Raw genomic sequence first — 117,023 nt, forward strand, 5'->3', positions numbered from 1 at the left:
TGGACCCGCACTGCTGTTTCTGCGGAACACAACACTGTTCCCCTGTTCGGGGCTTCCGCTATCCTATTTAGGCAACTCCAAGGCCAATCTTGTCCTCAGGGCCACTAGCAGAAATATCTGCTCCTCTTTTCTATGTTTGGAAGGAACAAGGGAAACTATGACATACTGAGAATCTGCTATGCATCAAGCATTGTGTCTAAATCCATGATTTGATTCTCTCTCCCTCTCTCTCTCTCTCTCTCACACACACACACACACCTGTCTTGAACCAAGAATCAGAAAGCAACCTCTGATTTTTTGTTTGTTTCTTTTGAACTCATCTCATTTATGAGAACAAATGCGATCTTTTCTATCTACTGAAAAGCCGAGGATGTCTTTCTAGTGCTTTGTTTTGGTTTTTTCTATGTGCATAATCTGTGATTCAACAGAAGATGGAATTTTTGAAATTGCTCAGAATTACGGACATTATGGAAAATAATTTTGGAAAACCCTTTGCAGACCCATTCCCTAGCGGAGGCTACAGCTAGCCTTCTAGCTTGGCACCGTGCCTTTGTGGCTTTGCCTGGTTCAGTTTTCTCTGGCATCTCTTCCAGATATGGGACGCTTCTGTCTGCTTGTTTCACACTTGGCAGGCTGCTTCATCACTGCGTAGATCCATCCTCTGTGATGCCTTCTGAGAATACTACATGCAGCTAAATTATAGCTTTAGATTTGACCACAGAGACTTGAAAAGAAAGACAACTGAATGAACCAGATTATTGGATTCTTTTGCAATTGTGAAGGAGAAATGGAGGCATGAGAAATAACAGGTACTTCTACTTATATTTTACAGCCTGGTGAATAGGTGATACGGCTTAGGTGATACCTGAGAGCTCCGCACACATCTTTCCACTGTATCAGCTGCCTTGTAATGCAGTCTAATCATAGTGGAGGATTCTCCTTCCCCCTTCATGATTGACAGCAGGCACCCCTCAACCAGACCCAACCATGCTCAAACCTCCTTCCAAGCATTTAACTCTGATCATGGAAAGTTACTTAACTTAGCCTTACATGGAGGTCGTGAAGATTAAGTAAGAGGTATAAATGCTGAGCACAAGGTAGTTTCAGGGCAGGCACTCAATAACAGTAGCTGTTAGTATTATTGTTTCTCCTATAACAGAAGAGGATGTGGAAAAAGGATTTAAGGGTACTGAAGAGTGAACATAGAAAATGCAGATGACAGAAGTGAGTCAGCTGCCCCCAGAGCCCCTGGAATGGCTGCTGTCTCAGGTGGTTAGGAGTCTGACCAGGAAACTCTGCAGAGTCTACAAGGCAGGTCCTGTGAATGCTGCAGGGGAGAATGGGGCCACCCAGGTCCACTGCCTGAGGACTCTGGTGGTTGTCCTTACAACTGCCAGGAAAGCAAAGCACCCCAGGTCCCTTTCTGGGCCACTGGCCTGGTGCACCTGTACTATTAAAATGCTCTCAGGCAGGCGCCATGGCTCAATAGGCTAATCCTCTGCCTGCAGAGTCGGCACCCTGGGGTTCTAGTCCCAGTCGGGGCGCCGGATTCTGTCCCCGGTTGCTCCTCTTCCAGTCCAGCTCTCTGCTGTGGCCCGGGAGTGCAGTGGAGGATGGCCCAGGTCCTTGGGCCCTGCACCCCATGGGAGACCAGGAGAAGCACCTGGCTCCTGGCTTCGGATCAGCACAGTGCACCGGCCGCAGCCTGCTGGCCGCAGTGGCCATTGGAGGGTGAACCAATGGAAAAGGAAGACCTTTCTCTCTGTCTCTCTCACTGTCCACTCTGCCTGTCAAAAAAAAAAAAAAATGTTCTCACCTGGAGGCTGGGCTGAGCAAGGAAGTCCCTACAAGACTGGATTCCTTCATGCTATTGGTGACCACAGTGGGAAAGAAGATGGAGGACAGGCTGAGCATCTCTAACCCAAAAATCCAAAATCCAAAATTTAATGGGCACCAACATGATGGCACAGAAAGAAAATTCCAGTCAAAATGCAGAGGCAGTGAAATATTACATAAAAATACCTTCAGTCTATGTGTAAAAGGTGAATATGAAACATAAATGAATTTCGTGTTGGGGCTTGGGTCTCATTCCCAAGATATCTCATTACATATGTGTAAATATTCCAAAATCGGAAAAACATGAAATCCAAAACAGTCGTAATCCCAAGCATTCCAGATAATGAATACTCAGCCTCTGCATTCCCCCCACCTGGCATCTGAGACTTCCTAAATTGTGTGCTTTTCATGCATTTGTCCTTAACTCTGACAGAGGAAGACCCCTCGGGCCTGGCAAGAGTAGGCCTGGCTTCTTACCCTGGGCCTGACTTTGTCTCCAGGAACTTAGGTCCCCTGGCTTCTCAGGGCTTCAATTTCCTCCCCTGTACAAATCTGAATGATCAGATGTCTCTTGGAGAGTTGTTGAAAGGACTAAATCATAGAATGGATGTCGAGTACCTGGAAGAGTGCCTGGTCCATTGAAAGTGCTCTCATGACCTTTGTCTAACTCAGTCTCTATTTGGTGTAGTTTTGGCGTGATAGACTTCTGATCCCTGACTTAGCCATACCTGTTTCCTGATACCTGAAATTCCTTTTAGAAAGGATAAAGTTTTTTTAAAAACCACAATTAAATATAAGCTGTAAAGTACAAATTGTGCACATAAAGGAGGTTACATAAATCTGAGAACTAATTGTGAAGAGGAAGAGTGCTGTGGTTGGAACAGACAGAAAGAACAGGATTCCCAACTGGCTTCTCAGACAAAGATGGTTATATTTCGTTGGGTCAGCCAGAGTCTGTGTGTCAGCTCCACAGGTCCTGGCACCCGACTGAACAATGTGCCTCTGGATATAATATTACAGGAGGAAACTTACTTGCAAGGTCCAAACAACAACGATAACAGAAATAGGCTTTACCTGAAACAGGAGAGATTTGTAGCCAGCGAGACAAGAAATTCTCACATGCCAGAGTGCCAAATGGGGGCCAAGGCTACTCGCTGTGTCTCCATCCCAGTGTTTCTGGAGTGGAGGGTCAAAGGCTGTCCAATCCTCCAGCTCTCCATTCCCAGGGGTATTTTGAGCTAGATGTCTTCACTTGCCTTTCTTTCTCTGTCCACAACTAAGACTCTCTGAAGAGGAGAAGGTAGAAGTTGGTCATTGAGTGTTGTCCTGTGCTGTTAGGTTTGCAAAGGTTTGCTTTGCCGTTGCTCACATAGTTACTTCTGCTGGTGAAGCTAAGACCCTACCTAAGAAGCTGGCACTGAGTCCAAAGAAAACTACAAAAAATGACTAAGAAATACAAATGGGTCCCAACGTATAATGTCTCTACTTGTGATTTTTGCAACAACAGTTGTGTGAAAGTGACAATAGAATCTATACTTCAAATTTTGAATTTTGACCTTTTCCTGGATGATACATAGTACAATACTCTCTCAGGACACAAGGCGGCAGCTGTGAGTCACAGCTCCTGTTAGCCAAGGATGGGGAAAAGTGTCCATTACTCGATCCTGTGCTATGTTGCTGAGCTAAGGTGTCCAATAGGTTAGATGTACAAACGTATTTTAACTGATTGGCTGGCTATGTCTGTCAGTTGCCTTTGGACTATTTTCTGAGAACATATCAGAGTGCCAGGTTAAGGTCAGGCCTTAGAGCTTGTTTTTAAAACCTACCACGTAGAACACAAGCAAAACTGGCTTGGAGCTTTGGGAACTCAAGCATGTAGTACTTGCCTACTGGAGGGAGGCACCACTGCAAGGTGTAAGGGCCCAGGGACTTCTGTCGGGAAAGAACTGTATTTTCCATGTATAGCCCTTACCAAGACCAGTGTAACAAAGAAAATTGTAAGTTAGCATAACAAAAATAAATTGTTTTTCAGTTTAGACATTAAAAATAATGTCTTTTTCTTTTTCTGCTTAATTTCTGTACAGTCAGACACTTACTTGGCTTTGGTGGAAGTGGGCAGAGTTTCTCTTCTTGTGTTTTCCTCTCTTTTATTGCCATCGACAGCTGACTGGCCATGGCTTTCTCATGATGGGATATGAGATGAAGCTATATGCTGGGTGCCAGTCTAGCTTGGGATCTGACCACATGGGCTAGGAGAGGGGAAGCTATGTGGCCCAGGTTGTCAGAACTCTGCTGCTCAATCCATCATCTGAAGAAAGGAGGAAGAACAGCCAGGGCAGATACAGTATAGGAATAGACAAACCCACAGTGACCCTGAGGAAATGGCATGAAGTCTGATGAGTCATTAAGTCATTTCAAAAATCAAGACCCAAGGGTGTGTCCAAAAGTTCATGAAAAATGGAATTAAAAGATAATACACATTGTCCATGAAATGTTTGAAGACCCTCCCCTCATATGTCCCTGGATACACACACAAAAATGGTAAATTGTATAGCCGAGGACGGGGTGTCCTAGCAGGTGTTTAGAGCTGGTAGGATCTTGTACTGAAAACTACAGGCAGAAGCCCTGCTCCAGAGCAGAGACCACATTAGCCTGAGCAGATTCTCTGTCACTGAGTCAGCTCCAGCCTCCCTCATTAAATGAGCCCCAGTGAGGGGCTGAACTCCAAACTATGACTTGGAGACATGATAGGTGACCCGTAGAAAGTACATCAAGGCTGGGGACTCTTTCGGTCTATTTTTTTTAATTTTTTATATATTTTTAAAAATTTTTTGACAGGCAGAGTGGACAGTGAGAGAGAGAGAGACAGAGAGAAAGGTCTCCCTTTGCCGTTGGTTCACCTTCCAATGGCCACCGCAGCCGGCGCGCTGCAGCCAGCGCACCGCGCTGATCCGATGACAGGAGCCAGGTGCTTCTCCTGGTCTCCCATGGGGTGCAGGGCCCAAGCACTTGGGCCATCCTCCACTGCACTCCCGGGCCACAGCAGAGAGCTGGCCTGGAAGAGGGGCAACCGGGACAGGATCGGTGCCCCGATCGTGACTAGAACCCGGTGTGCCGGCGCCACAGGAGGAGGATTAGCCTATTGAGCCGTGGTGCTGGCTTGGTCGATTTTTGTAAGGAAACATTCAAAGGTTATATCCTAATCACAACGCTACCTGGAATTGTTTCATAAAGCAAAACCCAGTCTCGGGATTCTCTGTCAGGTGGAAGAGGATCATTTGATTTTCAATTTCTTTTTCAGGCTTCAAAATGGTGTTCCCTGGGCATGCACTGTTCCCCACATTGTCCCTTAGGGTTTCCTAGCACCAGCTATCATCTTCCTCCCATTAGTCATTGGCCATTTGTCAAAAAAGAGTTATTTATGTGAAAGGTAGAATGAAGATGGGGGGAGATATCTTCCATCTGCTGGTTCACTCCCCAAATGACATGGCTGAGGCTGGACCAGGCTGAAACCAGGAGCCGGGAAGTGAGTCCTGATCTCCCACATGGGTGTCAGGAGCCCAAGCACTTGGCCATCCCCTGCTGCCTTCCCAGGTGCATTAACAGGGAGCTGAATCAGAACCAGAGGTACCGGGATTCAAACTAGTGCTCCGATATGGGATGCAGCATTGCAAATGGCACCTTAACCCACTGTGCCACAACACTGGCCCCCATTTTATTTTCTTCCCATGCACTGGGCAGTCAGTGCTGTGTTGGGAAGATCCTACCCCCACACATCTCTGGTCCCTTCCTCCCGCTGTGGTACTGATCTTGATGGAGGCTGCAAGAACAGTGCCCTCTGCAGGCTCTATCTGCCCCCTATTTATTTATACAGGTTGTTGATTTCATAAAAGCTGTATGTAGACAATCATCTCCAAACGACAAGATTAAAAAAGCCTCACACATCATAATGGTTTTCTAAGCATTTAATCGGCATTTGCTATGGATGGGAGCATGGTTTTTCCTTCCCGTGAGTTTTATTCTTAGATGCCACAGTTGGCTTCGGTTCTTTCTCAGTGGCCTGTGCAAGCGGATCAGGCTCCAGCCACCAGGGACCTCTGCTGTTACATGGATAGGACTCTCCTGACTATTTCCACATAGTGGCTGTCTGGGGGCGGCTTCTTCTGACTCCCAGGCTGCAGGAACTTCTTCACTGTAGGAATGCCGCTCACTCTCGTTTTAAATGCCTGCAATGAGCAACGGTACAATCAGGACCTCAATGGCAGTCACAAGCTTTAGGGAAAATCAGACCCTTGTCATGGTTAGGACCTACTAAGCCATTGGGACATAAATGGCTAACGCCACACCTGGTACTTGGGTGAAGCTAAATGACCCTGAAGTAACGCTGGGGTAGTCCATTGCCTGACCTTGTGCCCACCTGACTGTCTCTCATGGTTCCTTGCCAGGGACATCCTGGGCTGATAAGACCATATGGTGTAGGTTGTTGACAACTGCCAAGGGGGTTTTCTGTCTGTCCACCTGCTTTATCATGGGGGAGGTGGGTCTCTCTGAGTCCGCACGGCTCTTTCCCAGGCAAAGAGCAAAAAAAAGGACAACTGCCCACTGCCCAGGGGACTGACCACTCACTCCAGCCTCCCGGGCGGGCTACAATCCCACCTCTGACTCCACTCAGCTGCCCTTTCCACACTAAAAGTCTGTCCTACCTTGAGCAGTTGCCTCTGTGTCATCTTTGGACCTGTATCTTATACCTAACAGTATGAGGGGAGGGTGCCTGGACCTTTGGTTTACAGAGTCTATGTGTTGAATGGGAGTGAGTTCCTCCATATGTGTTTGCTGGTGTTACCTGGGAAGGGTGACATAATTGCTGGCATGAGTTAAGTGATAATCCTATAATATTCATACTCTTTGACTTATCAGTTCTTGTTCTAGGAATTTATTATAAGGGAATAAATAAGGATGTGAGCACAGAAATAGCTATAATAATGTCAACAAAGTGAAAAATTGTAAGTCACCTATGTTTCCATCAAGAGCAACTGGTTATATAAATTATAGTTCTTCCCTACATAAAGATAAGCCAGAAATTTAAAATGATATCTTATATAAAAGCAAAGAGGACAGTCCCTATATTGACAGGGAAAGATCTATAGAATGCATTTTTTGTTTGCTTTACCAAGTCCTGGAGAGGAACAGAATATATGTGGCTGTCTGTTTTGTTAAGAGAGTGGGGAGAGGTGGAATCAGAGCACACATTCGTATTTTCTCATCTCAGCATAAGCAGGAACACAGGAAGGACACCCAGGAAACCAATGGAAGTGATTGCAAGGGCAGGAAGGTGGGGAGATGGTAGTGGGTGTAAGACTCCTCTGTTTATTTGTATTTATATAGCTCTGAGTTTTCAAAAAGATATGATTCTATTGACCAGTGAAAACAAAACAACATGATATGGCAGAAAATATTTGTTGATATTTCCATATACTAACGATCATTGAAAAGAATGTTAAAAAGCAGCCACACAGCAGTATTCAGTATAATCCTATTTTAGAGAAACACAAAATAATAGGCCAGGATGTCTCACACAGGAACCTCTGGCTGACCTCCTCTGTCTCCCCCTCCTCCCCTTCCTCCTCCTTCTTCTCTTCCATCTCTTCTGCCTCTTCCTTTTTTGGCTTATACAAGTGTCCTATGTAACTACATGTATTTTAATTCCTTTCTTAATAAGAAAAATACTATTCTTAGACTACAATAGTCATGGCCACATATTATATCAAATGTTCCTAAGGAATTGTAACAGGGCCCAGGTAAGTTCTGGAAGTGGCAGAATTTGGTCTGAGAGCTGCAGCAGCAGCACCCAAACAGATGGCCTGGGCAGTCGCTGGAAGGCATGCAGGCCTGGACATCAGGGGGCACAAAGCAGACAGGGCTGTCTGGCAGGAGTAGAGGCAGAATCAACAAAGACAGACTTGAGAGTCTCACTTCATTGTGGAAAAAACAGAGCAGAGAAAATAGGTTGGTAGTAAATGTTCATGCTAGAGCTCAAAATAATCTCTATCTCCCTTTATGCAGGTTTTTTCCTAACAGATCCCACAATGTAAGCAATAGAAAGTAACCAGAAAGAATAAAATAAAAATATTAAAGCCCTTCTCCTCAAAGTGCTTTTGAGATTGATTTGGAAGCACACTTTGCTTCAGTCATTGTTCCTGTCCATTCTGTCATACACTACCTGCAGCAGAGGGAACTCGGTAAGAGCAGAAGCATTGAGCTCTTCCACCATTAAAATAGCTTCTAACAGTTGCACATCTGCCCAGCTGAACGTGTTGCCAACGAGAAAATCCTCTCCATGATCTCCCAAAATCTACAAAAAGAAAAAGAACAAATATTGAGTGGAAGCAAAGACTAAATACTTAACAAAAGCATGAACTCTTAACCAGATCACCTTCACTGAGGAATCTTTTTCCTAGACAATCTGTAAGACTGACCAGGATAGGATGAAACAAACACTCTTACACATGGTGTAAATTGGCACAGTCTTTCTGGAAATTTGCCCGTGATTATCGAGATATCTTGTGTGATGAAATGCTGGCACTGGGCTCTGGTTACAAGCCTGGAAACGGCTAAGTAAAATTATACTTAGGGCCAGCACTGTGGCATAGTGGGTAAAGCCACCACCTGCAGTGCTGGCATCCCATATGGGTGCCAGTTCAAGTCCTAGCTGCTCCACTTCCAATCCAGCTCTCTGCTATGGTCTGGGAAAGCATTACAAGATGGCCCAAGTCTTTGGGCCCCTGCCCCCATATGGGAGACCTGGAAGAAGCTCCTGGCTCCTGGATTAGGATTGACTCAGCTCCAGCCATTGTGGCCATTTGGGGAGTGAACCAGCGGATGGAAGACATCCCTTTCTCTCTCTTTGTGTCTACCTCTATGACTGACTTTCAAATAAATAAAATAAATCTTTTTAAAAAAGAATTTGGAATTAAGGAAAGAGAACAAGAAAGAAAGGAAGAAAGGGAGGACGGGAGGGAGGGAGGAAGGAAGGAAGAAAAGTATAAAGACTAATTAAGAGGAGTTTAAAAATAAGTTAGGGAGCCAGAATTTGGTCTAGGGGTTAAGTCTGATGTGTCCCACATCAGAATACCTGGGTTCAAGACTCCACTCTGGCTTCTACTGCAGCATCTTGCTAATGCAGCCCCTTGGAGGCAGCAGGTGATGGCTCAAGTAATTGGATCCTTGTCACACATATGAAAGACCTGGTTTGAGCTCCCAGTTCCTAGCTAGGGGTTTGTTGCAGGCATTTGGAAAGTGAATCAGCAATGTGATCTCTCTCTCTCTCTCTCTTCCTCTTTTGTCTCTCAAATAAATTAATTTTAAAAATGTTTTAAAATTTAAAATCTAAAGTATTACAAAAAGAAGGGAAAGAGAGAGACCAGAAAAGGAGATTTTTTGGATTAAGAGGCATAAGAAACATGCTGACTGATTACTTGACTAAGCAATGTAAAATGTCTTGTGGGGCTGGCATTGTGGTGCAGCGGATAAAGTCACCATCTGCAATGCCAGCATCCTATATGGGCTCTGGTTGGAGTCTTGGCTGCTCCACTTCCAGTCCAACTCCCTGCTAATGGGCTGGGATATAGTGGAGGATGGCCCAAGTTCTTGGGCCCCTTCCACCCACATGGGAGATCCGGAGAAAGCTCTTGGCCATTGCATCTAGGGGGGAAGTGAACCAACGTATGATTTCTCTCCCTCCTTCTCTGGATCCCTCTCCTCCCTCTGCCCAGTCTCTCCTCCCCCCTCTCTCTCTGTAAAATTTTGCCTTTCAATTGAATAAATAATTTTTAGATGACTTGAAAAGTACTAGATTAGACCACACACAGAAATCCAAATCTGTAGTATGATAACTCATTTTGCATGGAAGGCATTTCAACAACACTGGACAGTGCCCCTGGATATACAGGAAATGATCCAGTACTAATTCTCCATCACAGTTTAGTCAATAGCAAATCATTCTTTCCCAAGGCTCCAAAATCTTTATTTATGGGATCCTATGTTGCCAAATCTTCCTTACCCTGTCCTATGCTATCCTTAGGGTTTAGAACCTCACCAGATGTATTGTGAGGACATTCCTCATTAATATTCACTCCAAAATGACTTCAAAAGCATCACATCTATAGAGATCTTTGTATTTTGACAGAGGCGTGATTTGCTTCCAGTATTAGATCTAAAAAGGACATCCAATAGTGAATTTAAGGCAGTGACACGTTGGGCTAATGGTTATGTTCCAAATTAGAACAGATATGCTGTGTATCTGTATAAAGCTTGGTTCATTTCAATTCTGTTGGAATTGAATTTTGTTGGAAGCACCATAAATTCACATGTTGTTTATTCTGGAATCTTTATTTAAGTTTTGGGGTTTTGTCTGTTTGTGTTCTTTTAAGGTTGTATTTATTTATTTATTTGAAAGTCAGAGAGAGAGAATCTTCCATCTACTGGTTTATTCCCCAAATGGCCACAACAGCCAGGGTTGTGCCAGGCTGAAGACAGGATCCAGGAGCCTCTTCCAGGTCTCCCATGTGGGTGGTAGGGGCCCAACTACTTGGGCCATCTTCCACTGCTTTCCCAGGCCATTAGCAGGGAGCTGGATCAGAAGTGGAGCAGCCGGGACTTGAATCGGTGCCCATACACAACGCTGGCCCCCTTATTTGAATTTTGATCCCAGGGCATGAAAGCTGTAACACAGCCTACCTTTTCAGAAAGTCATATTTGAATATGCTTAGCACAGGAGATAGAGCACACCCTGGGTCCTCGCGTCCTACCTTCTCAAAGACAGGGAAGTAACGGGTTTTAGCTTTATTCAAGATTAAATCAATATTCTTCTGCTTTCCCTCGGGCGGATCAAAGGCAGTCAGAGCCATCATCAGCATCAGGTCCAGAGTGCCGTCAACATACATGTCAATCCTACAAAACACCATTGGCTCTCAGATGGAAAGAAATTTCGGGTACAGGCTTTCCTAACCTGACACTGCTTTAGTATAAACAGATGTTGGGGCAAAGGCTTTTTGTTTCCCTTAAGCTGTCACTCTCCCAAATGATTTCTAGTACCAAAAGTCACTGGGATACAGTAGAGTCTCTGAAAGTGTTTATTGAATAAAAGGATGCATTAAAGAATTAACAAGTTCATCTAGGTTGAAATCTGCCATAAGCTACAAGCAAATGACTGAGTTATTAAGCCTTTAAAAACTAAACTCAGTGACGCTTACCAGAAGTGCAAAGCTGTTAGTACTGAAATCTTTTCACTTATTTAGAAAAGAAATGTAATTTTACAGATGTCCCTTGACCTGGCAACCGAGAAGGGAAAGTTATTCAGATAAACAAGTCTATTCCATTCCATTTAAAGTGTTCCTTTCATTGACAAACTCTATTTTAAAAGCTAGTAAGGAAACTAGTAGTGGAAGGCATATTACTGCTATTTGCTGGTCTCCTGCTATGTTCACACTGTGCTAGCTATCAATGCAAGGACAGCTTTGTGTCCTCTATGATGTGTTAATTGCTCAACCCATTTGGTTTAATGATCTGCTGTAGTCCTGGTCTTTCTTTTTAACAGCATATAAAACAATAGCATGCCTTCATTGCCCTATCTGAATTACAAATCATTTTTCTTTAGATTATTACCTGGCCCACTTGCTTTAGTCTGTTACAGTTTCTACCTAATCTGGAGAAAAGAATAACAATGACACTATCCGAACAGTTTAGGACACATCTCTTGGAGGGAAAGTAATGGAATTTTTAAAAAATATCAATATGAATTAAAGCAGTGAGAAAATAGTCTGCTTTTGCATATTAATACTTATTTGCATTGTTACTAAAAGATTCTATACACAGTGTTTGAAACTGCTTCTCCATTTGGGGATTGCAAGTTGGAAAGAGTAAACCATTTTAAAGATGGGGACACAGGGCGGGGGTGGGGGGAAAGGTGGTACTGTGGCATGGTGGATGGTGGAGGATGACCCAAGTGCTTGGGCCCCCACATCCCTGTGGGAGACTCAGAGGAGGCTCCTGACTCCTGGCTTCAGATCGGCTCAGCTCCGGTTGTTGCGGCCATTTAGGGAGTGAACTAGCGAATGGAAGACCTTTCTCCCTCTGTCTCTTCCTCTCTCTGTCTATAACTCTGCCTTTCAAATAAATAAATAAAAGCTTAAAAAAAAAAGGTGGGGATATGAGAAAGTTGGGGTGAGCTGCTATAATTTTAAGGACTTTTCTCATTCCTGGATTATGCTTCCTCCTTTGATTGAATAATTGAACTTGGGCCTTTCTGCCACCATGTCTTCTGTAAACACTATCCCACCACGTCCATGCTAATGGCAAATTCAGGTAAAATTTTGTAATTTCAAGTGTTTGTGTTGTCCTAATCTACTTACCTCCTGTGACACTAAACTATCCCTGGCATTAATAACCCAATTGCTCTCGGCCAGGCCTAGTGCAGCGCACAGCACAGAGAAGATATGCTTAGGATTATACAAAAGAAGTGACTGTAATCCTTCACCTGCCAGTATTTCTCACAGGTCTTGGCAGCTCCTTCCAGCAATAGATGGGGTTCTTTCCAAGACTAACCTTGTAACTTGCTCTGATTTATAGAATGAGGTGGAAATGATGAGGGACCTGTCCTGAGCTCAGAACATAAGAGGCTCTCAGCCTTAGAACCTGGCCCAGCTGCCACAAAAACAAGCCCAGCATGAAAGCCTGGGGAACACTTGGTCCCTTTGTCTCTCAGCTGAGGGCCGATATCCCAAAGCAGAGCTGCCAGCCAACTACTGGTTGGCCAGAAACATATGAGTAAATCCAGCTGAGAGAAGTCAAGCCTGGCCCAAAGAGGTCAACCACCCAGCTGACCCTTAGGCTGGTGAGCCCTAATACACACTTGCTGACTTAGGTCACTGTGTTGCAAGTGTGATGCAGCATTATTTAGGGCAAATAGATCAGTGGTGCAGTGCTCAATACTTGTTTGCTGAGTCTGTCATTTTTTTGCTCATGTAGAATAGTTTACCAGGTCATTTTCTGGGAAGGCATTTTGTGAGGAGAGGGGAGAGAACATGAGCGCTGAACGCCGACCTCTACAAGTACTACACAAAAGAAGGGAGATTGGAGTAGTCATGCAGAATTCTGCCTTGGCCTTCCAGGTCTGTCAAGGGCATCCTCCCCGCAATCCCCTTGCCTTCTCCCCTCAGTGCTGGCTGAACGTTACACACCTTCAACTGTGCTCGGTTGGAAGCTTGGATAAGAATCAAGTACAAGCACGAACACTATAGTACCTGACTCTCTCCTTCAGGTCCTTCCCATACAAGTTGTACTTGGCAGCAAGGTAGCTGAGGATAGCTCTGGTCTGCGTCAGCATCATCCCATCAATTTCAACCAAAGGCACTTGGCCGAAAAGTAGGCACCCATCTGTGGATTGAGCGAAGAGAGGTTAAGGTAAATAGACTCCTGCAGTGGGTACAGTAAGTCTGCAGCATGGTGCATTAATAATTTCATGGGATGACTCCAAGCTTCCATCCAAAGTGAGGAGTTAAAGGCCCTAGGTGGTGAGGAATTGCAACCATTCACTTCTTCTAAAATTTGAGATTTGATAGTTTCATTTATTGTTGTATATGGATTAATCGTGATTATGTAAGCCTTTCCACATGTACTGTAATTATGTTATACTATATGAGCTTCTGGTTCTCAAAGTTTAGGCTGCATAAGAATCACGTGGGGTGAGGGATTGTTAAAACATCCACTCTGGGGTGGGAAAGTTAAGATACTCTGGTCCCACATTGGAGTACCTGGATTAGATTCCCTGCTCTGGCTCCTGACTCCAGCTTCCTGCTGATGTAGACCCTGGAAGGCAGAGGGGATGGCTCAGGTAATTGGGTTCCTGCCACCCATGTGGGAGACTTGGACTGAGTTCCCAGCTTTGGCCCAGCCTGGTCCTGGACATTGTGGGCATACATAGAGTGAACCAAAAGATGAGATTTTCTCTCTCACTCTGTGTGTGTGTGTGTGTGTATTGGGGGTGGGGTTCTGTCTGTCTCTCTGCCTCTCAAATAAATAAATAATTAAAATAAAAGTAATCCACTCTACTCAGGTATTCTGATTCAGGGGTGGAGTCTGGGAGTCTACATTCTTTAAAAATCACATTGGGTATCACTCTAAGTGTACTCAATGGCAGGATGGACATGATAGCAAGAACCCAGGCAGACTAGCGTTCATGTGTCAGCTTTAGCCCATTCTACCATGAAACTAAACAAATTACTTATCTGAGCAACAACTTTTTCCTCTAAAATAGCAATAATATCTGTCTGGTAGGACTTTGAAAGAATGAAATAAGATATATGTAAAACATCAGTATTGTCAGATCAATGTTCAGTAAACTGAATTCTCTTTGCATGTGGCCACCTGTGTAAATAATGAATTTAAAGATGTACTACGATGGGCTCTTTTCATGGAGTCTTAAAGCAATGAATAGGGTTTAAATTTCCACAAATAACCTGCACATAGTTGAGAATGAGGAACTTGATCCAATATAGGAACCAAGGAAATTAATTTCCCCTACTTCTAAAACTGCTCACACCTGATCTAACAAAAGGCAGTGGGAGGTGGGGGAGATCCAGCCAGTGACAGTTCCCCAAACGGCGAGAGTTCCTGCCTAACTGGATGAGTGAAGCAAGTCTGGGACTTCTCTGAGACTCTGATATTTAGTGAGTCATGTGGAACAGTATCTCCCCTTCTCAATTACCCAGTCTTTTTGAATTAGGAATAAGATCAGGCATGTGACCATGCTTTGGAAATGTATTATGATTAATGGAGGGGCTGCAAAACTTCCACTCACTCCAGGTCTTTCTATATTCATCACATGTTGAGCAAGCATCTAAAAGCCAGGCACTGTGCTGCTGTGGAAATATTGTAGAAATGATGCCTGCTTTAGGATCTGACCACCTTCTTCAGAAGGACTTTTAAAGATCGCAGATCATGAGAGAAAGTAAGGATCTTTGGTGCCATTTGTTTCAATCCCCTCATATTATAGATGAGAGCAATGCAGAGGCCAAGGGAAGTGGACATGATTTGCCCAAACTCACACAGTCCAGGGATAGCTAAGCCCCCTGAACATTGTCCCATGCTCTCTCTGCTGTCCCACTCTGCTTCCTGTCCAAAAATAGCAGTCATGCCCAGGAGGGTGTCCCAAGTAACAGCATCAAGGTGGAACAGTTAAGAGCTTTGCACAGGGGTGCAGTTAGCCTAGCAGTTAAAACACCAGCATCCCACATCAGAGTTAACCAAAGTTTGATAGCTGGCTCCAGCTCCTAACTCCAGCTTCCTAGCAACACAGAGCCTGGGAGACAGCAGGAGATGGCTCAAATAGTTGAGTCCCTGACATCCACATGGGAGACTTGGATTGAGTTCCTATGTGCTGGCATTGATCCTAGCCTAGTCCCAGCCCTGTGAACATTTGGGAAATGAAACAGTAAATGGAAGATCTTGTTTTTCCCTCTCTCTCTCTCTCTCTCTCTTTCTCTCTCTCTTCCATTTCTCTGCCTCTCAAATAATGAATACATAAATAAAATGTTTAAAAAGATATACTGAATGTTAAACATGTCTTTTAAATAAGCATTGCCCTTGGGGTCAGTGTTGTGGCATAGCAAGTAAAGCTGACATCTGTGACATCGGCTCCATTATGGGCACTGTTTGTGTCCCAACTGCTCCACTTCCAAACCAGCTGCCTGCTAATGGCCTGAGAAAATCAACAGAAGATGATTCAAGTGCTTGGGCCCCTGCACCCACATGGGAGACCTGGAAGAAGCTCCAGGTTCCTGGCTTCAGTCTAGCCCAGCCTTGGCTGTTGCGGCTGTTTGGGGAGTGAACCAGTGGATGGAACACCTCTTTCTCTCTGTCTCTCCCCCTCTCTCTGTAACTCTGCCTTTCAAATCAAATAAATAAATCTTTAAAAAAAAATTGTGTTAATTTCATGACTGCTTTTCAGCAATGCTGAGGACACCTACATTTCCTTAGGTACAGAAAAATAAAAATGAGGGCTATTAGAAGTTCAAAAAATAGGGGCCAGCACGGCGGCTCACTTGGTTAATCCTCCGCCTGCGGCGCCGGCACCCCATATGGGCGCCAGGTTCTAGTCCCAGTTGCTCCTCTTCCAATCCAGCTCTCTGCTGTGGCCCGGGAAGGCAGTGGAGGATGGACCAAGTGTGTGGGCTCTTGTACCCGCATGGGAGACCAGGAGGAAGCACCTGGCTCCTCGCTTTGGATCAGCATAGCTCCGGCCATTGTGGCCCATTTGGGGAGTAAACCAACGGAGGGAAGACCATTCTCTCTGTCTCTCTCTCTCACTGTCTTTAACTCTACCTGTCAAATAAGTAAATAAAAATCATTAAACAATTTTTAAAAAGAAGTTCAAAAAATACTGTGAAAGCATTTTTCTCAGTGTGAGAAATTTTTCTGGAGAATTGTAATGATTATGTTCGACGTGTAACCAAGCTTGGGTCTTTTCCAGAACCTTGATTCTCCTCTGTGACCTGCTGCAATGGTGTCTGTTAAGTAAGGAAAAGTGGACATTGACCATGAGAAGTAGGACATCCCCTCCCATGGCTGCCTCCCTCTGATCCACTGGATCAGTATTTTGTAATTCTTTAAGGATTCTCCAGTGGGATGGAGAGTTTCAAGCAAGTTGGCATGGGTCAGCTCATGCTATCATGCCCATTGAGGTCACCCAGCAAAACAATATTGACAAGCATTGTGAAGGCCAAGGTGACAATACATTTAGATATGCCAGGGACACAGTGAGCAGTCAAGCAAGGTTACAAGCCAGGCTGTGCTTGCCTTTTTTCATAGTTATTGTTCTAGAGCTATGTGTTTTTTATAACAAAACAAGTGTTTCTATTTTTTCTAATAAGATAACATTGAATAATCTAGACTCACCCTTCTGCAACTTTTCGTAGTCTTCTCTTGTTTCCAAAAATTCTTCTTCAAACTAGATAAAGAAGGAAATAATATTTTATTTTATTTTCCTAAAAAAAAGAGACAAAGTGAAATGCTGACAGCATAAAATGTCTAACAACAAATATCATTGGTATTTTGATAGGAATTGCATCGAATCTGTAGATTTTTGCTTTAGGTAGTAAAGACATTTTAATGATATGGATTCTTCCAATCCATGGTCAAGGAATATCTGTCCATTTTTTGTGTCCCTGATGACTTCATTCATGTTTAATAATTTTCATTGTAAACATCTTTCACTTCTTTGGTTAAATTTATGCCTAAATATTTGATTTTTGTGTGTGTGGCTATTGTGAATGGGATTTCTTTCTTGATTTCTCTTTCTGTGGGTTCATCATTAGCATAAAAAAGCTACTGTTTTGTATGCTTATTTTGTAACCTGCAATTTTACTAAATTGGTTTATTAATTCTAACAGCTTTTTGGTGGAGTTTATAGGTTTTTTCATGTAGAACATCATATAATCTGCAAACATGGATAATTCGACTTCCTCTTTTCCAGTTTTGATGCCCTTTATTTCTTTTTCTTTTTCTTTCTTTCTTTCATTTATTTATTTATTTATTTATTTATTTATTTATTTTTAACAGGCAGAGTTAGACAATGAGAGAGCCAGAGAGAAAGGTCTTCCTTTTCTGTTGGTTCACCCCCCAATGGCCACTGCGGCTGATGAGCTGGTCTCCTGGTCTCCCATGCTGGTGCAGGGCCCAAGCACTTGGGACATCCTCCACTGCCTTCCCAGGCCACAGCAGAGAGCTGGCCTGGAAGAGGAGCTACTGGGACAGAATCCGGTGCCCCAACCGGGACTAGAACCCGGAATACCTGCACTGCAGGCAGAGGATTAGCCTAGTGAGCCGCAGCACCGGGCCCCTTTATTTCTTTCTCCTCCATAATTTGCTCTTGTTAAAACTCCCAGTACTATATTGAAAAAGAGTGGCGAAAGTAGACATCTTTGTCTTGTTCCAGATCTGAGGGGAAAAGCTTTCAGCTTTTCCTCATTCAGAATGATATGGCTGTTGGTTCATAACATATAACCTTTAAAATTTTGAGGAATATTCCTCTAAACCTAGTTTGTGGAAGATTTTCATTATGAAGGGTGTTGAATCTTATCAAATGCTTCCTCTGCATCTATTGAGATGATCATATGGTTTTTGTTCTTCATTCTATTGATGTGATTTATGATGTTGATTGATTTGCAAATGTTGAACATCCTTGCATTTCTGGGATAAATCCCATTTGATCATGATGTATGATCTTATGAGGTTTGGGATTCAATTTGTTGGTATATTATTGAGAATATTTGCATCTATGTTCATTAAGGATATAGATCTATAGTTTTCTTTTCATGCCACATCTTTGTTTAGTTTTGGTATCAAATAGCCAAAGTGACCCTGAACAAGAAAAATCAAGTTGGAGGCATCACAATATCTGACTTGAAATCATACTACAAAGCTAGAGTAATCAAACTAGCATGGTACTAGCATAAAAAACACATAGCTCAATGGAACAGAATATAGAGCCCAGAAATTAATCCACATATATACAGCCAACTGATTTTTGATAAAATGTTCAGACCATACAGTGGAGTAAGAATAATCTCTTCAACAAATGGTGCTGGCAAAACTGGATGCATGTATGAGAATAAAATTAGTTCCATACCTCTCACTGCACACTGCATATAAAAATCAACTCAAGATGGATCAAAGACTTAACCTGAGACTATGAAGTTGCTGGAAGGAGATGTAGGGAAAACATTACAAGATATTGGTGTAGAGAATGACTTATTAGAGAAGACCATCAAAGCAGAAGCCAACAAAAGCAAAACTAATCAAATGGGAGTATATTAAACTCAGAAGCTTTTGCATAGCAAAGGAAATGATCAATAGGGTGAAGATATAGCCAACAGAATGGGAAAAAATTTGCAAACCACCTATATGACAAATAATTAATATCCCAAATATATAAGCAACTTAAAAAACTCAACAAAAAAATACAAACAATCCAGTTAAGAAATGGGCAAAGGATTTCAATAGACAGTTCCCCAAAAAAGAAATACAAATGACCAACAAATATATGAAACAATGCTCAACATCGCTGGCCATCAGGGAAATGCAAATCAAACCCACAAGAAGATATCACGTCACCCCTGTCAGAATGGCTAAAATCCCAAACACAGAGAGAAACAAACACTGACAAGGATGTGGACAATGGGGAACACTTACACACCTTTGGTGGAAATGTAAATTAGTGCAGCCACTGTGGAAAACCATGTGGAGATTTCTTAGAAAACTAGAAATAGATTTGCCACATGATCCAGCAATCCCACTACTAGATATACAACCGAAAGACTTGAACACAATGTGTCAAAGAAATACCTGCACCACTATGCTTATAGCAGCACTATTCACAATAGCCAAATGTGGAATCAACCGAGGTATCCATCATTAGATGAATAAAGAAAATGTGGTATATATACATAATGGAATATTATTCAGCTATAAGAAAAGAATGAATTTCTACCATTTGCAGCAAAATGGATGCAAACTGGAAGACATCATATTGAGTGAAATAAGCTGGACCCGGAAAGACAAATACCACATGTTCTCCCCTATATGTGTGAGCTAAAATTTAAAAAAAAGAAAAAAAAGTCTGTATATCATTATTGCTGCAAATATAGTTTTATATAACTTTTTTTAAAAAAAAGATTTATTTATTTATTTGAAAGAGAGAGGAGAGGCATAAAGAGAGAGAGAGAGAGAGATGTCTTCCATCTGTTAGTTCACTCCCCAACTAGCTGCAATGGCCAGAGCTGAGCTCATCCAAAGCCAGGAGCCTTCTCCAGGTCTCCCACATGGATGCAGGGGCCCAAGGACTTCAGCCATCTTCTAATGCCTTCCCAGGCCATAGCAGAGAGCTAGATGGGAAGTGGAGCAGCCAGGTCTCGAACCAGTGTCCATATGGGATGCTGGCGCTTCAAGCCAGGGCATTAACCCGCTGTGCCACAGAAGCAGCCCCTCTTAAATTTCTTATTCAGTGAAGTATTAAGCCTTTTCACTGTAATGTATATTTAAAATATGTAATCTGAAAAAATTTTTAAAAAAGGAAAGGATGGAAGGATGGAGAGTGAGCAGGAGGGAGTAAGCGATGGAGGGAAGGAGAGAATTTCATTATATTCTTAAAACTGTATTTACAATGGGGCTGGCACTGTAGTTCAGTGGGTTAAATCACCACTTGCAGGGCTGGCATCCCACATGGGCACCAGTTTGAATCCCAGCTGCTCCACTTCACTTCTGATCCAGCTCCCTGCTAATGCACCTTGGAAAAGCAGCAGAAGATGGCCCAAATGCTCGGGCCCCTGCACCCAGTGGGAGGCCTGGAAGAAGCTCCTGGCTTCTTGCTTTGGATCAGCCCAGCTCCAGAAGGTACCTCTCTCTCTCTCTCCCTTCTTGCTATAACTCTTTCAATTAAGAAAAAAAGAATTACATCTACAAATCACATTGAATCTGTTAAAAATTAAAAATAACATTTTTAAAGCCCAACAATTTCCAGAATAAAATTTTAAAAGGAACCACAAATCTACCAGCTTCCATGCAGCTGAAAATTGTCACAGAGGTAAGAGTAGATTAGCTTAGATAGTGTTCCCAAGACCCTGTCTCCTTTCCTTACCTATGCACTTCCCTCCAAACTCTTGTCCTTTCTCTATACCTCCCCCAGTGATTTCTCCTCTTCCCTTGTCTCTTTTCTTTTGCCTCCCTCCTTCCATTTCAGGACAAATAAGATTTCTCTTTGATGCTCATATATTCAAAGGAGAAGTTAAAAGATCACAGGTCAATGCTGTGGCACAGGAGGTTAAAGCCCTGGCCTGCAGTGCCAGCATCCCATATGAGTGCTAGTTCCAGTCCCAGCTGCTCCACTTCTGATCCAGCTCACTGCTAATATGTCTGGGAAAGCACCAGAGGATGGTCCAAGTACTTAGGCCCCTCACTCAGCGAGAAACCCTGAAGAAGCTCCTGGCTCCACTTCAGATCAGCTCAGCTCTGGCCGTTGTGGGCATCTGGGGAGTGAACCAGCAGATGGAAGACCTCTCTCTGTCTTGATCTCTCTTTCTCTAACTCTGTCTTTCAAATAAATAAATCTTAAAAAAAAAAAATAGCATGACTCAGGCAAGGTTATCAAAATTTATCGATGGTGTGTTTCCAAACCTTTTGTGAGAGTGCTTTTTGTCCCCCAAATCTTGAGGCAAGTGGTAAGATGAGCAGTGTAGGGGAGAAGGCTTCAAAAGAAAAAAGGCAAAACCAAAGAAATAAGTCCTTGCTCTGTGGGAGATGACATTCAAACAGCGAAAAGGAAGTCTACACATGCCTGAAACAGAACAATCCCAAAGCATTTGTGGAAGCCTATGGAAGAGTCAGTGGGGAGGGAATTTGTAGTGCAGACCTTGTGTGGGAGGGCACAAGGAGATAGGACTGCAGCTAGGCCCAAGGTTCCAGCTGACAGCCATGAGTATTATATGACTCAGGTGTGCAGGGGCAACTGGAAAGACCCAGAAATCAGCTGATCCTAATGGAGAAACCAAGTCCAATGTGGGTCTACCTTCTCTCTCTGTAGATCCACCAAGGTCTTTTCAGCCCCTGTGGAGCTCCCAGAACACCTCTCAGTCCCTCCAACTTCTCCCTAATTTCTCTTCCACCTCTGGGCCCCAGAACTACAATCCTTCCCTCCCTCATCCCCTACACAGGAAGGCTGCTAGAAAAGGAAAGAGTAGTCACAGCCTGGAGGCACTGTTGGAATTTTGAGGGGAAAAGGAGACCACTTTGATCCAACCCAAAATATCCTCCTTCCTTTTCCCAATCAGGAACCAACCTCCACTCCTGCTGCAGCCAGCAGCCAGCGGATCGACTCCATCCGGCCCCTGCCATTAAAGTAGTAGAGCTTGGGTTTGGCTGCCATAACTCCTGGCTCAGGGTTTCCTAAAAGGCAAAAATTTAAAATATATTTAAATAACAATACACACCATACAGTATGTCTCCATTGAAAGCAATTCTAAAACAGATATGCAAAAACTATTGTTTAGGGATGCATACACAGATGTAAAACTGGAAAAAAAGGCCGGGCACCAGGGCTCAATAGGCTAATCCTCCAGGGCACCGGATTCTGTCCTGGTAGCTCCTCTTCCTGTCCAGCTCTCTGCTGTGGCCCGGGAGTGCAGTGGAGGATGGCCCAAGTGCTTGGGCCCTGCACCCGCATGGGAGACCAGGAGAAGCACCTGGCTCCTGCCTTCAGATCAGCGCGGTGCGGTGGCTGCGGAGGCCATTGGAGGGTGAACCAGCGGAGAAGGAAGACCTTTCTCTCTGTCTCTCTCTCACTGTCCACTCTGCCTATCAAAAAAAAAACAAAACAAAACAAAACAAAAAAAAAAACAAAAACACTGGAAAAAAAATCAAGCAAGTATTTATTGCCGAAGCAGGATAGTGTTACCTCTGATGAGAAGAATGGGCATTGAGATTGAGGAAGGGAATTCAGGGCTTCTGAGATGCCAACAAAGTCCTCTTTCTTGAGCTGAATTAGTCTTTATAATTAGTCTTTAAATTGTGCACAACTGTTTTTGCACTGTTCCTACTTTAGAAATGCTGTATCTCGCAACTTAAGGAAAACAAGAAGCTATACATGTCAAGGTTTCAATGTATTCTGCCTCTGGCATTTTGAGAGATGAACCAGGAGTTAATATAATGGCTTCATGGATGACCTTGCAAGACAAACAACAGCAGCAACAAAGATTTTCTAACAGCAGCAAAGAGGAGGCCCTGTTTGGATTAAAGTGTTGGCTCAGAGCTTGGGACTCCTTGGTTTCTGCTACAAGACTTAACTGAGTCCTGAGCCGAACACAGATACAGGCCTGCACAAGACAGAACTCTGGTCCTTACCTGGTCGCCAGTGAGCTGGGCCACCTGAGACTAAACCTCTGTTTGCTGTTGTGTCCCCATTTGCAAGTGGTCAGAATTACCCTAGGTGATCCGCAGCCTTTCAAGGTGGAGTCCCAGCTCCAGTCCTGCTTATAGCTTCCTGCAATACCTGCCTTGGGAGGCGGCAGTTGATGCTGTAAGTGGCTGAGTCCCTGCCACCAATGTAGGAAACCAATATTGAGTTCCCAGAGGCATTTGGGGAGTAAATCAACAGATCAGTGCGATCTCTCTTTCTCTTTCAATGTCTCTCCCTTACCAATAAGTACAATTTCTAAAACACAAGGAACAGTGCTTTGGAAATCCTGAAGCTCTACCAATTGCCACGCAGGGCAATTGCTGAGTCTTCTTTGCTCACATTCAACCCTCCCATCTCATATGCAACAATGGGCGCTTCAAGATAACAGCAAAAATAGACACCATTGCATGTGGTGTCATAGCTTGGAGGATGCTGGGGTTGTTAAGGAAGTGCTCCTATGAACCAATCATATGGCTGTATAAAGGGAGACACGTGCATGTTCTCCCTATGTCTGCTTCCTGGTTTGCCATGAGATCATCCCTCCATCTGCCATCCTCATCAGGTGCTTAAACCTATGGGGCCATTCTGTCTTGGTCAACAACATCCAAACCTTAAATCAAAAATCAACCCTCTTCTTCCTAAGTACTTTCTCTTCAGTGTTTTAGTTAAAGTAAGCAAAGCTAATCAACATGGTAGGCCTTGCAGAGTTTGCCCATATACAAATCTACTTTGTGAATTTCACTGTTATGCTGACAAATACAACTGTCCACATGATTACACAGTAGAAACTACAGCAAGAATCAGAAAAGAATCCTGAGAAAATCCAGGGAATATGTTACTACTTGTGAAGGACAGAAGATTTATTTGTGTTTTGATGTATCAGGGAACCATGAAAAAACAGGTGCATGCCATTTTTCTGTGTTGTTCTCCAGAGGTTAACGGTACATTTTTCTGTCTTACACTTGATATTTTAGGATGTTTGAGTGTTTTTTTATGGGCACAATTGGATAGATACAGCCCTACAGAGTGTATATGCCCTCCTCTGATTAAAAGTGGATTTCCCCTAATGTGGGAAACTCAACTGCATAATTTGTGGTAGTGGGAGACTGCGTTCGCACTCTCCCCTGTTTAAAAAAAAAAAAAAAAAGTGGATGAAAACCTGCACAGCAAATCGGTGTACACAAATAATGGGGACAAGATTAGTTATCAAACGTCAAGCAAAATAAATGAGGTCTCTGCATGTTGGCAGCATATCTGCCTTTCAGGAATGCAGTCAAGGTCTAACCTTTGGTGAGTGTTTTGTGCCTGCGTTTTTTGTAAATGGCACACCAAAGAAGGACAGGCAAGCTACCTCTACCATAGTTAAACTTCAACGTTCCCACATGTTTTTTTTAAGCCAGAAGAAAACCATAAAGAAGATCAGACCTTCCTTTCTGTGAAACTAGCATTTGGTGCTATATGCCATATGGTTGGATTGGTCTTCTAAGAACTGTCCAGGCATTCTGTGAAAGTTAAACATCACAGCTGGTTATGGATAGAAACATCAGCCAACAACAGTGTCTTGAGATAAGCTTGGAAGCTAATTGCATTGGCTCTCCCCTGAAGATGTCTTGTGTTCTTATTGCTATAAACAGATAGCCTGGACGTACACTAGGATTAATTCATTTACAATTAAAATTAAGAAAGTAAAACTCTCTGTACACATCTGTGATCCAACTCAAAGCTAAGAAACTTAACATTGAAAGCCAAGCTAAATGATTTAAGAATAAAAGTAAAAACGAGGATTGAGCATTGCAAGAAATCAGAAGTAGTGCCTCATGTTCATACCAATTACACATGGAAATACCACTACCACAACAGTGATCAAATTCTGACTCATATCATAACTCATTTAAAAATCTCAAAAAACACATTTCATGCATTATAACCCTTCCATTATAGCACAGAAATGACATTGCAAGACAAGCATCAGTGCGATGAGTGGTCTTTTCTAGTCGTTGTTGTATGATGCTGCAGATAATGTAGCCTTAGAACACTGGGGTCCTGCACATCAGTACAGCTAATAGGATAATCCAGTCCTCTGCAAGGGGTGCTGGACACCTGAAGAAGTCTGCTGCAGCCACACTGGTTACATTTTTCCACACAGGTGAGTACAGCTACAATTAGATCTAAGTTTCTAAAAAGCTTTGCAATCTTTCTTGTACCAAAAAAATTCAACAAAAGATACAAGTGAAAACTTGACCATACCTTCCTAGAGCTGCTGTTGTGTCAAAACCCAGTCATCCATGTGAATTACAAACAGACTTGATGATCTTAATAGTTTCTTTTGCTCATACATTAGTTTTACATGTCCTTAATGTTTGTTGAAAATGTAATGATATTTTGTAAAAGGAAATTAAAACTTTTATAAATTTCACTTGGTGTTACTCGGTACAGTAGTGTACTTGGGAATTTTATGTGATATCCTTGTTAGTGCCAGCAGAGATTCCCCTATTTTACCTCCCTCTGCTCTTTCCACATTCTCAGGCACATGAGAGCTGGAAGGATGTGACTTGGGAAGCCAGATTGTTAATAACCAGCACCTCAAATTATAACAAGTCACTACTTCTTGTAAAAAAAATCCCAGTAAATGTTTGTGTGTCGGGGTCTGAAGCCCGATGCTATCCCCTGACCAGCAGGGGCAGCGCAAGCACTCCCCAACAAGGCAAACGGGAGAAGTAGGGTCGACGGGTCATGAACACACCACAAGCACCCGTGAGTTCTGTCGAAGCAGGAAGTGCTTTATTTAAGTATGCAGGCTTATAAAGCTTACGAAAGACATGCGCAGTAGGGGAGACAATCAGCAAAAAGGTCATGCAGGCATGGGTGGACCATGCACAGGGGCATCTTAAGCAAAGTATAGGGATCACGCACTGTCCACGTGTCCACAACTAAAGCAGACCTATCCCTGCCGGTGGTCTGATCTTAAACGCAGCTGCCACAGACATGCCCCTCGAACATCCGCCAGGCGCCATATTGTAATGGAGATTTTAGGCAATGCCCAACATTTGTGTGCCCCATAAACAGCTGGCCCTGGCCTCAGAGTTTCCACTTTCAGGATGGATGATGATCGACTGACCTAGAGGGTGTCATCAAAGTCTCAGCAGAATAGAATCATGATTGATTTCAGAGCTCGGGAAAGGTGTAGAAGAGGAATTGGTGAGAAGATGGTTAAGGGTGCTGGAGTGCAGCTGGCTAGGAGGAAGAATTTCTACTGTTCCATACGACAGTAGGATAACTATAGTTGACAGTAATTAATTGTGTATTTCAGATAGTACAGAGGAACTTGAACATAAAGAAATGAGGAATTGCTTGGGGTGATGGATATACCAGTTACCTGATTTGATCATTTTATATTATACCCAGCATTAAAATGCCACACAGTACCCCAGAAACACGTACAATTATCATGCATCAGTCATATATTAAAATCCTCAGGAGGCCTCTAGTCCCCAGACTAAACTCCTCCCAGAAAAGTTGAGCACAGAGAAGTGACCCCCTACCTCTCACCATCTCACACCCACCCAGGAACCACCTGTGCTTCCTGGAGTCTACACAGCAAAATTCTAACAAGGTGGCTGACTCCCAAAAGGCAGAGGTCATGTCTTTCTTCCATTCTCTGTGGAACCAACCCAGCATTACCCTGGACACGGTGGCTGAGCAATATATATTATACTGCCAGTATGCTACTTTGAGATACCAGTTTCTAAAATTGAAAGATTCCTTTGTTCAATCTTTTATTCATTCTTTCTTTCAATATTAATCATTTATTGAGATCCTACTATGGATAAAGTACTAAGTTAGAAACTCCAAGCATAAAAATAGTTCCTGCCAGCAAAAACATCTAGAGTGTGAAGTAAGTCAGATGAAATGAGCACTCAGCATGGGATTACCGGAATTGCCCAGTCTTACAGAATGAGTGTATGTAAATGCAGTTTAGTTTGACATCCCCTCTGCCACCCACAAAACAGTACAGGTTAAAGGCTAAACCATGCCCTCTAATCCTTTTTCCTTGACCTCTAAGGAATTTCAACAAATAGCAGAATAAACCACAGCTGGTAACACAGAAGACCAAGTTTGTTTATTCTTCAAAAAGTAAACCCAATTATTCTCATTGTATAAAAGTACATCGCAAAGCATAAAGCACAGGTGCAATGGAAATATTCATTCCATCTGTGGGAAATGAAAAAAGCAGAGAACAAAGGAGCAGTTCTTTCTGAATTTCATCCAAAATGCAAACACCCTGAGAACTTAGCTGCTGGAACACCCTGAACCCCAGGGTGGGGGATTAGGTGAGCATAAACTCAAACCTGTATCTTCAAGTCTGGTTTTTCTGCCTCTGATATTGGCCAACAGGTGTGTTGTGAATTAAACAAACCTGGCTTCCAGGGAGGCTTCTTGCATGGGTCTTAGGACATTGGGAGCTGAGCCCCCCTCCCTCAGGGTTCACAAATTCCGCCTGGGTGCACCTTTGCCTGAGAGGAGTAGTGGGGGTGCAGAGACCCAACACATGTCTCAGGTGGACTGAGCAGACTGCAGTGACGATAACAAGACAAGCTTTGCTCATACGGCCCTTTGATGAAAACTAGGCCCCACATGTTTTAGAAAACCAGAAGAACGCAATGCATTATCCTAATACATTCATCTGATGTAGGCTGTGGGTACTGGAAAGAACAAAGATCCCAGTTCAGATCTCAGCTCTACCTCTCAATCATTTTCTTAACTTCTTTGAGCCTCAGTTTCCCCCTTTGTACATGAGGCTAATAATGCCTAATTCATGTTGGCGTGTTATGATGTTAAAATGAGATCATGCTCTTTCTTTATTATCCAATGATAGTATTTCTTGTTGCAGCCAGTATATTGCATTTTCAATTCCCCTCTCCCTCTCCTTTTTCTACTTGTTTCTTATAATTGGTTTGGGCTGGGAAATAAGAGCCCCACATGTGACTGAAGTTTCTGTAAAGAGTCACTCCTGAGCAAGGGTATAGGAACTTGAAGGTAAGTGCTTGAGAAAAGCATGTACAATTTAAAATAAGGACTCAGTAACATCTTACTTCTGAATGCCCCCCTCCCGTAGGATAATGTGTGCAAACTGCTGACCATAGTAAAGATGAAAAGTGCTACACATACACACACATCTCCAGATTGCAGCACCATTCACACGTGAGAAAAGAAGTGCCACTTGCTTCTCAAACATAACAATCTCTGAGTGTGACTGTGGACTAGCTTCTGGGAGCCAACAGCTCAGCCCCTGGAACAGGCCTACTGAATCGGTCTATGTGTTGAACAAGATTCTCAGGTGATTCCCAGAGACATGAGGATAAAGCTGAGAAGCTGGACTCACAGAGAAAATCCAACTAACCTGCACCTGGGGCCCAAGGTGTGGTGCCAGAGCTGTTCTTTGCAGGGGGGGTCAGGCAGGCAGGAATTGCAGGACATTCTGTTTAAATAGTAGGCTGTGCAAAGGGTCACATGCTGGAGTTTTATGTGGCTAAGGATAGTGAATGTTCAGGGAAGTAGAAGTTGGGAGGATTATAAGTCAATTTTCCATAGGAGATCAACCTGTACATTTTTCAAGAGAGGAATTCCTAGGATTGAAAGCCCTTGCAATTCTCAAACCTAACAAAGCACCAGATGTGCAGGCCTCAGCCCTAGGGCAAGATCTGAAAGAAATGCAAGGTTCCTCAACTTTCAAGGGAGGCATTGATTTGGAAGGAGATAATCTTAGTTTCTCCCAGTTTGAAATACCTTTCTGATCTTGTTTTTCTTCTGATGCCTCATTCTTTGCCCTATATAAACTCTTATTGACCTGAACATACATCTTACTCAGAAAAGTGAAATTCAACTAACAACAATGTTAACAGTCATTCTGAAAAATTTAGATAAAACTAAACATATTTTTCTCTATTGTCTAAGTAATTTAGCAAACTGAATTTTCTGGATATGACTTGAAAGGAGCTAATTTAAGAGATCAACATTTTTAAGTGTACAAGAATACTTCAAGAAGTTCATGGAGGACCGGCGCTGTGGCCTAGTAGCCTAAGCCTCCACTTGAGGTGCTGGCATCCCACATGGGTGCTGGTTTGTGTCCCAGCTGCTCCTCTTCCCATCCAGTTCTCTGCTGATAGCCTGGGAAACAGTGAAAGATGGCCCAAGTGCTTGGTCCCTGCACCCGCGTAGGAGGTCCCCAGAAGCTCCTGGCTCTTGTTTCTGATCACCCCAGCTCTTGCCATTGTGGCTATCTGGGGAGTGAACCAGAGGAAGAAGACCTTTCTCTCTGTCTCTCTTTCTCACTGTCTGTAACTCTATCTCTCAAATAAATAAATAAAATCTTTTAAAAAAATTGCACACATGTGATGTTTCAGAATATGTTCGCTTATCCACAAACTTTTAAAAAGTTTTTATCTTTAATTTATTTGAGAGGAAAGACCCTTTTCAAGTCTCCCATGGGATGGCAGGAGCTCAGCCACTTGAGGCGTCCCTGCTGCCTGTCAGAGTGTGCGTTAGAATCAGGAGCCAAGGTTGGGCGCTGGACCAGGCAGTCCGGTGTGGGACGTGGGCATCCTAATCAGGCTAGGTCAAATGCCTGCCCTCTCCACAAACTTTTTGAAGTACCCTTCTATAATATGTCCGAGAAAGAGTACTTCAAAATTGGAAGAAGACAATTTTAGCAACACAACCATGGTTTTCAGTATAGCTTTAAAGTATAGCTTTATTTTAGTTTCAATTTCACTTGAAAGTTAGGGTGATCAGGAATTCTTTCTCTTTGTATTTCTAGCACATAACATGTTAGGAAAAGACTTAATTAGTTGAATTTGACATGTTATTAGCCAAGCCAACATGGCATCCTACATGGAACCAGCCCCTTCAAAAAAAAAAAGACAAAAAAGACATGTAGACATGTATTACATGGCATTTTTACTACACACAAAACCAAACATTACTCTGAGAAGTGAGTGATAACTTATGGAGTAAGATGATTAGGGAGGGAGGAATATTCATATGCTAAGGATCTTTTCCAGACAGTCCTATATTTCATTTTCAAAAATTGGGTTTCCTTCCACTGGGTTAACTCACATTCCCAAACTCACAACAGGTTGACTTATTCCATTAAGGCCTTCACATTTGCTCAGATGGAAAGTACCTGAGCCAAGAAGATTCCCATCTCCCCAGGTCCTCAAGGCTACGTGGAGAATAAACAAAGTGAGCTACCTACATGGAATCAGCCCCTCCAAGAAAGCTACTCATTGCTGTCCAAAGATTGTGTCAGAGCTGGACTCAGAGAACCTCCGCTTTGCAACTCAACACGGTCCCCTGGGTACTCAGGACCCTGGAGATAGACCCCAGTGTCAGATCATTGAGATTAAATCTCTCAAGCATAGATGGAGTAGATACTTAGAGACAGGGCAACATTGTTCACCTGTTAGGCACCAAGGTGTAATGAGGCTATCACTTATGTCCTTTTCAACTGCCTACAAAGACACTTGAGATGTGCTAGAGAAGGAAAAAATGCAATGGTTCAAAAATTATTAGTTTTCAATTTTATTAAGCACATTATATCACCCAATCAATGGAAATACTGCTAACATCGAATATACTTAATTTTTAAATTACATTTCATGTATGACATGGGTGTGGAGGCATGTCTGATAATAGGTATATCAGCACAGGCAATGAAAGTCTCCAATAGGCCTTGTCCAGATATACATTTGCTATCCCAGTTTCATTTCCCTAGCTACTTTGCAGAAAAAAAAATATATATAATACATATATTCTTTTTATTTATTTTCATAATTAAGTTTAGTGGCTTAATTAACCACAAAGTTAAAACTAGTTCTCACTATACATTGCAAATTTGGCAGCAAAATATTTTAACTATGCAGACCAGTCCAACAAGAGTTTATAAGAAATCACCACTAACCTTAAGTCTTGTAGGTGCTGGTTGCTGGAATGCTGCAGGGAGATTAAGTGAGGATTTATAACCCATTCTGTTCCTATTGAAAGCTCCACCCACTCTAAGGATTAGGAAATGTGCATGCAGGTTTGTACACACATCTCTGAGGTTTCACTTTACATCCATTGTTTGAATGTTTGATAATGCATCAAGTTACCCAAGGAAGAATATTTTCTGAGAACCCCTTTGTACCAGGCACTGTTTTAGGTTTTGGGTCTGCAAAGGTGGGCATCATAGACCCAATTCCTCTTACATTCAAGCTGGGGGAGACAGGCAGTATAAATACATGAACAAATGGTTTGTTCAAGAAAACAATAGCAACAATATATCAGGTGACTGTAACTTGTGGATAAGTGAATTACATGGCAACAAAGGAACCGGGGGAACACTGTGTGTCTAAGTCCACTCTGTGCTGCTGCAATGGAACATCTGAGACTGGGTAATGTCTGAGAACAGAGATTTATTTTTTACAGTTCTGGAAGCTGGTAAGTCCATGGTCAAGGGGCCAACATCTGGTGAGGGTCTTCTTGCTACATCACCCCATGGCTGAAGGCAGATGGGCAAGCGCGCACAGCAGGCATGCATGCCTGAGAGTAGAAGTTGGGAGATGGATATATTCTTCTTTTTAAATATATACTCATTTATTTGAAAGGCAGAAATGATAGAGAGGAGAAATAGAGACAAAGATATCTTCCTTTTGCTTGTTAACTTCCTAAATGGCTGCAGCAGCCACGTCTGGGCGAGGTGGAAGCCAGGAGCCTGAAACTCCATCCCAAGTCTCCCACCTGGATAGGAGGGGCCCAAGCACTTGGCCCATCTTCCACTGCTTTCCTAGGTGCATGAGCAGGGAGCTGGATCGGAAGCAGAGCAACTGAGACTCCAACTGGTGCTCTGATACATGATGTCAGCATTAACCTGCAGCTCTACAACCCCAGACCCCAGCTGTCCTGTTGTATGCCAGATTCTGGAACCCCTGCAACCGCCCCGTTTATCCGTGGCTGTGCACTCTAGGCCCAATGGTTCATTTGTCACGGCTGTTAGTCTGTGGACCTGATGCCTTCCCCTGCTCCTCTTGCTCCCCGTCCCACATGAAAGCAGTCCTGCATCTGGGTTCAGCACGGAGCATTCCAGCACGCTGATTTTATTTTAGGATAGACGACCCTGTCCCTGACCTCCTACTCCACTATCAAGTCTGGTGACTATGAACATGGGAGGGTAGTGGTGCCGAAGCCTGCACCCAAAAAGGAATGTGATAAAGCAGGATAATGCTACCTGAGGCAGGATGGGGGTGCAGGGGACTGGTTCCCTATGGGGTAGTGAGTCACACAATTCAAGGTCAGGCACCAGCGAACAGAGCAAAGGGAACTTTTCTTCACGGGAGCCTGGCCTTGTTTTGTCTTGTTTTTCCTCTGATCCTTTAATTCAGTGAGCAAACCAACCTTCCAGCCTGGTTTGGTTTCCTCCAAGACAAAGTATGGAGGGGCCTCTTGCAGCTGATTAAAACCCAAAAGGTAACACTTTGCACAATGGCTTCAGGTTTTACCGGGCAATAACACTTGATGGTTAAAACACATCAAATTCAGAGCAAAATCACCCAAAGTTGCTGCCATCCCACAAAACTCAGTACTACAGACTGCAGCATGTTGCTGTGTCAACGTCTGATTGCTAGGGGTCAGTCTCCAAATGAGTGTAAAACATTTCTCCTCCCTGAAGAGCTCAGCGGCCACAGTCCCCAAGGCCACCTTCTTTATGACACAGTAAATCCAAGTTGGTAGTGTTCCCTAAACCACGCTCAGGCCCGGTCATTCAAAGGACAGACAGAACTTGCGGAAAAGCTGTATACACACAGCTGTGGTTTGTTGCAGAGAAAGGCTACCGATGACAGTCAGCCCAGGGAGATTGATGACGCTGGTCCAAACTGGGGGCTTCCAACATCCTCCTTGTATGGAACCATGGGTTCTGTTCACTCCTCCTGGCAACAATGTGTGACAAGGCACATGGGGCATCATCAGCCAGGGAAGCCTTGGTGTCTGGGGGTCTTACTGGGGGTCCATCACATAGGCATGGTTGACATCCAAGGGGCTGCTCTGTTTTCCCCCTGTCTGGAGCTGAGTGAATCCCATGTGACCCAAAGATTTTCCCTCCATCACACTGCAGGTGTGGCGCAAATGGTCAGGTGACCCAGGTGACCAGGGAAACAAAGATAAGACATTCCATGGGCTTCTAGAATGCTTCCCAGAGCAAAGGCCATCTGTTTCTAGGGGCACTGCAAAATTCTTTACCACACACTGTCTCATTTCCTTCTTTCTGTGGGTTGCCGCACTTTGGGGCCTGGCTAGAGCGGGGCCTCTCCCTCGGACTCAGCAGCCTGGGATTCCAGGCCTGCCCAGTGCCACACCTGCCACTAAGCCTTTGCTCTTCCAGGAATTTTAAATGTCAGCGGGACGACGGAGTGTCACATTGCATCAGTATAAAGACGAATTCCACTGCGATGTTTGTGCTTGATTTTCCTCTAAAAAGGGCAGGAGCAGAGGGACACTTGCATGGATTGTGACAGGCACTAATGGTAGCTCACAGCTGTATTCTTTTATTTTTGAGCCAAAGATCTTTCCTGTACTGAGGGCTGAGTATCACTCTCTATGAGACTCTCTTCAAAGCTTGCCTTTCTCTGGTTTTAAAAATCTCTGCATAGTAACTACTTCAAAAGTAGTCATTTTTGTCTTTTCCGACATTTCTTCACTGAAGGACACAGGTGTGTACGTGTCTTCCCTGGGATGTTCTTTTCCAGAGTACAGGCTCTGCTCTGGGATGTTGCCTGGCATATAATAGGTGTTCAATCAGGACTTGAGATGTAAGTCAATACGTGTTTAAAAGCAACATTGACAGACCATACATCTAGTTCTGAAATGCAAAAGATTAGAGGCCTATAAATAACATTTGGGTAGTAAGAGGATAAAAATAACATATGTTTGCATGTTGTTACACATGCGGCAAATATAACTCGGAGGAGGTTGAGTACTTCTCTGAAATGCTTGGGATCAGAAGTATTTTGGAACACAGAGGTTCTGGTGGTTGTGGAATAGTTGCATGAAGATAATGAGATATCTCAGGGGTGGGACCCAAATGTAAACATAAAATTCATTTCATCTACACCTTATACACACAGCCTGAAACTAACTATATGCAGTGTTTTCAATGCACCTGCATTTTGACTGCACCCTGTCACACAAGGTCAGATGTGGATTTTTCCAGTTGTGGCACTCAAAAGGGTTCAGATTTTGCAGCATTTCAGGTTTCAGATTTTTGGATTAGGGACGCTCTGTCTGTGTAAGTATTACCTTTGCTTGCCTGTGAGAAACAGAACTGGGTAGCTGGGAGGCAGAGTTGAAGACTCCGAAGACTGGGCAGCCCCTTTTATACTTTTGTGATTTCTGAACCATGGAAATGTATTCTGCAAAAATGTAATTAAAAAGTTCTAGCAACAGGGTAATGATCGGCAAACTTTATTTGGCAAGTATCGATCATATTTATCACTACCATTTGACTTATGATAGCTCAGAGGAGAGGCATTCACGAGACTCTCTGTGGTTAGCACCAAACATGAGGGAGAGACTGGAAGGGGATTAGAACAAGGTAGAGAGAGAAGAGCAGAGCAAGGACATGAGATCCGGTCATCCCCCCCCACAGGATGGATTAGCTGCAGGAGATGAGTAGTACAATCAGATCTAACTCACACACCAGCCTCCCCAGAAAGGTTTCCCAACAAGTCCTGTAACAACTATTCACTAATAATAATAATAAAAACAACAACAGATGAGGGGTATAGAAAAGAAGATCTCACTGATGTGAGAGACCCAACAACACACAGCACCAGGACAGAGCTGGGATCAGTGAAGACAGCCCGGGCACAGCCGTAGCTAGAGACAAGCTCTCACCCGCAGACAGGCCTGCATTCTAGGGCATGAAGATGCTGTACACGGTTCTCACGTAGATTTCGTCAGGGGGAGGCTTCTTCTTGCTGCCAGGTTCAAGAAATCTCTTGATTGTAGGGATATTGCTGATCTTCACCGTGTACTCCTGAAAATGGGAAACCTTTATAAGTTCTAGGTTAACAGCAAGGCTGTCCATTATGATGAAAATACGGCTGTTCAACAAATCTTTACTGCAAAGAGCCAAGCAGGACTGCGATGCAGCATCTGTCGAAGGTCTGATCTCATGCTATGATTATTTACAATCTCTGCCAGGAGCAGCTGCAACCAACCGAGATCACAGTGGATGCAGATCTCAGTTAACACAAAGGTGTGGGCTCTTTTCAGAGGCAGCAACAGAAGTCATACTAATACTGGATGATTCTGACACTTGCTAAAAGAGAAAAAAGGAAGGGGGAAAACAGAGCAAGTATGTCAAGTGTACTGATCTGCTCAGAGAAAATGCAAGCACTGCAAAAAATCATCAGATGGCAGAATTTTTATTTTAAGACTCAGCTTCCTTGGAAATTTTACTCCTATTAGCAAACAAATCTTCCTAATGATGTATAGGTGATGGCCAGATGCATTTTATAGCTATGGCTTAGATATAAGATGTTTATGCAAAAAGGAAGAGAAAAATTGTACTTTTCATTCATTGATAAAAGTCAAATCTTAACATTTCTCAGTAACTGAGAAGAAAATCTATTGGTTAAGTGAAAATTTTTAACTGCAAAGTATATACTCCTAAGGAATTATTCTAATAAAATATTTTAACATGGAGAAGTCATTGATGAAAAATGCTGATATTTATTAAATACTCTTTATTAAATATTAAATACTGTACTCTTTACAGGGCACGGCCTTAGTTCAGCTCATATACAAACTCATTAACATACACAGAAGCCTTAAAATTGAATGCCATACCAATATGAAGGACCTTGTTCCAAAGGATGATTTATTGCTTCAAGATAAATTGAGGTTCATAGTTATCATGAATGTATAATAAAACTTCCATAACTTTGTTTTTTGCCTGTAATCAGTACTAGACTAACTTTTTCACTCAAACAGATCTGGTGTCAGACTGAAGTCCTTTACTATTAATGCTCAACCTGATCAGATTAAAATTGTACATGGATGCTTGAAAGTTTGTGGAAAATATTACAAATAAAAAACAAAATGATAGGAGGTGGACATTGTGGTGCAGCAAGTTGAACCAGCACTTGGGCCACCTGCATGCCAAATCATGGAGTCCTGGGATCGTGTGCCAGCTCCTCTGCTTCTGATATAGATTCCTGGTAATGCACACCCTGGGCCCAACTACTCGGGTTCCTGCCATCCACCTGGGAGACGTGAATGGCGTTTCTGGCTCCTGGCTCAGCCTGGCACAGCCCTAAATGTTTTAGGTATTTGAGGAGTGAGCCAGTGGATGGGAAATCGCTCGCTCTCTGTCACTCTGCCTTTCAAGTAAATACATAAATCTTTTTTTTAAAAAAAGCACAGATTTCAAAACTCTTTGCACCAAAACAAAAATATGTTTGAATTCCATTTTATCACAAGCTTTTTTGAAGTACCTTCATGTTCACAAAGATGTACCTTAGGGCTTAGAGACATCTATCTAGGTTAGCATTCTAGATAGAAAACATCAGTGGGTCCTGGTGTTATATTTATGAAAAGTGTTGATCTCTATTGTTCGCACTACACTTTTTTAGATCTTTTGTGTAGTCAGTGAAAAGTCCTTTGCTGCCTGTGAGGTATGCGAGGATGTGAACACCACCATGTACATGCATGCCTGGGAAGATTTCAGATTTGATGAGCCTAGCAAATTAACCTTCAGTTTCTCCCTGCAGTCGGCCTATTTGTGAGCTCAGCATCCTACCTAGTTAGGGACAAAGGTACTCCTGCATACTTCTAAGCAATGCATTTTCAGGAAGCCACGGAGCTGAGTGGAAAGGGCACGGATTTAGATCGGAGACCCATCTGTGACCTCCAACTCAGTTGCCTGCGGTCATGTAACTGGTACAGTTTGTGTCGTATTTCCAAGCCTGCAGGTTTTACCTGTAAAGTGGCAACAGCAAAGCCTGTTTCCTAAGGTTACTTGGGTGGGAGTTGGGTGGCAGATGAGGGAATGCACGTGCCTAGCGGCCTGGCTGCGATGAAGCAGAGCCCTTCCCTGCTCAGCACACAGCTTTTTTAATAATGTAAAGAAATACCTCAAAAGTATCCCGCATTCCACATAAATAAAATCAGAGTGAGCTCACCTCTACGTCTGCAAGAAATGAACATATCCATATCTATATTTATCTTTATAAACAGCATTATCAACAATCTACTGGCTTATCTGCCTTGTTGAAAATGTCTGTCTCTTTTTCCAGGTATATATAACTGGTGATGATATTTCCAGTTGGTATATTAAAATGATGTAGACTAGACTTCAAAAATTATTTTAAAAAGTATATGTCTTACCTTTGAGGATATAGTGTGCCTTTCCTGGCTTAACTTGGGCACATATATGTCAACTTAAGTCTATATGGGATTTGGCAACATTTTTCATAAAAGTCCAGTTGGTACATATTTTTTTTTTCAGTCACTCAATATGTTTTAAGTTTTGTAGGCCATGTAGTGTCTATCAGATCTACTCTGCTGTGCTGTAGGAGCCCAGAAGCAGCCACGGAAAATACACAAGTGAATGGGCACAGCTGTGTTCCAATGAAACTTGCCGATGGATGTGGAAACTTGACTTTCACATAATTTTATATGTCATGGAATATTATCCTTTCAAGCCTTTAAAGATGTAAAAACCAGGCTTAGCTCACAAGCTATACAAAAATAGGTGGCAGACCAAGTGTAACCCAGGGGCCATAGTCTACAGCCCAATCCCTTTACCCCTCCCCAGTCTGGAGGAAAGCCTATCAGATTTGGAGATAAAAAACTGAAGTCCTCAGGCAGCCACTTAGCTACACCATCTTGGCTTCTGACTTCTTTATCACAGGTCTCTCCTTTCTCTTGTGTAGACTGAAGACACCAGGTGAGAATGTTTTTCAAGATTCTGTGGTCAATCCTGCCAGAGTAACACCAAGGAACAAACTAAGCCACACAATATTTCTGGGGAGGAGAATCTTTGGGGTGATGCTTTGGGGTGATGTTGAGGGTACCTCTTGTTTGCTCTCGGAACTCAGGCTGGGAAGTTTCCAATCTGAGACCACATTACTTCTGAGAGAGGGAGCCATACACTGGTGAGGAAACACTTTGAGATGCTGGCTTTGCCTGCTTTCCCATCAGTAGACATATCACCAGCAGAAGAGACGCACCTCACCCAAGTGGTTGTCTACAGTGATAGTCCCCACTGGCACACTCCTATGTATGAAGTTTCTTCCAAGAAGGTAGTTACAGAACAAATGAAGATAAAAACTTCTTCACCGTGTCCATAATCTTTCAACACTAAGATCCAAAGTCCAGAAAAACAACCTCAGGTCTGTACATTCATTGTGTTTTACTAACTAGAATCTAAAAGAAAAAGTACACATACACCCCACAAGCCAACCAACCATCAGTCACTGAAGGAAAACCTGAGAGTTCAGGGCCGATCTTCTAATTCATGGTTCTACTTACCTGGAGGAAAGGAAATGCAGACAGGATATTAGGAATTTTCTCTTCTAGAGCCAAAATGGTCTGGAGTAGAATCACATCTGCAAGGCTCAGCTGATTGCCAACCAGAAAGCTTTGTCCATGGCCCCTTAAAATCTGCAGAATAGAAATAGTTAGTGTTGGTTACAATACAGGGAGGAACTGATGAAGCTATCCAATCAGTGCAGTATCTGAAAATGGGCTGAAACTATGGCCTGTCCGTTCAGTATTTTATAAATAACATCAGTTGGGAGGATGTATCCTATAGCTGAGAGAGAACAAAAGGGTGTGGAGATGAAAGCAGCTGGGTGTATCTCCTGCCGATCAGAATGAAGATACTGAAGAGGGGAAAGGAAATTTTATTATTTCTGGACTTGGTTTTTGGTGTTTTAACAGGATACATCCATTCCATAAACACATCGACAGAGGTGGATTGCACCTGATGAAGCCGGAAGCTTCAAGAAAGGAGGTGTGGCTGGAAAAAGACTCAGTAACAGGTTTTCTCCAAGGGGTCCACGCCATCTTCCAGTTGTGTTTCTATGAACAGTAGCATTTGTTATCATGAAACAGACCCTACTACAAAAGTCAACTTCCTCTCACCTCTCCCAAAACAGAGCAGTAGAACCCTGAGTTCAACCTGACTCCCATTTTAAAGGTAACATATGGGTGTTGTGATTTTAAGAATAGATTATGATCAAGGAATGAAGAACACTGGTAGCAAAATGGTACCTCACAGTGAACCCCTGGATGCCTATATATGTGTGGGAACACACGGGTGTATGTATGTGTGGCAGGGACTCTGAATACAGTTTCAAATCAGATATAGCTATTAGAACCAGGCTGTATCACACAGTGACTTCAGAATCTGTAGCCAAAGGCCAGAGTTGCAATCCTGGTTCCCCACTCTTTGGCTGTGGAACCTTAAATGGGTTCATTAGAAAAATACTTTAAAAGAATTCATGGAAAACATGTATTCTGAAAACTCTGCCTGGGTTGGTTTCAAAATTTTTTTCTGCCAAACAAAAAAATACTTACTTCTTTATTTCATTTCTCCATGAACTTTGTGAAATGTCCTTGCATGTGCAAAGGGGTAACGATTTTTATTTTGCAAGTGTGAGGAGTCCTGACAACATCTGCGCCACTGGTGCATAAGAACCAGGAATGACCCTACAACTTCATAAAGTACCCGTGGGAAGACACCATGGCACCAAGCTATTGAAAAGCCCACAAACATCCTTGTCTTCCATCTAATGCAATGAAGGTGGTCCAAGGAACTGTGCCCAATAGGCCTTTCCATATTTTTACTTCCTCTTCTCTTGTTTTATAATTGGAACACTAGATAGATAGATAGATAGATAGATCCCTCCCAGGTCAGGAAAAGAGGAATTTGAAGCTCAGAGAAAAGCAAATTTCATAATAAAAAAAGAAAAACAAACAAGGTAGAAAATAAAAACAGCAAAGGGAAGAGAAATACAATGGATAAATGGTTTTCTCTTACAGCAAAGTATCAAGGAGGAAGCCTGCTAGCTGTCCACTAAATGATTAGTAAATGAATGGCCAAGGGTGGTGTCTGCTTGTCTGTAACTTGTACAAGGTAGCACTGGGTGAATGCAGAAAACAATCAGGAACAAATGCAACGAGGCCATATGTTTTCTGGACTTGTGACCGATGTAGCCCTATAGAATCTGAGGAGCTCCAGGCTATCAGCTCTGTGTTGATGGCCACCCCTAGCGTCTAGGTTTGTTGAACCAGGCTCAGCTTTCCACCACCCTGGGCAGAAAAGGGCATTTGTGGTAGCTCCCTTGTGGTTTGGTTACGCTATATTCATGGGTTTTTCTGCCACGTACCTTTTCAAACACAGGAAAGTATCTAATGATAGCCTTCTGGGCCATGTTAACCACTTCCCTTTGTTGATCGTCTGGTTTTAAGAAAGGATGCATGATAAGTAGCTCCAGGAGATCCAGCGTCCCCTCCACATACATGTCGATCCTTAACACAAAAAGAGCAGTTCTCTGAGTTTCTCTTCTCTTTGAACTCATCAGTTTCCACAGCTAAGAGCTCAGAGTGCATTTTCTTACTGCTGGCCATTTGCTTAAGCCTGTCCCAAAAGAGCAAAGTCATTTCTATTTGTCAATTTCAGAAAAAATCTTTCAGAGGAACCTATCACACGCAGGGTATGATAGTCATCACTGGCCTCTCCCCTGAGCATCAACACTTTGGTCTTTCAGGACGGGCTGGAAATGTTACATTTATAATGTTAATGTTACATTAATGTAACATATTCACATATAATAAATAACATAATGTACATATAATGTTAAATGTTACATTTATAAAAATACTTAATTATCACTTATTCAATGCTTAATATATACCAGACATGGTACTAAACATTCTATTTTCACTATCTCATTAAAAAATCCCAAACTTTATAAGGGATGGGCTACGATTATACCCATTGGACAAAAGACTCATCAGGAAACTGTGACTTAACACTTTGTTCAGAATCATGCACTTGGATGGTCCAAGGACCAAGCTTGAGTTCAAATTACAATACAATGCATTCCCCTACACCTTGACTGTCACAGCAGCTGCCCACTCCTCATACTCAATGATACTAAATAGGCAAGACAGGCATAAAAAGCAGTATCAAAACACTTAAAGGTGCTGCAATCAGAAGCAGTGCACCCCAGAGAAGACTAGTCAATATCTGAATTCAACTCTTCTCTATTGCTTTCCTCAGAACTCTCGTCACTGAATTTCCTGCTGGCCTTCATGACTCGCCTGTTGTTTTTTTTTTTTCCCCCTGTTGACACTGATGAGACAGGACATAAAGGAAACGAGGCATGCAACAGAGGATTGCTAATGAGCCAAGGCATCAGCAAGCTGACAAGTGAGAACACTTGAGAGGGGCCACAGTACAGGGTTCTCTCCTTGAGGTCCTTGCCAAAGAGCTGGTGCTTTTCTGCTATGTAATGGAGGATGCTTCGGGTCTGCACCAACTTCATTCCATCAATTTCAACCATAGGCACTTGCTGGAAGAGCAGGTGATTACCTAGGAATGGAAGCCCAGAGTTAGAAGGGATCTCTTCTTCCTTGTGCTGCAACCTCTAAAAAGCTCTGCTGAGTGAAAAGGGAGAAGCAACAGGCTCAGGGATAGTGTAAATGTCTCTGACAACAGAAAACCTTAACTTGATTCAGGGGAGCACATTTAGCCATAAAAGAAGCCTGCAAACTAACACTGTTCTAAGCCTTCCCTTTCTAGCTTCACCCCAGGAAAAATATGTACGTGAATTTGATAAGGGTGGGAGGAAGCACAGTGAAGCAATTTCTTTTTCTTCTTTAAAAAAATGTTTATTTATTTGAATGGCAGAGTGACAGGTAGAGGGAGAGGGGAGATCTTCTATCCACTGGTTCATTATCCAGATGGCTACAACTACCTGTGCTGGGCCAGGCCAAAGCCAGTAGTGTGGAACTCCATTCAGGTCTCCCACATGGATGGCAGGGGCACACATACATGGGCTATCCTCTGCTGCCTTCCCAGGTCTATTAGCAGGGAGCCAGATGGGAAGCAGAGTAGCCAGGACTCCAATAGGCATTCTGATATGGAATGCTGGTATTACCAAGTGGTGGCTCAACCTGCTGAGCCACAATGGTGACCCTAGAAATATTTCTTTAAAACTATGCTGGCCAATCTTGCAGCCACTAGCTACATGTGGCTATCTAAGCCTAAATTTACATTAATTAAAATATTTAAAAATTGAGAATTCAGTTGCACTGGACACACTTCAAATGCTCGATAGTCACATGTGGCTAGTGGGTACCACACTGGACAGTGTGGGAAAAAGCATTTCTGTCACTGCAGAATGTTCTAGCAGACAGCAATGTTTTTGTGTAGAGACCCTGGTAATGAGACCACCACCAACAGCTGATACTCACATATTCTCATTAGTTTCTCTCTCTTCCACAGCTATAATTCACTTACTACCACATATGCTGCCACTAGTCACAAAGTAACCCGATATTTTCGTCAACAAACCTATATCCGATACTTTCCACCAGTCAGTCATGGGGAGGGGTCCAGCTACAGCCTGGCACTGGAGGGGCTCATACATCAGTGGCAGGTAAGCGTGGAGAGCACATGCTTAGTGATTTTAGGCCAGTGTCACATAGGAAAGGTAGCGTCACACCCCTGGACGGCTGGCACCCCTCAAAGGAGCCTTGAGTTGAGCCTGGGGTTATTGCTGACGGTTGAGAGGGAGGCTGGTCAGAGGGCTGCTAAGAATTCTTATGGGTTTGTTGAAAGTTTTCCCTCCAAAGGCTGGGCATGGAGGGAGAGGTCTGACATGGAGTTAAGAGGAGGGGACTCTCATTGATTTGATTAATTAACCATGGAAATGCAGCTCCATGTAAATGGGACATTTATCTGCATACTTCAAGCAGGCAATGATGTCTTAAATAGCATGAAGGAGGTAGGGACAAGGAAGAGAGAGAAACAGGAGATGACAGGGATGGAGAAGGGCTGCTCAGGTGCATGCAAAAGCAACTGCTTCCTGCCTTCAGCTAGCTAATTAGAACCCTTCAACTGAAAGATGCCAGTAGCTTCAGAGATATATTCCCTCCTGCTTTTCTGCTTTTAGGATACTGTCCTGAATGTTCAATGTCTTCAGCATCTTTAGCCCTTCCACGTTAAAAAAAAAAAAAAAAAAAAAGAATTATAGAAAGTTGTTTTACTGTCATACTCACCATCCTGCAACTTGTGCAACTGTTCTTTGGTTTCCAGAAATTCTTCATCAAACTAAATTGTTAAAAAAAAAAAAAAAAAGACACCCCACCCCCCCCCAAGAAGGCAAATGTCATTATAGGGTCAGGACTGAAAATACCAAGTTAAAGTATCTCAAGAGGCAGAGAGAAAATGCATCCTTAGCACCCATATCTCGGTGTCTATGTATCACTGCCCACCGAAAGGAACGAGGCAGCCGACACAGAGAGCTGCCTCTGCTTTGTCAGAAAGCCATGGAGTAGCCAGATGTGAAAGAGAATGTCAAAGGCAAGGGCCTGGAAGACCTGATTTGAGAACTCCCTAGCCAAATTTGGGACAATGTGGGCATCAAAAAGAATGACATCAGTCATGCATTACAATGCACAACAAAATCCTTAGGTTCATAAATGATACTACAAAAAGGGGAAGAGAAAGCTCTTTTTTACAGAAGAACCAGTGCAAATGAATGTCAAATTGGTGCTAATTAATAATAAAATTAGAAAATTGTCAATTTGCAATCTCCAAAACATTAAAGGGTGATAATGAATGCTGAGGTTATTAGTGCGATGGTAGGAAGATTGTTTGTCACTTTGGAAACTCAAGTTGAAATTGGACTGCCATTGTAGGGGAGCTGGGAGGTGGGGCCTTTAGGAGGTGATAAGGCAATTAAGAGTCATTAATACCTTTCTCAGGTGAGTGGGCTCATTATGGAGAGAGGGGGTCATCACAGAATGAGCTCAGCCTCTCCTCTCTTGCATGTGCCTGACATCCTCCGGCTTTTCTGCCGTGTTGTGACACAGCATAAAGCCCTCACTCAAAGCCGAGCAGATGCCAGCAGCGGCACTTGCACTGCCCAGCCTCCTAGAACTGTGAGCTAATCTCTTTCCTTTATATGTTACCCAAGCTCAGCTGCTCTGTGATAGCAACAGAATATGGACTAAAAAACTGGAATACAGAATCTTCACTCAATCTGCGACTATTTCCCATAAACTACTGAATTATGATAAAGGAAAAAATTTATCTTTACAATGAAGCAACCTGCAGATCGCACCATCTCTCTAATCAAGCAGTTAAACTGAGCTCCTCAGGGGACGCCCAGATATTCTATGTCTCCTAGAGGGACACAGTGAGACGGTCACAAAACCAGCTGTAAAAACAGTACCGATGACATTGAATCTGAATCTGTTCAGGAGACAAAAATCAGGAAAATCCATTCTGTAACACCACAGCCTGGACTCTTCAGGAGTTGAGGGCTTGAACTAAAAACACTCATAAATAAATAAATAAATAAATAGGTACTGTTCTTGAGGAAAAGCAACCAAAAAGACTAATAAGTCTGGGTCTTGATTAGGTCCTGGATGAGGGGAAACCACAGACAATGAAAAAATCTGAACAAGGATGCTATGTTAGATGTTGTAAACTTAGTGTAAATTTCCTAGTGGTGACATGGTACTACCACAGTTGTTAGGACAATGATTTATTCTTTCTTAGTAGAAAGATTACATGCTGATGTTTGTAACTGCTTGCAAGTGATTGAGGAGGAAAAAAGAGCAGAGAGAGAAAGGGAGAAAGCAAATGTGGCAAAATGTTAACGACTGGTGAATTTAGCTGAAAGGCATCCATTGTGCTATGACAACTTTTCTGTGGATTTAAGCTTCAAATTTAAAAGTTGTGGGGTGGAGGGAACACAAACAATGAAAACAAGTTCTCCTGAGATGACATTATGAAAAGTGTTCTAAGGTGTTCCACACACACAGATGCACTTCATGTCGGGGGAGGAGCCCTCCTCACACCCAAATCCGGGGATTATTCCCTGCCCATGTGGGCCCTGGCCCTGCACTGCACTCCCACATCATCTGAGGAGGGGCATGGCTGCACTGCTGGCATCCCCTCCTTCTCTGGTGGAGCCAGCTGACCTGGGGGCAGCCAGGATGAGGGTGTGGGAGTAGCTTCTGCTACTCGCCTGGGTTCTCAGAGCATGAGGAGAGGGGCCCCTGGGCCCCTGGAGAATCTCCATCTGGTGCCCACCAACCAGCAGGTAGAAGGCACCAATGCTCAGGACATTTGTCCAAACGCCCCAACGGTAAGATGTGGTGCAGGCAGCACTCCCTCCACACTACTGTTTCTCAAGCTTTTATGACAAGAGTCATTCAGAATACATGGGAAAGTGAGGGAGAGGGGGCAGAGGGATCAAACCTCTAGCACCCCTCACAGATTCATATTTCTAGGGAGGGCCTAGAAATATGCATTCGAAAAAACAAGTCTTTCTGAGTGATTCTAGTTTTTAGTCTGGGACACATAGAGAAAATGTGTTCTCACTAGCACAAGTCTGTGCCAAGGTTTATGAAACCATTGGTAAAAGGAAACTGACACTCGGGAAGGGGTTGAGAAGATGGAAGAAAGAAGGAAGAAAGGATCCTACATCAGAGCTTGGAAAGAGGCTAGCAGCTCCAGTCTAGGTATAGACACAAGGCTGCAAGGAGAGTAAACATCTTGGTTTCTAGCCACACAATCACCTGTCTTTTATTCCCCAACCAGGAGACTGTCCATCACATGCAATTCTGCAGAGAATTGCCCTTCCACACCAAACCGTTCCTTTTCTCTACATTTTTTTCTTCTATGTGAATTGCTCAGAAGTTCCAAATTTGGAGCCCATGGCCTTTAAGTCTTCTCCTTTGCACATGTCAATCTCTCTCTTATCAAGGGAGATTTGCCTGTGTTTCTGGGTAGACTTAAAACAAAGTTCCAAGCACCAAAGTCTCAAAGACCAGCACAACAAAGACCAACACCCAGCAGACAGCGATGCCAGTGGTTGATATAAAGGGGACACTGGCTGCCCAGATCCCGACTGGTAGTTTCTCAGTGGGTTTCAGTGACTTAGTTACTCAGACATGTGTGTGTCACATGTCAGGCTCAACCCAAGCCTGGGGCACTGGGAATCATGAACCCATCCAGCAGCTGCCCGTTTGTCCCTCATGTGTATTTCTGATCTACGAGAGCACAATAACTAAAGATGTTTTTTGGTAAGGAGATGGGGAGTGACACCTTTCACAAACCACCTTTTGAGAATACCTACTATAAACCATGCCATCAGCCCTAGTGGGCTCAAGACCCAACTGGGCTCATTGTTCAACCCCATCTGCCTGCCAGGGATTGGTTGGTAGGTGGGTGAGATAACCCATGCTCCCTTTTGCTTAAGTAGAATTGTGTTTCTACTACTGAAGCTAAGAATCTTAACTCACAGGAGCATAGGAGGGGCAGAGTGGGACAAAGACAGGGAAGAGATGGGTTTGACAAAGGAGTATATTGTATACATAGATAAGACAGTCACTCAAAACCTACTAAACAAGTCAAGAATTACAAAGTCATAGGACTACAGGTTAGACAAGTGGCATAAATAAGGGAAGTGGGCCAGTTTCAGATCCTGGGACCACACATGTTTTCCCTCTCCTCTCAATCAATACAAGTAAAAAACACTCCTGCAGTAAGAGATCGGCTGGGCAGTCCTTGTTCAGATCCAGCAGCACTGCCCTGTAACAAGGGCCCTACTTCATCTCAAGAGGAGTCAGGAATCAGGATGCATATGCAAAAAATCATGTCAACTAATCTAGAAAATTCTAAAACACTAGGGGGCAAGTGACGATGACATATAAAACACACCAACAAAAGACCCACATGTGTCATGCTTGGAGGTTGCTAGGGTAACAATTCACTATCCTGGAAACTGACAAAGGGAATCAAGCACTTATCTTGCCTCTCCTGTATGAACTGTATCTCAGGACAAGTTGTATCTCAAGAGCAAACTGTGAGAGAATCACCATTAACAATTGTGGGTGAGATGAGGACAGAAATAGCCAAGGCTTCCATTTTGTAAGGCCCAGCAACAAGGGTACCTGACAGTTGTTGAACTCTAGTTGAAAAGACGGATGGGGGAAACTCAATGCCTAAGTTAGGATGGCACCACTGAGACACATCCATCAAGCTCCGCTTCACTGAGCACGAAACACAAGACACGACATAGCCCCTGATGGACGCAATGCAAGCGTGCTCACCCTAGCTCCTCAGATGGAGTGTGGTGGAAGAGAGACAGAAAAGAGCCTGGATCTGATCACACCTTTGCAAATAACCATGGACAGGAAGAGCATGATAAACACAGGAGCCTTGTTTCACCAGGTTGCCTCAAATAAGCCCAATCCAGAATGGGAGAAAATTTCTAGAAGGAAATGGGAGAAATTTCTAGAAGGCAGTCTCTTCCACAAATCAATGAAGTTAGAAACAAATGCAGACACCTACACCCAGACCTTGGCTGCTAATATCATTTTCCATGAATAGGGACAAGGGCTCCTTGGAGAAATAATGGATGCTAAGGGTAGATAGCACAGGGAAAATACAAGATGAGCCTGGAGCGTCTTTGTAGGTTCAGAAAGGAAGGAAGCCTTGAGAGAAAAAGGAAGGCCACCCTGAAACAGCTTCAATGGCCAAAGCTGAAGCGAGTGAGCCAAAGAACAAAATGAATATACTGAGGTTCATGATAAAAATAAAGGGAAGAAATGAATAAGTGGGGGTGGAGAGATACATTTTTTAAAGTAAAATTTCTTAAGAATTCCAAGCGTAGATACTTCCTGTTCCAGAAGGTGGAGCTTAATTCTCATCATTTTGTGTGCAAACTGGGCTTCACATAGGCAAAAACAGTAATGTGACAATGGAGGAACTGGCAGCACTACCTTAACCAAATGACCAGTGCTATCGTCATCAGTGATAATTCACGTTGACATCTGTAACCCCCGATATTCTGCAATGAGAAAGGCACTTAGCCTCCTTGACATTCTTCTCCCAAACTCATGAGCTCAGTCTCAGGAGGAAAACATCAGACTAACCAGACTGCGAAAAGATTGCACAAACATAGCTGGCCAAGTTTTCAAAACTGTCAAGGTGATGGAATCAAGCGAGGGAGGGCTGAGTAAGTGTCACAGATGGAGGGCAACAAAGCAAACATGATGACTAAATAGTAGGTGGATGCTAGTGGAAAAATGAGTGACATCTGAAGGAAGGCTGTAGTTTAGCAGGTCACACACTTATGTTAATTTCCTAGCTTGACATGGTTATGCAAGATATTACCAGTAGAGACTGAGTGAGGCTTATCTGGGGACTCTGATTTAAAAGTATTCTCAATATAAAGTTTAATTATTAAAAATGCAGAGGAACCCATTACAGATTTTTGAGTTCCTGAAGGATACATAGTCAAATGCCATGGGAAAACCTTGTTTAGATCGGGACTGAAACCTATCTGGAGACAGCAGGACTTGGAAATGTGAGAAGACCCTAGGGAACTGTTCATTTTGCTGGGCATGATAACAGTGTTGTGAGATTTTACAGTCCTCGTGTGGTAGAGAGAAATATTGAAGCACAATACTCCCAGAGAAAACAACAGCATGTTTGGACTTTCCTTGACAATGCTCAAGGAAACCAACGAAGTAGGAGAAAGCTGAAACCAGAGCACAAGCATATAGCTGGCTGCCAGGCTGGGGGATGGGTGCTAGAAGTGATGGTGACCTTCATGTGCATATGAGAACTTCTAAAAGAACACAACAAAGACAAAATAAAAAAACACTGCAGGGGTGGACCCACAAAAACGCAGGCAAGCCACCACAGCTGCCTGACTTGAAGACGTTCAAGGACACAGGAAATGTACCCAGAGATGGTAAAATGAGTGAAAGTTCTGGAAGAAACTGGAGAATTTCAGGTTAATTCCGTGGCGGTGGATCAGAAGCCAGCGATTCAGTGAAAGGCAAAAGGCAAACAGAACTACTTCGCATTTATAAAGAAAAGGCCCTTGGAAGCGAGGAAGAATCCTGGGTCTCAATGAAGCACACTTGTGACTTCGCTGCAACAGGCCAAGGCTGAACGCGGCTCTGAAACTCATTTCCCCTCAGGGATCTCCAAGACACTGCGCATCGCTATTGGTACCGGTACCTCGACTCCGGCGGCCGCCAGGACCCATCTGACGGATTCCATGCGGCCTCTTGCGTTCGGGTAGTGGAGCTTGGGCCTCTCTGCCATGATGGCTTTCCAGGCTTTCTGAAAAACAAATGCAGCAGCCCCTTGCGCACCAACAGTCTGAATTTTGGCCTCAAGGGCTCCATGAATATTTAGCATTTGGGCACCGGGTTTTGTTTTTGTTTTGGTGGGATTTTTTTTTTTTCCATTGCTGGGCTTTCCTTCACTCAATAAAAACAAACCACCATTTTAATACATGAAGAAAAGAGGGGGAAAAAAATAGCCCTGGCTTTCATCTCGTTTTTATTTGATTTCTTATCCGGGACCTTGGGAAGCGGGGACCGTTTGTTGGGAAGACATTTGCGCCAGGAGTTTGGTATTTCACTGATAACCGCACAACGTTTACAGCGCACTTTGACCTTGAGAATCTCAAATTTTCCAAATTCGGTTTGGAGGGCAAGTCGTGCGGGATCTGCACACCCGTGGGACCTTCCACGTTTGCACAATGCATCGGCCTACGTCATTATAGCAGCAACCGCTCGGCGGACAGGCAGAGCCTTACTATTGTCTGCCAAGGGTGCGTCCCAAGCCGGCTCCCCGCGGCGGCCAGAGCTCCCTCACGTGCCCAGGCCCAGAGGGGAGCCGAGCTGCCCGCCCCGAGCATCGCTGCCAGGCTAGCGCTTGGACATCTAAGTCTACGCTCGTGGGCAGCTCCGCGTGCTCGACGGTCCACGCAGGGCCGGAGGGACCACCTGACCAGGCTCGGGGGCCATTCGAGCCTTCCTTCCAGCAGTGGATTCAGACTCCGCAGAGGTTCATAAAGAACACGCGCACTGCTCCAGGAACGACCCCCAACCCCAGACCGGGGACCTACGTCGGTCCTGATGGAGGCGGGGGTGCAAAGGACAAGAAGGGGAACAAGAGGAGCGAACAGGGCGGGGGAGAGGGGCTGGGAGCGTAGCAGGCTCGCTGAGTAGGGGGAGGAGAAAAGAGAAGAGAGGAAGGGGTGGGTGGGAGACAGACCTGGAGTCCACTCGGAGCGCCGGAGCTGCACAATGCGCTCCGCGAGCTGTCTGCAGCCAGGCGCGACCAGAGGGCGGCCGGAGGCCCGGAAGGTGGGCGAGGCTCCGGGAGGATTTCACCAATAGAGACGGCAATATTTAGCATGCCCCACCTATCTGCAAGGCATTCTGGATAATATGAAAACAGTCCCAATTTGGCCACTTTCGCTTCAATTTTCGCATATTTAGGGACACAGTGGCCTTTAATGCATGGAATAGATTTTACTTCAGTGAAAATTCCATTCTAGAGAGTCACCATAGTAAACAACTCGACCTACGTGTAAAAGTGGCAAGGATCCCGAGGTTTAAATACCGCGCGTCTGGCCGGTGTCTTTCGGATGTGAGGGCGATCTGGCTGCGACATCTGTCACCCCATTGATCGCCAGGGTTGATTCGGCTGATCTGGCTGGCTAGGCGGGTGTCCCCTTCCTCCCTCACCGCTCCATGTGCGTCCCTCCCGAAGCTGCGCGCTCGGTCGAAGAGGACGACCTTCCCCGCTAGAGGAGGACCGGTCTTCGGTCAAGGGTATACGAGTAGCTGCGCTCCCCTGCTAGAACCTCCAAACAAGCTCTCAAGGTCCATTTGTAGGAGAACGTAGGGTAGTCAAGCTTCCAAGACTCCAGACACATCCAAATGAGGCGCTGCACGTGGCAGTCTGCCTTTCTTTTGACAAGTTTCTCTTGACTTTTAAATATTTATTAATTTAATTATGTTTTGTACAACTAAAAATTCACACAAACTACGCATCATCAGATTTTATTATCAGTGTGGAGAACGAGATAGGTGTGAATTAAAAGTAGCATCAGGAGTTTGAAGATGGTTATTATCACATGATTTTTACATTTATTTAATTGTAGATTTAGCAACATACATTTCATGAGATTAGGTGGATTTTTCCTGTTTGTATATCATATTGAGTATGGAGTAAGCATTCAGAGAACACTTGCTGAATAAATGAATCAAGGAACCATCAAGGTGGAGGAAGACCCAGCAGGGGACATCAGTTGATTTGTTTTCATTCCCATGAACCATCCAACTGGATATGTGCACTAGACACTTTGAGTAAGCTAGTGATGGAAGAGAGGACTGACAGATCTGTTTGAAGTCAAAGCATGAGCTCACCCGGGCAAGTGTGTAGAGTAAGAAGAGAAGCAAGGCCAAAACAGCTGGGCACCCCAGGAGTCAGGAAAGCCACTTCCAAATAGGATTAACAGTACATGTCCAGTTTCATCCTTCTAATTGTAGCCCAACACACGATCACGCGTAGAAGCTGTGTTCTCCAACTTTGCTGAAAGCCATCACTGATCATGCTGTATTCATTTTTTTCCAACACATTTTTGTACAGGAGTTCACTCTAATTGTAATAATATCCATGTTGCTGATCAAGCATCTTATTTCCAGTTCCTTACTTTTAATTGATTTGCTGAATCATACCAAATTCTGACATTTTGCTATATTTTAACCTTCCAAAGTGACAATTTCTTATGTCCAATCTTTCTAAATAGGGGTAGCATTCACCTGAAAGAGTAACTAAGGTAGCTTAAGACTATTATCACACAGGCTTATGGAGAAATGAATGTCTTTTTGTAATGACATTGTCATTCTAGGAGGGTACGCTAAAGTCATTTCATTGCTTGGGAATCCCTGAAATCTTATTCTCATGGACCCCTGGAGTTATCTCAGTCCAGGACAGTCTGACAATATACCTGGTACACTTTCAGAGGTCCTGGGAATGCCTTTCTGTCAGCCTTAACCCTTCACCTGCCAGCTCCAAAGCATGTGAAGTTGCTGTAACAAAAAATCAAGTGTTTTAAGTATCAGTTTGAGAGGAACATTAAATGTAAATACTCCAAGCAAGAGAGAGTCGACTTACATTAAATCCAGTCTTGGTTATAAATGCCCAGGATCGGACCCTGTTCTAACTGTGTTTTCACATCAGGAAGGAAGTCTGGAGGGGCAGTGTGGTAGGGGTCTTCCAGGAACAACTACAACAAAGCCTGATGTGGCCTAATCAGTAACCATGTACCCAAGTGAAGCCCTAGAGCAACCCTGCAGCACTGGAGCATCCAATCAGAATGTATTTTATGTACGAGGACAAAGAAACTAAAGCTAAAACGAAAAACAACGGGAAACTAGCAAAGGTATATAAGGTAAAACTGTGGCTTTGTTCTTGGCTCAGCTTTTGGATGTGAGTTCGCTGAGCCTGAGACAGCAGGAATAAAGGCTGCTTTCTGCTAAAAGCCCATCCAGCTAGAGCAGGGAGGGCTGAATGTGCTAATAGAAAGCCAGAAAAATCCCAAGGTGACACAGTAAGGATAGCCATATTCTGATGGTGAGGGACACATTTAGGGATTTGCCAATGCAAGTATGATTGACAGATCATCTTGCTACAAAATCTTTTCAAAGCAGTCATTATATATTTTTAAAATTTTTATTAAAAAATATTGATGTATTTATTTGAAAGTCAGAGAGAAGGAGAGACAGAGAGATCTTCCATCCACTGGTTCACCCCTACCAGGTGATGGCAATGATCAGGGCAGAGCCAGGCCAAAGCCAGGAGCTTGCAAGCACCTGGGCCATCCTCTGCTGTTTTCTCAGGTGCATTAGCAGGGAGCTGGATAGGAAGTGGAGCAGTGGAGACACAAACCAGCGCCCATGTGGTGTCGATTTCACAGGCAGCGGCTTTACCTGCTACACCACAATGCCAGCCTGTCATATTATGTTTAGAAAATGAATTTCCTGTGGCATCCTGCATGTAGTTCATGCAGCTATGAGCTTCTTTTGAAGGAAAACGTACAAAGTAGGTATTAAGGAAGATGAAATCACCCACAAGAAATTGTTGTAACCTGCTTTTTAAATATCTCCGGTCCTGTAACTTGCTAAAAGCTGCATTTCAAAAACCCTCCACATTGCAGGGTATAACTTCTCCTAATACCGCTCCAAGTGTACATTTCCAGATACGTGCCAGTGACAATACACTAAGCATTAAGGATAATGTATAAAAGATCAAAGTTTGAAAAGAACTAACTAGCATACAAAAATTAGGAAACACAAAGTGTTAACTTTTGGCGGAAGAACATGAAAGCATAGAAAAACAGAACACTCAAATCAGTTTTTGGTAAAGTGTAATTTTATTTGGAGCAGGAGAATTTTCCTTACATAGAGTTAACATTTTTAAACACCTTAAGACAAACTATTCAAAAAGCATTGATTTCTGTAGTCTTGCTTAAGTGGTTTTCTGTTCTATCTTCTCATTATTACGAATATTTGCTCTATAAATGAAAATATTCTGTTACTCCATTGTACTCAAATCTGGTGACTCAACTGCTATCTGTTCTGAGATATCTGAGATCAGAAGAGTTTTTCAGGTCATTTTAAATTCACATTAGCACAATGTCAATAAGAAACCAATAATACCGATAATACCTCCAGTTTGTCTTTTTAAATGGTTCCCATGAGAAAATCTTTACAATAAATACATAAAAGTACAGTACATTTGGTTGGAAATTGTAAAAATAAAAATTAACCACATATATTAAACAAACAAGTTGCTACAGTATGCTTAAAATGATACAAAATTAGTATGTAAAACATTTTCTTAAAAACATATTGCTTTTGGTCATATGTTCAGCTGAGATGTACAGCCTGCATTCTTTTTTGTCCCTGTCCTAAATGGCACAAAAAAAAATGGCTTAATGGTAGGGAAAAGCTACTTCATGAGAAAACCTGATGCCCATGAACTCAAAGTACCTATAGTTATGTCAAAAAAAGGAAACAATTCTTATTTTGTTTGGTGTGGATTGCCTTGATTGTATTCAACTTTTGAAAACCATATGGTGTCACTTTATTAAATGTCTATAGTTCTTTATGCAAGAGATGTGACATTATTTGTAAATCAATGTTATTCCTACTAAAATCATTCAAGCATGAAACGGGTGAGGTCTTGGTAATTGATAGAATTGTACTGTAAAATGAACAATCAAGCCAAGAGTAGCTCCAATAAAAATACAGCCCTCACCCCACCTCCCGGGCTTGCTCTAAGGGAGGCACACCTGTACTCCCTAGCACACCACTTTCTGAACCTTTGGTTACAGAATGAGAGCCAGCTCTGTACCATTTCCTCACATCCCAGAAAGCTCTCACTGTAAATGAGGTATCATCATGGTAGGTACAGTTAACACTCTTCATTCCTGTTGGTGTCTTGCATGATGTTTTATTAATTATATAGCAACTAAAAGTATGCAAAACAAGCATTTTATTTGCACTTAACAAAAAATGGCCACTATTCCCTTCTACAGTATATATGTTGCATATACAACTTGTCCTCTTAACTCATTTTGTGGGAAAAAAAGAGTAGTTTATAGGATGTTGCTAGTCCTTTAGAACTGATTTATTTTTTACAGTCTCCTAGTTTTCTCAACTGTACATCAGCTTTGTGACTTTCACATGAACATGTGTTTGACTTCTCAAGGTAAGTTGTTTGTTAGTAAACAAAAGAAAGGGTAAAAAGAAAAAAAAAGTGTAGTATTTTAAAGTTGAGCTCTACAAAAGGATTACAAAATCAATTTTTCTGTGTGCAATAACTGGGTAACTAGATTTTTTCAATTTAAAAAATTGGAATGATCTTAACACAAACTAGAGTACAAAGAGTATTAACAACCCACTTGCTTCTCTAAGGGGTATGTATATACAATCTCAAACCAGCTTTCCGGAAAGCTGAGCAAGGTTGCAGATTAATTTATTTTTTATATATAATACAGAAAGAGAAAATAAATATTAACCTCATAGTAGAGGACTCATCTCTGAAAACATTTTCTGTTGCTTTAGATAACGAGTTGAAAATAGAATACAGAAATGAATTCAGCTTCAAGTTGTGCTTATATTTACACATTAAGAGTTGCTGCCAGCTTGTAGACAGGACACAATTACGTATCAAGTCCACATCCATTATGTGCTTTTCTCATGCTCCAAAAAGTCATAGTGCTTGGTCAAGTATATTTCTGAGCAGGATTCTCCAAAGTATAAATTACTCCCTGATTTTAGGTTAGAGTCCTTTGGAAGCCATGGTAATTTGTTCAGGCTGCAAAGTATTCTTAACCCACCAAAGCAATCATTTGCCAACTTATTAGGTTGAACCATAGGAAAGTGCCTATATTTATACATTTTTAATCTTTAAAAAGTGTACATTTCATGTGGTTGAACTTGTTGTATTCTAGAACTTGGACCCAAAAGAGTAGTTTGAACCCCGGGAGACTGTGAGTTGATACACTGCTGAGACCATGTCACGCTCACTGATGGTGACCATTCCTCTTGCCTGTAAGGTAACCATGAGTGGAGGCACATATGCCATACAGAGATGGATGAGAGTGGACCTTTCCTGTTTTTCTGTCTCCAAACTAGCTTTGTCATTTTCAAAAATCACTGTAAACATTGCTCTCAATGAATAGCCTCTGCCCAATAGAGTTCTCACTCTCAAAAGAAACTACACAAGGGTTAGGAGTTAGATGTGGCACGCTATGGTAACTGTGACTGCCATAAACCTTCCCTTACCCAGACTGTCCTGAGAATTCAGTTGAGACAGAAGATTATTCACTGGCTGCTTCGAGCCAGGCCTGGAGAACTGAGCCAAATGCAAGTTTCTATCTCAGTTATTATAATAAAAGTTTTTCGGTGGCTTTCAAATTTGTGTTTCTTTTGGCCATGTGTCGTAGCAGGGACATAACAGACTGTGTTAACCTTTATGTTGCGAATCTTTTGACATGGAAGCATCCCTCTTATGGATACTTATACGATTTTAAAAATGGGAGAAAATCGAATACGAAGGCATAGCATGATGAAGCTTGGTTTCATTTGGGTATCTGAAACTACATTAAAGGGTGTTGCACCAATTTCAAAAAAACATTTACTTAGAGTTCTTTCATCTGGAAATAAAAATAAAACAAAGTCGATTCTATAGTGGTACCTTCCGGACTGCACAGTGGCATCAAAAATTCAAATTAATGATATCTTAAGAAAAGCAGAGGGATGCTTTTCTAATGTCAATCCAGGAGAGTCTGAAGTACCTAATGAGCCACGTTTAAAATTTAACTACTTTCCAAATATCTCCACACAGAGTAAATAACCCTTTATCGCATAAACTGCACCCCTGTTGCAATACTGCATCAATATTATTACATTTGTCAAAATCTGTATAAAATATTATCTGGAACCCCAAAGGAAAGTCACTTAATCTTTAAAAAGTTCATTACAAAGTTGACTGTATAAAATGCTAAAACATAACCCATATATACAAAACGCTGCTGTATAAGAAAATAATGGGACCCAGTTTTAGAATAAAATAATTCTATACAAAAAAGGGTATTGCATCCAAATCAATATTTAAAAAAACTTTAAAAAAGAATATTGAAATGTCTCAGTTCAGAAGGGTAACTATAAAGAGTTGGTTTGCTTTTACACCAGCTGTGTGTTTCTGGCAGGTGGAACATGCACTGGCTAAGGGGAAGTGTCCCGTTTTCCCCTATGAAGGGCTTCGCTGCTGAGATGGTCATCGCCGAGATGCGTACTTGGAAGCCCAGTCTGTCCGGCCGTGCACTGGCTGGGCAGCCGGAGGCCGTGGTATCAACCCAGGGGTGCTTCTAGGCTGGGTGTGGAAGAAAGGTCGTCCAGGATGAGGTCTTACAGCCTTCAGGGAAGAATAACCTGCAATGAAAGAGAAAGAGGCAGCTGGCAGGGACCCGGGCTAGCAAAGGGCAGACGAATACATCTGGGTGTCAGAAGTGTCCCAAAATGAGAAATTTAAGAAGGAGCAATTTGCCATCTCCCCTCCCTCCATTAAGGACAATCCTAGAGCTACAGTTGTCAAGCCAAAAATACTGGTGTCATTTCTGGCCTCTCTGACTTTCTTGCCTCCCAATTATCATTTGCCAACTTGCTGGCTCGACTTTTCAAATACACTCAGAATCTGGCAACTTTTTGTCAATTCAACTCTTACCAAGCTAGCATCACTTTCTGTCTGGATAACTACAACCATCTCCTGACTGGTTTCCTTGCTTCCAATCTAGCACCTGCTCCTGTCTAGTGAAAAGCTGTGGCACGAGTTAGCCAGTGAAGATGGACATCAGCACCTCAACCCTCCACAGAACTCTGCAGTGGCTCCCACGTAGCTTCCAGGGCCTGCTGCAGGACCTCAGGTCACTAGCCTCTGCTTGCTATGCCCCCTCTCACTGACACCACTCCTGCACTCTGGCTCCCTTACTACTGCTTGAGTTTGCCAGGTTTGTCCTGTTTCAAACCTGTGCACTGAAGGATCCTGCATCTGGAACAGTTTAACCCACACAGCATAAAAACTGCAATCTGTACCCTACACTCCTTGCTTCCTGCCTGGTTGGTTTCTCTCCTTAGCACCTATGAGCAGAGCCACTATAGAGCGCAAATGCCCCAGGAGCAGGAAGTGCTGCCTTTCTCATTCATTGGTAGATTCCAGGTCTGTACCGCATCTGGCACCCAGCAGTTGCTCATTAACTATTTGTGGAATCAATTCATGAATTGTCTGAAACAGAACTTACCAGGGGCAGGGTCTGGGATAGGTGCCAGGTGTACCCTCTGCATAGAAGAACCAATTTCTTTTTTCAGAAAGGAAGGGATGTAGTTTCCAGTCAGTCCACTAGAACTTGTAGAGCCGGAACCAACTGATTTGCAAAAGCAGAAAGTCATTACTACAAAAACACATAGACATGGCACCAAAAGACAAAGTATGCAGAGGACACAGGACTGTTAAAGGATAGCCATGAAGAATAAAAGTAAGTTTTTGCTTTTAGGTTAAAAAATTATGATGATGAAAGAATATATTCTGAGCACAGTGTTCTACCTAGCTACATGGTCAGGACAGCTAGGAGGGCAAAGACAGTGCTGCTGCTCCTCTACATAGCAATCAAACAGCACCATTTGAGAAATTCTAAAAAGGAGAATTGCATGTTTTTATTTATTTTAAAAATAGATTTAGCCTGCTCTGCAATTGCTTTTTTCACTCCACGAATAGAAAATGGCCACCCTTCCATGTCAGTATATATATATTCTAAAATAAGGCTAAAACATACTTCATTCTCTTATTGATCAACACACAGATTATCTTAATTAATTAATTAATTATTTGACAGGCAGAGTGGACAGCGAGAGAGAGAGAGAGAGAGAGAGAGAGAGAAAGGTCTTCCTTTGCCGTTGGTTCACCCTCCAACGGCCGCTGCGGCCGGCGCACCACGCTGATCCGAAGGCAGGAGCCAGGTGCTTCTCCTGGTCTCCCATGGGGTGCAGGGCCCAAGCACTTGGGCCATCCTCCACTGCCTTCCCGGGCCACAGCTGAGAGCTGGCCTGGAAGAGGGGCAACAGGGACAGAATCGGGTGCCCAGACCAGGACTAGAACCTGGTGTGCCGGCGCCGCTAGGCGGAGGATTAGCCTGTTGAGCCACGGCGCTGGCCAGATTATCTTAATTATTTAGCTATTTCTTTTTGTTTTTATTTATTTGAAAGGCAGAGTTACAGAAACAGAGAGAGAGAGACAGGGAAAGAGAGAGACAGGGGAAAGAGAGAGATCTTCCATCTCCTGGTTGCAATAACCAGGGCTGGGCCAGGCCAAAGCAAGGAGTGTGAGATTCCATCCAGGTCTCCACATTGGTGGAAGGGGCCCAGGCTCTTGGGCTATCTTCTGCTGCCTTCTCAGGCACAGTAGGAGGGAGCTGGATCAGAAGTGGAGAAGCTGGGGCTAGAATCAACACTCAAATTCTTGACCTGCTGCATCACAACATCGGTCCCAATTCTTTAGCTATGACAAATAATTACATGGTAAATATTCCTGTTCATAATCAGAAAAAATTAATTGTTAATAAAAAATGCTAGAGACATTTACTTTGTGTGCCATTTCCATTCCAGAGTTCTTTAAAAAGGGCAAGGTCTGTCTGCATTCTGAGAGGCTAATGCAATGCCTTGCATACAGCAAGGAATCCGTTACTATTGGGTGTCCGAAGGAATAGCTATAATGCTTATTATTAAAGCTTAATACACACATGGCATAGTGAAGAATGCTATGATAGGCTGTTATACAAACAGAAGTTCTATCCACTGGGAAAAGAGTGAATAAGTAGAGTTGCTCTGTTTTCGTAACACAGAATGTTCTTGGCAATTGCTTAAGGCAGGGTGGGAAGATGGCCTGGAATGCGAGTGTGAGGGAGGAGTTATGTCTTTCAGCTAGAGGAACTTTGCATTTGTGCAAACTAAAGATAGGAAGAAAAATGGGAAGAGAATTTGAATGGGTAAGTCACAAAAGGGGGAAAAAAACATTGTAGACAATAAACCAAAGAAAAAATGATGACCCTCATCAGTAAACAGGCTATGCAAATGTAAACCACTACACACCCATCACGTTAGCACCATCTTAAGTCTTGGCGCTAATCAAGTGGCATCAAGGACACCATGCTGGACAGCAACTGAGCAATATATGCAACATCAAACATGAGCATAGCAATTAACTAACAGTTACGCTGCCAGTTACACCAGAGAAACCAATACATAGGCACAAGAACAGGGTTGAAGCAATGTTCATTTCAGCACGCTCTGTAAAAGCAAGATTTGTAAACAATTTTATGTTTCAGCAGGAAGAGAAGCAATAGATAATTTCCAGGAAGGTTAAACAAGAAATTATGATATAATATAGTTATATACACATGTGTGTGTGTATAGCTGCTACATACAGATTTACTAAAATGAGTGGTTACCCACAATTATTATGCTCATCTGAGGGTGAAGTAGGCAGGCATACGGGCTAAAATTGATTAGGTTTGTGAGCTGGAAGACCCCACGCCTTCGCCACGCCCCTGTGTGACCTCATGCCCTTACCTGGCCACACCTGAGCACCCATCAGCCAATAAGATTAATGAACCACTCCCCTTTGAGAGTGGATTAAAAGCCTGGGTCAGGGTGTGCTTGGGCCCTTTCCTCCATTTCCCTCAACCTGGCCTCTTGCCAGTAGGGGGCTAGCTGTAGCCCTATGCCTCCAGGGCGTGTGGCCTTGGGGCCACCAGCCCTAGGCTTCCTGGCCTAGATGCTCCTCCTTGTGGCCGGTTCCTGGTACTCAGATTTATGAACTCAGATTTACCCCTCTCTCTTAGATAAAGCTCTCACTCTCCTATACATCTTTCGCACTAAATAAAAGCTTAAAACGTACCATGCTGCCTCGTTTATTTATGCCGGTATTTAGAATTCTTCTCTAAATATTAGGCAAGAACCCACTTGGGCTTATTAATATTGGGGATTTATTAATAAGCATATGGTAATATTGCATGGCACCTCAAATTTCAATAACATATGTGGCACCACAGACTCGACTTCTGGTGAACTTTAAGGGGCCACATTTTCATACATTCTTTAGGGGTGTTTCAAAAAGTCTGTAGAAAAGTGGAATGGAAAGAAAAGTTCATTTTGGTACAAAAAGTTTTGAAATCCATGTGAGTGGTCTCTGAAAAGCTTAAGAAAAACATATCTTCTGAAAAAAAATCTATGCATGGATCTCAAAAATCTTAGCACCAAAATAACCTTATCTTTTTAATCCCATCTTCCATAAACTTTTTGAAGTACTCTTGTATAAATTTTAAAACATGCAAAGCTGTGCTAGGAATTTCACACCTACTTTAAAACAGTGCACAGGAATAAAAAAATACCCAAATCAGGCCAGGGCAGGGAAGATGGAGGGGAGAGGGGGAAGGAAAGGCTTAGACACTGGCTTCCTGTGTGCCTTCAAGGCTTGACTTCTTCAATTGGGTTGTGGGTACACACAGGCTGTTGATCTCTTTCTCTGTATTCCTTAACAAATGCAAACAACGGAAGGATGAAGGCAGGGAGAAGTGAAGCTGGGTGAGGTGCAAGGGGAAGGAATGGGCTGCCTGTGGGAGGCAAACAGTGAGTCAGCCTGCAGGAATAGCAACTCCTTCCCTTACTTAACAAAGGAGCTACCTTCTAGACAGGAGGGATTTCAAAGGCCAAGTCCCCAGATGGACAGGACTAGCTGGAGTGAGGCAGACAGGGTATTAGGAGTAGAAACTAAACAACTTCACCATAATACTGATGCTGAGGCTCTGAGCTCGCCTGCTGTTAAAGCCCTGCTCGTCCGAAACTGAGAGGGTACTGCGCTCTTCAGCTCAGAGGCACCACCTGTGGGGATGCTGTGAGAATCCATCCTCTATGACTAAGACAGGTCCTGAGGAACACTGGAGGTACTTTGGGAACCTTGGGTGGTTGGTTTGCCAAGTGTGTGGTGTGAATTAGGATGTGTGACTTCCCCCAGTGCGTAATAAAATCCTTATTGAAACCAACACAGTCTCGGTGCCATCACTGCACTCGCGACACGGGGCCCTTCTCCACATGGCTCACGGCAGAGCAGGGCCTCTGAAGTCAGGCTTCGCAAGAGTCTGTAAAGTTATTTCTGCTTGTCCCTCGAGCCAGCTACCAATCTGCCTTATTCCTCAATGATTCCTGAGGGCAGGGCCCTGTGGGAGCTGGCCGGGACCCCAGAGCCCGCTGCCTAGAGAGAGGCAGACAGAGCAGGAAAGCAGGCCTGAGTCTGCGCACGAGAGAGGCCCTAGTGGTTGCACAGCTTGTCTCCCATCTGGCAGTGCAGCCAAAGGACTGGCTTTCTGTCTTTCAGGAGCTGATGAGCATTCCTCACCTGAATTTATTTTGCTGATGACCGATACTGCCCCTGAAGACTTTCCGGACAAACCAGAACTAGACCATGGATTTGATGGAATGAAGTCCTTGCCTGGGTTTGGCAGGATGCCATTTCTTATATTGATTCCTATAGAGAAGAAGGGGTTTTAAAATGTAAATCACGATGGATAAATGGATAAAGAAACTGTGGTACATATACACAGTAGAATATTGTTCAGCACTAAAAAAAAAAGGGGGTGGGGAATGAACCCAGACGATATTATGCTAAATGAAATAAGCCAGACACATAAAGAAAAATATTGCATGATTTCATTTATGTGTTGAATTTTTGTTTTTTCAAATATACAGAGAGGGAACAACACAGTGGTTACCAGGGTAAGTTGGGCAGGGAAGGTGAGGAAGAATGGAGAGATGTGGGTAAGAAGATACAAGGCAGCGGGTGTGAAGGACAAGTAATGAGGTCTAAAGTACAATATGAACACCACAGGTAACACAACTACACCGTGTATGGGATTCATACTCAGTGAGTAGACTTAGTGTTCTTGTCACAAAAACAAAAACAGCAAGGCCACGATGTGAGATGAAGGAGATGTTCATTTGCTTTGCTATAGTAATCATTCTACTATCTACATGTATCCACATGCATAAGGTATCATGTTATATACCTTAAGTATACACAAAAAGCTATTTAAAATGCCTTTAAATTTTATTTGAAATGCACTTAAGATGTAAAACTTGCATTTAATCTTATACCAGACTTTAGAGATAAAATAAATGCAGAATCCAATCTGTTCAAAACTTTCCATGGCTCTCTTTTTCCCTCTCTGTTACCCTGCCTTTCAAATAAATATAACAAATTATTATTTTTTAAATAAAGTGATAAAAATGTGGGCAGAGACTTCAGCAGGTATTTTTACAGTGGACCCATTAATTCCAACGAGAAGCCCTCGCATATGTCTTTCAAAATAGAATCTGTGTGAACCTGTGACTACAATGACAACATTTCCCATCACTGACCCCAGAACAGGCAAGCCCTTGTATATTACCAGGCAAGTATCGAGAGTGCTTCAAGTAGTGCTGCTTGGCGGCTGATCTCAGGGTGGGGGTGTCTCGCCTCTGATATGAAGTCTGGGTAGGGGCACTGTTTCCTGTACCCATGGGCTCAGATGGCTTCAGGTCCAAAACACTCTCAAATCTGAATCAAGAGATCAAGAGGGTGTGACTTAGGTCAGCAAGCATGCGTCGGAGAGAAAGAGAAATAGACAGATGGACACTGCATCATCTGATAGGTACAGAGGCAGTCATTTACAGCCACCAGCCATGCACTTGCCTGCAGAGAGTGTCATCGCTCTGTCTCTTCTTGTTTTTCACATCAATCCTGGTGAGGGATGGGCTGAAGTCCAAGTCGTCCAGGTCAGCCCAGTCATCAGAATCTTTCGTTGATCTAGAAATGAGACCCCATCTCCTCCTACTCTTTGGCTTCATCTCTCCATTTTTGTGTTCTAGGCCAGCTGGAAGTTTCTGTATCAACAAGAGGAGGAGAGGAGCAACACTTGGGATTAACAGACCCCATCCATGGACAATCCCCTTTCCCAGCATCCTCTGTTATGGAAAGGAGGCTCCTAGGGCATAACATTCCCCACATGCAGGCTGTCTCCAAGTGCAATCATGGAAATCATATCCCCAGACATCTGGATCTCTCCTGTCCTGCCCCAACTGCATTGCTTCTCATCCACGGAGGCTACTAAGTTGCATAAAACAAGGATTTGAACAAGGGGATTTAATATACTTCTGACATACTAGGAAGCTGACTGCATTCTCATTTGAGAGTCACCCCGGAAAGTTAGAGATTTACGCTATTATGCATAGAGATCCAAGAGAGCATGGCTGAGGTGCCCGCCATCCTGCTCTGCTCCAGGAAATTCTAAAGAATGCCTTCTTTGCCTTCTCAGTAGACCTGGAGCTATCTCTAATTACAGAATTTTCTTACAACAGGACAAATTTCCAAACACACCATTCCTAAATCACGGATTTGGGGTGAAGTCTGGAGATACCACTCTTAGGGTGCCTCACATGGTGCTGGCTGGGAGCCAGCCCCCCGTGAATGTTACTTGACAGAAAAGAACTCCTTTTGCTCAAAGGTGTTATAAAGTCACACTCTTCAGACAGCATCACAAAGCTAAGGATAACTAGAATCACTTATCAGGATATCAGTTGAATGAATTTAACACTTAACTGTATTCTTCTGAAAACCAGCTCAAAGGGAAAGATGTGGCTCAGTGAGCACCCAGCGTTAATCTGAGTGCCAGTCACAAATATTAGGGTGGCGCTTTATGATTTTTCATGAGCATCATGATCGACCCTTGAATGGCGGCAAGCCATGCTTCGCGATCTGCCTCTGACAGATGGGCAACCTGAGCCAAAGGGATTCATAGTAACAATGACTAACTCTTATTGGAGGGCTAACTGGGTACCAGGTCTAATTCTGAGTCCTTTTCAAGTCTTAACAGTCCTCAAAACAATCCCATCGGGTGGAAGCTGGGACCACCCCTATTTTACAGAAGAGGGAATGGGGAGCAGAGGAAGCCAGGCAACTTGCACAGGGTCTTGGGGCTGTGAAATAGCAGAGCTGAGATTTGTGACCCTGGACATCTGCTTGCAGAGTGCAGGTCTCAATCACTACCTGACAACTGCTCCCAAGAGCAGCACTGTGACCAAGAGGCAGAGCCAGAGCTTGAATCTGAATCTTTACCTGCTGGGCCAAGAATCCTCTCATCATCCCATGTTCTTGCAAAGATAAATATATTATAGTTAGATCAGCAAAGCGAAGATTTCTCACAGTAAGTGGGGTCAGAAGAGGAAGAAGCCAGACACAAGGCTCCCTGGAGAACCCTGGCTGCTTACCGACTGAGGATTCTTGGTGTGCAGGGATGGCAAGAGCAAGGGGCTGGGCTTGTCCTCCTGAAGATGGCTCGGGGGATCTGTCCTGGAGGCCTCTGCTTTGTAGGGGTAGGTGAGATGCTGAGGGGCCTGGCTGGTGGGATGTGGTCGTGAAGAAATCCGTGGGTGAGGCTTGGTTGGGGGCTGGGCAGGAGGGACAGGCTTTATGTGAGGAGCAGGGCCTGCTTTTTCCAAGAGGTCTTTCTGTGGTTTTCCTGGATCCTGAACACTCTGTAGGGTGCCGCCCCGTGGGTGCCCAATAAGGAAGTAAGGGTATCGAAGGGCCTGGAATGACAAATCAGACCGCGGGAGAAGTCAGGCCAGGGCTGAGAACACGGTCATGATCGCTGGGTTACATTCCCTGTGACCAGTTTCCTACAGTTTCTCAGGCCAGCATTCTGCATCTGTAACACCCCTTGTCATCTTCCTTTTCTAAGATACCCTAAAATTTACTTACTGGATGCAACACTTAAAATTACTTGCTAGGGCCAGCGCTGTGGCGCAGCGGGTTAACGCTCTGGCCTGAAGTGCCAGCATCCCATATGGGCACCAGTTCTAGTTTTGGCTGCTCCACTTCCGATCCAGCTCTCTACTAAGGCCTGGGAAAGCAGTAGAAGATGGCCCAAGTCCTTGGGCCCCTGCACCCACGTGGGAGACTGGGAAGAAGCTCCTGGCTCCTGGCTTCGGATTGGCACAGCTCTGGACGTTGCGGCCAATTGGGGAGTGAACCATTGGATGGAAGACCTCTCTCTCTCTCTCTCTCTCTCTGCCTCTCCTCTCAGTGTAACAATGACTTTCAAATAAATAAATAAATCTTTTAAAAAAATTACTTGGCTAAAGTAGCCAGTTATACTGTTGTTACCTTTGCTACTTCTGAATAGCATTGTGGATCAGTGTCAATCCAGGTTTTTCGACTTACTTGCTACATGTCTTAAACATGGTATTTCACCCTAATTTGTTTCCTAATTCTACAGAGAGAAGAAAATAACACAGAACCAGAGTCAACTCTAAAATTCCTGGAGGACTCAGGAGAATAGAGGACAAAACAAGTGGGTATACACGCTATAACTCCACAAGTGCTAAGAGCGTAATGCATGCAAAAGTTAAGCTTTCCCCTTCAAGATTGCAGCTCTCAAGGAAATAACGTCAGTACTTTGCTGCATAGCCAGAGGCTAAATCTTACAAGTGCTGCAGTTTACAATTCTTTTTGATATATCCCGTGGATTCTGCTGTCTTTTTGAATGGAAGCCACTGAATGTAACATGATCTTTCTTAATGAACCTGGGACCCAGTTAACAAACGTCCCTAATGATTATATAATGATTAAATAAGGGTGGACAAAGAAGCAAACAATGCGGAGACTTGGGTAGAGGCCATGGATTCTGGCATCTGACTTGAAGAGTTTTTTCTGTAGTCTCATTTTTAAAATGTCAGACGATTTGGAGGTATTCTTAGGTTTTCTGGCACTGTGCTTCAAAGTACATATTTCTCTTGATTCCTTGTTAAAGAATCTTTTTCACTTCTGTGCGCATCCTTTAAAGAACTGGGTTCATCAGAAAACATCCTCTCAGCCCTGAAACCATTCGTGAATTCCACCAGCCCTGGTGCATTTTGTGAGCTCTCAAACCCCATGAAGCCATCCAGACTTTTAGAGCACTGAATTCTAGCTTTTTTTTCTTGGAGATTTTGCAAGACTGCTTTTCTACACACTTTAAATTAGTCCCCCAACTATCATAAGTCCTAACATTACATTGGCGCCTTGTTTAAATGTCCTCACCACCTCCTCTCAGCCAAATCTCTCCTCTGATTAGAACTGGTCACTCATTTGATCTTCTGAGTAGTGGAACTGTCAAAGAGACAAGTTGACAAGGGTCCAGATACACGTAATACAAAGGGGGCCTTGCGGGAAGCAGGTGAGTGCTGGAGCTCACGGCGCAACTAGTCCACTTTGGGGTGCATTTCATAATCTAACTCAAAGTGGCCTAGGAGAGGGTGAGTAAGAAAACAGGGAAACTGAAGTTGTAAGATCCACCATCTGTGTGTTAGACTTTGCACTGTCTGTACTGTTTACCGAATAAGCAATTAGGGCTAATCCCTTAAGCTTTTTGAGATTCAGTTTTCTCACTTACAGAAGTAAAAACAATAATGCTTATCTCATAGAGTTTTATTAGGTTCGGGTCACATAAGATATACTAAAGCATTTTCAAGAGGCAAAGTGCTATAAAATACTAGTTACAGTCATTGTTCTAGCTTTACCACACCTATCAGTCTCTCTGTTATCTGTGAAAATGAGTGTGTTGGATTTCACAAGTTATGAAGCTGTTTTTCAACAGCCAGTACTGGCTTATAAACAACTGCAATCTTTTTTGTTGTTGTTGTTGTTTTTTGACTCGCAGAGTGGACAGTGAGAGAGACAGACAGAGAGAAAGGTCTTCCTTTGCTGTTGGTTCACCCTCCAATGGCCGCCGCGGCCGGCGCATCTCGCTGATCTGAAGCCAGGAGCCAGGTGCTTCTCCTGGTCTCCCAAGCGGGTACAGGGCCCAAGCACTTGGGCCATCCTCCACTGCCTTCCCGGGCCATAGCAAAGAGCTGGCCTGGAAGAGGGGCAACCAGGATAGAATCCGGTGCCCCGACCAGGACTAGAACCCGGTGTGCCAGCGCCGCAAGGCGGAGGATTAGCCTGTTAAGCCACGGTGCCGGCCAACAACTGCAATCTTAATTCATAGAGAACTCACGAGTATTTGATAACCTTATCCAAACACAGATACATAAACCTGTTTTCATTTCTACACATGTGGTGATATATCATATGAATTATATGCCAATTTTCAAAGCATTGATGTTATATAAACCTTTGCTACTTTAAGTTCCAAACTATTTTAAGTTCTTATCACTAATGGTATACCATATAAGATATATCAATACTAATTTTCATCTAGAACACTAAATAAAATTTTTCCTACATGATTTCTAGAGATTATTGAGAATTAAACATGAACTCCATAAGAGAGGCATCAAACAGAATAAGAAAACAGAAGAAAACCTGACTAGCTGTTGGTCGTTTCTTGGGATCCCATTGGAGCATGTCTCTCAGGAGCTGAATTGCTTCGCTGCTAGCATTTGGGATCAGGGTCTTTAAGTTATTGGGGACACACTGGGGCCAGCGGAAGTTCATAGCACTTGAAAGTTGGTAGCCTTCAGGCCAGTCAGTCTGAAAAAAGGAAAACACAAAAAGTCTTGTTTAGCTAATTGCTATGACCTGAGTTTGGGTTCCAGCACGTGTGCTCCTGATGGAAGGGCAGCCATATTCCGAACCTGTCTATAATCACTACTGTGGCTGTGTAGGTGAGGAGACACAGAGACATATTAATGAAAAGACTGCAAAGAACAGGAAATCTGGGGAATAGTGGAAAGGACCAGACTTTCAATCAACTTGTTTTATAACCTTCACCTAAAATAGTCCATCTCTAGTGATTTTAACTCTGAACAAAATTAGTATTTGCTCAACTGCATTTCATGAGTCAGAGTTCTAGAAATTGCTAATAAGATTTTTTTGAGGGGCAGACTAAATATGATACCTTATTCCTGAGTCAAATAGAATTTGTGAAGCCCTACATCCTTTACTTATGTTACTTTATGCTCAACTTGAAGATTCAAAAATGAGGCAGGAGATAGCTAAGGGCTAACCTGGGAAGCAGAGAAAAGCAAATACTAAAGTCTTTTTTAGTTTGTCCCTTTCTCTCCATCTCTGCCTCCTTTATCCAAGACCAAGACACTGAGGGAGGAGACAAAAAAGGGCTAATTGGGGAAGCTGAGAAAAAGAAACTGCCAACTTGGAAACCCTTCGCCTATACGCTGTAGAGATATGATAACAGCCAGGGGACCCCTACACCAGGGGTCTTCACAGCCACACTAAGGGCTCCTCACCCTTGTACACATGTAACATTTCTCACATTTGGGACCTCGAGTCTCAGCCTCAATATGAGCTTTGATTCTTGGCCTGCTTCTACTCTTTAGGAAGTGTACTTTCTTTTCCTATAATAAACTTTCTAGGTATACTTACTGTCTCTGTGAGCTTCATTCAATTCATTGGTCCTTGCCTTCCTACTCTCCACTCCCACAGCAAAAACCCACATGCTGAGAAGACCATGGCAGCTGTTTCTCTCAGTCTCAAGCTTTCTGCTTTTTCTTGCATCATATCTATGGGACACTGAATGTAGGGGTGAATGATGGAAAATCTTGAACAAATCTTCAAGATTCCTTCTACTTGTAACACCCCTATTTTATAAACTACATCCTGAAGTAGTTGTTTCCCTTCCCTTTTCAAAAGCCAAGTGGCAATAAGTAAAGCTTATATCACTCATCTACTTAGTTACTGAGCGTCTACTATAAGCTTAGTGCTGTTGGATATTAAAAAACAATCCAATGAAAATCCTGTCCTTAAGCATAGTACCTTCTTTAAAGAAGATAACAAGACATTTATGAAAAAAACATAATCATGTAGACTAAAAAGTGACAAAGGCCACAAGACGTACAGATACACACGTGAGGGTCTCATTTGTATCAGCAACAGGGCTGGGATCTGGGAAAACAAACACAAGACAAATTCTTGCTCGGAGTGAACCTGTGGTCCAGGAAACAGATATATCCACAGATAATTCTATTAATAACACAGAACACAGCTGAAGATAACAAGGAAAGTGGAGAAGTGGTGAGGCAGGAGATCACTGAGGGCCTTGGAGGGGCAGCAGGATTTGTCCAGGGGAGAGCACAGAGGCGGGGCAGTTCCAGGGCTCACAGCCCAAGGGTGTGCAGGCAGGCACCATGTGGGGAATAGGGATGAGAGTTAACCACTATTTTTAGGGAGGGAGGACAGTACCAGAGCTGTTCATTGGGAGGATGACTCCGGCTGCAGACCAAAAGCTAAGCTGAAAGGAAGAATGGAAGACAGGAAGATGAAGATACTCTTAACACAGGCAGGCTGGTCATGGTCCCACTTGTAATGGCAGCATTTAACTTCAAAGAATGAGTAGCATGTGTCAGATACCACAGTGATATTCATTAGAACGTCCTGACCAACTGGTTGGTTAAAGGGAAGGAGGATTGACGAAAAGAGAGAAGGCAAAGCTAAAGCCCAGCCCCAAGCCTGGGACTCTGGGGTTACGATGGGACCAGAGCCAGAAATGGGGAATGGAAGAAGGACTCAGTTCGAGGTGACGGTGAGGGAGTCGGGAGTAACTCCCTTACGTACTTGTACATATGTGGATTGGACGGCATTAAAAGGAGGGAGGTGAGAGCACAGATTGCATTTAGGAGACCTGAGATATGAGTTGTGGCCAAGAGAACAGAGATGCTCTGCAGGGAGGTGCAATGAAGAGGAGAGGAAAACAGAGGGAGCCAGGACAGACAGCATACTTAAGAGCAGAAGGAGGAAGAGAGGCAGGCACATCTGGGGACCTGACCAAGGCTGAAGGAAAGATTCCACAATAAGCAGATGCTCAACAGGGCTGGACCACAAGCAGCACAAGAAGCTGCCGGCATCGGTCCACAGGCCTTTGTTCTGCATCATTACCTTTTTCGGTGTCCCCAGGACTTGGCAAATTTTGAATATCGTGTCAATCTCACTGGCACCAGGGAAGAGCGGCCTGAGGGTGTACACCTCTGCCATGATGCAGCCCACGGCCCAGACATCAATAGGGGAGCTGTAGTTGGTGGATCTCAGGAGTACTTCTGGGGCCCTGTACCTGGAGGGACAGAGGTTAACCACGAGCTACTGATTCCACTGGTCAGAAATCAAATTAAGCAACAACGCAGGCTCTGAGTTTCTATATTTCTGTGTTTTCTCCAGTTTACTGTGGTGCATGGACTTGTGATGACTCTGAAGCTGTTGTGGCCTGCTGAAGAGCAATGCTTCTAGAGGCGGGCATTTGGTACAGTGCTTAGGTCAGTGTTTGGGACGCCCCCAATCCCACATCAGAATGCCTGGGTTGCAGTCCGACCTCCTCTGCTTCCAATTCAGCTTCCAGCCAAGTATGCACCTTGGGAGGCAGCAGGTGTGCTGGCTCAACTATCTGGGTCTCTGCCACCCACATAGGAGACCTGGATGTAGTGCTGGGCTCCTGGCTCAGCCCAGCCCAGCCCTATCAGCCACAAGTACTTAGAGAATGAACCAGAAGATGGAAGATTGATCTCTATCTATCTCTATCTTTCAAATAAAATGAAAATAAAAAAGAAAAGTAATGGTTATTTATTTCATAGTATTTTCTTTTCAATTTTTAAAGGACTTAGTGTACACTTTTTTAAAAAAATTATTTATTTTTATTTATTTGAAAGGAACAGAGAGAGAGCGCACCACACAAAGAGGTCAGCCTTATGGCACCGTGAGTTAAGCCACTGCTTACAACACCAGCATCCTGTATCAGGGTACCTGTTTCAGTCTTGGCTACTTCACTTCTGAGCCAGCTCCCTGCAGATGTGCCTGGGAAGGTAGCAAAGAATGGCTCAAGTGCCTATGCCTCCTGCCACTCATTGAGAGACCTAGATTGAGTTCCATGCTTCTGGTTGTGGTCTGGCCCAGCCCCAGCCATTTGGGTGGTGAACCAGCAGATAAGAAATTTCTTTCTCTGTCTCTCCCTCTCTCTGTGTCACTCTGATTCTCAAATAAGTAAACATTAAAACACACACACACACACAGGGAGAGAGAAAGAGAGAGAGAGAGAGAGAATGAATCTCATCTACTGGTTCACAACAGGTGGGCCTGGGCCAGGCTGAAGCCAGGAGCCTAGGACTCATCTGGGTCTCTCATGTGAATGGCAGGGACCCAAGTACTTGACCCATCACCTGCTGCCCCACAGGGAGGAAGCCAGAAATTGGGAGCAGAGCTGGAACTTGAACTCAGGCACTGCAATACTAAATGCAGCCATCCTAAGTGGTTTATTCATGGCTGTGCCGGGTATTTGCCCCTTATAACATTTTCTACTGAGCACTTCTCTACAGGAGTCTCATCTACAGCATCTTTGAGAAACAGAGAATGAGAGTTAGGAGGAAAGAGAAGGGATGGGGAAGGGCAAGAGAAAGAAGACACAAAATGTGTGTAAAATACTTCCTTGGTCATGGCAAATTGCTTAAACCAAATTCGTAGGATCTGAAAGTTTTAACTAGGGCTGGTGCTATGGTATAGTAGGTTAAGCTTCTGCCTGCAGTGCTATATGGGCGACGGTTTGAGTCCCAGCCATTCCACTTCTGATCCAGTTCCCTGCTGATGGCCTGAATGCTTGGGCCCCTGCACCCACGTGGGAGACCTGGATGAAGCTCCCGGTTCCTGGTTTCGGATTGGTCCAGCTCTGGCCATTACGGCCATTTGGGGGAGTGAACCAGCAGATGGAAACCTCTCTTTGTGTCTCTCCTTCTCTCTGTCTGTAACTCTGCCTCTCAAATAAATAAATCTTAAAAAAGTTTTAACTACAGCAATTAGTTGAATGTGGTTCATTAATTGTGACAAAAATACTAACATGAAATGTTAATGGGGAAAAGGGGTAAGAGATATATGGGAATTCTTTGTATTGTTACCTCACAATTTTTCTCTTGTAAACTTAAAACTATTCTGAAATAAATAAAATACTTTAAAAAACAATAGCAATTACAAGGTTTTCAAATAGATCATTAGAGAAATTTTATATAACTCTCTTGGGAAACTGTTCCCAGAAAGAACTATGTACAAAATCTTATTTGTAACTTGTTATAATTTAAAATTACTTACAAGCTTTTAACCTTGCACAGTGTTGACATACCTACAGATATGTGTTTCAGATTGCTCTATTCTCTGAGTGAAAAGTTAATGGCTGTGACTTTGTATCTTTTTAGACAAGTACAACTAAATAGTTTGGAGAAAAACAGTATTCACCATCTGGTAGATACATAGTCCGTGTATGGAGGTCTGGATCGGATTTCTCGGGCCAGCCCAAAGTCTGCAATTTTCACAAGTTCTGGTCCCATGCAGAGTAGGTTCTCAGGCTTTAAGTCCCGATGGAAGAAGCCTGCAGAGACAGCAGAGAAAGAATCAAATGCACATTTGTTTCTGCCTTACTCTTCGAGGCTGTATTGCTCTCTTCCTAATGACCATAATTTATTTATTTTATTTTATTTTATTTTATTTATTTATTTATTTTTGACAGGCAGAGTGGATAGTGAGAGAGAGAAACAGAGAGAAAGGTCTTCCTTTTTGCCGTTGGTTCACCCTCCAATGGCCGCTGAGGTCACCGCATCGTGCTGATCCGAAGCCAAGAGCCAGGTGCTTCTCCTGGTCTCCCATGCAGGTGCAGGACCCAAGGACTTGGGCCATCCTCCACTGCCTTCCCGGGCCATAGCAGAGAGCTGGCATGGAAGAGGGGCAACCAGGATAGAATCCAGTACCCCAACCGGGACTAGAATCCGGTGTGCCGGCACCGCAAGGCGGAGGATTAGCCTGTTAAGCCATGGCGCCAGCCATTTTATTTTATTTTTACAGGCAGAATGGACAGTGAGATAGAGAGAGACAGAGAGAAAGGTCTTCCTTTACCAAGTTGGTTCACCCTCCAATGGCCACTGCGGCTGGCACATTGCACTGATCCAAAGCCAGGAGCCAGGTGCTTCTCCTGGTCTCCCATGCGGGTGCAGGGCCCAAGCACTTGGGCCATCCTCCACTGCACTCCCTGGCCACAGCAGAGAGCTGGACTGGAAGAGGGGCAACCCGGACAGAATCCAGTGCCCCAACCGGGACTAGAACCCGGTATGCCGGCGCCGCAGCCGGAGGATTAGCCTGTTGAACCGCGGTGCCAGCCATAACAACCATAATTTAAAGAGCAGTCTGGCGTGAAACCAAAGACTGCCTCCATCCCACAGATAACATACAGTACCTTGGACTTCTCACTGGGCTGCTTCCCTTTTCAAAAGCATTCCAAAACTGATCTTTATAATTTTTTTTTTTTACAAGAGAGAAATACTTCCTTTAAAATATCAAAACCCAAGGCAGGAGTTTGGCAAAGTGGTAAAGACACCATTTGAGATGCCCCTAACTCATTATCAGAGTGTCTAGAGTTAAATCCCAGCCCCTCTTCCAATACCACTGCCTACTAATGTGCACCCTGTGAGGCAGCAGATGATGGTTCGAGTAGCTGGGCCCCTGCCACTCAGATGGGAGACCTGGCTTGAATTCTGGGCTCCTGGCTTTGATCTGGTCCAGCCCCAGCTGAAACAGGCATCTGGAGAGTGAGCAAACCAGCACATGGGAGCTCTCTCTCTCTCTTTCTCTCTCTTCGTCTCTCCCTCTCTATTTCTCTCTACCTTTCAAATAAAATGAACAGTAATTCAATTAAAATCAATGTTCAGTTAGGGGCTGCGATAACTTTGCAAAAATAGTTTTTTAAGGGGAAAAACATGATTCCTACCCTGCCCACATCAATCAGATAGAACCTGGATTAAAATCATTTCAAAAGACAATAGTCTGGGGGCTGGTGCTGTGGGTTAAAGCTTCCACCTGTGTTGCTGGCATCCCATATGGGTGCCGGTTCAAGTCCTGGCTGCTCGTCTTCCAATCCAGCTCCCTGCTATGGCCTGGGAAAGCAGTGGAAGATGACCCAAGTACTTGGGCCCCTGCACCTACATGGGAGACCTGGAAGAAGCTCCTGGTTCCTGGCTTTGGATCAGCTCAGCTCTGGCCATTGCAGTCGTTTGGGGAGTGAACCAGTAGATGGTAGACCTTTCTCTCTCTCTGCCTCTCCTCTCTGTAACTCTGTCTTTCAAATAAATAAAATGATTCTTAAAAAAAAAAAAAAAAAAAAAAAAGACAATAGTCTTAGGAGTATCGAAAACATACACCACAGCAGAAAAAAACTGCTTGTTTAGAAAACAAAGGGTTCACCAGTATGATCTACTCATATTTGAGATTCAGGTGTGTGCTGCAACATGTGTTTCAATGTTAAACACTTTTGCTTTGCTTAAGGAAGCAGAGAGGGACAGCTCTATGTCACACTGTGAAAGGTAGAGATGTTACAGGCCCTTCTCTCTGAACCTGAGTACAGCTCTATCATTTTCAAGTACATTAACCATTTTTCATTAATTACATGGAAACACTTTAAGGATAAAAGTTATGTTTATATTTCTCCTAAATAACTAGCACAGTGGCAAGAGCATGGGGGTCTCATAATATATTCTTGTTGACTTCAATAGGGAGCATGAAGAAGCTTAGTGGTGACAAATCCACCTGAGCAAGGTCAACAAAGACCAGACCTGGAGGGAGGGCAGCTAAGCACTGAGAAAAAAGCAATGACCCTGATGTGGTACAGGGGACAAAAACAGGCTCAATGCTGGAAGGCCTCACCATGGGTAACATTCAGCGGGACTAAACCTATTAGTCAAGGTTATTTCCCAGCCTGTCTCGGCTGTGGAGGCAGGGGAAGGGGACCATGATGTAGTCATATGTGGAGACGCACTAAATGCCATGAATCACGTAAAGCAACAATGTTATTTGTTTATTTTATTTACTTGAGAGGCAGAGTTACAGACAGAGAGGGGAAAGAGACAGAGAGAAAGGTCTCCCCTCTGCTGGTTTTCTCCCTCAAATGGCCGTAATGGCTGCAGCTGGGTCATACATGAGTATGCATATGCATATGTATAATATAGGTGTGTAAATATGTGTGTGAATTTGCATACATACTATGTACACACACATATTCTATTGCTTTATTCTGCTATTGTACTGATATATAAATACTGGCATTCCTCATAGCAATTCCTTGACGTATCCTAATCAAAGTAAGAGTAAATGAAACTTAAATTATAGTGGGAACCACACTTTAGGTTGTCAACTCTATGAACGCAAAGATGAATTCAGTATTAGTCAAGAATGACCTTTAAAACGAAAGAAAACAATTTCTCATATGGACAAATTTGGATGGTGTATTATCAGCCTAATTAAATAAAGATTACCCACACAACCAGAGTGGGCGAAGCCTGTTCTTAGACTTGGTAAGACTGAGTCACTGTATATAGACCCTCTGTTCCACAGAGCTCCCTCAAGCTCCCAGAAGCCCTGACTGTATGTTCTCTCCTGGATGTGGCTTAAGAATGTGTAAAGACATGAGAAGTTATTAGAAGGTGATCTTTTGTCAATGCTCCTAGGATTCCTGTGACCCCTGAAAATAAATGAATTGCAAGACCACGGTCCCTGTTCCTAAAACTCGGAGTATCACCACACTCCAGTGGAAAGAGAAGCGGCAGACGTCATCTTCTTACTGAACAGATGGGAAAACTCAGCCACAGGAGAGGCAGTAGGAATGTGTCACAGCTGTTGCAGTGTCAACCTCTCCTCTTCTCCCTCGATCTATGTAGCTAAATCTTGATTTGTAGGTCTGAGCCTCTCAAACCCAGATTAAAGCTGCTTTTCCTCATGGACTCCCTTTTGTCTCCTCTAGCTGGGCTAAATATTATTTCCAAACTTATGTGTCATTTCCCTTAAAACGAGTCATCTGCCTTGCAGCCCTCACCCCACTGCAACCCCCTCTGCCACCATCCACGACACCCACCTCAACAATCTTGCACCTTCCCCTGTTCGGTTCATCTCGTCACACTGATTTGCACTAGATCTGGCCATCATCCCTGTGCTCCAGACCTTGTCCTTTGCACAGTCCCTGAGTCACACTCCTGCAAACACCAACCACCTCCTCCCATCACGGCTAAGTCTCCTTTAATCCTCCTTCCACAGAGAGCCTGGGCACTAATGAAGTGAGAAGAGGGAAGATCCCATACCCCATTGGCCCTCTAAGTAGCTTCCCTTTCAATAGATCATACTTCAGGCCCAAAGCAATCAGAAGGAAAATGGTTATGATAGGAGACAAATAGGCAGGAAGCTAACTAGGTGTGATGACCTGGGACTCCTGACCCCTGCTCTTGATGCTGTCTCTTTAACTATCAATTTGCTAAACATACCTTCCCAGGATGCAGCTGTCACACCCAGGACCAGGGCATATGCTAAGATCCCACCCCGTTTGTATATCCAATTGGTGTGGCACTCCCCTCCTTATAAAAAGAGGTGGAAGGCAGGGAAGAGCTCTCTTTCCACTATGGACCTGGTTTAGAGGCACCTCTCTCACGTGGAACACGCTGGCACACACGGCCCTTGCTCTCTGTGCGTTCTTCCTCCACAGAACTAGGATGAACCTCACCACACCCCCTCTAACCCACTCTCGGCAGGACCTTCCCAATTAGAGGAACCATTTTCAGTTTCTCCTTTCTCTCTAGTTTATGAGCAATTCTTTGGCCTGCTTATGTTGGGTATTTCTCAGGGTGGGGCGACCTACATTTGAGCATAAATGCGTGTTTATTTCCTCACTGCCGAATAAACTGTGTTTCTATTTGCATACCATCCCAGTATCCACTTAGTATGTCTATCTCTGCGAGAAACAAGAACCTGGATCAAAAATTGATATATTCATTGCCCACATCAGCTAGGGGAAAAAATGAGCTGCAACAGACTTTAAAAAATAACTGATACGAACTGTATCTGTCAGTTGACATATGCTGTTGTCTGTTAAGACTATCAAATATATGCCTTTATAACAAATACATGAATAAATCTACCCCTCTGTTAATTACTGAATAACATAGCAATTGTTATCAACTTTATACCCATGAGTTTTATTCCTTGGAAATTAAAGGCATAAGGCCCTTACAGTCACATGGTTACTTTTTAAACCCAACTATGTCCATATGAGAGGAAATATATCACAGTAGTATAATAACACAAGTCTTATTACTAGAAAACTGTGTCGATGGACCGCCCCAGTGGCCTGGTAAGTGCTCAGGCAGACACGGCTCCACTTACTGCAGGAAAGAATGAAGGCTCCTGAGGTGGCACTGAAATTCTGATGTTTACCACATCCTGCTGATGTGTGCACTGTGGCCTGCTTCTTCCTCGGGGTTCTCAGTCACAATGGAAACCCTTGGGGGCCGGTGCTGAGGCACAGCAGATAAAGCTGCTGCCTGCAATGCCAGCATCGCATATAGGTGCTGGTTCAAGATCCGGCTGCTCCACTTCCAATCCAGCTCCCTGCTATGGTCTGGGAAAGCAGTGGAAGATGGCCCAAGTGCTTGGGCTCCTGCACCCACATGGGAGACCTGGAAGAGGCTCCTGGCTTTGAATCAGCCCAGTACCGGCTGCTGTGGCCATTTGGGGAGTGAACCAGTGGATGGAAGATCTCGCTCTCTCTGCCTCTGCCTCTCTGTAACTCTGCCTTTCAAATAAATAAATAAATTTGAAAACAAAAAACAAAACAAAAAAACAAACAAACTTTGTAGCGAGGTCATTCCCAATCATGCAACAGCCAAGTGCTCTGATGGTAAGAATCTTTTTGTTCAAAACTGTTTGGCTTCCAGAAGACAGACCAAACCTTCAACTTAATTGCAGGGTCCCACATGCCAATCAAGAAACAGGGATTTTCCTTTTCACACTGGCAGAAAATTTGTTGCACATACTTTCTCATTAATAACCCTTGGGTAAATAAATAAATAAATAAATAAAGGAAGCTACAATGAAGGCTTTCTGTACTTTCTACCACATTCTTTTACATGCGGCTCTGATATGATTACATGGAAAAAAACAATATTTGAATGCTATGACTTTATAGAGCATGCCTTCCCATTGTGGGAACTGCAATTGAACAGATATTCCTGAACTTAAGCCCACAGTGCTTTTACCAAGAAAGCTAAGAGGACAGCAAAGAACCAAAAAGCAAGGGACTATCTCAGGGTCATGCATGGTAAGTCAGTGGTGAAACACAAAAGCAGAGAATCACCTCTTGCCACATAACATTGTCCTGTCCTTCCAGCTAATCAATACATTCTGTTACCTGCATGGGTATCTGGGTATTTTTAAGGGCAGGTCAAGGATGAAAGAGACAGTTTGAGTTAACTGTTTAATTCCTACAAAGTACATATGCTTTGGCATTGCCTAATAAGCACCAAGTAGTTGCTACTCCCTGTGTGGGTAAAATACTCAGCGACGCGAAGTATGACCATAGCAACTACCTGCAGCACTGTTCGCTCTCAAAGGAGCCTGCTCCCTGGGGGCAGAACGCACCTTGTCACAGTGAGAATGAGCTCCAAGGGAAGAGACAAGTCTGTGGAGTGTTTTAGATATTTTTCGTTATTACTGGATAGAAGAAATAATGCGGAGTCACTAGTGCATTTAAAGTCAAATCAATTCCACATGAAAAATCATAAAAAGCTTTCAAAAATCACTTGTCAATAAAAATGGAATAGGGGTTATAAAATTAGTATCTATCCTATTTACAATTATGATTTTCTTCACCTCTTATTCTCTTGTTGTCTTTGAGAATACACAGGTTTTTCCAGGAAAGCAGATGGACATAAACTACTTGTACAATCAGAAGTAACCAGGAGGGACAGCAATGTGGCTCAGAAGGTTAATCCTCTGCCTGCAGTGCTGGCAACCCATATGGCTGCTCCTCTTCCAATCCAGCTCTCTGCTATGGCCTGGGAAAACAGGAGAAGAAGGCCCACTGCATCCACGTGGGAGACCCGGAAGAAGGTGCTGGCTCCTGGCTTTGGGTCGGCACAGCTCTGGCCATTGCGGCCATCTGGGGAGTGAACCAGTGGATCGAAGACTTTTCTCTCTGTTCCCTCTCACTGCCTGTAACTCTATCTCTCAAATAAATAAATAAAACCTTAAAAAAAAAAAAAAAAAAGAAGTAACAGGAACTTTTTTTCTAGAATTGGCTCACAATCTGACTCAGTCTTCAAATGTCCATGCTGATTACTCAGCATGTACCAGAAGCTGACAGGGATTTGCACAGATAGTCTTTGTCTGTTTGTGCTCCATTTAGTCTCCAACCGTGAGGAATTACTTAAGGGTAAAAAGCAGGTGGGTAACAATCCAGGTATACACCAAGTCTTTTCTACTCATTGGCAATTCATGTCAAATCTGAACTGGCTTCAAGCCATTAAGCCTCCTCGCTAAGCAATAAAGCTCATTTGTTGGCACAACATTTCAATACCAACAATGTCTTTAGACTGACAATGGATTTCTGCCTGTGCAAAGCCGGTTGCTTTGCTCTTCTATCTGTATGTTAAAAAGACCTCAAATGACATCTGAGGGGACCTTTGGCTTCACCCATGGCTTCATGTATCTGGCAGCTCTGTGTTTACAAGAAGATATTGATCCAACTGGGTCTATGTCCAGTCAGTAGCAAAGATTGGCAATGCTCCAGCTAGCTGCTGGAGAAAAAAATATAACCTCAACCCCATGGTTGCTTAAAACCTTTCAAAAGCTCAGTGAGGAAAAAAGAGGGACAGACACTGCCTGAAGGCTATGTGGCCATCTGTTTCTCTGGATACTCATCTCTCCCTAGAGTCGCCAGGCCATGTCCACAGCAAACCATACTGGGCCTCAGTAGCAGTTTTTCCTCTGACCAGGTGATGTAACTGGCCTACCTGAGGAATACGGAATGAAACTGCCCTATATAATCTGCTTCTGTGTTTAGAAAGAAGTCACACTACCTACTGTCACCTCTAAAGGGACATGACCAGAAACTTCTCTCTAATCTCAGAATCAAGATTAGCTCTGCTATTCTTGGGCAACTGCTTTTTACCTCAGAGAAACTACCTGTGTTGTAACTGATCCTGTTTCACATTTTTCATGGTCTGACAACAAACACAAAAATCAAATCTGTAGCCTGCTTCTTCTACTAAAATGAAATTTGCTGACATGCATTTTGAGGACTAATCTCTCCCCTGGCTATATCCATAGCTTTGCCATTGTCCCCCTCATTCCCCCCCCCCTTTTTTTTTTAGTTTACTGATTTTTAACTTGTTTTATTTTCCCTGTTGCATGAATTCTGTTTGAACCACATTAAAGCTCTTTGGAAACAAGTGGGAATGTAAATATTTTAGCCCCCAAAAGAGATAGTTCCAAGGGGCCCAGTGGATGCCTGAGAGAACGGATTCAAACTTTATACAGGCTATGTTTTTTCCTATACATAATACCTATGATAAAGTTTAATTTATAAATGAGGCACAATAAGAGATTAACAACAGAAACTGATAACAAAATACAGCAATTATAACAACATGCTGTAATAGAAGTTATGTGGATGTGATCTCTTTCAACGTTTCTTATGTACTATGGTTGACTATGGGTAACTGAAGCCACACAGAGCAAAACTGTGGATACAGGGAGACTACTGTACCTTAGGAAAATGAGAAGACAGTGAAGTGATACTAGTTGGTGGGTTAAAATTCATACATGGAGCTTCTCAGAATTCTAATCTTGGGTTTCTCGTTAATGTACCAGTTAATGGTCAGGAATCATTCTGAGATCTATAACTAACATTTTAATGTTAAAGCCTAAAGAATGAAAACACACAGGCAAGACGAATAGCAAGGGATATTCAGAAATCAAGTTACAAAACACAACATATTCCAAAACCCACTGTCAACCTCTTCATTCTTTAGCCTTTTCTGGGAGTCAGTTCCAGAAGACATGAACGCTTCTGACTTGACAACATTTCACTGCTGTTCAAACATACAATCCTACAGATCACCTACCATGTTTGTGAATAAAGGCAAGTCCTTGCAGGATCTGAAACATGATATTCCTGATAGACGACTCAGGAAATAACTTATTCCTGTATGGGACACAGGAAAAGAAAAGTGATCAATTCAGGCTGACCTATGAAAACAAATGCCGCTTACATGTTGCACTGGTTAAACAGTAAGAAAGTAAGAAAACATTCACTTATACACTAATTTTTTTTACCAGATCCTTTGGTAGTAAATAGTAAAGAAAAACAACCATTTGCTCATATAGGGGAGTTATCTTATAAATACTAAACATGTTACAAAGGAGAAAGTATTACACATTTTATAGTAAACAATACAAAATCATTCCCTCTAACACAGCACATAAAAATCTAAAGGTCTCCTTCATGATATGAACTGAAACTTCAAAAACAATGTTAGTGGGGAAAACTTAAGGTCATCCAGATGAGAGCTTATGAGATACAGTGGATGCTAATATTTTCCCCCTGGTTGGGCAAACCACATGGTTTCACTGCAGTTATTGACCTTGAAGATGGTATTTGTTCACTCAAGTTGCTCTGAGAGATGCTGTGAATGGCATTCATTCTGCCACCATGAAAGCATGCCCTGGAGGCTCCCTGTGGTTCATTTCTAAAGTTCAAAATTATCATAGCAGGCTAAGTTCCTCATCAGTCTCCTCTTCCCAGCATGCAAGTACCTGAATGCTGTGGCATGACAGGAACTGAAACGAGTCTAGAACTTTTCAACAGAAAAAGTCTCAAAACAAACAAAGCGTGCAGGCCCCTGACTTGTAGTTGCTATGCTACACACAGGAGTGGAGAACTGCATTGGGACTGTGAGATCTGTGAGCTTCTTTGGGTGAAGAAGCCTTTAAAACAGGAAAGCAGCTGCACTGCACGTAGCTTCCCTGAGGCTACCAGAAGGCCTCCAGAGCAGGAATGTGGGTTGGGCCTCTTTTCCAGCCAGCAGCTTACAACAGATGCCCAGGAGCACAGAAAGAACTGCGAGAGTGCAATGAACAAAAGCAGAAAGAAAACACATCCACTTCACAATCTTTATTTCTAAGATCGTCATGAGCAAACTATACCTTTCTTTAATAAGCTGGTAAAGATTTTCCTTCATGTACTCGAAGATAAAATAAAGATGATCATTTTCCCTGATAACTTCTTTTAATTTTACTACATTGGCATGGTTGAGCTTCTTTAATGACTGGAAGGTAAGGAAGGAAAAACACACAAAAATTAGAGAAAAGCTGCTGCTGAAAAAGTAACCTGTGTATACTTAGGAAGAAACACCCAATGTTAGAACTATGGAAATGTCATACATTCTATTTTATTGACTGTTAAAACATTATTTCTCTGAAATCAATAGTAACTTTATCTAAAAAAAAAAAATACAAAACTATTTTAATGAACTGGCTAGAAAAAAAAGCATTTGACCAGTAACTGGCGTTTGAGGCCATCCCCAGCATCAGGCAATATGCCAGGGCTATTTTAAGCCCACTCCCTCCTGATGATAAAATTCAGCCTGTGGAAGTGGCCAGAGAGAAACCAATGAAGGAGGCTCTGGCTTTTTTCTAACACTGGAGAGTGCAGCTGCTCTGGGCTGAGAGCACTAGTTTCCATCCACTTTGAATAGGAAAATTGTTCAAACAAACTGAGCCTGACAGCCTGATTCTCAGGGCTTTTGTCTGACTCATGTGTGTCCCCAAAACACAGAATGCTCATTCTTACAATATGAGTTTTAACTACAGAGGAGGAAAGGAGATGTTGCATTGGAAAGACCCAGAAGGTAGATGAGAGCAGTCTCTCTGCCTCCAAGGTAACAAAGGCAGAAAAGTCAGGCAATGGACAGGAATCAGAGGGCGGCTGAGAACACAGAGCCTGGCCTTCTGATCACTCACACCCACACTTAAGGAGTTCCCTCTTCCTGGAGTATGTGAGTGCGGCCACTCATGCACTCGTTTCTATTTGCATCATCAGTTCTCTCAATGAGGAACACTTTTGTGTTAGTGAATAATAATCCTGCTTATGGTCAACAAACAGAGATACTCAACTGTTGGTCTGTTTGCCAAACTATCACAATTTGATGGACTGTCTCTCCTTCAAGGAAGTGTTCAACAATCACTTTGGAAAGTAAGTTAAGCCCTTTAATTCGTTTATCTTTATTTTATTTATTTGAAAGGCAGAGCAAGACAGAAAGAGATGGAGATCTTCTATCCACTGATTCACTCCCCAAACACCTACAACAGCCAGGGCTGGACAAGGCAGAAGCCAAGAGCCAGGAACTCCATCCAGGTTTCTCACCTGGATGACAGAGACCCAAGTACATCAGGCACCATCTGCTGTCTCCTTGCGTGTGCACTAGCAGGGGGCTGGATCAAAACTGAAAGTACGGCTCAATCCTAAGCACTCTGATATGAAGATGTGGGTGTCCCAAGCAGCAGCTTAATTCACTGCACCACAACAACCACCCTAAACCCTTTAATTTAAAAAGCTTTGTTCTCATGGAGAAATGAGTCCAATGTAAGTGGCAAAGCCTTCTTTATCTTTAAATTTCTGGAAAAAGAATATCCCTTTTATACAGCAAGATGAAAGTGTTAAAATGGGCACTGAAATCAGAAGGATGCTCGGTAATACGGTACGTACCTAACGGCCAGAGCTTGGGAATGTAACATGATCAAGTGACTTTAAGCAACAGGGGGAGAGGAGAGAAAATATGGTTGTGACTGAGAACAAAATCAGACTGCTCTGGAGCCTCCTCCCTGAACACCAAGTTCCCGCCAGGACACTTTTCTGGCAGGAAATGCTCAGCAGCCTTGGCCAGAATCTTCTAGAATGACACAACTGCGCTGATGACTTCTTTTGGTTGGTTGGATTCCTGGTTCCCCATGAGTAACAAACACAAACATTGCCTAACATGTTAATATTCACTGATTCTCACTGGCTGCGGCCATCTTTTCTGCCTGTTTGCTTAAAATGCATCAAAAGCAATGGCTGAGATAGCCCTCAGCGAGCAGCCTTGAGGCAAAAGCACTCAGAAAAATGAAGTCGACCCAGGGCTTTTCCTGAAAAGGATTCCAGGCAAGAAGTAGGGGACCTTCGGTTCTTAGCCTGAGTGTGTTTCAAGCACGAATTACTGGCCCAAATCGAAGACTGGCTCACAGCTCTTGCTTCTAAGAGAATCTCATGAGCAAGTTAACGACTATATTCATTTAATACAAAAAGAATTCATTTTGTGTGGGGACTCCGTGCGGCTCACTTTACAGAGATACATTTCTAGGAAAGCATCTTATTTTGGCTCAGGGAAGGTCTCCTAAGGAGGAGGAAAGGCAGGTCAGGTGTATCACAGCAGATAAGCAGAGGTCCAAGTGGCAAATGGTTAACCCCACGGATGAAAGTGGCAGTAGGATATTATCAGTTCTGCCCACCTTGGGGATTGATCAAATTCCTGAATCACAGAGAAATGTCACTTAACCACAGTAATAAGATCTGAGAAATATGCTGTTCGGGATTTCATGGCTGTGAGGACATCAGAGAGCCTACTTACACAAACCTAGGTCATATGGCATACTACACACCTGGGCCGTGTGGTTAAGCCTATAGCTCCTAGACCACACACCTGTAAGTATTTCAGCAAGTACAGCAACAGTATGTATGTACTTGTACACAGAGAAGGTACAGGAAAAATAGGCAATCGGAATTTTTCAGCTCCATTACAATGTTCTGACAGCACTGTATGCGTGATCCCTTGTTGACCAAAATGTCATTATATGGCTCACGACAATAATAAAACTACAACTTACTGGGCCCCAAGGATACCCTGGCACCTAAGACTCAGTGCCTGCTCTTAGTGAATACAACAGGTACAGAAGAGAATAAGAAAGATATTGTTATGTTAACTGTCAAAGGAAGCACAGGAACAAGAAACACCAGAGATTGTTCAAGCAGGAGTAAACACTGAGTGGTGAGGGCATCTCGCGAGATGTGCCTGGAAGGAGGAGTTACACCCAGAAAAATTCACTGGGAAGGACATGCTTCACCAGAAGGCGAGCCTGCCAAGGCAAGGTGTGGAGATGCAGTAGCGGACTGTCGTCTGGGGGCCGCAGGAGGAGAACTGCCCAGGCCTGGCTCCGAAGGAGGAAGACTGCGGCTGGAAAAGTGGGCAGGGCACAGCCAGTGTGGATGCCAGACGTACACTCATCTGGCAAATCCGCCAGCTTCCCGAGAATTGCGGAGGGAGGTGTCTGATCTGATTAGGTTGAAGACAATGGTGCTGAAGGAATGTCTGGAAGGGAAAGCAACAAAAGGAAAAAGCTCAATGGGGGAGAGGGCTGAGAGGTTTCTGGATGAGTTTGGCAGTCACAATCACAGATTAAAGAGAGGGAGCCACTGGAAAGGAAGAGTTTAAAGGTATGAGGAGGAGGGCAATAGTTGGAGTAAGGCTGTAAGGATAGAAGTTAAGATGGTTAAAAAAAAAAAAAAAAAGACAGCAGTGAAAAGAGTAGGCAGGACACAGGCAGCCTAGTACCTCAGAATGGCATCTAGAACATGTCACAAAAACCAATGCTTGGCCGGCGCCGTGGCTCAACAGGCTAATCCTCCGCCTTGCGGCGCCGGCACACCGGGTTCTAGTCCCGGTCGGGGCACCGATCCTGTCCCGGTTGCCCCTCTTCCAGGCCAGCTCTCTGCTGTGGCCAGGGAGTGCAGTGGAGGATGGCCCAAGTGCTTGGGCCCTGCACCCCATGGGAGACCAGGAGAAGCACCTGGCTCCTGCCATCGGAACAGCGCGGTGCGCCGGCCGCAGCGCGCTACCGCGGCGGCCATTGGAGGGTGAACCAACGGCAAAAAGGAAGACCTTTCTCTCTGTCTCTCTCTCACTGTCCACTCTGCCTGTCAAAAAAAAAAAACAATGCTTCATGTATTATAATTATGTCTAAGTGCTCACAAAAGATGTATTATTCTTGGGTGCTTCTTTAAAGTCAATTAAGCTGAGTGAAATTAACTTCAAGATGCAATGACTTTGAATAGCCCTTGTCTCGACTATTGAGTAACAGTTTTTTTGTAGTTGATTTTTTTTGTGTGCAAATTGTTGAACTCTTCACTTAATATAGAGTTGGTCTTCTGTGAACAAAGTTAGTAAAAAATGGATTTTAGTGGAAAATGGGACTGGGAATGGGAGAGGGAGGAGGAGGAGTAGTGGGAGGGCAGGTATGGTGGGAAGAATTGCTATATTCCTGAAGTCGTGCTTAGGAAATGCATGAAGTTTGTATTCCTTAAATAAAAAGTTAAAAAAACAAAAAACAAAACAAGCTTCAAAGAAATTTGTCCCAAGGTCCCATCCCCCCCCCCCCCCCCCATGACATCTCAGGAGCAAGGATGCCCCTCCTCACAGCTGGCTATCAGATGCAGAAACTGCCTGTAGTACACAGGCTCTCCAGAGAAAGACACGGGCGGGCAGACAGGCAGGCATGGAGGTGAGAAGACAGTGCCACAATCAACTCCAAAGCGCAGGCTTCCCCTCCATTTCCTTTCACTGCTGAGATTAAGGAGCCGGCAGGGCACAGGGAGTGATGGTGACAGTGATCCTTTCCCTGCCCCTTCTGAGTCAGCAGGCAGCAAAGTCGGACAAGGAACCTTGCTCAGCAAGGTGCCTCCTCTCTGCCCCTTTTTCTTCCCCTTCCCTCTGAATTCATTGGTTGGCTGTGGTCCAGTGCTGTGTAAATTTGTCAGAGGATCGAAAAGGTCAGCTAGAGATGGAAGAATCCCAGAAGGCAGCAGATGCAGCATCTGCATGGGTAAGAAGAATGACTGGGAAGTGTCGTGGTCATTAGTTAGAGGAGCAGTTCCTTCCACTCTCTTGCCCAGGCAGCCACTTGTTTCCCAAGACACCATGTGCTGATAGTTTTTCTCAGCTGTGCATATGAGTAATGTTCCTTTCATGAGAATGAGTACTGTTAGTTGTACAGAAAAGAAAAGGTTTAACATCCAAGTCAAGGATATCTCTCAGAACCACACAGAGCCAATGACCTTGGATCATCCTTTGTTTTTAATCTCTGCTGTTTGAGGTTCTTCCAGAGCATTTATTCTCTAGATAAGAGATTAGCAAACTATAACCCATGGGTGAAATCCAGCCCACCACCTGTTTTATGTATGATCCCTGATCTAAGAATAGCTTTTAGAGCTGAATATCTGCAATCAGTTTGATGACAGGGAACACTCAGAGTCCTTAGAATGCCGTTGTCCTCATTGGAAGACATATAATACAAAAATTGTACTTAATGATCACTATTATATTTTCCATTTTGCAAATAAAATTTTATGAGTATGGACTTATGTAATAATCTCATTATTATGACCTATTGGCCCCTGAAGCATAAAAGATTTACTACTTGGGTCTTTATAGGAAAAGTTTTAGATTCCTGCTCTAGACGTTTAACCCCTCTGCCATGCCCCGGGTCCCCTTGGAGGAAAAGGAAGGAGGGTTCAGTATTCTATGAGGTGTCCCAAGCAGGGCTTGCTGAAGAGACTGAGAGCTGCTGAGAGGCTCCTGCAGTGCACCAGGAAGAGAATGACACTTGTAAAACACAAAGTGGTCAATCTACTCTGATGGAGACAGCAGCAGAACTGAGAAAGAATCCGGAGAAGAGGCGGGCAGGGGAAAAGAAATGGAATGGCTCCAATCAGGGGCTGAATAAAAGTGAAGCTATGTCCTATGTGATGCTAATAGAGCTCTATTCTAGCTTGATCAACAAACTCCCACCACAAGGGAGTCTGTGGTGTAGTTTGTAGTGTAGCCGTTAAAGCTACTGCCTGCAATGCTGGCATCCTATATGGGTGCCAATTCATGTCCCGGCTGCTCCACTTCCAATCCAGCCCCTTGCTAATAGCTTAGGAAAAGCAGCAGAAGATGGCTCAAGTGTTTGGGCCCCTGCCACTCACACGAGAGACCCAGAAGAAGCTCCTGGCTCCAGCTTGGCCTAGTCCTAGCCGTTGCGGCCATCAGGGGAGTGAACCAGAGGGTGGAAGGTCTCTGTCTGTCTGTCTGTCTCTCCCTCCGTCTGTAACTCTACCTTTCAAATAAATAAGTAGGGGGCCAGCGCTGTGGCACAGCGGGTTAACGCCCTGACCTGAAGTGCCGGCATCCCATATAGGCACCAGTTTGAGTCCTGGCTGCTCCTCTTCTGATCCAGCTCTCTGCTATGGCCTGGGAAAGCAGTAGAAGATGGCCTAAGTCCTTGGGCCCCTGCACCTATGTGGGAGACCCGGAAGAAGCTGCTGGCTCCTGGCTTCTGGCCCTTGCGGCTATTTGGGGAGTGAACCAGCAGAATGGGAGACCTCCCTCTCTCTCTGCTTCTCCTTCTCTCTGTGTAACTCTGACTTTCAAATAAATAATTCTTAAAAAAATTTTTAAAAATAATAAATAAATCTTTTAAAAACTTTTTATTACCAATAGCAGACTGCAAATTATTAGAGCAAGAAACTAAAATAAGTACTACTATTATATCTAGGAAAAAACTCAACAAATAGATATTCCTTTACATTAATAATTAAAACATCTTTAGAGGTAATAACAATTCACTAAATCAACATTCAATTTGCTTATATTGAAATATATTAACATAAGAGATCCATTAAAGAGTTTTCTAGTAACAATATATTCACAATATAATAACATAGCAATCTCCTACATGCAGTCATAAGCCATATAATGTTGTCAACTGCCATTTTTTAGGACTTTTAGTCAAAAATTTCAAGTGGAATGACCATATGAATTAGAAATCTAACCATATGTTAAGATATTTTAATCAGTCATACATAAATTATTGCATGGTATATTAATAAATACCTTGACCTCCCGAAGGTTCATACATTCCTCCCAGGAATAAAACTTTCTTTTCATTCTAAAAGAGAAGAAAGAAACAAATAACATGCTTATTCTCAGTAATAAGCTAAACTTTTTTTTTTTTTTCCAGAATATAATGGACAGTGCTTAAAGTTGGTTTCAATTTTATCAAGTATTATATAGGTTGGGAAAACTTATATGCAAGATGGACTTATAGAAAATGTCTGGGACCAGAAGGATTTCAGAATTTTTTCAGGTTTTAGTATATTTGCAATATACATCATGAGATATTTTAGTGATGGGATCCAAATCGAAACATGAAATTGATTTGTGTTCCATACATATCTTACAGGCATAGCCTGAGGTAGATTTTACATATTCTTACTGTGCCTGCATTTTGATTTGTCACATGAGATTAGGTGTGGAATTTTCTTTTGTGGTGCCACACAGGAGCTCAAAAAGTCTCAGAGTTAGGGGCATTTTAAATTTCAGATTTTTGGATTGGAGATGCTCAACCTGCATTACCCAAAACAGCATTTATTTTAAAGTCTGGCAGTGCAATCAATCCTAAGTCATACATTTTCCATCAGCAATGGCATGGCACAGTACAAGAGGCCTGGATTGCTGTCTTGTTCTACCACTAATTAGCTGACTTGCCCTGGGGGGAAATTCCTCAGGCTGACTCCATGTAGCCTGAGCTGTCCAACAGACTGTGTTGGCGGAAATGTTCAGTGTTGTCTGGTAAGGTAGCCACAAGACACGTGCGATATTGAGCATTTGAAATATAATTAATGCAACATAGAAACTGAAATTTTAAATTTTAATTGAAAATTTTAATTTTAATGCCACACACACATGGTTACTACTACACATGGTTACACACTACTATTTTGGACAGCACAGTTATAGACTCTCCAGGGCAGGGGTCAGCAAATTACAGCCCACAGGTCAAATCCATCCCACCATCGGTTTTTATATAGCCCATGAGCTAAGAAGAGCATGTGTACTTTTAAATGGTTGGGAAAAACAAAAGAAGGATAATGTACGATGACATGTAAAAGTGATCTGAAATCCAAATTTCAATTTCCATAGTTGATGTTTTATTGGAACATAACCACAACTCCCTCATTCATTTATGTGTTGTCTGTGGCTGCCTTCACGCTACATAGTAGAACTGAGTTGTTACAACAGAAACCATATGGCCTGCAAAGCCTAAAATATTTACTGTCTAGCCCTTTACAGAAGTTTGCCAACCCCTTGTCTAGAGGCTGAGGGGAGAGAAAGAGAGCATTATTAGCTAACCAGAAATCCAAATTTCAGTGCATTTCCATCACACCCTCTGATCTGAGTCTTTCAGCAGCCCTGTGAAACAAATGGGACAGGGGAGGAAACTGGGAAGGTACACAATTCTCCCACAGTCTCACTGCCGGCTAACGACAAACTCAATTCCATCTCTCCAGCTTACTGCGACACTCTGTCCCTGTCACAGTGTTTTCTTGTGCCACGGTCAATTCTTTTACTCATGTTCCAAATACAATTATTTAGCCCCCTCTATGTGGGCGGGTGCTTCATCAAGCCCTAGGGATACAATGATGAGGAAGTCATCCTTCAAGGAATGGACACTGTGGCAAGAGGCAGACAATAATTTTCTGTACTAAATGCTATGAAGGGAAGGTAAAGGGCACTATGAGAAAGGACTCGAGGGGACCTAACTGCTCTGGGATATCAGAGAAATACCCCTCTACGAGTGATCTTTCAACTGAGAGGGATGAACAAAATTTAGCTAGGTGGGAGACATGAATGGATAGGAGTCAAGGTTGAAGAAAACAGGCAGGGGCCAAATGATTCAGCTACTTGGAGGTCACATGGAAAATTGACAGTAAGACACTGCTTAGTTTGGACTCCAGCAAAAGCAGAGCCTGAGCAAGGACCTGGGTGCAGACAGATTGTGTAGAGGTGATTCCAGGAAATCAGGGCAAAGAGCAGAAAAACTGGGAAAAGAAAGATGCGTAGCTCAACAGAGGGCACTTGACTGGGTTGACGTCCAGGTGAGCAGCTGAGGCTCAGGCCCGTTAAGGAACTTTCAGGGAGCTGAGCACAATGCACCTTGGTCGACAGCCTTCCAGGTACACCTGAGGTGGGACACGGCGGCAGGCACAGCACTGTATACTACAGTTGCACAGAAGGCAGATGGGACAAGGGGGTGTGATGGGCCAGCAGGGCAAAAAGGGTGTCTGACACTAATGGCTTTAGTTGATTAGATTCATGTGCTTAAGATAACCCTTTCAGTCTGATATCAACAGGGGAAAGAATGGAAGCCAAGAGTCATATGGAGAACTAAGTTGAGATGGTAAATGGTAATTGGTTGAATGGGAGGTTAGCAATGGGAATACAAAAAATAGAAGGATTAGATAAATATTTAGTAGAGTTAACAGAACTCAATGACCAAAGGTGGGACACAAGGGGAGGGGAAGCAAGGAAGACTCCCAGGTTTTGAAGGGATGGTAGTGTCATTTATCAACATAGGGCACACTGAAGGAGAATCAAGTTGGCACAAGACAGAGTTTGCTGAGTATGAGTTCAGTTCATACATGATGAATCTGAAAATGTTTGCAGGACATCCAATTGGAGATGCTGAGAAGGCAATTGGGCATAGATGGATACAGTAGACAGACTCTAACACAGTTTTCAAATATGCCCACCACCTGGCACTCACAACCTTGAATAACCTCTTCTTCAATGACCCACTTCTAACGGATAGACTGCAACAACTGCAAGATGTCACTACTCTGACTAGCTAACAAAAGCAAAACGATGACTTCCATCTTTATGGAAGACTCTTCATATTTTCTTGACTGCCATGCCTTGATGAGGATAGTTGCCATGTAGTGAGCTACCTCCAGCCAACAGCCAGTAGGCAACTGACGCCCTTGATTCAACAAACTTCAAGGTACTGAATGCTGACCACAATTCAGTGACTTAGTTAAAAAAAAAAAAAAAAATGGGCCCTTTCCCAGTCCAGTCTTTAGATGAACCCCCTGTGCTAGCTAACACATTGAATGCAGCTGCATGCTGTGCTGACCCTGAAGCACAGAATTCAGCTAAGCTGTGGCTGGGCTCCTGATCCACAGGAACTGAGAGACAGTAAGTGTGTGCTATGTTGAGCCACTACATCTTGGAGTGAATTTTTATGCAGTAACAATTAACTAATAGAATGGGTCTGGACTCGGGCTGCAATGACCAAGTGAAGCCGGCGTCCAGGACAGCAGTCACGAGACCACCACTTGAATAAATGACCCCAATTAAGCCACTTCATTTCTCAGAGTTTCAGTTTCCTCTCCTGTAAAATGATGTTCAACCTGCTCAACTCCACCTCACAATACAAGAAAACACTTTGAAAACTAGTGCTACATGCACAGTGGCAAGTCTAAAGCAGGAATGTTTTATGACCTCCAACATGAGCATTACAGCCACAGATCCGATTATCTAAGGTTTTTCTCTACACCCCCCACTCACTCCCCTTTAGAAATATTTCAAAGATGGGTAACGGAGAGAGTGAAGTTAAAAATATCATGACAACATATAGTGGAAGATGAATTCACGAAAGTGGAGGATAAGACTCACTTTTTGATAGCAATAAGTTCCCCAGACTCAATGCTTCTTCCCAACAGGACGGAACCGTAGGTCCCATCCCCAAGCTGCTTGATCATTGTGTATCTATTCATGGTGTGCACACTCAGGCCAGATGCTCATCTCAGGGCTGCGGCGGTTCAGTCCTGCAGTGGTAGCAGGCCTCCCCAGAGTGTAACCAGATTTTTCGATGGCAGCACCAGCACAACGTAGTCAACAGAACGTGACTATCTCCCAAATACATATTTTCAAAGATCAGTCTTCTACCTGTGGAGAAAAATGAGACAAGGATAAATACTAATGTACATTTTGAACTTGCGTGTTTCGATAGTCTAAATCAGGTGGCCCAGCCCACCACTTCTTCGTGTAAATAAAGTTTTGTTGGGACAGAAGCATGACCATGCACTTGCATTATTGTCTATGCTGGCAGGGTTGAATATTTGTGAAACTGTATGGCTTTGAAAGTCTAAAGTATTTACTATACAGCCCTTTACAGAAAGTTTGTCAACCCCTGGACTAAATAATGCTCTTTTCAGGGCTGACATTGTAGCATAGTGGTCTAAGCCACTACCTGCAGGCCAGCATCCCACATAAATGCTGGTTCGAGTCCCAGCTGCTCCACTTCTGATCTAGCTCCCTGCCCATGTGCCTGGTAAAGCAGCAGAAAATGGGAGACTTGGTTGGAGTTCAGGCTCTTGGCTTTGACATGGCCTGGTCCTGGCTGTTGCAGTCATTTAAGGTGTGAACTAATGGACTGAAGTGTCTCTTTCTCTTTGCCACTCTGCCTTTCAAAAAAAAAAAATATCTTTTAAAAAATGTCCTTTTCTAGTTCTTTTTAAAAATAAAGCTAGAGATACTATGCTTGGAAAGTAAATTTGTCACTGACTCAGAAACAAATCAGTTTAATTCAATGCTTTTCTGCTGACTAATTATTCTAGGCACGGGAGCTGTGGTTGATGGAAATTGCTGAGTTATGAGAATCCGTGCTAAATATACTGTATACTGGGCATTGCAGTTATGATTAACAATGTAAAATGCAAAAGTGAATAAATGCTATGTTACAGTTCCCCTGACAGAAAACTTAACATGGGTTCCATGAACAATTTATGGGTAGACATCAACACTGTTATGTTTACTTTGAGACATTCAAAAGCTCAATAAGAACAAGGCCTACTAAGGGTGGGTCCCTTTTAAAGTCATCTAGTTATATGGTTTTTCTAATAAGTCATTGGTTTTTTTCTGTTATATGATTAAGAAGCATTCAGTTTTCTTCTCTCAAACAATAAGTGATCACATTAATAATGCAAACATCAAAACAATTTCTTAAATAAGAACACAGCATACTTTCTAAAAATATGGCTTTCAAAGTAATAATCTGAAGACTCAAAAAATCAGAAATTAATGATTAGAAGGATGTGATATTCTACATCCCTACCACTCACCAAGATTGAGCTGCAGACTCCTAGATTCAGCTAGAGCTAGCCCTGGCTGTTGAGGGCATAAAATTTAGAGAGTAAAGCAGTGAATGGAAGACCTCTGTCTCTGTCTTTCAAACAAATAAATAAAAATAAATAACGAAATAAATTTTTAAATTAAAAAAAAAAAGCTACATCTAGGCCGTGTTCTTCTGAAGGCTGTGTGTGAGCATGAGAATCTTATGAAATACAAAGGTCATGCCTGATTTCACCACTCTATCATAAAACTGAAGCCTTACAGAGAGCAAGCTCCGCCCACTGCCCCCACTCACTTCCCTTTCTCCTGGAATCACTCTAAGGCACCTGATCACAGGGGTGTTTTCCTTCCTCTTGAAACTCTTCAGGATCTGACTCCTTGGCAGCTCTTTACAGTCATGTATTCCACTGATGATTAATAAATATTTATAAAGCACTTGCTGTGTAACAGAGCCGATGTTTAGCTCTGGGGATATAAAGTCCAATAAAACAGGGTCTCTTCTGTCAAAGAAGAATCTCATGGCAGGGGATGAGGGGTGGGAGGTTATATATTCATGAATACAAACAATATTTCAAACATGCTTAGGATACAGGATGTAGGGAAAGGGATAAGGAGAAATCACCCTTGGCTTCCAGGTGGGGCGATTCCATCTGGGCTCAAGAGGGCAATCAGGAAAGTCTTCAGAAATGACTGAGCATTGAAAGAAAAAGAGGTTTTCTGTAAGCAAATGTGGTTTTGGCACTGCAAGGGACAGAAACAAAGGCAGAGGGGCTGAAGGGAGCTGAGCAAAACCCACAGGCTTTGGAGGCAGATGTTTGATTGAGTTGTTAAGACACTGAGTGTGATGTCCACACCCCATCTCAGAGCGCCCGAGTTTAATACCTGGCTCTAGCCCCCGACTCCTCCAGCTTCCTGCTAATGCCCACCCTGGGAGGCATCAGTGATGGCTCAAGCACTTAGGTCACTGCCACCCATATGGGAGACCTGGACTGAATTCTGGGCTCCAGGCTTCAAACTGGCTCTGCCCCCACCGTCATGGGATTTGAGGAGTAAACCAGTATACTGGAACTCTCCTTCCTTTTTCTTTTTCTCAAATAAATTGTTAAAAATAATAATAAAATTAAAACTAGATCCTGTACTAGAGGAAAAGAAAATGCTATAAAGGATATATGGTCCATGAAAACAACTGGAATATGAATGTTTTAAATTTACTTAAGTTGATGCCTACACTATGGTTCAGTAAGCATGGTCTCATTCTTGGAAAATCACCTCAAAGGATTTATAGGTGAAGGATTATGATACATGCAATTTACTCCTTGACTTACAATGGGGTTACAAACCTGTAAACCCATCAGAAATTGAAAATATGACTTGGAAATCCACTGACTACACTGAATATCATTACTTAACCTAGCCTACCTTATATATGCTTGGAATACTTAGGTTAGCCAACAGTTGTGTGAGATCTTCTAATGCAAGTCCTATTTATAATAAAGTGCTGGGTGTCTTATACATACACACACACAGATGAGCACGCTGTAGCAGGAGAGGATGCAAAAACGTAAAACACAATATTCAGCCCGGCATCGAGAGCATCACTCTGCACAGAGCTAGCCTGGGAGAAGATCAAAATTCAATATATAGCTTCTACTAAATGCACATCCCTTACGAACTGTTGTAAATTCAAAAAACTTTAAGTTGAACCATAGCGATATCAGAGATCATCCTTATTCTCATGTGGGTAGAACAAAAATTATATATTTGTACATGGACAGGTATGTGCAGGGGGTCGGTTTTAGGGGGATAAACGGGATAAAAGGTTAACAGCTAAATCTGGGCAAAGGATCTGTTATAGCCCAGATAGTATCTTCCTCTCCCCAAATTCATGTGTTGAAACTCTAACTCCTAATGTGACTATATTTAGAGATTTGCAGTTAAGAAGAGAACATTAGGTGAAATGAGGTCATGAGGGTAGGACTCTGACACCACAGGATCATTATCTTGTACCTTCCTCCACTCCCCCACTCTGTCCTGGCCAGGTGAGGACCGTTCACGAGCCATGCATAAGCTAGGAAGCAGTCCTCACCAGCTGAAATTAAAATCTATGGGGACATGGGAGACCCAGAAGAAGCTCCTGGCTCCTAGCTTCGGATTGGCGTAGCTCTGGCCATTGTGGCCAATTGGGGAATGACCCAGCACTCTCTCTCTGCCTCTCCTCTCTGTGTATAACTCTGACTTTCAAAAAAAAAAAAAAAAAAAAAAATCCTGCCGGGACTTCGGTCTTGGACTTCCCAGTCTCCAGTATCATGAGACCATAAATTTCTATTAAGATACTTAATCTATGGCATTTGCTATGGTAGCCTGAACAGACTAAGATAAGGTAGTCTTTGTATTATTCTTGCAGCTTTTCTATAAATTTTAAATTATTATAGATTAAAAAATTCTTAAATTCTCCTCAGAATGGTCAAGAGAGGAAATCTTTAAAAGTTTTTATATCCATCTTATTAAACATTTATTTTAGCTTAACACACATCACTGGAGGTTTATTTAATACTGACTGGTTCAGAAGACATAATGAAATCGGAGAAGACCCCCTAAATTTTACACTGGAATGTGGCCCCTTAAAGTTCCCTAGAAATGCTATCCGGGGTGCCACATGTGCTACCAAAATTTGGGGTGCCTTACGATTTCACCACGGGCTTATTACTAAATCCCCGATATTAATAAACCCAAGAGGGTTCTGCCTAATATTTGGAGAAGAATTCTAAATACCGGCACAGATAAACGAGGCAGCATGGTACGTTTTAAGCTTTTATTTAGTGAGAAAGATGCATAGGAGAGTGAGAGCTTTATTTAGGGGAGAGAGGTGAATAGGGGTTTCATACCAAGTACCAGGAACCAGCCACGTAGATGAGCATCTAGGCCAAGAAGCCTAGAGCACATGGCCCAAAGGCCATGCGCCCTGGAGGCGCAGGGCTACAGCAAGCCCTGTCCTGGCAAGAAGCCAGGGAAGAAGAGCAGGCCGGGCCACACCATGTCCCAGCTTTTAACCTACTCCAAAGGGGAGTGGTTAATTAACCTGACTGGCTGGTGGGCACCCAGGTGTGGCCAGGTAGGGGAATGAGGCCACACAGGGGCATGGCAAAGGCATCAGGTAGGGGCATGAGGCCACACAGGGGCGTGGCGAAGGAGTGGTCTTCCAGTTCACAAATCTGATCAATTTTAACCTGTATGCTTGCCTACTTCAATAACACTATCATACAATAAGTTTCTCCAGATGAGGATTACTGCACTGTAGACTGTTTGGGATTCAAGCTATGCCTCAACATAACAGAAGGAGAGTATCTGAATGACAGCACAAACAAGTCTGACTCTGAATTTGCTGTCTCCTCTTCTTCATGTTTATTATCTATTTTTTGATACAGCACATATGATTTCTACATCATTTATAACTCATTTTCCAATGAAGACTTCTAAACCATTGCATTATGTCATCTTCCTGGAAAAAAAAAAAAAACATCAAAACCTTTACCAAAAATCAAGCAACTAATAAATTATATCCTTTACTTAAGAAAAAGAAATGTATAGGCTTTTCCCCAAAGAGACAATGAAAAGTCAATTACTTTTTTTTTCCCCAACGAGGGTACTAATATGCTCAGATTTGCATTTTTACATCTACTTATAATATTTTTCTTCATGACTAATCAACAATTTTCATATTCTGATTTAATTTCTTCATGCTTAGTGTTGGAGGACATAAAGAAATCGTGTCGTAACAATTGTGTATTCACATGAAATTGATAATCAAGTGTCTCTTGGCCTTCTGCCTGAATTGTACCACCTTTCCTCGTGGGACCCATTTTCCACTCCTTTAATTAGCATTGGCATTCATCTCCGAACCTCACACATTTCTCCATCTCCTTAATAAACTGTGGCAGCCAAATCTTAACAATGAGCTGTACTACAGTAACAGGTGGGTTTCCCTCACTGTTTTTGGGTAATAGTATTGCATGTACTATTTGCTTCTATGAATTCTAGAAACCTTTCTTTGATGGCTAATGCCCCATTCCTCCTCCTTCATTCACTTAAACTGTAAAATTAGAACAATGCTTTCCTAGATTAACACTAAGAAAGTTATTTGTGAAAGAATTAAGAGATTGAAATTGAGATAGATTGGGTCATTCATTCAACACATAGTCAATTCCTTGACAATTCTTCCTTGTCAGAGTTTGTCAAAGAACAAAATTCAACTACTCTGGCAAGAATTTAACTCTCACATTACAGTAGCTGCATTTTCCCCTAAAGATGTATTTATTTATCTATTTATTTGAAAGGCAAAGTGACAGGGAGGGAAACAGAGAGACAGACACAAAAAGAGCAATTCCATGTATTGGTTCACTCCCCAGATGGCCACCAACAGCCAGGGTGGGTGCCAGCCCAGCCAGGAACTAGGAACTCCATCTTGTTGTTCCATAAGGGTGGCAAGGGCCCAAGCACTTAGGCAACTTTCCATCGCCTTCCCAGGTACCTTCATAGGGAGCTGGATAGAAAGTACAGCAGCCAGGATTTGAACTGTCACTCTAATATGGGATGCAGGCATCACAACCAGCTTCTTAACCCACTGCATCACTAACCCATCCCTGGCAGTTGCTTTCCAATATGTCATTTTGGGTAACTAGTATCAACTATACAATGGATCAGACTAGTGTCTCTCCAAGCACTGATGTCAGATTGAAAGAGCACATAGTTCTACTGTATCTTTACTGAGATGCTAAACCCTATGCAAGGCTCTGGGAGCCCACTATAAATAAGGGGAGGGTTTTTCCTGTCAATAACTCACAACCATCATGTACACAAAAAATGTAGAAAGTACTATAAATCAACATGCAAGAGAGATCAACTAGCTCTTGGGAGAAAGGGAGAGATCTGACAACCCTCGAGAAGAGGTAGAACTGAGATATTGAAAAATGAGCAAGATTTTCCTACACAGAAAAGAGTTAAAGGTAGAGAAAGCTGTGCAAAAGGTTGGCAGATTCCAGAGGGTGGTATGTTCACAAGCACGCAAAAGCCTAGTGGTACTTGCCCTGGCTCAACATTAGAATCTCCACAAGAACTTTTAACATCCACTGATGCCCAGCAAGTCAGGAGTGAGAAATGAGCTGTGTTCATTTTTGAAAGCTTTCTAGGTAACTCCAATGTACAAGCAGGATTGAGAAGTGCCAGACTAAGGCATAAAACCAATGGAGGGCAGTGGGTAAATAAAGAAATATTTAGAAATTCGGAGTGGGACCCAATTATAAAGAGGTATATGTGTCATTCTCAATCTGAGTCTTAGCAGTAAAACAGTGTCAGCACACAAATGTTCACTTTTATTGTATACCGCACCATGAGACATCTATTTCTATAATCAGTCTTCAAAGAAAGAAGAAAAATCAAAGATGTAAGATGTGAACGTGTAATAGCTGTTCTTTAAAAAAAAAAAGTTGAATACTTCAATGTGTTTTATTAATTCAGTGTTTTGGAATGCTCATTTAGAACAAGAGCCACTAAGCTACCTTATGTTTTAACTATATCTAAACAAGTCTCAGTTCAGTATAAAAATACATCTCATCCTGTCATCTGGTTCCTCTCAAGCACACCATGCCTGCTTCTCTCCAGGAGATTTTCTCCATAAGTCACTCCATGGAGATCTCAGCTGATAAGTACAAGACAGTTTCTACTGCTGAATTCTTTACAATGTGGTTAAAATATCAACTATTGTCTCCTCAGTGGTTGGCCTGCTCACCCGCAATTATACTGCTCAATACAGAAATGTGTAAAGTTATTATTATAGAAGGATATAAAAGCATATGTCAGATATGCACAAATGTCTGAGATATAGTCAAGAAGTCAAATTATCAACAAAGTATCACTTGAGTGAAAAACTAGGTATAAGGCACTATGCTATGGTTGGTACTGAGATCTAAGATCCAAGGAGCTCCGGGTGGTAGATCTGGCCTCTAGCTGGAGAGCTGGAGCATATACAAATGACAGGAGGACAGGGAGACAGGGCACGTGAGGTAAACCCTGGGGGACTAGCGGAGCCAAGCATGCTACTGGTGTACAAGGAAGGAAAAGTTACTGTGCAGATCACTGGCTTGGAATCCCCAGAAGCATGGCATCTAAATAATGCCTAAGTGTTAAGGGCACATCACTTACCTATATTCTGGATCACTTAGCAAAAATTAATTTCTTAAAATTGAAATGTTTTTCTTACCTGTTAAATTAAGCTGCAGGGATTAGGACCTGGTTATCTTTGTGGGTTATTATTTGCCTTACCTCTCTCCAACAAAACATCCCAAATCATACAACATAAACTATAGCAGGAATGATTTTTACTCATTCAAAATTGAATGTTTTAAGAGTGAAGTCAGAAATCTATGCTTCTTTACTCAATGAACAAGGGGCCTTCCTTTTTAAAATAGAGTACATCCTTTAACTTTGCACAGTGGACAGGAGTTCATAATTCTATCTTGAAATCTGAATAACTGATATTAGCATATGGCAATACCACACCATGCTGACAAGAAGCCACAAAGTAGCAGTATGGGGCTGAAAGCAGAGGTATGCTTCCAGTCTATATTTAAAAGTATGGAGGCAGACATTTAGCCCAGTGTTAAATGCCTGCATCCCACATCAGAGCACCTGTATTCAGTTTCCAGTTCTGGCTCCTGATTCCAGCTTCCTGCTAACACAGACCCTGGGAGGCGGTGGTGATGTGAGACCTGGAATGAGTTCTCAACCCCACCCCTGGCTCAACCCCAACTTTTACAGGCATTGGGGTGGTGAATCAGTACATGGGAGCACAAGTGTCCTCTCTCTGTGCCTCTCAACACAGGCAGTTCCAGGGGCAGGTATGTGGGAAAGTGGTTAAGTGAGCACTCAGGACACCCACATCCCATATCAGAGAACCTGGTTCCAGTCTCAGCTACTTGGCTTCTAATCCGGCTTCCTGCAAATGTGGACTTCGAAGCTATTTTAGTGGAAGAAACATATTTCTATGTTCCTCTGTCTCCATCAAAAATGGCAAAGTAAAAGCCTAGGAAAAAATGCTTATGTTTAAAGAGAAACTGGGAGCAAAGAAAAATTGTTCTTTTTCTACTTGATCAGCACACATACAGCTTCCATGGTGCTTCCATGATTCCAGCTCTGCCCCTGACAGTACAATATTTAAGTTTAGCTCTTAGTACACATGGTTAACACAGCACAAGAAGTAAACAGAATGCAATAGCCCACCTCTTAACTTTGGAATTGGCATTTTAGAACTAGCAATACTTTTTCTTTTCTTTTTTTTTAATATTTAATGATGGCCGGCACCGTGGTACAGTGGGTTAAAGCTCCAGCCTGCAGCACTGGCATCCCATATGGGCGCCAGTTCAGATTTAAGCTGCTCCTCTTCCGATCAAGCTCTCTGCTGTGGCCTGGGAAAGCAGTGGAAGATGGCCCAAGTGCCTGGGTCCCTGTACCCAAGTGGGAGACCTGAAAGAAGCTCCTGGCTCCTGGCTTCAGATTGACACAACTCCAGCTCTGGCCACTGTGGTCATCTGGGGAATGAACCAGCAGATGGAAGACCTCTCTCTATAACTCTGTCTTTCAAATAAATAAAATAATTATTTTAAAAAATATTTATTTATTTGAAAGGCAGAGTTATAGAGAGGCAGAGGCAGAGAGAGAAAGAGAGAGAGAGGTCTTCCATCCACTGGTTCACATCCATATGGGATGCCAGTCCTGCAGGCTGGGGCTTTAAACTACTTAAACCCGCTGAGCCACAGCACTGGCCCCAGCAGTACTTTCAAATATAGCTCAGAAACCAAGAAACAACTTTGGTAAGTCATTCACTATAACTAATCCACAATTTTGTATTAAATAAGACAAAAATGTGTTGATACTTGCTATGTGCATAGTACTAAGTGCTTTGTTTATATTAGTACATTTAATACACACACTCTACCAGGTAGGTATCATTTTATTATTCCTACTTTACAGATCTGGAAATTGAGGCACAAGTAATTTGTCCACAGTACTTTTTTTTTTTTTTTTTTGACAGGCAGAGTGGACAGTGAGAGAGAGAGACAGAAAGGTCTTCCTTCCATTGGTTCATCCCCTAAATGGCCGCCAAGGCCGGTGCGCTGCATGGATCCGAAGCTAGGAGTCAGATGCTTCCTCCTGGTCTCCCATGTGGGTGCAGGGCCCAAGGACTTGGGCCATCCTCCACTGCCTTCTTGGGCCACAGCAGAGAGCTGGACTGGAAGAGGAGCAACCAGGACAGAATCCGGCACCCCAACCGGGACTAGAACCTGGGGTGCTGGCGCCACAGGAGGAGGATTAGCCTAGTGAGCCGTGGCGCCGGCAACAGTACTATTTTAAACATCTTTCTCCCATATAAAAAAACTGAGATACAAGTTACTTGCTCAGTTAAACAACTATTGTGGTATTAAGATCCAGGGGTTGGTATTGACAAACCATGGTTTAAGAAACCTCCTGCAATGCTGGCATCCCATATGAGCAAAGGTCTGAGTCCTGGTTGCTCTGCTTCCAATTGCTGCGGCCATTTGGGGAGTGCACCAGAGGATGAAAGATCTCTATATTTCAAATAAATAAATTTTAAATATATATTTATTAATATATATTAGATATATATTTAATATTTATTTATACATATTAAATATATATTTATTAAGAACTCAAGCTCCAGGTATCAAACTTAAAGAAAAGTTTGCAAGAGTCAAAAGATCATGAAGTTCTTAAGGAGATCAGAGAATGATAGGAATAGACAGAGTATAGTCATTTCTCCATATCCTCAGGCTGGGGTAGGGGGTGGGGTGGGTCAGTTCCAAAACCCCCAGGGATACCAAATTCCATGGATGTTCAACTCCCTTATATCAAAGAACCTAATGCTTGCTTATTACCTACATACATCCTCCCTATAGTTCAAATTGTGTTGATATTACTTGTAATACCTAAACTAATGAAAATCCTAAGTAACTATTTTACTATACAAGGGGTTTTCAAAATATCCATGGGAGGGGCCGGCATAGTGGGCGAAGCCATCGTCTATGATGCCAGCCTCCCACATGGGTACTGGTTCACATCCAGGCTGCTCCACTTCCGGTTCAGCTCCCCACTAATGAGGTTGGGAAAGCAGTAGAGGATGGCCCAAGTGCTTGGGCCCCTGCCACCCACGTGTGAGATCCAGGTGGAGTTCCAGGCTCCTAGCTTTGGACTGGTCCAGCCCTGGCCATTGTGGCCATCTGGGGAGTGACCCAGCGGATGAATCTGTTTCTCAGCCTCTGCCTCTAAGTCTTTTAAATAAATAACTAAATTTTTAAAAAAGTTTATGGGAAATTCACATTATGAAAAAAACATGTGTGGATTTCAATTTTTTTTTTTTTGCACCAAAATAAATTTATCTTTTAATTCCATCTGCCTGCGGATTTTTTTAAGAACCCTCACATTGTTTAGGGCATAATGACAGAAAAAAAAAAAAAAAGGCTGTATGTGTTCAGTAGAGATGCATGTTTTTCAAATATTTTCAGTCTGCAGTTGTTTGAGTCTGCGGATGTGGAATCCACAGACACAGAGGGCCAGCTGTCCTTTGTACCTCAAAGTGCAAACACAGATATCAGCAATGTGGTTGTGCTCTAGTTGGGCCAATTCTCCAAACAGACATCAGCGAACCTACCAGGCTCCTGGCAAAACTAAGATGCCTATAGTGAAGGCAAAATGAATGCAGACAGAGGGAGCGGAGCCCAGCTTCTACTCAGCAAGGCTCTTGGTCCCTGGGTTTACTTGCAGTATGATCAGGGCACTTGGCCTTCATGCCCAAGGTATTTTCTCGTCTAATGCTTGTGATTCTGGGACTCCGTGGAGGAGTCAAGTTAGCATTTATCTATGGAAAAAAAAAAAAAAAAAAGGATGCTTCTGCTTTTCCTGTCACATGCACAAAGGCCAGTGAGGAGGCCAGGGCATCTTGCACGCTATACCTGTCCGTCCTAAATTCAAGAGAAGCCAGCTCTCAAAGCTAAGAATCAACTCTTTCTCAGTCCTTATAGCCTAGCTCATCCCCTTTCCAGAGCTCCTGCCTCAAGCATAGACAGGCACAGCTGAGGGCTCACCCATCAGTGCCCTATTCTCACCTCCTTGCCAGTCCCTTCCCCAGGGCCAGTGACCCATGGCCTCGTCCTCTGCATCAGCGGGGCTGCTCTTCTGTCATTTTTGTGCCCCCACACCTCACATTCAGCCTGCACTTGCACACAGCAGGTGCGCAGAGGCACTCACTGATTGCATGGCCCAATTACAAATTTCAGTCTGTGCTATTTATTTTCTGTTCCACCCTGGGCCATTACCTCAAAACTCTCAGGGCTGCTAGTTCTTCATGTACAAAGTAAAGATCATCAGCTTTTTTGATCTGACCAGCCATGTTCTGAAGTTCTGATGGAAGGAAAGTAAATGCCATAGAAGGGTTGGAACAGGCAGGCCACCCGGGTTCTTCCCAGGTGATACTGGTGCTGCTGGGTCAACATGAACCACAGAAAGGACTCCTCTGTGGAATCAGGTCAGGTCTTTGACCTTTGGGCAAGGCTGTACCCAAAATGAATAGAGAAAGCCAGCATTAGCCCTCTATCAAAGAGTTCCAGCAAACCTTTAAAGTCAATGTTATGATTTTTTCCAGCTAGGTGACTGACAATGGGAAAACCTCCCTGTGATCTGCCCCAATTCCCTCCTCTCACCTCCAGTCCTCAGGGGAGGCTGGAACACCTGTTGGTGGCCAGCGGCCTGCATCATGAACCTTCTGTTATACAGCCCAGGAAATGAGCTTGGGCCAGTGACAACTCAGTTCACTTTAAAAAAAAATTTTTTTTGACAGGTAGATATATAGACAGTGAGAGAGAGACAGAGAGAAAGGTCTGCCTTCCGTTGGTTCACCCCCCAAATGGCCGCTACAGCTGGCGCTATACCAACCCGAAGCCAGGAGCCAGGTGCTTCTTCCTGGTCTCCCATGCAGGTGCAGGGGCCCAAGCACCTGGGTCATCCTCCACTGCCCTCCTGGGCCACAGCAAAGAGCTGGACTGAAAGAGGAGCAACCGGGACTAGAACCCGGCACCCATATGGGATGCCAGCGCCACTGCAGGCAGAGGATTAACCAAGTGAGCCACAGCGCTGGCCCCCCCCAAAAAAATTTTTTTAAAGATTTTATTTGAGAGGTAGAGTTACAGATAGAGAGAGGGAGAGACAGAGAGAGAGGTCTTCCATCCACTAGGTCACTCCCCAGATGGCCGTGTTGGCTGGAGCTGAGCAGATCCAGAAGTAAGAGCCAGGAGTCTCCCACGCTGGTGCAACAGCCCAAAGACTTGGGCCATCTTCTACTGCTTTTCCACCCCATAAGCAGAGAGCTAGATTGGACAAGGAACAGCTGGGACTAGAACCGGCTGCCATATGGGATGCCGGCACCTCAGGCAGAGGCTTAGCCTACTGCTCCACAGTGCAGGCCCCCTCCATTTGTTCTTTATTTGGAAATCTAGGTGACCACTGAATAAATGCCACAAGTATCCATGTTTTAATATCAGAGACAAAATGATACACAACCCTGGAATTCTTGGTAGATGAAGCTCACCAGGGCCACTGATGTCCCTCAGATTTGTGGGACAAGTCTGTCTCACTTGGCCTTAATCGTTTTACACTGTCTTCATGGGACAATCGGATTATGTGCAAAATCACTAAATGACCCTTCTCATGGTACTTCTGAGTTCCATTTCACTTTTCTAGGCTCATAATTAGATTTCCTATCAAGATTGAATGTGTCGTTACTTTCCAACAGTGAATACTGTTATTTCTTTTAAAGGGGCACTAAAGACAGTGTATCTGGGTTTATATTTTCCTCTACAGACTCCAGTTCTGCTGCCCATATACAACGTAATTGCTTTTTTTCTGTGTGGAGAACAGCAGCTATGTGGCCAAAAGAACCTTCTTCGTTCAGAACTCGGCTCTGTCTTTACTTTAACAAAGGAGTGCATTAAAAAGGTTGCATCAATTGAGCAGAGCAGGAAGAGATAATTAAGACATCTGTGTGCTCTCTTCCATGCCCAGAAGCTGCTTCACGGCTTTACCTCTCCCTCCTCTTTCAGCCTAAGCTCTGAGACAAGAACCCCTCCTATGCCAGGTGCTTAATCCCAGGAGGAGCCACGACTTCTCTTGCGACACCAAAGGTGCTGGCGTCGTGAACCTCAGAAAGTCTTCAGGGGCAGGCATCTGGCCTAGCAGTTAAGACACAGGTTCAGATGCCCATGTTGGGGGCCAGCAATGTGGTGCAGTGGGCGAAGCTGCCGCTTGTGACCCATATCAGAGGGCTGGTTCACGTTCTAGCTAGCTATTCTGCTTCCAATTCAGCTTCCTGCTAATCCCCCCTGGGAAGACAGCAGAGAATGACCCAAGTGCATGGGCCCCTGCCAAACCATGTGGCAGTTCTTGACTCCTGGCTTCAGCTGTTTACTTTGGTATAAAACAATTTTGTAATTGTATCTATGGGAGACAGTGCTGTAGCATAGTAGGTTAGGCTTCCGCCTGCTGCGCCAGTGCCCATGGGAGCTGGTTTGAGTCTCGATTGCTCCACTTCTGATCCAGTTCCTGGCTGATGGCCTGGACAAGAAGTAGAAGACGGCCCAAGTCCTTGGGCCCCTGCACCCGCGTGGGAGACCTGGATGAAGCTCCAGGTTCCTGGCTTTGGATCAGCCCAGCCCTGGCCATTACGGCCTTTTGGTGAGTGAACCAGCAAATGGAAGGCTTTTCTTTCTGTCTCTTCCTCTGTCTGCAACTCTGCCAATCAAATAAAGAAATAAATAAAAGAAATTGTATCTATGAGAGGGTCTTCAAAAAGTTCATGGGCAATGTATATTATTATTATTTTTTTTTCTTTGACAGGCAGAGTGGACAGTGAGAGAGAGAGAGACAGAGAGAAAGGTCTTCTTTTTCCATTGGTTCACCCTCCAATGGCCGCCGCGGCTGGCACGGTGCGGCTGGCGCACTGCGCTGATCCGATGGCAGGAGCCAGGTGCTTCTCCTGGTCTCCCATGGGGTGCAGGGCCCAAGGACTTGGGCCATCCTCCACTGCACTCGTGGGCCACAGCAGAGAGCTAGCCTGGAAGAGGGACAACTGGGACAGAATCCGGCACCCCGACCGGGACTAGAACCCGGTGTGCCGGCACCGCAAGGCGGAGGATTAGCCCAGCGAGCTGCGGCGCCGGCCGGGCAATGTATATTATTAAAAACCTATGCATGGATTTCAGAAATTTTTGTAGCAAAATAAAACTTATCTTTTAATTCCCTATTTCTAGGAAATTTCTGAAGAGCCCTCATATAGTCAAGCTTTGTACAAATATTATAGCACATTTACATAAGGAACTGACCTCAGTGTAAGAGGGTTCACTATCACGTAGAACAAATCAACACAATGCCCTGAAGAAGAAATGGCTTCATATAAAACAAAGCAGTGGGCAGCACACTATGAAGGGCCAGGAAATATTCCAGGCCTTGAGGGCTGTGTACCTCAAGGTACTTGAGGGCTGTCGTAACGACTCAAGGCTGCTGTTAGAGCACAAGAGCAGTCACTCTGTGAAAAAACGAGCATAGCAAGTGAGCATGAGCATACATGAAAAAATGGACATGGTTGATTTCCAACACGATTTGCTTTACAAAACCAGGCAGCAAATAGGATCTGACCTCTGGGCCACAGTTTGCCAAACCCTGAACACAGAGGAAACCCCTGCAGCTAGGCAGAAATACTCCAGCACTCTTCTTATCACCCTCATTTGCCACCACCGCAGGAGTACATACACACAACTATGTCATCACTACGATAGAAGCACTGTGAGGGAGAAAAATTTGTTATGTTTACAGCTGTATTCCCAGCACCTAGCAGAATGGCCGGCATACAGCTGGCACAAATGGGTGCTCAAAATAATGGTGCATTGAACTCACGGATCTATAAAGGGTAATCCTGATTAGAGGTGGTTCTCTTACACAACCAAGTCTACCCTTGCTGCCATTCCATCACACCTCTCCCCTTTGTAAAACTGAACAGCTAATTTGGGATTAAGGTTCAAAAAGCATGTGTCCTGGGACGGCGCTGTGGTGAATTAGGCCTCTGCCTGCAGTGCCAGCATCCCATATGGGCACTGGTTTGTGTCCGACTGCTCCTCTTCTGATTCAGCTCTCACCAAATAGCCTGGGAAAGCAGTGGAAGACGGCCCAGGTGTTTAGGTCCCTACACCCACATGGGAGACCAGGAAGAAGCTCCTGGCACCTGGCTTAAGATTGGCCCAACTCTGGCTGCTGTGGCCATTTGGGGAAGTGAACCAGCATCTGTCTCTCTCCCTCTCTGTGTCTGTAACTTTGCCTCTTTTTTTTTTTTTTTTTTTTTTTCGTTTTAAGCTTTTATTTAGTGAGAAAGGTGCATAGGAGAGTGAGAGCTTTATTTAAGAGAGAGAGGAAAACAGGGGTTCATACCAAGCACCAGGAACCAGCCACATGGAAGAACATCTAGGCCTGTATCTGGGCCAGGAAGCCTAGAGCACATGGCCCGAAGGCTCAGCAAGCTCCTTCCTGACAAGAGGCCAGGGAAAAAGAGTGAGAACTTTGCCTCTTAAATAAATAAATCTAAAAAAAAAAAAAAAAAAAAAAAAAAGCATGTGTCCTAAAAGTTTTACACTAATTTAGAAAAACATTTGCTTTCCAAAGCTAACAGCATGTATATCTTATTTTTTTCTTTCTCAGCTTTATTTTAAATCATTCTCTAATAAACTAATTTTAAAAACAAAGGTGGTATCTAACAGAATAAAACTGTTAATAATTATTTTCTGAGAAGGACAAATTTATGTAGACAGTAACTTTCATCACATTGTCAAATACAGTTGGGCTGCCCTATTTGTGGCTTCTACATTAGTGGACTTCACTAACCAGTGGTCAAAGATATTTAGAAAAAAATTTGTGTCTGTTCTGAAAATGTGTAGCCTTTTCTTCTCCATGCTATTTCCTAAACAATGCAGTGTCATAACTATTTACATTGTATTAAGTAGTATAAGCAGTCTAAAGATGACTTAAAGTATACAGGAAGGAGCAGGCACTTGCAACAGTGTTTAAAATACTGCTTCAGACGACCACATCCCCTACTGGGGTTCCAGCTTACTACTAACACACATGCTGGGAGGCCACAGGTGGCGGCTCAAATAGTTGGGTCCTTGCCACCCACATGGCAGACCCAGACTGAGTTCTCAGCTCCTGGTTTTGTCCTGGCCCCTTGCCAGCTGCTATGGGCATTGGAGGAGTGAAGCAGTAGGTGGCAGCTCTGTCTGCTTATCTCTTTTTCTTTCTCTCTGCCTCTCTAACAAATAAATAGATAAGAAAAAAATTACCATAGGAGGATATGCACAGGTTATATAAAAATACTACATCATTTTACACAAGAGACTTGAGCATCCACAGATTTTTGTATCCACATGTTGCGGCGGGGGGGAGGGAGTGTCTGGGAACCAATTCCATGTCTGCAGTACTGAGAGATGGCTGCTTGCAACTGGACATTCACCATAATACTTTGTCTTTTTGGCTCTGGGGCATTATCTCTTAGAATGGCCACGAGGGCAGTCACATGTTATCAGCACTTTATCACAGGTCACATTATACATATGGAAGGTAAAAAAATGACTCACACTGGTATGACTTCAAAAGTGTGTGGTTCTCGGTGCCATTTCTGTACATTTATCAAGGGCCTACCAAGAGTCCTCAGTGTAGTGGGAAAACTATCAAATGAAGTGTGACGCACTACTGTGGTCTTTTCATTTAAAAAAAAAAAATGGGTTAGGATGACAATTATCTTTTGGGAACCACAAGTTCAAGCAGATAAGTAACTTTCATGGCATTGTCATTTATATAATTGGATGTTATGCCATTTTACTTTATTTTTTTGATTCTGGGGAAATACCTTTTATGGTAGTCCCAAGGACTATCAAAATCTAGGGAAAAATTAAAGATAATATTTAACTGAATGCTAACTAACGTAGATTTGAATGGTATCTCATTAGACCCCATTGAGGAAGCTTCACTTCATTCTAGAGGATTAGAAGTCTTTTTTCTCTATATGGGAACTTAATGATCACCCAACATCTGCACTTCATAGATGAGCTCACAGGACCACCTAATCCGAACAGAATCCTTGTTATCTGCAGAGTGGCATATTTAAAAAAAAAAAAGTATGAGTATCACTAAAGCTATATCAAACTCTCCCCATTTCCTCCTTGGAGAAGATGCATCAGTATTTGGCTAATTCTGAACCCACATATTAAAAAAAAAAAAAAAAAAAAAAAAAAAACAAGTAGAACTCTGAAACTTTCTTTAATCTTGGCCACAACTTCTCAAGTCAACATATACAGGGTGTGATTCCAGACTGCCTAGGTGAGAAGCCCCAACAGGACCCTTCCTAGGAAGGTATCAACTTTCAAAGTGAAGTGAGTCAAGCTGTAACTTCCCTGGAAGGAAAGCAAAAATGGAAGCTTTCTGGTCTTTCTTCAAAGTCTATGAAGCTGTAATTTCCTGACACCAGAGGAGCAGAGAGATGGAGCGTGAATGCCCACACCAACCTCAGTCACCATCCCAAGCTGAACAAGAGCTGCATCTTGTACTTCTTCCTTGGCTGCTCATCAAGTCGCCTCTGATTTTCTTCCTGCCATATTACTTCCCTGGGCTTCTGATGCAAGTTGACCCCCGAAAATGATTGGCTTCACCAAAATCTTTTTAACAAAGGGATTTTTTTCTAGAACACATGTATTTTGATAAGGAAGTTAGAGATGCATTTCAAAGGCAAACACAAGCACAACCTGGGACACAATTACACTATGACTTTAAAATAGTATGTCTTTAGTTACCCAAGACACACCTCTGTTTGTATATTCTCCTGGTCAACCGCAAACATTGAGGTCCACAGACAGATAGATTTCTGATACTCTAGTCACAGGCCTTTTTCAGAATGGTGTGGCCATGAAAGATTGATGAAAGAATCAACAGCTAAGTGACATACTATTCACAGGCTTTTAGATGAACATATACCAAAAGGTCATTAGATGCAAAAATTCTGCCAAGAAACCATAAGGCAAGTATAAATATACACACTCACATATACCCACAAGCAGAAAAATGCATTTTATAGGGGTTGACATTAGTAAAAGGGCTAGGTACCAGTTCAACTCAGCCAGCTCCTACAAAAAAATGGAGGAGCTTGCCGCAAGAGCAGCAGTGAAAAAAAAATTTTTTTAAGGCAGTAATGTTCCTGGCAAGGTTCAGATGGAAAAATAGCAACACATCCCAGAAGCAGAGCTGTAGCCAGGAATAACCTAAGCCCAAGCCATCTTAAGCACAGACAGGATAATACTTACTAAAGATTCAATGCATGATTACCCCAGTCTTCCTGGCTGCTAATTTGAACCATGACATGAGGTCTACTACAAGCCAGGTGACAAGTATTTAACAAATGTATACTACATGTTCAGGACTCTACTTGTCACTGGTTGATGGATGACAGTCCATCCACAGTCAAGCACACAGTTACTGAGTCGGTGCTGTGGACCATCTTCACACCACAACCAGCTGGGGCAAGCATTTCCCCTGTCCTACACATGAGAAGATTAACACCAGGAGAATTTTATAAGGCCACAAGGCTAGTAATTAGAATCAGGCACTGACCACAATTCTGCCTAACTCCAAAGCCCGCAATACCAAATTCCGATGCATAAAATATGGCTTCTGTTCTAAAGAGGTTTAAAATAATGTAAACGAATTAGAGATTGATATAGATAACATAACAAAGATCAAACAAACAAGTATCTCAAGCCTTCAAAGAAAGAGAATGAGTAGTGGGAAAGATAATTTGAAAGGAGTAGAACTTGAGTTCCTCCTCCAAGGATGGGAACAAGCTGTACTCAGAGTGGAGAGCAGAGAGGGGGGTATCTAGGGAGAGCATGGACAGTGATGTTGCAGGCAGACGGCCCCCTCAGAAGGACAGCAAGGAGAGCAAAGTGCCCTGAGCAGCAAAGACATAGGCAGAACCAAAAATAGGATTTAGACAGGGAGGGTGAGGCTCATTATGAAAGGCCTTAGAAAAATCAGATACACTAGTTTAGATTTGAGATAACAGATAATGAAGAGGAACTACAGGTTGCAGGACCAGTTCAGAGATAAAAGGAAGTGATTATTGTAAAAGAGAGGGAAGCTTCTCAATCACTCATTCATTCATTCATTCATTGAGCAAACATTTCCAAGAGCCAGGCTACCTAAGGGCTGTTCTAATACTGCAACAGAGGAAGACTGAGTCCCGGAATAGAATATATAGATATATATATATATTTATATATAAACCATACACACATATCAAAGGTCTTTATGACTCACTGGTTTAAAGGATGAAGGAAATGAAAGAACAGATGGTTAAAGATCATTCCAAAGTTTCAAGGCTGACATAACTTCCACCTTCACCAGGAACCTCAGAAAGCAATGAGAATACAACACAGAGTATAAAAAGGGATTTGATGACGCTGAGCATTCAATAAATAAAACCCCAAATGGACTGTTCGTTATCCTGGTAGCTGGTTTAGACATAGTCTGTAGAGAAGACACTTTAGTGAGACAAATCAGTTCTTTGTGATTACAGTTGTCCCGCCCTTATCCAGGGGGTATATGTCCCAAAACCCTCACTGGAAGCCCAAAACTGCTGGTGGTACCAAACTTTACATACACTATGTTTTCTGATGCCTGTGATGAAGTTTGATTTATTAATCAGGCACCATTAAGAAAGTAACAATAATAAAATAGAGCAATTGTAACAGTATACCATAGTAAGCTTTAACAAAACAGAACTTGTGAATTATATACTCCTGGAATTTTCCAGTTAATATTTTCAGACCAGAGTTGATAGAGAGTAACTACAGGCACAGAAAGCAAAACCATGGATAAAGAGGGGGCTACAGCAAATGCTCATTCCCTTTGGCAAGGGTGGCAGAGTTTTGCCTACTCAGGTTCCATCAGTTCTCCAACACACTTCCATGGCCTGAAGCTAGCCCCTCTCCCCCACTCAGCTACCAGTTTTGACTTTGGGGAAGAGGACAGAGCCAAGAAAAGGAAAAACAAAGTGGCGGGGGGTGGGTCACTGTATAAAAAATCCACAAACTGCTCTCATTTCCACACCCACTTCCTAGTGTTTTACAAAGCCTGGTCCTCAGACAGGAAGGCCTTAAAGATTCATCAAATTGTAGCGCTTTGTTCAGAAGCTATTTCAAATGTGCATATTTATGCATATATTAGCTGCTAGCGCAGCCAAGCATATGGTTGAGACACAAATTCTTCTTAATAATGTATGTGTTGACTACACAAATGTAAAGCTCATTCAGATTTTACACTGGGCCATGGTACCATTCACCAATGGTGCACACTCTGAACCCCCACTCACTAAGAAATGTTAGACATGAAACCTGTGACTATCAAACTTCTAGTACTACAGAGTGCCCCAGGTCAGAATTCAAAAACCCCAAGTGCCAATACCTTCCAGAAATTCAGCTCCATGTGCCGCGTTCTGGGCCCCAACCCTCCGGCTTAGCTCAGCTGTAGCAAAAAGCAAGTCTTGATGGAGTTCTAAGTGGAAATGGACACTCTTTCCCGCAGAACGATGCGTTCAAACTACCCGACCTACAAGACCTCGATCTAAGTGTCCAAGACAAACTTTAAAAGGTTGACCTGACAAAAGAAACGACTGTTCTGGAAAATCCTTCGACAGCCTTCTTCATAACATCTACTCAGACCAGGAAGGAGAAAAAAAAAAAAAAAATCACAACAGAAAGAAATCCAATGAAAAATGGTTGCAAATAAGTATGTGAGGATTCTAGCCCGGATCCCTTTCGGGACACCCACGGGCCTAGCCAGGAAATTCCAGAAGCAAGTACTCCGAATGCCCCCTAAGGGGCTTCACAGAGCCCAGGGGCTCCCCTCTGCTGAGAACTCAAAGGTTGGCACCGGCACAATCCTCCAGACTCCGACGAACCCGAGTTTTCTCGCCAGGAGGCAGAGGAACTACAGCCCACTAGCCTCTTCCTGGCCCTCCGCTCCTCCAAGGGGCCGCCGGGCCCGTCCCTCCCGCAATCCCGGGCCCGCACCCCGAGTGACAGGTCGCCCGGCAGAAGCCCCCAAGCCCCCGAGCCCCACTTACTGGCGCCGCGAACACAGGCGGGGGCCCGCCCCTGCGGTGAGCGCAGCTCGGCGGCGAGTGGGGCGCAGCCGCCCGCTCGGGAACTGGAAATGCGGGCGATCCCCGCTAGGACGGGCCGACGGTTCGGTGCGGGGACGCCCGGGAGGTCCGGCGAGTGGCCCGGGCCGCGCGGCGCATGGCAGTGCAGCAGGAACCCGGCCGCTCTCCAGCCTCCGGCAGGAAAACAAACAAAAGGCAGGGTGGCTGCCGGTGGGGGACGACCGGCCTCTTTCCCTGGGAAAAGTTACCCTGCAGCTCCCCTCGCTGGCCCTGCGCGGCCCTGCACCGCGGCCACCGAGCCGCACGGAGCCGGGACTGGGGCTGGGGGCGGGGTGGAGGTGGGGGATCCCGGCCGCGCGCTGACCCCCGACTCGGACCCCGACCGCCAAACGCACGCTTGGTTACAGCTCGGCTCCACAGCTGTCAGGATTCACAGGTGGAAGCTGTCGGAGTGTGTCCCCAGTCCAATTAATTAACTATCATCATGATGAAAAACCACTTTCCTGATTTTTAGAAACGGGGCTGAGGTACCAGTGTAGACACTCAAAATGGTTACAACGGCAGATTTTGTGTTATCTTTTATCACAGTTGAGGAATATTTAAAGTGAAAACGCAGCTGATGACCTGTTAGCATTCATGTAGACTTGTAAATTTTCAGATTGATTGCAACTGTGGTTTGAAAGAATGGATCCTTAACGGAGTGGACAACGGACCAGCCACTCTCTGCTCACCTGTCTTCTTTATGTCACTAGTTTTATGAAATGTAACATGTACTTGCATGCCTCAAAACACATTCAGTTCTATCACACATTACATTGCCTTACATCATCTGACTGTGAAGCACTTTAAGAAAGAAGTGGCTTCCAGCCCCCTGATTTAAATTGATGTAACTGCTGTTTAAGCCCCTGTCTCTGAAAGACTAGCAGGAGGCATCAGAATCGCCTGGAGGGCTTTGTGAAAACAAATTCTTGGGCTGCATCCCCAGAGGTTTTGGTGCTGATGCCATTGGTCAGGGCACTAATACTCACTAAGTCAGTAATCCCTTAACACACTGTGCTTCCCACTCTAAGTTTAAATTTCCATATCAGTTTTCTCTATCTTTTTATTTTCGAATTCTAAGAACTAAAGATGATATCCCTACATAAAAAGCCTGACTCCCTCTCTTGTGTCTCTTGAAGAAAGCTGCAAGATACAGAATAGTCAAGTTTTCTAAAATTTCCTCTCCTAGACTATGAGAAAGGTGAATTTGGCCACTTGGCAAGTAACATTTATAGCATGCATCTACTTTTATATTTACCTATAAAGTGGCCAAGCCATCTGGCTAATGAAAATGGAAAATGTTTATCAGGGAAAATAAAGAAGGAACCTAATAAATTATATACTATCACAAAAAGCTGTATTTTTAATTAAAAATCTTTTAGTTCATTTTTCACTTTTAACTGAAAGAGTGACAGAGAGTGACCTTCAACTGCTGGTTCACTCCCCAAATGGCCACAAAGGCCAGAGCTGTGTCAATCCTAAGCCAGGAGCCAGGAGTTTCCTCGTTTCCTCGAGGTCTTCCACGTGGGTTCAGGGGATCAAGCACTTGGGCCATCTTCTACTGCTTCCCCAGACCATAGCAGCGAGCTGGATTCGAAGGGGAGCAGCTGGGACCCGAACCGGTGCTACAAGTGGAGGCTTAATCTACTATGCTTAACCTACTATGCCATAGCGTTGGCCACTGAAACTATTTCAATATCCATGCTTCATTTTCAGAACTGATCTTTGGCCTTCAAGAACATCATGTATCATTTTCTTCTCATAAATTCTTAGATTTAACCCTTTCCTCCAACTTAAATTTCAAAATCCAATTTTACAAAGGTCATAGGGAGGAAAAATCACCCTTACAAAATCCAAACCCTGGAGACTTCTTTAAAATTGAAAAATACTAACTTGTTGGCCTGCATTAAACATGAAGGTACTTTTTTTAAAATAGGGAGCTGATTAATATACAAGTAAAACTGCTCTTCAAAGTGTGGCTCCTAAAACCAAAACATGGCACTTAGATGTTCTTCCTTCACCGTTCTCCCTCTTTTTTCCCTCCCTTTTGCCTTCACTTCTCCGAAGATGTGTAGACTTTCTAACACTTCCAGAATAAAACAATGGATCAGAAATTTAGATAGTGAGTTTATAGGGTCTTAGAATCCTGATGACAACGAGTATTATTAACCTTAGAAATTCAAAGTTTGTTAAATGAAGGTAAGAGACGATAAAGGCTGTAGGTGTTCATTGAAAATGCAAACTTGT

The 117,023-nt window shown here is 43.4% G+C and overlaps 4 protein-coding genes across 7 annotated transcripts; all 4 read right to left on the reverse strand.

Moving 5' to 3' along the window:
* Positions 1–5,811: 5,811 nt before the first annotated feature.
* Positions 5,812–21,811, reverse strand: LOC133756924 (glutathione S-transferase A4-like). The gene is made up of 6 exons (XM_062187539.1): positions 21,725–21,811; positions 16,789–16,840; positions 13,137–13,269; positions 10,644–10,785; positions 8,057–8,188; positions 5,812–6,062 (listed from the first exon to the last, which is right to left on the reverse strand). The coding sequence occupies exons 1-6, from the start codon at positions 21,809–21,811 to the stop codon at positions 5,940–5,942; spliced, it is 669 nt and encodes a 222-aa protein (XP_062043523.1). The 3' UTR covers positions 5,812–5,939.
* Positions 21,812–34,320: 12,509 nt separating this feature from the next.
* On the reverse strand, positions 34,321–50,282 carry GSTA4 (glutathione S-transferase alpha 4). Of its 2 annotated transcripts, XM_062186278.1 has the most exons (7): positions 50,208–50,282; positions 49,161–49,265; positions 43,172–43,223; positions 41,348–41,480; positions 40,273–40,414; positions 38,411–38,542; positions 34,321–34,910 (listed from the first exon to the last, which is right to left on the reverse strand). In XM_062186278.1, the coding sequence occupies exons 2-7, from the start codon at positions 49,245–49,247 to the stop codon at positions 34,788–34,790; spliced, it is 669 nt and encodes a 222-aa protein (XP_062042262.1). In that variant the 5' UTR covers positions 49,248–49,265; positions 50,208–50,282; the 3' UTR covers positions 34,321–34,787. The 2 variants fall into 2 exon arrangements, with proteins under 2 accessions (XP_062042262.1, XP_062042263.1); XM_062186279.1 differs by lacking the exons at positions 43,172–43,223; positions 50,208–50,282 and having other exon boundaries at positions 49,161–49,262.
* A 3,071-nt stretch (positions 50,283–53,353) lies between these two features.
* On the reverse strand, positions 53,354–93,063 carry CILK1 (ciliogenesis associated kinase 1). Its single transcript, XM_062186280.1, has 13 exons — positions 92,963–93,063; positions 89,342–89,396; positions 82,581–82,702; positions 81,500–81,579; positions 72,804–72,936; positions 70,473–70,644; positions 67,944–68,111; positions 64,865–65,185; positions 63,291–63,481; positions 63,007–63,155; positions 61,959–62,087; positions 57,811–57,933; positions 53,354–56,944 (listed from the first exon to the last, which is right to left on the reverse strand). Exons 1-13 carry the CDS (start codon positions 93,061–93,063, stop codon positions 56,790–56,792), a joined length of 1,899 nt encoding a protein of 632 aa, XP_062042264.1. The 3' UTR covers positions 53,354–56,789.
* A 29-nt stretch (positions 93,064–93,092) lies between these two features.
* On the reverse strand, positions 93,093–114,909 carry LOC133755981 (uncharacterized). 3 transcript variants are annotated; one of them, XM_062186282.1, is made up of 2 exons: positions 114,699–114,909; positions 93,093–93,235 (listed from the first exon to the last, which is right to left on the reverse strand). In XM_062186282.1, the coding sequence occupies exon 2, from the start codon at positions 93,210–93,212 to the stop codon at positions 93,093–93,095; it is 120 nt and encodes a 39-aa protein (XP_062042266.1). In that variant the 5' UTR covers positions 93,213–93,235; positions 114,699–114,909. The 3 variants fall into 3 exon arrangements, with proteins under 3 accessions (XP_062042266.1, XP_062042267.1, XP_062042265.1); XM_062186283.1 differs by lacking the exon at positions 114,699–114,909 and adding an exon at positions 114,038–114,069; XM_062186281.1 differs by lacking the exon at positions 114,699–114,909 and adding an exon at positions 111,088–111,187.
* Between the last annotated feature and the right edge of the window lie 2,114 nt (positions 114,910–117,023).

Source organism: Lepus europaeus, chromosome 3 (genome assembly GCF_033115175.1).
Source record: "Lepus europaeus isolate LE1 chromosome 3, mLepTim1.pri, whole genome shotgun sequence".
NCBI lineage: Eukaryota > Metazoa > Chordata > Mammalia > Lagomorpha > Leporidae > Lepus > Lepus europaeus.

Excerpts from the sequence above, each read along its gene's own strand:
- LOC133755981 (XM_062186282.1), bottom strand. The coding sequence starts at position 93,212 with ATGTATTTGGGAGATAGTCACGTTCTGTTGACTACGTTGTGCTGGTGC.
- GSTA4 (XM_062186278.1), bottom strand. The coding sequence starts at position 49,247 with ATGGCAGAGAGGCCCAAGCTCCACTACCCGAACGCAAGAGGCCGCATG. Across the intron at positions 41,481-43,171 it reads GTTGCACAAGTTGCAGGATG|GTAATCACCTGCTCTTCCAG; the intron begins GTGAGTATGACA and ends TTCCATTCCTAG. Across the intron at positions 38,543-40,272 it reads ACTTTCCTGTGTTTGAAAAG|ATTTTAAGGGGCCATGGACA; the intron begins GTACGTGGCAGA and ends TCTATTCTGCAG.
- CILK1 (XM_062186280.1), bottom strand. The coding sequence starts at position 93,063 with ATGAATAGATACACAATGATCAAGCAGCTTGGGGATGGGACCTACGGT. Across the intron at positions 63,482-64,864 it reads ACACCAAGAATCCTCAGTCG|AAACTTCCAGCTGGCCTAGA; the intron begins GTAAGCAGCCAG and ends TTGTTGATACAG. Across the intron at positions 56,945-57,810 it reads TATCCCAGACCCTGCCCCTG|GTTATTCTTCCCTGAAGGCT; the intron begins GTAAGTTCTGTT and ends CTTTCATTGCAG.
- LOC133756924 (XM_062187539.1), bottom strand. The coding sequence starts at position 21,811 with ATGGCAGCCAAACCCAAGCTCTACTACTTTAATGGCAGGGGCCGGATG. Across the intron at positions 16,841-21,724 it reads TGGCTGCAGCAGGAGTGGAG|TTTGAAGAAGAATTTTTGGA; the intron begins GTTGGTTCCTGA and ends TTCTTTATCTAG. Across the intron at positions 6,063-8,056 it reads CCGAGTTCCCTCTGCTGCAG|GCATTTAAAACGAGAGTGAG; the intron begins GTAGTGTATGAC and ends TGCTCATTGCAG.